The 144179-nt window shown below is 40.0% G+C and overlaps 6 protein-coding genes across 6 annotated transcripts; 2 read left to right on the top strand and 4 right to left on the bottom strand.

The window, feature by feature from the left end:
* The first annotated feature begins 8428 nt into the window (after positions 1-8428).
* LOC149304156 (vomeronasal type-2 receptor 26-like) lies at positions 8429-14432 on the top strand. Its single transcript, XM_089479693.1, has 5 exons — positions 8429-8719; positions 10010-10861; positions 11375-11602; positions 12248-12374; positions 13519-14432. The coding sequence occupies exons 1-5, from the start codon at positions 8429-8431 to the stop codon at positions 14430-14432; spliced, it is 2412 nt and encodes an 803-aa protein (XP_089335819.1).
* Positions 14433-37081: 22649 nt separating this feature from the next.
* Positions 37082-47250, top strand: LOC149304155 (vomeronasal type-2 receptor 26-like). Its single transcript, XM_089479692.1, has 6 exons — positions 37082-37299; positions 40340-40631; positions 41422-42276; positions 42864-43091; positions 44588-44714; positions 46349-47250. The coding sequence occupies exons 1-6, from the start codon at positions 37082-37084 to the stop codon at positions 47248-47250; spliced, it is 2622 nt and encodes an 873-aa protein (XP_089335818.1).
* Positions 47251-49866: 2616 nt separating this feature from the next.
* Positions 49867-57280, bottom strand: LOC149304154 (vomeronasal type-2 receptor 26-like). The gene is made up of 5 exons (XM_089480850.1): positions 56990-57280; positions 55106-55981; positions 53131-53358; positions 52286-52412; positions 49867-50768 (listed from the first exon to the last, which is right to left on the bottom strand). The coding sequence occupies exons 1-5, from the start codon at positions 57278-57280 to the stop codon at positions 49867-49869; spliced, it is 2424 nt and encodes an 807-aa protein (XP_089336976.1).
* Positions 57281-62829: 5549 nt separating this feature from the next.
* Positions 62830-69075, bottom strand: LOC149304153 (vomeronasal type-2 receptor 26-like). The gene is made up of 5 exons (XM_089480570.1): positions 68785-69075; positions 67638-68513; positions 67182-67409; positions 65392-65518; positions 62830-63731 (listed from the first exon to the last, which is right to left on the bottom strand). The coding sequence occupies exons 1-5, from the start codon at positions 69073-69075 to the stop codon at positions 62830-62832; spliced, it is 2424 nt and encodes an 807-aa protein (XP_089336696.1).
* Positions 69076-74383: 5308 nt separating this feature from the next.
* On the bottom strand, positions 74384-82080 carry LOC149304152 (vomeronasal type-2 receptor 26-like). Its single transcript, XM_089479691.1, has 5 exons — positions 81790-82080; positions 80671-81546; positions 80225-80452; positions 77824-77950; positions 74384-75285 (listed from the first exon to the last, which is right to left on the bottom strand). Exons 1-5 carry the CDS (start codon positions 82078-82080, stop codon positions 74384-74386), a joined length of 2424 nt encoding a protein of 807 aa, XP_089335817.1.
* A 4589-nt stretch (positions 82081-86669) lies between these two features.
* On the bottom strand, positions 86670-93333 carry LOC149304151 (vomeronasal type-2 receptor 26-like). Its single transcript, XM_089481098.1, has 5 exons — positions 93043-93333; positions 91899-92768; positions 91449-91676; positions 87696-87822; positions 86670-87571 (listed from the first exon to the last, which is right to left on the bottom strand). Exons 1-5 carry the CDS (start codon positions 93331-93333, stop codon positions 86670-86672), a joined length of 2418 nt encoding a protein of 805 aa, XP_089337224.1.
* Positions 93334-144179: the final 50846 nt, after the last annotated feature.

Below are 144179 nucleotides of genomic sequence, written 5' to 3'. Positions count from 1 at the left end.
AATTGAGCAGTTATCTGCAAATTTATCTGCGAATTTGGCAAAAGAAATGAGCAATTTTAAAAAAGAGATAAAACAAGAAATTAGGTCAGATTTGAAGGAAATAAAACAAACAGTGGACAAATTATCTATAGATTTGCAAAAAACTAATCAAAGAGTGGAAATTTTAGAATTTAGAAACGAAAAATTGGAATCTGAATTTGGAAAATTGGCAAATAAAAGAGAAACAGAGTTGGATGAGAAAGCAATCTGGGAACAGAAATTAAGAGAAAAGTGTGTGAAGATAAGGGGTCTTCCGGAGGAGACGAGAGAAAATTTAGAAGAAAAATTAATTCCAGAAATTGCTAAATTTTTGGAAAAAGATCCAATTTTTTTTGAAGATGAGATCGATAACCTCTTCAGAATTAATTCGCAAGTGGCAAAGCAGAAGGGCCTACCCAGGGATGTGGCGATTTATTTTGTAAAGAAGAGGACTAGGGATTCCTTCTTGAGGAAACACAATGAAGCCCCGTTTAAATACAAGGAACAGGAACTCAAAGTTTTGAAAGACATCCCGGGGAGAATTTTGAGGAAGAGGAAGGACTACTCAGGATTGACTGGCTTTTTGAAATCAGAAGGAATTCCGTATAGATGGGAGGTGCCGGAGGGTCTAACGTTTTGGTGGCTTAAGAAGAGAGTTAAGATTGGCTCCCCAGAACAAGCAAAGGCTTTTGTAAGGAAAGCTTCGGAACAAAGAAAAGGGGTGAAGAAGGATGCGAAGGGAGTTCCTGAAGAAGAAAAGTCAGAGGAGGAGGAGGAGGTAGAGGAAGGTGAAGTCCGAGCTGGGTTGAATAATTCACAGTTTGACTTGGATTTACAAGACCTAATTGTAGAAGAAGACAGACTGAGGAGAGAGGAGCAGAAGGAGGAAGCAGAAGGAGAAACATAAATTTTATTAACCCGTAATTCCTGACCCTTGACAAAAGTAAAAACAGTGAAGTGATTATTTTAACAATAAAATCTTTCTTTTTCTCTGATTAAGTCAGTCTCTGGGGTTTGTTCAGTAGGTACACTTGGAAATGGCGGAGATAATCAAATTTGTAACGTGGAATGTACAAGGGATGAACACACCTCAGAAGAGAAAAAAAATCTTTTATTATTTACAAAAAACTAACCTGGACATAATTTGTTTACAGGAAACGAGAATTAAAGAAAAAGATAAAAAATATTTAAGATGTACAAAATTGGGCCAAGAATTTATTTCGGCATCCAAATTTAAGAAGAAAGGGGTAGTAATTTATATAAAATCTAAATTTGAAGCAAAAGAATTATATACAGATAAAGATGGGAACTTTATAATTGTGGAAGTGATATGGAAAAATCAAAAAATGTTAGTAGTGGGAGTATATGGCCCCTTGGAAAATAAAAATAAATTTTATAAGAAATTAAAAGATAAATTGATAGATTATGAGCATGACTCGACAATCTTGCTGGGAGACTGGAATGGGGTGGTTGATCCGAAAATTGACAGATTTACAGAGAAGAGGGGGAGGAAAAGTCAAGGAAAATTGCCTAAAGAATTTTTCGATTTAATGGATGTATTGGCAGTGGGAGATTCTTGGAGACTCAAAAACGGGAAGAGTAAAGACTATACATTTTTCTCAAATCCCCACAAATCTTGGTCGAGATTAGATATGATTTTGGTTTCTCTCCATCTTAGTAAGAACTTACAAAAAGTATCGATTTTACCCAAAATATGGTCGGATCACAATCCAGTGCAAGTGGATCTTAAAATAGGAAGGAAGCAATTTAAATGGAAATTAAATTCAACAATTTTGAAGGATGAAGTGTTGAGAGAGGACCTGAAAAAAACCGTAGAAAACTACTTTAAAGAAAATCTAAAAGAGGAACCATCAACACAAATGATATGGGATGCCTTCAAGTCAGTTATAAGAGGGTGGTTAATACAAAAAGAGGGGGAAAAAAGGAAAAAAAGAAATGAAAATTTGACAAAATTGAATGAGGAATTAGAAAAGAAAGAAAAAGAGTTGAAAGAGAATCCTAATAGTGTTAGGATTTTACAGGATTTGAAGTTTTTGCAAAAACAAGTGTCTATTTTTATGGTGGAACAAATGGAAAAAAAATAAAATTTTCCAGGCAAAAATTTTTTGAATCAGCAAATAAAACTGGAAGAATGTTAGCATATCTGTTAAAGAAGAAAAAGGAGAAACATACAATTGTGGGGATTAGGGAAGGTGAAAATGAAATTACTAACCAAAAGAAAATTAAAAATCTCTTCCTGGATTACTATACGGAATTATTTAAGGAAACGAGTATATGTGAAATAAAAATTGATAGGTACCTGGAAAAATCCAATTTAATAAAGTTATCAGAGGAACAAAGGGATTTACTAAATAGGCAAATTACAATGCAAGAACTTACCCAAGCCATAAATGATAGTAAGAGGGGGAAGACACCAGGCCCGGATGGCTTCTCTACCGAATTTTATAAGGTGTGTGAAACTCAAATAAGGGCACCGCTGTTGCAAGTAATGAACGAGGTTCTGGAAGGAAGAATGCCACAAACATGGAAGCAATCTACCACAATTTTATTACCAAAGGAAGGGAAAGATTCTAAAGAGCTTAAAAATTATAGACCTATAGCACTTCTAAATACGGATTACAAATTATTCATGTCAATTCTGGCGAACAGGTTAAAAATAGTTTTGAATGATTGGATACACCCAGATCAAAGGGGTTTTCTCCCGAATAGAACAATAAAAGACAATATTAGGAATTTAATTAATTTGGTGGAAATACATGAAAAGAAAATTGACAAAAAATTGGCTTTACTTTTTATTGACGCTGAAAAAGCATTCGACAATATTAATTGGAAATTTTTATTTGGAGTTTTGAGAAATATAAATGTAGGGGAAAGCTTTTTGAAAGGAATCGAAACACTATATAGTGATCAAGAAACATGTATTGTAGTCAATGAAGAATTAACTAAACCGTGTAAAATCTGCAAAGGAGTAAGACAGGGATGTCCCCTGTCCCCCCTCCTCTTTATTATGGCATTAGAACCTTTACTTTCTAATATTAGGGCAAACCCACAGATTACAGGATTCAAAATGAAAGGGGAGGAGTATAAATTGAGGGGCGTTCGCAGACGACCTGGTGGTGTCAACATCTAATCCCTTAGAGAGTAGTGAATTTATTTTAAAGGAGTTGAAAAGATTCAGTAAAGTGGCAGGATATAAGATTAACAAAGAAAAAACTAAGGTATTAACAATAAATATGAATAAAGAGGAAGTGAAAGTTTTTGAAGAAAAAACCAAATTCATAATTGCAAAACAGGTGACGTATTTAGGTGTTACTATTACAACAAAGAATAGAGACTTATTCAAAAACAATTACGAAAAATGTTGGTCAAAGATAAAGAAGGATCTAGAGAAGTGGGCTAAATTTAAAATCTCATGGATGGGTAGAATAGAAACAATTAAAATGATGATTCTCCCAAAAATGATGTTTTTTTTTTCAGACAATTCCAATTATCGTAAACAATCAACCCTTTGTGAAATGGGAAAAAGACCTTATAAAATTTATATGGGATGGAAAAAAACCGAGAATTAAGATGAAAGTCCTCCAAGATGCTAAAGAGAAAGGGGGGTTGGCTGTTCCAAATTTAAAGTGGTACCATCATGCCTGTGCAATAGATTGGTTAACAGATTGGATTAGGTTAGATAAAGAAAGAAGAATAAATTTGGAGAGAATTGATTTAATATACGGATTCCATGGATATTTACTATACGATAAAATAAAGGTAGACAGTAATTTTAAAAATCATTTAATCAGAAAATCATTGATTAGAGTCTGGGAAATATATAAGAGGAGATGGTGTCCACATCTATCGATGTGGACCTCTGCAAATGAAGTGTTATTCCGGAGAGAAACTTTAAAAGAAAATGGTTGGGTAACCTATGAGGATATCACAAAGCTAAAAAACGGTATAAGATGCATGAAATCTCAGGAGGAATTGCAATTAGAGGGATTTAGTTGTAACTGGTTTGCATATCGCCAATTGAAAGAAAGATTTAAAATAGACAGTAAAAACGTAGGGATTGAACCGGCAATACAACAATTGGAAGGGATAATAAAAAACCCAAAAAAACAAATTGCAAAGATATATAAATTGATTAGAAGTCTTGAACTTGAGGAAGAAACAGTTAAAGAAGTCATGGTAAAATGGGCAAAGGATTTAAATACTCCAATTCAGTTAAATGAGTGGGAAAATCTGTGGCAATCTAAGACTAAAATAACCCCATGTACAGAAATTAAAGAAAATCTATATAAATCATTTTATAGATGGTATCTTACACCCTTTAAATTAGCTAGAATGTACAAGAATAGGAACCAAAAATGTTGGAAATGTAAAAAGGAAGTAGGAACATACATGCACTGTTGGTGGTACTGCCCGGAAGCGAAGAGATTTTGGAATATGATCCATAAAGAGATAAAGAAAATATTCAAATTAGCAGTAAGAGGAAATCCCAAAGTGTACCTTTTGAACTTAACCAGAGACTGGAATTTAAAGAGAGAGAATGAGAAAGCAATATTTTATATGATATCTGCCGCAAGATCAGTCTTTGCGAAACATTGGAAATCGGAGGAGATCCCATCTGCAGAAGACTGGAAATTAAAGGTGCTGGACATATACGAATTAGATAAATTAACATCCCTATTGAAAGAGGATACATTAGATCAATTTCATAAGGAATGGGAACCCTGGGAAGTTTACCTGAAGAATGAAAAAAAAGAGACACTATGTATAGCATTGGGTAAAGAATAATGAGATTATGTATTAGAGTTTTAAATATGTAGTAACTTAAGGTATTATATAAGTATATATACAGGTAGAAAGGTGTAACTTTTGAGTGTTAGTCTAGGTTATAGTAGTTATCTTTGATATGGAGGTTATTGAATCAGGGCATAAGATTTATTATGCTATATTAAGGATTCACAAGAGAAATATATGAATTAAACATATGAGTTAGTTGGAATTAGAGAGATTGGAAATAAGAGGAATTCCAGTAAATGAAAGGAAGCGCGATATTTAAAGTTGGTATAGGAGAGTAAAACCAAAAGATTTGGTATTATAAGACGTTTGGTTTGCTTGTCTTGTCTTCAATGTTTTTTTTTTTTTTTGCCTTTTTACATTTTGTGTTTGTTTTGTTTTTGTTTTTTTATGTATGTGTGAGTATATATATATATATATATATATATACATATATAGCTTTGTTTGATGGTTGGGTCTTTTTAGGTTATGTGTTAGATATTTTGTGTATTAGATAATATATGTTTAATCATTTTGTAAGTTTGTTGTAATTTTTGTAAAACTTTTTAATAATAAAATTGAAAATAAATAAATAAATTATTAAATAGAGAATCCATACTATACATGCCTGCTGAAAAACTTTCTCATGCCTTTCATTAGAATAATTCGCAAAAATTGAGCAAAGTTGTTCATTCTATTGCTCACATTTGGTTTGGAGAATGGGGAAAACTTTTGTAACTGATTCCACACTACATGGTGTGGGGGATGTTCTTGAGTATCAGAAGAATCAAGTAGATAATCTCTTCCTCAGTACAATTCTTTCCTATACAAGTAGGGAAAGTCCTCTTCTGAACACTGACCTGGCTTAAACACTGAGATGATCAAGAGAAATATGACCAGGGAGTCCATTGTGTGCAATACGATGAGACACAAATGCAGTAAGATTCAATGTTAAAGATAAAGAACAGGCCTCAATTTGCATATCGAGGGGGTGCTTGGTGCTTTACATAGAAAGGACCATAAAATACAGCTCCGTGATCACTAGAGTAAAATACAGAAGTGGTGAACAAAAGAGGAAACGGAGATGAACCAAACATTAAAAAAGGCCTAGATGAGAGTTGGAGCAAGACTTTGCTCAAAACCTGGGCAAAGTCTTGCCATAAAATGGGCCCGTGCAAGAAGTCTGCTCTTACCAGCCACTTATGTAAACCCTGGTATTGGTCCCTTATGGAGTCCCAGTGCAACAGGCTCTCCTCTGGCAAATCAGTGGGGGTTAGTCATATGGTGATTTGAGTGCTGGGCCAGGAATCAGTGAGTCCAGGGTTCAAATCGCTACTCAGCCATGGAAACCCCCTGGGAGAGCTTGGGCAAGTCACATCGCTCAGCCTCAGAGGGAGACAAAGGCAAACTGCCTCTGACAAAGTCTTGGCAAGAAAACCCCATATGTCCACCTTAGAGTTGCCATAAACTGGAGATTACTTGAAGACACACAGTCACAACAAATCACAAAGATACAAGCAAATTCATCTGCTTGTTAACTTTAAAGTCCATGAAATTAGGCAGTAGGTTTTGTAATTTATTTACAGACTCTATGCAAATGCCATTGATCTTGAAACTGTGAAAACTGTTATCAAGGATGGCCAAAACCAATCTCACCAGAATGAATTTCAAAAAAATGACAGTGAGAAAAGGATCCAAAAAGCAGTGGTGTATGGGTATGTGTGTGTGTGTGTGGGGGGGGGGCAAACTTCCTTGCCCTCCCCCCAGCCTAGCCAGATTGTCACTCCACTAAGCCTCCCCCTGAAGGCCTCACTGCCCCCCAGATCTTTTAAGTCCCCATATGGCAGCTGCCAAGGTGGGCTCTGAAGACCTCCCTGCCCTCCAAGGCCCTCGAAAGACCTGCATGGCAGCTTTGAAAGCCTCCCTGCACTCCCTAAGGCCCTTGGAGCCTCCACGTGGCTCCCCCAAGGTTCTCAATATGTTCAAGCCCCCTTCTTCTTCCCTACACTGGTGGCAGCCTACCCATGAGTAATTGCCATCCCCAGAGGGAAACAGGGCTATGGGTGCTCACCCCTTCTCCCCAACAGGAGGAGGGCATGACCAAGTGTCACTCCACTTCTGGAGTGTCACCTGGTGCAGTCTGTACCACTGCGGCCCCTTAGTGGCATCAGTACCTGAAAATATTCAGCTTTTTAAACTGCATCATGCAACCTTGGATGGCTAGAATTTGCTAATCTGTGCCATATCATGGAAATATGGGCTTTCTCTGCTTGTTTTTCCCACCAATAAGTAAATAAACTTTTTGTCATGTCTCAAAAAACAACTTTGCAAGCAAAGCTTCCACTCTTGTGAAGAAAAACCTATTTGCCCTGTTATTACTTAAATTATTGTAATTTCTTGCCCCCAAAGAATACTACCAGATTTTGACAAACCTGGAAAACAGTAATATCAGAGGCCTGCAAATACTTATATTAACCTTCCCATCTGTGGTGTTGATATGTGGCATCATAGCAAGGTGCACTGTATTATGTTAATTATATTAGGCAGACCTTTGCATATTAGCAACTGCTACAGAGAAGGAAGGCATCTCTCCTTTGATGAAAGAAATTCACAAAATCTGATGCTATCCAGAGTAGCCTCCTAAAGCTGGACAGATGCCACAGATGGATGCAAAGTTTGCATTTCTATGTAAGGTTTGCCACCAGAAGACCAGCCTGGTATTGTTATTGTTGTTGCTTCTGCTTTTTCTTTGGGTGTGTGAAGTCGATACAATGATGTGCCTCAAAACTGACCTTGCCCCTGTTCCACATGAGTCCTATCAGTCTGGAGATTTAGTCATTGGTGGGATTGTTTCTCAGATGACTACCATCATGCACAACTTTTCTTTCAGTGAACTTCCTTGGCAAGAGTTCTCTGATTTTGGTATGTAAGTAGTATTTTCTTCTCTGTGATTCAGAGGAAATCTCTCTGAGCCATTAATGCTTTTATAAAGTTTGTCAGGGACCTGGAAACAGACTTTAACACATTGAAGCTGTTGTATGATCCAGTGAGATAGTGGTGACATGTGAGTGTCAGTCCTACCAGGGACATCCAGAATTTTAGACCAACAATATCAAGAAGGAAACTGGTCCTGCACCCTTCATCTAATGGTGTGTACAGGAGATGCACTTTTAAAAGCAAGAGAAGGATAATATTTTCTGGAACTGTGTCAAACTTCTGTGGACCATTGTGGGTCCTCAAGTATATAACTACATGGTCAGTTTCTGGTATGAGTTAATTCTTTCCCCATTCCTAAGACTAAATAAATATTCACTTTTTCTCCTGTGTTATAATAGCCTTTGTGTAATATATTTTGAGCCAACAGAAACCTAATTTACCTTAAGATGGAAAGGCTTTTCACCCAAAGGTACTTGAAGCATATTAAAATGATACTTTTACAGCCAGTCACATAAAACAGAAAAAGGTGTTTCATTGGCATAAATCTAATTCCCAGTCCAAACCATGGTAGATGATATTTTCACATTTAGTGATTGTATTCTAGCTGGGATTAGCAATAGTTTAGGACTTAAGCATGTTCTAGACTTTCCCAATGAAAGAGTATTTCATTTCTATTTCCAGCATGGTGACAAAGTTCTACCAGCATATTTTAGCCTTGGTTTTTGCTGTGAAGGAAATAAATGAGAATCCTAATATTTTACGGAACATCACGCTTGGGTTCCACATCTATGACAGCTACAATAATCTCCAGATGACCTATAGTATCATCATAGACCTTCTTTTCAAATCCAAGAATTTTGCCTTCAACTATCAATGTGATAGACACAAAAAACTAATTGCCATCATTGGAGCACTTGCCTCTGATACCTCATACCATGTGGCACAAATGTCAAGCCTCTATAAGATACCACAGGTAGGCTTTATTCATGCAGCGTTCTGGGGTTTCCGCTGATCTCTGGTGCTGAATCTGCACTGCAGAATTAATGCACTTTGACACTGCTTTAGCTACCATGGCTCCATCCTATGGGATCCTGAGATTTGCAGTTAGTTGTAGCACCAGAGCTCTCTGAAAGAGAAGGCTAAATATCTCACAAAACTACAAATCCCAGAATTTCATAACATTAAACTATTGTAGTTCTCTCTCTCTCTCTGGCTTTGCTTCACGAACAAAGATTCAGGAAGGACTCATCCCACGCTTTGTACAAGCGCGTTGGTGACTAAAAAGCCCAATCCGGGATAAACAGGTCCAGTTGCAGAAAGCACAGCGGAAAGTCTCCTTGGGTGATGTTTCCGGGTTGTGGTTCTTTCTGTGTTGTCGTTTCTCTTCTAAGCATTGTCAAACTGCATTATTTCTGCAGTGCAGATTCAGCCTGACTAATAGACATTTCCTCTTCTCTTTCTGGCAGTATTTTTATATTGTAGAATGGGGTGGGCCAAGTATAGCCCCCAGGGCTGTTTTTGTGCGTTCCATCACCCCCAAAAATGGTTTTCTCCAAAATCCCTCAAAATGACTTCTGGGGGTATGAAGGGCATTTCCATCCCTGAGCCAACACAGATGAAAAGATGCAATATTCTTCTCCCCCCAAAAAGCTCCAAAATGCTTTATAGGTGGCATCGGGACAATTCCTCCACATTTTGTTCCACCACTGGACCAGTATAGGCCATAGATCAACCTTTGCTGAAACAGCAGGTGAACAAGAGCTGACTTCTGCTCACTTTCTGTTGTTAAAAAAGTCCCCAAAACATGGTGAAAATGGCCCTATGCTTCCTAGAGGGCATTTTTTGTGGGGCGAAACCTACCCAGAGTGCATGTGAGGTGCCACCCACTAAGATGTCCTGGGGGACCAATGCAGCTCCATAGTCTTTCGCAGTTGTCCATTACTACTGTGGACTAGAAAAAGGCAGACATATCTGAATGACACTGGAAGAGAATTAAATAAATTCATCCTTTACTATATGAATCCCAAGCCAATTAAATTTTCATACTTTGAATAAATGGAATAAGAATCTACTTTACATTTATAAGAATTCCAGGATATTTATCAACCACAGAGAAACAATTACCACTATGTGGTTGAGGATTATTATCCATTTAGGAATTGCTGCTCCAGCTTTTATCTCCCTTTCTGCTGTGATCAGTCTGGAAATTATGTCAAATAGATTAAATACCATCTCTAATCACTTTCAAAAAATATTCTTTTAGCTCACCTATGGTTCCTTTGGTCAAGCCCAGAATGAAAACATGGATTTCCCTTCTCTTTATCATGTGGCGGCAAAAGAAGCCCATCAATGTGAGGGAATTATTCGCTTGCTTAAGCATTTTGGATGGACATGGGTTGGACTCTTTGCGGTGGATGACGAAAGTGGAGAAAATTTCTTGACAACCCTAGAGCAACTGTTTTCCCAGAATGGAATCTGTTCAGACTTCACAGAACAAATTCCAAGGCAGCACCATTTTGAAAAGGGCGTAAATAGTATAGCCCAGCATATGAAACGACTTATACATCATAGAAAGTGCAAAATATTTATCATCTATGGTGATACTTTTACTGCTATGTATATGTGGTATTTTATGAATCTGATTGCACATCAGCATAGGGAAACTAGTTTTGTTGTGAAGGTGTGGATTATAACAACCCAGATTGATTTAGCGTTGTCGAGCCTTCAACGCAACTCAGATGTGCAAATGTTCCATGGTACCATTTCCTTCACAATTCACTCCAATGAACCTATAGGATTCCATGAATTTCTTCAGACCATAAAACCTTCCTGGACACAAGCAGACGATTTTCTCAAAAAATTCTGGGAAGAAGCATTTGACTGTTCAGTTGTAGATCTAAGAGTGCCATACAAAGTGTCTGGAACATGCACTGGGGAGGAACGGCTGGAAAGCCTCATTGGACCTCTTTTTGAAATGCGCATGACTGGCCATAGCTATGGTATTTATAATGCTGTCTATGCTGTGGCACATGCTTTACATGCATTGTACTCATCTAGATCAAATCATGGAGCTAGGTTAGTTGGCAAGAAGCTTCAAGATCTTCAAGCCTGGCAGGTAATGTCTCCCAGTGAAATCTTTCCATTATATAGTGCAATTAGTATAGTATTAGTACCCAACTTGGTGAATTGGCAAAGATCAGTGAATTAATTTTACTCTGTCCTTCATACCTGAGGAAAGTAAGTAGTAAGTTTGCTTCAATATGGTGCTATAAACTAGTTTTATGGCTTTGGCTCTTGTTAGATGTAACTACCTAAACTGTGGTTTGGCCTCAATCATGCTTCACATTTACTCAGTAAAAACAGTGTGTGTGTGTGTGTGGGGGGGGGGGGATTTCTTCCATTATTTCTCTGATGATTTCATTTGATTCCATTTTATACACACTTAACTAGGAAAAAGTTCCACTGTGCTCAATGGGAGTTACATAGGGATAGACATCCATAGGATTGCACATAAAGTGTCATTCCAAACTGAGTTTAGCAACAAAATGTGTTTCTTTGTTCAATTTTAAAGAAACAAAACTTGATATTTCTAACACACTTTTCTTCTTCCTTTTTCCCTTCCAATCAGCTCCACCCATTTCTACAGAGCATTTCATTCAACAACACTGCTGGAGAAAGAATATCTTTTAATAATAACAGGGAAATAGGAGGTGGATTCGATATAATGAACATGGTTACATTTCCTAACAGGTCCTTTCTTAAGGTCAAAGTTGGATGGGCTGACCCCAGTGGTCTTGAAGGAAAAGTATTTAACATCAATGAGGATATGATCACTTGGCATAGGAGCTTTAATCAGGTATGGATGTTATGGAAAGGCAGAATATTGGAAGACAGGATTTCTGCAGGACAGAATTATAAATACTCTTCACTGTATAATGAAGCTGTTTTCTGCTCAGAAAATTCTGTTTTCTGCAGAAATCAGCCATGTACAAATTTTGTGCAGAATAAGTCCTGATCTGCAAAATACTCATGAGTCCATTATTCTTCATATCAGAGTTTCTCAGTACTTGAAAAACATGTTTTTTAATCCGTATTGAAAATATTTTCTAATATTTTCTAGTACTCACTCCATCCCTACCCAAATTTATTAACACACTTTCAAAAATAGGTACAGTATATATACATGTTTGAAACACATATTAAATATTTACTATGACTTTAGGACTTTTTAGGACTGAGGACAAGCTAAGTAAAAGAAACAACCTTCTCATCAGGGCATTTTTTCGCTTCAGCCCCCCCCCCCCCCCCCAAATATTCATCAGTTGATGGACCTGTTGCAAAAGCAATATGTACAACAATTAGGAAAGTTCGTGTGCCATATTTGTCATTCTTCCAGACCAATTAATAAGAAAGAGGTTGTTTTTTTGCATACTAGTTTATGATTTCCCTCCCCAAAAGAGTTCACTTTCTCACAACCTGACTTTTCTTCAACTATGTGTAGATCCCACCTCTTTCTGTCTGTAGTAAGTCATGTCATCCTGGTTATTATAAAAGAAAGAAAGAAGGGGAGAAATTCTGCTGCTATGATTGTATTCTGTGTCCAGGAGGGAAATTTTCCAACGAAAGTGGTAAGTGACATGTTGTGTGAAATAGTCCATCATAGTAAAATGAGATCCTTCATTGTTTTCAAAGTGTCAAAGGCCTGTTACAGACTGCCAAAATAAAGCTGCTTCGGGTCTCTTTGGAGGCATGCTATTTAAATGATGCATGGGTCCTAAGAGTCCGGAGGTCGCGCCAAAGCCACACTCCATTCCTAAGCACTGGAGTGCAGCTTTGGTGCAGCTTCCAGATTCTTAGGATGCATGCATCATTTAAAAAGCATGCCTCCAAAGAGACCCAAAGCAGCTTTATTTTGGCAGTCTGTAACAGGCCAAAGTCCACAGAATACTTGTGATGATGTGGGAAGTGCATACACTAATCTGTATCTTCTTGATCACTTCCAAACCAGGTAATAAATTGTATTTAATAAATATTCAGCATCAAGAAATGAATGGGAAATATGAAGCAAGACACATTTGAACACAATAGTTTTCGGTGGAGCTCAATGTAGTGATTCTTTTGGCATTTCAAGAAATGAAAAGAACTCAACAGATCTGTATGGATTTGAGAACCATCCTTAGATCAGAATAGAAGAGAGATATGGAGCAACCCACATGTTGCTCCAATTATCACACTTGCTTAAAGGATCAGAAGCTTGAATCCAATAGGCAATAACAGATAGAGTAGAAACACCGTGAATAAGTGCTATTTAAACAAATGTTGATTCACAATTCAGCAACTAATTCAAAGGGTATGCTTCATTTTCACTGAATGTATTTCCAGTACCTATCTGTAGGAACTGGAGTCTTTCCAGCACCTTCAATTGCCATCAGTTTCCACTGCTGTTCAGGTCACTGTGTCCACTGATACTCCTCCAAACCATCTTAACTGATAACAGAAGTAACATCTTAGACAAAATGCAGGCCTGTGAATGTAACATTGTCATTTTTCTTCTCCTGTATGCTTTTTAACATTTCTTACCTGATGAAGAAGCCAAGGAAGCTTCAAAAGCTTGCATGATGTATTTTCTGCTTTTATTTGGCTCAATAAAGTCATAGCTGTTTTTTGTATTTTGCATTTTGCGTTCTTTTGTTGTTGAGGCTAGTGATGCAAACTGGTCCCAGTCCATGTACATATGATAGATATCCTTCTTGTCTTCTTTTTTAAATCCAGACATGGACGATTGTTTCCAATGCCAAGAAGATCAGTATCCAAGCAAAGACCGAAATAGATGCATTCCTAAAATGATAAATTTTCTGTCCTATGAAGAACCTTTAGGGATCAGTTTAGCATCAGTTGCTGTTTCTTTTGCTCTGATCACAATTTTTGTACTTGGAATATCCCTTAGTCACAAAGATACTCCGGTAATCAAAGCCAACAACCGTGGCCTCACTTACATTCTCCTCATCTCCCTTCTGCTCAGCTTCCTGTGTTCTTTTCTATTTCTAGGAAAACCTGGGAAAGTGACCTGCCTCATTCAGCAATCGACTTTTGGCATTGTCTTCACAGTAGCTATTTCTTGTGTCTTGGCTAAAACCATCACTGTGGTTCTAGCTTTCATAGCTATTAAGCCAGGGTCCAGGATGAGAAAGTGGCTGAGGAACAGATTGGCCCACTCTGTTGTCCTTACTTGCTCTGTCATTCAAATAGGCATTTGTACTATATGGTTGTCAATGTCTCATCCGACCCCAGATTTAGATATGAAGTCAGTGACTGGAGAGATCATAGCAGAATGTAATCAAGGGTCTGTCATGATGTTTTATCTTGCCTTGGGGTACATGGGTTTCCTGGCCCTCATCAGCTTCTGTGTGGCTTTCCTAGCTAGGAATTTGCCAGACACATTTAATGAAGCCAAATTTATCACCTTTAGCATGTTGATGTTTTGCTGTGTTTGGTTGGCTTATATCCCAATCTACCTGAGTAGTAAAGGAAAATATATGGTGGCTGTTGAGATTTTCTCTATCCTAGCTTCCAGTGCTGGGCTGCTTAGTTGCATCTTTTTCCCCAAATGCTACATTGTTCTGTTGAAGCCAGAACTAAACAGTAGAGAACACTTAATAAAGAAAAATAGAATCACAGATTCTTAATATTGGAATGGGCCACAAGTGCCATTTTGTCCAACATCTTGCCATGCAAAAATACACAGTTACAGCACTTCTGAGACATGCCCATCTGTTTAAAGCCCTTCAAAGATGAAGAGCCCATCATCCTCCAAAGCAATCTCTTCCACTGGCCAACAGCTGTATTCCTCTATTTAAAAGCTCTCTTTGTAGCGGGAGTGATTGGTGAGGATGCAAGCCATGAGAACTAACCACCATGTTCCATGGGTAAAATTCATTCAAGTGAAATGATAAAGGATAAAATTGCAAGATAATGCTGTGTAGGTGGCAGTTATCATCTGTAGTATTTATAACAATAATAAATGTTTAAACATGATGTCGACCTTTAAAAAAGAACCATATCTAATAAATGTCAAATGGAACCAAATCAAAATGGATTGTTCTTTATTGATAGTGCCTTCAGGAGACAGATAAATGCTACTGAATAGCTTTTAATGTCATATACACTTTGTAAACCGCTTAGGGAGTGCTTAAGTGCACTGATAAGCGGTATAGAAATATACTTGCTATTGCTATTGCTATATTCTGGTGTTTACTCAGAATCTTCTTTCTTGTAATTCAAATCCACTAATCCATATCCGCAGAAACAGCAGAACATGGTGAAACAGACTATCTTGGAATGTGGTATGATAGCCTTCATTTTTAATAAGTGCTTGAGGTACCTTCCACCTCTATGATTTTGTAATTCTTTATATGAATGTACGGAGATATATTATGCTGCATGCTATACTTGGGTTTGCATGAATGGGAAAATCCATTATGAGTTTCCCCCCTTAATGTGTAGCTGTTAGATATGAATAGCATGCCAAAATTTGTCTGTGCTACCTGGCTAGCATGGCTGAAGATGCTGTGGGGAAAGGGGTGTTTTGATGGACCAAGGCCAGAATGCATTGCACATGGTGCCTGAAGTCAAGCTAGTACTGTATAAGTGGATGGAGGCAGAGGGTTTATAAATCCTGGCAGCCCCTTCACATATCCTCTTTGAATTTGGCTCAATGCACTCCTCCTATCCACTTTCCCACCTCAGTGCAGTGTGAACACTGCTGGTCACTCTGGTGCTTGGTAGGAATCCCCCCTTATAGGTTTTTTCCATCTACCACACTACGTATATCTGATGAAATCTGGACAATTGGCTATGAATGGTGTCATTAAATAGGCTGTCGATTGGCAAATAGCAGAGGGAGAGTATGAGAGATCTGTGTACACCTTGGTTCTCTTTTGGTGAAGGATTGGACTCTGGAATTGCCTTTGGTGGAAGCCAGGCGTACTTCCTCCATCGTCAGGAATCATCGCTCCCTCCTTAGCATCCCTGAATCGTTCCTGGGGAGCAGATTTCTTATGAACGCAAAGTTTACATTCATAGGAAACCTGCTCCCCTTGCAACAATTCAGGGACATGAGAGAGAGAGCAATGATTCCCTGATGATGGAGGAAGTGCGCCTGGCTTTTCAGGATGTTTTGGGGATGTTTGAGCCATGATGCAGCCAGATATGGAAATCTTCATCTTCTCAGGTGCCTGGGTATACTTTGGTAATCTAGGAGAATGACATCATCTTCCTATCACTGGCTGGAGAGGTCTTCCTGTTTCTAGGAGGGAAGCAGGGCAGGTTGTGTAGAGGGGACAGGCCAGGGAATGAGTCAGGGACAATGGGAAGGATCTGCCTAGTCACTCAGTGTCATTCCCTTGCCACCAAATGCCATGGGGATGTCACATGTTTAATTATCTAAGGGGGGTGCAGACCGCCCAAAAAGGACAAACTGCACGGCTTCCTTGCATGGCAAAAAGAACGCGCAAAAATGAGTTCTTTCTGCGGCGCCATTGTGACACTGCAGACCGCCAATGGCGCACTCACGACATCACAAGAGGGTGCAATGTGTGGACGCTAAGTGTCCATCATGTCAAAGTGGCGGCGCCTGTGTGTACATGGCACCGCCATTTTGATGCCCTCGTCACGTGCTAGGGGTGAGGCATATATGGGCATATATCGTCCAACCCCTAGCACGTGAAAAAGGCGCATTATAGGCCCGTCTATCTAGGGCCTTAGTTGTCCTTGGCAGAGCTTTCTGCTCTTCAAGTGCAATGAACAATTTCAGTTCTGGGTGAGGCTATTTTCATCAGTTAAGTAAATTCAACTGCTATAGCTGCCTCCTGTGGAATTCTGGGGTTCATAGTTTGGCGAGGCCTAAGAGCTCTCTGGCTGAGAATTCTATATAGTATATAGTAGATATCATTAGCAGTTAAGATGGTACAATAGTGCTATAACATTGTAGTGTGATGTTGTAAATATTCAGACAAAACTTTCTTTTAAAAAAACAATTTCCTCTTTTTGTTCGACTGCCTTTGTTTAATTCTTCACTGTGTCTCTTGCACAATAATACATGCCAGAGTCTGTGGCTGCCAAGGAGGATATCTGCAGATAGTACTCATTCTTTCCATTATCTTTGGAAATAGAAATTCTGTTTTGGAGTGAGGGAGCATAGCTGGTGCTGTCATCATAACAGATATACCCCATCCATTCCAGCTGTTTCCCCTTTGGCTGCCGGATCCAGTTCCAACAATAGTTATTTGAAATGGAATAACCAGTGACAGCACAGGTCAGCTTGATGGACTCTCCAGGCCTTGCTGTTCCAGGGCCATTCTCCACGAGGGTGACTTGAGAAAGGACACCTAGAGCAGAGAACTCAGTTAAATTTTACCCACACATTAGGAAAAGGAGAAGCATTGCTTCCAGTCTTCTCTCATAGAGACTCACCAGAGGGGAGAATGAAAATCAGCACAAAATGAAATAGACATTTCATGTGTCCAGCCATGGCATCTGACTGAGCTGCAAAGGAAGAGTTTATTACTGGATTCAGGGAACAGAATGAGTCTAAAAGAGATTATATTTAAGCAGAAAGAACTTTCGGCATGTGATTTGCATCTGGGGTTCATCATCCTGCCCACTCTTCCTCTTTTAGCATGAAAGAGTATATATACTAGAATTATGAAGGGGAAACTTGTGGATGCTTAAACAATATGATATGTATTTCCTGAATTTACTTTGCTGGGAGTTATGAAACAAATATTCTGCATTTGGTATAAATTACTTATCCTCTTAAGGTATGAAACAGCCTCAAAGACTAATTCACTCATACTCATTTTGGGTTCTTGTTCTGGACAACCAGTCTTGAAATAAGTTTGCATGTTACTGATCCATTTCTAAGGAGGCAAATCCTGTGCAGAAATGGGATATTAAAATCCACTAAACACCCACAAATGCCGGTTGCTTTTCAGACACATTGGCAGAAAGAGAAATAACCTGAATAGAAAGCCAACAAAAACCACTCCGTTATACTTTTGGAATTTCCCAAAAGTAAAAAGGAGTGGCTTTTGTCAGCTTTCTGTTTGGGTTATTTTCATGTTATTTCACACAAATGTTGTCTGAAAACAACCCACATTTGTGGATTTTTTCTACTTTCTGTTCGGGTTAACTCTGAACGTCATGTGGGGGAAAAATGGGTTGTTTTCCACTTTAAATCTAGTTTCTGCACGGGATTTGTCTGGTGTAATAAACTCCTAAGAATACATTCTGCAACACCCTTTAGACTGGTGCTTTGGAATCTTGCATTTCTTAGGACCTTCCTATTGTCTTGGTCTGTTGCGATTGGAACATTTTCTGGAGGGCTTTGTTTCCCAAAATTTTGGCAGACAAGCATAACTTGAAAAAGTCCTCCTTAGTCATTTTTCAAATGCCCACCTTGACTTTATTGTAGTGTCATTACCAGGTTGGGGTGGCCTCTTAGGCAATCTGAAGATCCCCTTCTTCCTAGTATATATCAGTGAAGACACTGCTATACTTCAACTCTAAAGAGGAACCTTGTGGATACTTCTAGAATATTCTCTGTGTTTGCAGTAAGTTACTCCCTTGTGAGTCCTAATCCAAATATTCTGCACACAGGATGAGTTCCCAACTGGAGATTCTTTTTGGAGTCCTCTTTCCCAAGATTGTATAGGAAGCAACTCAGCCCCTTCCTTTTGGTCTTTTAAAAACCTACTTTGAAGTCCTTTCAGGCAACAACATCAGCACCAGATTTTTGAGTGCTCCTGGCCAAAACACCTTCTTAGGGGAGCCCTCCAGAACAGGTTCACTTCCTTGTCATTGGCACTCTTCCCCATGTGTCTGCTCTTCTATTTTGACATAGTCTTCCCCACTGACCCAAAACAAAGTCTTACTGCTCCTTCTTTTGCTACTGACAATCTTCACATGCTCAGAGAGGGAAGATGAATAGGAGGAACAAAAATACACAAACAAACAAAAAGAGCAAGACCAGGAAGCTTGGGAAGTCATCCCACCATGATACAAGAAACTATCCCAACAAATGCCTACTTTTGAGACTTGCCATCTCAGGCAAGGGAGAATTTAAGTTGATTCTTCTCTTCCGGTTTTGGGCTCCCTTTTCAAAACCCTTTTGATGTGAATCAAGTCACTGGGTTTAACTCAAATTAAAGAAATTAAGAAATTTTAAAAAATTACAGAACTAGTGGAAGTGTCATTCTCATTTTTCTCCTCCTCACTGAAGCTCCTCCAATTCCCAAAAAAATGCTACACAGATCTTTGGGAGTCCTATTCAACAGGACTTACTGTGTGCTGTGAGGATTCATAGAAACCCTCAATTACTTTCCATGTTCAGAACTTTTCCATACACTGAGAGATGATTCAGGATCCAGCACCTTGTTCTTAATATAGAAATATATAATAATATTATTTTTAATATATAAAATTGTATTTACTATTTGCTGTCTTTATAGCAACACTCCTGTCTGTCTTGGCAACTTCAAAGAAAATTTGCTGCCTTATGGAACATGTTGAAGTTTTCATAGTAGCAGAAAGATGAAAACCAGGAAGCTGAGAAGTTTGGTCTCCATTGTATGTCCTCCATGAGGTCTATTTTCTTATATATACAAAACAAAACAAAGCAAAACCACCTCCTGAAGCAACCCACAGTGGCCTGAACCTTGGCCAAGAATGATAGCTGCTCATCATTAATACTTCATTTTTCACTCAAACACTTTCCCTGCCACAAGCATTGCTGGTTTGTCGTTCTTTGGTGCCACCCTCTGGTGACTCCTCTGAAAAAATGTGCACTGAATACATGTGTATGTGGCTGAGATTGAGAGAGAGAGAGAGAGAGAGAGAGAGAGAGAGATTTAGTAGGGCCCATCTTTCTGTGTTGCTTGCAGAATAACATATGGTTGCATCCTCCACTTTCTTTTTTAAAAAATTATATCTTTATTAAATTATACATAAAATACATAAAATAACATTTATCGATGTTTCAACACAATACATATGCATACTTCCTACAACCTGGAAAGGGCTTTCAATCCAGACAGGTTTTGCCTTTAATTTTGTTGTTGTTGTTGTTGTGGTTAACTGATTTGCTTTTCATTGCCAATAAGGCAATCTGTTTGCTATGATCAGTTTTTCTCTGTTCTGTGTAGACCTTTTAAGTCCCATGGCTTGTTAGCTATTGTGAGTCCCTGAGAGTGAGAGACTGGTGGGACAAACAACAGTCATCCCTCTGTTTCATGGACTTGGAATCTATGTCCCTTAACCATTTGTGGACAGCAAATGGAGGGGAACAAAATGGGGCATGTGCCCATGGGTACCTGCAGGCATGCGCCACCATTCAAGCCAATGAAGCTCAAATATCAGCAATTTTCCATTTTTGCAGGGAGGGGGTGGGTGGGTCCGGAACGGACCCCCCGCAAAAGCAAAGGGGCCACTGAACTCTTCCTACTAATTTTTCTTCAATGTAATGTTATATATACTTTCCAGCACTGCATTATCTGCAAGAAAAACAAGCAGGTTGAATCTCCCTTCTCTAAAATATTTGGGACCAGAAGTATTTTGGATTGTGAAACTTTTCCAATTTTGGAACGTTTGGATATACATGATGAGATATCATTTATATTTCATATACACCTTATACACATAGTCCGAGGGTAATTTGACAGGCAGTATTTTCAATCATTGTGTGGATGAAACCATCAGAAAGCAAACGTGTCGCCACCTCAGCCACCCATGCAGACAATTTTGAATTTTGGGATATTCAGAATTCTGGATAAAGGAGACCTGGATTAATGGTTTTTAAAAATAAAATAAAGTAAAATAAAATAAAATAAAAATCTGAGGATGCAATCACAGTTATCACTCTCTTGACCCTTAATTTTCTTGTTGCCAGTGGCAAAACAGACTGTTTTTGCCTGGTTTTAGATTCACTTCCTTTCACTGTGTGTGTCCCTTGCACAGTAATAGATTGCAGTGTCCGCAGCTGTTAAGCTATGCATTTCCAGGTACAGCATGTTTGATGGGTTGTTCCTGGAGATGGTAATGCGCCCTTTCACTGACTCTGCATAATATTTTGTGCTTCCATCTGGGTTTGTCTGTCCTAGCCATTCGAAAATCTTTCTAGGGCTCTCTCTCACCCAACTCATCCAGTAACTGTCGAAGGGAAATCCAGAAGCTTGACAAGAGAGCCGGAAGGATTCACTAGGTCTTTTTATACCTCCTCCAAATTCCTTCAAGTGGATTTCTGACTGAACACCTGAAAAAGAGAAGTACGTATCACAAATGTGTCTTCACATTTTCACCTAAAATAGTGCTCTTCTCTACTTGTCAAGTACATCATGAAGAAGGATTACCATGAAGGACTGCTAAAAGGAAACTAATCTGAAGCCAAAATATCATTTCTCTGTTCCTTTGAGAAGGATTGACTTGCAAATAGTCCCAGCACCCAAGAGCTGTGCAGCTAAGTATAGTAGAGAAAGAGAATTTGTACCAGTCATTTAAATAGGAAGCTGTTGCATCATTTGCATACCTTTTAGCATGAAAATAAAGCAAAGCCCTTGCTAGAGAAGGATGAAATAAAAATGGGACACCAAGTGTTGCGTTACACTATGACCACAATGTCAATGTTGGAGGCAAAGAGGCACCAATGCTTGTATAAAGTGACTGGTGAGAGAGGGGAATATAGATAATGTATTCTTTTGTTTCTTCTCTTTATATCTTTCTTTGGTCTATGTACCTTTTGCTTCTTTCTTGCCTGTTCAAGAAGTTAGTCTATTTTCTCCCCCTTGTATGGAAAGATAGAATCAGTTTAGGACTTATTGTGTGCAAAAGTGTGCATGTCATACTTTTTTAATACAGAAAACAATATGTTTTGGCACAGGACACAGCATTTTCAGCCCGGAAAATATCATATAGAAAATGCCATTTTCTCTACAATTTTTTATGTGCAAATTTTATGCAAAATAAGTCCCAAACTGTGCAGATTCTTTTCAGTCCAGGAAACTTCTCATCTGCATTTCCTAACAGGAAACATGTTTCTGAAGCATCTCCCTCCCCCCATATATTCCTTCGATTCCTAACTCATTCCATACACAGTCCGTTTATTCCATAGACAATCTTTCATGTAAATTAATTTTGAAATAAAAAAGGAAATGTCACTCTATGAAAGAATAACAAATAAGGTAGTTTTCTGTTCTGTATAAAAGTCTTATTCTATCCCCTACTTTAAGTATGATTATACAGTCGACCTTCTGTAGCCACAGATGCTGCATCCATGGGTCCCATCATCCTTGGCTTGAAATATATATATATTAAAAACACCCCAAAAGCAAACCATGATTCTTCCATTTTATATCAGGGACATCATTTTACTATGTCACTGTATATAAGGGGACTTGAGCATCCGTGCAGTTTGGGACTTGAGCATCCATGGAGTCCTGGAGCTGAACTCCTTCAGATACCAAGGGCCCACTGTATATGGATCAAACCCAGTGTGTTCTGATGTTGTTAACATATCAATCTACCAGCATATTCCATATCCTTAGTTCTAGCTTTTCTCATAGTAAGTTGATTCCAGTTTATTGTCCACCGAACGTGAAACAGGAAGGAATGGGGAAATCTGTCTGTTTTGCTTCTTCCCAAATTCATTAAAAAAAACAAAACCCAACAACATTCCATTATGAATATGATGACATTCGTGAACTTCGGCAGATTCTCAAAAAAAGAAAGGAAGGGAGGAAAAGAAAAGAGCTGAAAATAAATTCCTTCCTTTTTGTGCAGGTATCCCTAGCCACTGTCCTGTAGTGCATTTTTGCAATTCAGTATTAGGGTTCCTATGTGTCTGCTACATAACTAGGGCCAAGTTTACACAAGGGCGGGGGGGGGGGGGGAAGGGACCCTGAATTCCCCAGACCCTGGGCACATCACAAGCAGGAAAAATCTTTATTTTAATGTCATTGCAGGTGGGGAAGGTAAATGGCTGCCAGCACTGATCTGTCCTGGAGCTGAGAGAAAGTCTGACAGTGCAGCAACATCTGCAGTGGAGACAAATGATGCCGACAAAACAGGTGTAGGGCAGCTCTGGGGCAGGTGGATGGCAGAACAGACGAGGAATCCATTTGGACTTTTCTCCTAAGTGTAGACTTACCCTAGGTGTGTATAATGTTACACAGCATAGAGTGTGATTTTAGCCGTTTTTTTAAAAAAGGAGATGAAATTAATATTATACACTCAGCTCTATGTATTCACAGATTTTTTTATCCATGGATTCAAGCATCCACTACTTGAAAAATCTTCAAAGATATCTAAATTCCAAAAGGCAAACCTTCATTTTGCTGTTTTATATAAGGGGCACCATTTTACTATTCCATTGTTTTTAATGGGACCTGAGCATCCACAGATTTTGGTATCTGCAGAGGATCCTGAAACCAAACCCCAGCAGATGCCAATAGCTCACTACACATCTGGATATGGGTTGAAATGCACATCTGATAGAACAATATGACTGTGACAGCTACAGAGAATGAAGTCAAGATCAGATGACTGAGGAATATTTGAAGCATGGCCACATTTGGAATTAGTCCAACAGGTTCAACAGGGCAACTTCCTGTTTTCTGTTCAGGGAGTCTTATGGACTTTATGCTATGAGACTTCCAGCAATTGCTGTTTCTAGCTTTGTCTCATTAAATGCAACTCAGAATCCCTCCTACTAACACAGTGAAAAGTGACCCTGCTTTAGGAAATGCCTAGTCACCGTGAAGCTGGTATTTGTCTAGGTTCTCCATTGCTTTTGCATGCTGTGTCTCTTCTGGCACAGTAATACACGCCACTGTCCTTTGTCTCCATGCCTCTCATCTCTAAATAAACTTCACTCTTGGAAACATCTCTGGAAATGGTGAGACGGGTTTTCAGGGAGTCTGAGTAGCGCTTATCATCATCCCAAAGGACAAGGGTCAGCCATTCCAATCCTTTCCCTGGAGGCTGACGAATCCAGCTCACAGCATACCCAGTTGTAGTGAGAGTGAACCCAGAAATTTTACAGGTGAGCCTGAGGGTCTCTGAAGGCCTCAGTGCCACGGAACTGACCTGTCCCAGCATCACTTGACAATAGATGCCTAGAAAGGAGGAGAAAAGGTCCTTTAAGAATAAAGACTAATCTCTTATGAGATGAATGTGCAAAATGAAAATTAATAGTAAATGATATTGGCTCTATGTGAGAAACTTACAAGGTGTGATGCCCAACAGGACCATGGAAAAGAACAAAGACTGCATCTTTCTTTTTGGAAGTAGGAAGAAAGAAAAGAAGTATTTGGCTACTGAGTTAATCCTTGTTTTAGTTTGAGACAGCTTTTAAACTCACATAGAGAAGAAAAGGTGGAGCGAATAGCATTTGCCTATTTAAACTCGATGTAAATTGGCTGGAGGAACAATTTCCATAAAGAGATGCTCTTGTCATAAAATGCATATATAGAGGAGGGTCCAATCACAAGTTCATGTTCCTCTCCTCTACAGTAAAATTGCCTCTCTGGTTGATGAGACCTGAAATCCTCATTCAAGCATGGATGGCACAAACTATTTATAATCAAGGTTGAAAAAAAATCCCCAGCATTCATGATGAGTCCAAAAAAATCTAAAAAGTTGTCATTCTTCATGGTGATTTATAAAACAGAGGAAATTTCATTTCATTGAGGATCTATATTAACATAGGAAGTTGTTTCATACTGAGTAAGACCATTGACCTATCTGGGTCAGCATTCTCTACCACGACTAGTAGGGTCACGCCTATGTCTCAGACAGAACTTTCTGCAACCCTACCTGGAAATGCTTAAGATCGACCATGGAAGTTTACAGGTGCAAATTATATAATGGATGAAGGAGCCCTTCACCTGGTTGACAATCCCATACTAAAAAACAAACAAAACAAAAACACAAAAACAAAACAAAACAAAAACCCTGCAAGTCAAAATCCAACAAAAAACACCAGAGTTTTACTTCAAAAATAAAGTAAATGATCCAAGTTGAATAAACACTGTTTCTGGTTCATCTATGCCTGATGTTTAAAGGCATTAAAACCAACAATACTGGGTCAGAAACAGACTTGTACCATGAGACATTCTGAGAATGAAATCATAACTGACCATTTGACCTGTTTGCTATGGCTTTTGATCACAGAAGTGGAGGCAGCTCAGGGAAGTTCATAGGAGGAAGAGACTGAAGATGAATCCTCTCTGTACATGCTGGGAAAAAAACCCCCAAAAGACCCACAAACATTATGTTTCTTTTCCGCCCTCCCTCCCTCCCTCCCTCCCTCCCTCCCTCCCTCCCTCCCTTTCTAACTGCATATCTTTAGAATCCTTGAAAGAGGCACAGATTCTGCATAAAATTGTTTCTGATATGAATATAGGTACCTAATATTCCCCATACAATCTCTTGTGGGTTTATATCTGAGCGTATTAAAAGAATGGGAGTGCCATTATCTTTGATTGTCTTGATGGTGATCTTCTCAGGACAGAATAGAGAATAACAGGATAATTCCCAATTGACAAAGGAGTCAGGCAAGGCCACCTACTTGTTCAACTTGACCTTGGGGAAGTCCCAGCCTCTGGGCAATGGCAAACCTCCTCTTGCTAAGAAAACCCTATGACAGATTTACTCCAGGGTCGCCATAAATAAAAATGACTTGGAGGCACATAACAAAAAGAAGCAAAAGAAACAGTGGGTTTCACCAGATTAGTTAACCTCCATTTTGTGTGCTTTTCACTCAGACTGCTAGCCTCTGAATAAACTTGGAGAGATTCCATCAGCAATGTCAGTTTTTGCCAGCTTCAGATTCACTTCCTCTCGCTGTGCCACTTGTACAATAATACACAGCAGTGTCTTCCAGTTTCAGACTGTTCATTTGCAAATACAGCAAGCTGTCTGAGTTGTCCCTGGATAGGGTGAATCGACCTTTCACCTGACTCAAGTAATATATGGTGGATGAGGCTGAGTTTATGTATGCTACCCATGTCAAGCCTTTTCCAGGAGCTTGTCTCATCCAGTGTGCCCCATAACTGCTGAAAGTGTATCCAGAGACTTGACAAGAGAGGTAGAGGGAATCTCCAGGCCTCTTATAGCTCCTCCGGACTCCACCATCTGGACCTCTGACTGAACACCTGCAATAGAATTCAGTGTAAAGAGACCTTTGCATACTAACTCACATAATATAACATTCAGCAGTATTTGAAAGGAGAACAGTTACCTCTAAAAACTGCTAAAAAGAAAACACAGTGAAGCCAAAATATCATTTTTCTTTCCATTGGTTTGAAAAGTATGGCTTAAAAAGTAGTCACAGACTCACTGGATGTATGTCTCTAAGTGTAGTTGGGTCAAGGAGACAGACACTAATTTAAAGAGGAAGCCATCTCTGTATTTACATATACTTTGGAATAAAAGAGCCTTTGTTGCTGTTGGCATCTCTGTTCCTCTCCATGCCTCTGTAACCACTATGTCTTATTAGTTTGGCCCAGTGGATTGAAAAGCCTTCTGAGTTCAAAAGGGGAGCTGAAGGTTGCAAGGGACTGCAATTGTCAAGACTAAGGGGTAGACTCTTTTCACCTTGAATAAGGTAATGATAGATCTCACCAAAGCTACTCCTGGTCTCCTTCTATATATTCACATGTGGACACAAGATACAATGGAAGATTCCAGAACTGAAAGAGCGACAGACACCTCTTTCCTTGTGACATCAAGAAGACCCCATGAAAGGTTTACCTTAGAGTTGCCATAAATCAGAAATGGCTTGAAGGCACACAACAAATACAAGAAGCCAAGTTGCCATCAGTTCATGCATTCTATTCCAATAAATAAATAAATAAATAAAATGAGGGAGAATACTAGTTCCTTTCCCTCAGTCCAGCAGGTCCACCACATCTTTAGATACTTTTAAGAAGAACCTTAAGACCTTCTTCTTTTCTCAAGCCTTCCCTCCATGAGATGTTACTTCATGTTTCACCCCCTCGGTTTGACGACCTTGTGATGTTTATGGATTTCCCCACTCAGCTGAACCTGCTGTTTTTATTGTTATTGTGACTGTTTTTAGATACTGTTTGAATTGTTTTTATTTTGATGTACTTTTTACTTAAACTTGTATTCCACTTTGATCAAAATTGGAAAAGCGGGATATAAATAAACTATTTATTATTATTTATTATTATTATTTAGGTCCCTCTCCCATATGTATTTAACAACAATAACAACAATATTTATAACATAACAATAATGTTGTTGCTGTTGTTATTGAAGTTGTGTGCCTTCAAGGTATTTCCATCTTTTGGTGAACTATCACAGAGGGTTTGCCTGGGGAAATTCAAAGCATTTGAATGGCATTTGCCATTGCCTCCCTCCAAGGCTGAGAGAAGATGACCTGCCCCACACTCACCATTGAGTTTCCATGGCTGAGAAGAAATTCAAACTCTGGTCTACTAACTGAACATGTGAACAACTGCCCCACATTGTATGCTGCTGCTGCTGCTGATGATGATGATGATGATGATGATGGCAATGATGATGATGGTATTTAACAAAAGCCTGGTGCATTAGGAATAGACCAATAGATGAACATATTTCAAGCAGCATTTGCAGATTCACACTGTGAGCAAAAATGTATTAGTTCCTTTGTTTTAATTAACAATTGGTGTGGGGTTCTTAAACATATTTCCCAACAAGCTATATCAAATTGCATGCAGATGATATTGCATTCCTGTAAAACTAATAAACATATGCATGGAAACCAAACAGCCCCAGAATTCTCTGCCTCTCATTCTCTTTGGTAAAACTTGGTTCCAAAAGGCCATAACACAGAAGATAAGCTGTGAAGAAAAAAACTGGAGGTCTGGTCAGCCAATCATACCCTTTCACATGCTGTCAATGGAGAGTTATAAGAAGCAAAGGATGCTACCTATAGGCCTATCTTTAAAAAGGTTAGAAGGGAGCACAATAAGATAGAGTTTGGGCAGTCAGAGACAAGAGTGAAGACCACTGAAATGTGAGAGAAATTGATAGAATCTGAATAGGATTTTGGGAGCTGAGAATGTGGGAAGGTTTCAGGGAATTCATAATGTTCCATTTTATTATTATATAATAAATCTATACTGGTTTTATTTGTGTGTTTTTTTACAACAGTGTCTATTTTTATTTGAGAATTTAAAGAGACAAGTGGTCATCCCTCTTCACCACACTGGACTCACTGATCAACACAGCTACTTGTCCAGACTTGCATTCACCTTGAGGCCCAAATACCACTTTCCAGGAAAGGATTGTGACGGTGGAAAGACAAGGTGAGTGATAGGAACTCAAGGGTTGGACCTGTGGGGTCAGCCTGTATAGGGGATCCATAAGAGAAGGTCATCCTTGCAATGTACTAGGTACTGCAAGAGAAGCACACTGAAGAAATGTTATGTGCAGCACAAATGTCACAATAGACATGTTCCACTGATGCCTCCTGGTGGTCCAAAGGGAACATATACTTGCAGTTCCTGGACCTTTTTGCTGTGGTGTTATGCACAGTGCCTTTCTCCTTGTGCAGTAATACACAGCGGTGTCTTCTAATTTCAGGTTCTTCATTTGCATGTAGAAATTTGACCCATCCTTTGAGGCTGTGAATCGATCCTGGATGGTAGTGGAGTAATAGTTTGTGACAGAAGGTTTCCAGTAGCTGATCAGCCACTCGGGGGTTTTCCCAGGTTTTTGTCTAAGCCAAGACATCCACCATTGGTCAGCAAGGTCCATGGTGCATGTCAATTGGGTTGACTCTCCAGGTCGCTTCACCTCAGCCTTTGACTGGACTATGACATCTTGGAACTGGGCACCTGTAGGAAGAAAGTGAGATATTGTGGGCAGCAGAAACCTCCATTTCTTCTATGCTTTAGAATGAAGATTGAAAAGCATCAGAATGTTGTTTCTTAAAAAAAATGCAAGCCGGTGTTAAGATATATCTGTCTAAGGCAATCATGGAGAAGATACCTTCCAAGATAGCTAAAAGGACAATGAAATGGCACGAGGAGAGCATTTGTGTTGTCAAGGGAAAAGTTCATAGAATTGTCGATGTTAGTCTTCAATCTGCAGGATTGATTGAATTTTCAGTGGCCAGGAACTGAGTTATTTATGATCTACAGAGGAAATAGCCCTCCTTCTTTGCATATCTCTATTTATAAAAGGCAATGTTCTGTTGAGGGAATAGTTTGCCAAACCAGGCCGACAGCCAAAAATAAAGAACCATTCAGAAAGGAGAGATGGTAACTTTCCATGAGCTCTCATTTGCATGAACAGATCAGAATCCCAAGACAGATTTTCAACAGTCATGCACTTAAAACCTCGAGAATGCCCAGAAACAATGGAGAACATGGTTAGGCATACAAGAACAACGATGACAATGATAATCATAACAGCACAGAGAATAAAAAGTGTGATTTGCCCAAAGTTACCCATAGGGTTTCTATGGCTGCTGCCACACTGCAGAATTAATGTCATCTGACACCACTTTAACTGTCATGGCTCCATCCTATGGAATCCCAGGATTTGTAGTTTTTTGTGGTGCTAGAGGTCTCTGACAGAGAAGGCTAATTATCTAACAAAACTATACATCCTAGAATTGCATAGCATGGAGCCATCAGAGTCAAAGTTGCATCAAACTGCATTAATTCTGTAGTGTAGATACAGCCTGTGACTGAGTGGAGGTTCAAACTTTGGTTTCCTGGTGCTTACCTCCAACTCTCAAACACTGATTTGGAGAGCCAGGTTGCCATAGATCTTGAATGTGAAAAGGAATGGAACAGCGATAACTTTAGGGAAGTTGGATAATTCACTTCCTGAAGGAGCTAGCCAAGGTAGCTGGCATTTTGGCTTCTGGTCATGGTCAAGGGTTGTCTCTCCTCTTGGGTTCCATGCTTAACATTTCCAAGCTAACTTTTCCAATAGAAAATGTTGGCTTTTTCGCCAGAATAAAAGGGGAATTGAGCAATGATCTTTATTTCAAGGTTTAACCATTCTTTCAACATCAAAACAAGGCAATGGCTTCACTCCGGGGCCTAATTTCCCATTGATGTTTGGTCACCATGGAAATAATGTTCCACATTTTTAGACCGTAAAGAACGTTTACAGTTCAATCTGCAAAGTACTTGTCAAGAAAACATTCACGCAGTCCAAACTCTCTAAAAGTAATTATCTCTCTCCATAATTAGTCAAATCATTATTATCTGTTCGTCTGGCTAAACCTCTAGAGGCTTTGCAGAAGCTTCTAGAAACCAAGCAAGCAACTAGTCTGAAAATGATTATAAATCATTGTCCTGTGCAACTGAGAGCTGGTAATTTCCAAAAGTCTCCCCTCACCCCAGCTCCCAATTTAATTTTCCCAGCTAGATTTAAAACAACATTCCCATCTCCATTGGGATTCAAGGCATGTATTCATATCCCTCTTGATACAAGAAGTTTATTGATTAGTCTACTGGCCGTATCAAGGAATACACAGTACTGAATGCAAAGTACAAAATACAAAATACCATACTCGGAGTACCAAAATACATATGCTTGGTCATATCTAAAATAAATAAAGCTTGGTCATCTCTAAAAACTCATATAAAATTAAGTCAAAAGTTAAAACAAGTACAAGCTAAAAAAACCAAATAATAAAATATGGAACAATATACACTAGACTAAAATAAGACGAATGACCTAAAACAGAGTAGAGGAAATCAATAAGGATATTAAATCAACTCATCTCCATGGCATGAGACCCTATTTTGTATGATGAATTGATCTCTTACGTGAGCAGTTTTTACAATAAATTTTGCAGTACTTCGCACTAGGTGTAAATTCTCTCCAGAAAGGAGATGGGACAATTTGACAGTAGGATCCCAATTGGTCATGTTATTCAAAACTGGTTGTAAGTAAAGGGATCTCTCCTTGTCATATAAACAGGAATCAAACAGAATATGTGTAATGTCCTCTACAGCTGAAGCACCACAAACACATATTCTTTCATGGTAAAGTATTTTTTGAAATTGCCCTGTTCTTACCATAGAGTCCAGTTGTTCAAATCTAGTTCTAGTGAAAGCTGTTCTCTGGCTCTGTGTTAGGTATGACCTGAGATATTTTTCAAGGGCCAAATACCATTTTATATCCCTCTTGATGCTTCAAGAAAAGCTCATATGCTTCCCTTTTGGAAATGCACTTCCAGAGCTGGTCATCATTCATGGTAACATACTAAACTCTTTGAGTTACTGTGGCTAAACTCAGGAGAGGATTTATGTAGAGAGAGGTTCGGATGCCACAACAGTGATGTGCTTAGTGCAGCTACTTCAGTTGCTCCTGTTATGCAAGAAACTAAAGACTATGGCCTCATTCCCACTTATACTTAAATCTGTTTATGATCCGAATCAATGAATCGATTCTACATCAGATCATGGTTCCCACTACATTTGCCCCGATCGCATTTTCTGTCATCTAATTAAATCAAATTAACCCACTTGTGGTTCCCAGTCTGAAATGAATTAGTTCTATTTAAACCGGTTCCTGAAGCAGATAACCCACTTGTGGTTCAAATGGGAAATGAATTAGTTTACATAGAATTGGTTCCTGTGCAGAACATCCATTTCTGTTTCAGTAAACTGATTCTGATCTGCATCCGGTTCCCATTTTCTCAGAAGTGATTCATTTAAATCTGAATTGTGAAATCGAATCTGAATCGGTTCTGGTTCACACTTGAGCAGATTCAATTTGGATGAAAAGAAGTCGAAAAAACAGTGTCAAAAAGACACGGTTTAAATGGGCCTATTCGGATTAAGTGGGAACCATGCTCACTTAAACCGGTTCATAACGGATCACAATCTGGTTTAAACGGTAGTGGGAATGAGGCCCATGAAGTGTTCTGTGAATGATCCAATCCCAGCTCCACATGAGTGGTACCAGTCAGGTGGACATCCCATCGGTGGGATTCTTTCTCAAATCATTTACATCTCCCATGAGGCTTAATTCAAGGAGAACCCTTCTGAAAACCTTTTTGATGTTTCAATGTAAGGATTTCTCTTCTCCTGCCTAATCCACTGTACCTCGTGATCCTGGCCAGGGTGACTTCCCTTCCCTTGTACCTTTTAAGTACTATTATATAATTGGAAAAGAGCCTTGGCAACAAACAAACAAACAAACAAACAAAAACACACTCTGTAAAATAATAGTCACTAATGTTCCTTCAGGCCTCTTTATAGTTCTAGCAGTTGATGACTGCAAAACACTTTAGTGAAGTTCTCAAGTTAATTTTTCAAGTTAATTTACAAAGCATCCCCCAATAACCAACTAACTGTACCTGTTATATCAATTGCACATTAAGCAGGCATTTACATTTCAGTACCATTGACTAGATCCAAAACTGAAATAAAATCAGTAAAAAGTATGAACAGATATTCATTTGGATCTTTGATACATTTAGAAAGTAAATGGTGGAACATCTCGAATTGGTATATCATACTGTGATGATTTTTGAATCCGGACTGCTTTTTTATTAAGAACAGATTTTTCAATGTACTACACTGCAGGTTTCTAAATAAATACTAATATCACTGATTAATACAGAAGAATAAAGGGTCTATGGTTCTCGGTGTCTATAGTTCTCTGCCATAAGGAAAGGTTAAAGGTTAAATATAGATATTTGAAAATTTCTCCAGAATTGAAGCCCACCAAACAGTGGAATTGTATTTTTCCAAGGGCCATCTCAATTGGCTGCATAATAATATTTACTTTCATATGGCTTTATGTTCTAATTTTCCCAGCAAAACAGTCATTAAAATGGGAAATCTATCAGCCATTCTTGATTATCAATATCTAATCACCCTATAACTATTTCCCAGTGAGTTCAGGTTTATTCTTTTCAATGAGTGATAGACTCATTATTTTTTTCAAATGGCCTTAAATGCCATTTTTGTTTGTGATCAACCTTTCATGATCCTTCTACTTCCAGAAATATCCATTCTACTGCAAGAAATATCCACTTATGTAGTCAGCTAGTATTGTCCAATATGATCACTCATTTCTGAACATCAATAAACAAAAAGGCTTATCCACATTTGCATTGCAGCATTCAATGAGTCTTCTACTATATATTTTAATGGCCTTTCCAGTGAAATGAATTAATTTCCATAGTTACTTATTAACCTCCATTTTCTTGTGATTTTTAAAGCTACACTTGTACGTTTTCATTAGAAGGTTTCTCATAATCTTCATCATTTTTTATACTTTTCCATACTCGATGAATGATGTTAGGGTATTGAGAATGTATATTGCAAAGTTCTGATGGCATTTATTTCAAAACAGCTGACAGATCATGCTGTATTGTAAAGTATGCTGCTGCTAAAGGTTTTGCTTTTCACGTATCAGAATAACAAACAGTTTTGGAAAAGCCTGAGTTTTTCCAAGTTCTCTACTCCATTTATTCCCACCACCACAACCAAAATCAAATGATATCAAATAATCCTAGGCACAGTTATGTCAGATGAATGAGGAATGAGGAAGCACTGTAAATTCAGTAAGGTTTCAACGCAACCACTTGTGTGTAGTAGATTGAAAACTGGTCCACAAAGTCTGCATCTGAATTGCAGAATTAATGCAGTCTGACACTGCTTTAATTGTCATGGCTCAATGCAGTGGAATTCCAGGATTTGTAGTTTTATGAGATATTTAGTTTTCTCTATTAGAGAGCTTGACACAACAAACTACAAATTCCAGGATTTCATAGGATGGAGCCATGATAGTTGAAGCGTCCTGAAACTGTATTAATTCTGCAATGTAGCAATAGCCAATTGGAATGTTCTTATAAATGTCCAATAAAAGGCAAAGCGTTTCATGTGGTTTGGAGAAAGCCTTTGCATTCCAAAATAGGAAGGAGTGTCATTCTTCAATAATTTTGCATTCAAAGGTGGGAAAAACGAGGCAGGACAACAGAGTGGTATTCTTAATTTAACATAACCGAAAATGGGTAAATGTGCCTGATGCCAATCCTATTCTTCAGGTCTAATGTCTCACTACCTGGGCAGAATGTCTCCAGAGAGGCCAGGAAAGAAAATGATTTCCATACTGCCCCTCCAACATGGGTAAGGAAGGTAGTTTCTGCATGGACTTTTGCCTAGGTTTGACAGCTTCAAGTGAATGCTGACACGCTGAATAGTGTCACTCCATATCCTACCCATGAGTCACACAGTGTTGAAGAACAGGTCTCTGGTATGGCCTACTATCCTTAAATAGCACATGTGCTGTCTATGTGGTAAGTATTAACCTTGATCTCTAAAAATGCTCTGCAGAGTCGATCCATTTTTTATTTTTTGCTAACTTGCAAATTGCTACAGTGCCCTCTTCACTCCTTGAGACTTCCTGCTTTGCAATAAATCACTGTGTGTCTCGTGTGCAGAAGTAGACGGCAGAATCTTCAAAAGTCAGAGAACTCAGCTGGAGATAGATCTCGTTCTTTGACTTGTCAGCTGAGAGTACAATTCTCCCTTGGAGAGCAGCATCTGTATACTTAGCTCCGCTGAATGTATAGATCCATCCCATCCATTTAGGTGCTTTCCCTGTTGGTTGTCGAATCTATTGCCAGAATATATTCTCTGTAGCAATAGGGAGACCAGAGATGGTGCAAGTCAGGCTGAATGTCTGTTCTGGTTTCATTTCTTTGTCAGCAGATTGGATCACCTTGATTTCAGCAAGCAGCACTCCTTTGAACAAGGGAAACAAACCAGTTAACACATCAGTTTCTAAACTATCTCTTTCATACTTCCCCCCACTTCACACACTTCATCCAGCCAGATCGACTCACTTGTGAAAGTAGTTAATATGACAAGAAATATGATTAATAAGCTCATTTTAAATAATATATATGTAAATCTATGGTGGAAATTCACATGGACAAAACAACACCAACTGACAAGGAAGAAGCTGGTTGCCCTATCAAGAAGAGATTAATTTATCCATGGAGGAGAAAGATTTGCATGAGTTTTGCAAATGCTGCTTTCTTTTGGAACAAAAGTTGCATGCCTTTGATAATACTATATTAGATCAACTGGCACCTTCTTTTAATCTTTTATCATTTTGAGTCAGATGTTGATATTTCAGGTGGGTGGAGAAGCTTCTGCTTGGGTATGGGCTGGACTATATAGTTTTTATAACAGAATCTTTTTCCAGACACAAGATCAGCATGATAACAAAGAGAGAGGAGGAAGTGAATTGGAATAATCAGTCTCAGAGCTTGGATCAGTTACTTTTCTGAACTATAATTCTACTAATCCTCCATCTAACATGACCAAATGTCATCTCGACTATGTGGGAGTTTCCAAACTCTGGCCTGGATGGAAAAATGGAGACAGATCACTTGCGGGGGGGGGGGGGGGGGGGTTACAATGGAATTATGGCTTTATGGAAGAGTGATGCAGCTACCAGGAGTAGTATGGACAGGTGGAGCTATGTATCATAAAGCCCTTTCATTTCTATAAAATGCTGAAATGCCAGCATCAGAGTAAAGCAAATGCTCTGGTTGTGATGCAGCATCAGAAGAAAGCATACCTAAGGTGAGTCTACTCTTAGGATCCTGAAGGATTGAGTCCATCCATTGTGCTCAGTTTAGAGAGAAGGTGTGATGGTCTCAGTCTTCTCTAATTTTAGGAGATTATTGCATTGACATAAAATCTGACAGCTCCCCAATGAGATACAGTCAGGTTGTGGGTTACTAAAATGTTCTATCAGATGTCATTCGCAGCCGCTGTTGCCGGACAAATGCACCCAGGCTGCATCCCAGGTCCCTGACACTCTTCAGAGACCACTTTTCCAAGCCGAGAACTTGCCATTTTGGAAAAGTGGCCTCTTAAGTGCACCTGGGACCCGGGATGCAGCTGGGTTGTAATTGCCTGTCTGCAGCAGCACCAAAATATGTTCGATAGAACCAGGTAGCAACCCGCAACCCAACTTTATCCCATTGGGGAGCAGTTGGATTTTATGCTAATGCGATAATCTCCTTAATAAGAACATATCTAGCCTTTTCCAATTTCCCCCAGATTTGGGTATGTTCCCCAAAAGTCAACAGAAATGGCTGTTCCCTGCATATTTTGGGACAAATAAGTTTCACTCAGCTTAACTGCTTGATCTAGAATGAATTGATTTTCTTTCTGTGGCTCAGGGGTTAAGACATGACTCTAGTGATTGCAAGGTCAGCAGGCCAGCAGTTTGAGACCCAAGTGCCCCGTGACAGAGTGAGCTTCTGTCACTAGTCCCAGCTTCTGCCAGCCTAGCATGTAAATAAGTACCACTTCAGTGGGGAGGGGACAGCATTCCATGCAGTCATGTTGGCCACATGATTGCAGAATATCTTTGACAATGCTGCTCCCTCGGGTAAGTAACGGGGATCAGCACCACCTCCTACAGTCATACATGACTAGACAATCTCACCATTGTTCCTTCCTCATCCAGCCAACCTTTAGGGTGAGAATAAACAGTTATGTCTGTTCAAATTTTGTAAGTTTTTGTCATATTCCTTTGCTTTGTCCTTCACATCCTTTGTTACATGCATCTAAGTTTTATCCTAGACATCCATAGATTATGTCAGTATCCATCATTTTGGTACCAAAACCTGCCCTGAGCTATTATACATGAGGTCAGCTTATAGTTGAGTATATATGGTTTATCTCATTAGATAGGGCTCCTTTTGTCTTGATGTTTTCTTTCTGTTCTCCATTTTCTGATGTTGTTTTTTTCTTGGCCTAACTCCATTCATTGACAAATTTCTGAAAACTCTGAAACTGAAAATTTTACATGTTGTGTTTTGGTGCAAAAGGTAAATGAGAAAGGGGGGAGCAGCACAGAGTATCCTGACAAATGTAGTTGAGGCCTTTGTAACAAGTAAAACAAGTTTTCACTTGCCACTTGGGTACAAAATTCTGAAGAGATAATTGTTTCACCTTGCAGTTACCTAAAACACTATGATTTTGTTATCTGGATGAAACCCCAGAGGATTCTAGAAGGAATGAGAACAGGCAGTAAATTGTTATAAATAAAATCTGGTGGCATTGAGAATTGAGGAGAGGAGGGCAAGGCAGTCAAGGCTCTGTTTCTCCATTTCATTATTTTTGTTTTTATTCAGTTGATGCAAAAGTAACTCTAATATTTGTTCAGCAGATACTTCCGATGGAGTGAGGCATCCTACTTGAGTAAGGAAACAGCTATGGATGAATAAAAGAGACTCTGTGTTTAGAGAGAGGGAAGCTTTATTGCCAGAATGTTATGGCTTCTGATGTTATTACTGCTATTGTTGCCTCCTACAATTTGCAAAGTAGGTGCTGTGAATTGTAGTGTATATGATCCTCTTCCAATTCCACACCATTGGTACCAAACAGGAGGACTTCTTATTGGTGGGATTGCCTCTCATATCATTCATCTTTGCGACGAAATGTCTTTTCAAGAATATCCTTCTAAGAAGAAGCTTGATGATCCAATGTAAGGAATTTTTATCTATCTTACGTTCCATACAGGATCTATTCTTCTCACGGATTCTCTGGTCATATGCAGACTTCTGTTACAGTGAGAAATCTTGGTATGGGGGTATGAGGTGTATAAATTTACAGCATAGTCATTTTCAAATGTACTTAGAAATAAATCTAGTTACATGGACATTTGTAATAGTGGATGTTGTTTTTGTTGTTTGTAATTTTGTTGCATTTTGTTGTTATTAACAACCTATAGTGACCCTGTGAATGAGACAGCTCCATGATTCCCTGTCCTCCATGTCTCTGCTTGGTTCCTGCCAGGTCATGCCATGACCTCCTTAATAGAGTCCATCCATCTGGCATGCAGCTTTCTTCTCTTTCTTCTTCCCTCTATCTTTCCTAGTATTATTGTTGTTGTTTTTCTCCAATGAATCATGCCTTCTCATGATGTGTCCAAAGTATAACAGCCTCAGTTTTGTCATCTTGGCTCCCAGCGAGATTTCTTGGTTGATCTGCTCTAGCCGCCCCCCCCCCCCCTTGGGTCTTTTTGGCCTCAGTGCTCTTTTGCAGAACCACATTTCAAATTAACTGGTTTTCTTCCTGTCTTCTTTCTTAAATGTCCAGCTCTCACATCCATACATGGTAATAGAGAATACAATGGTTCATATGATTCTAACTTTTGTGCTCCTTTGTGTTTTTGCATTTTAGGGTCTTTTCTAGTTCTTTCATAGTCACTTGACTCATTCTAAATTGCATGTTAGGAGATCTGTTCTTGCTATTTATAGAACCACTGGAAAGCTTATGGGGGATACATCCTGAAAATGGAATAGGTCAAGAAAAAAAAACAACCTTCCAAGATAATGCTAGTAGAACGGTTCACAAAATATGTGGATGTGAGGAGATATTTAGAAAACCAACCCCAATGAATGCAACTTAGGTGGGAAACACATGCTTCTTCCATATGTGAATGTCTTTTTAGTATTCTATTCCCTCTGCACAGTACCCAACCCCCTTTCCCAACGTATTTCAAAACCCCAAAGCTATCTCTTATAGGTTTTCTGTGCTTCAGTATGACCAGACAGGACCGGAAAAATGTCTGACAATTACCAATTAGATGCACAATAGTTACAGAGGTGCTGAGACCTCCAGAGGACCCTGCATCTTAGTGATGCTCACATTGAAGCATGAAATGCACTGTGAAGCATGTCAGGGCTTTAAAGAAAATCAAGAGGGGTGGTATATAGGTCAGTGTGGCATAAGGTCCACATGCAGATTTTATGTCATGTGGGGATGTTGAACTGAGGCCAATGTTTTTCAAGGGAATGGGGAAGAAAACCATGAAGAAATGCAAATTGTTAATTATTTTTAAAACATTATGTCCAAGTGATTATCATTAGTACTAAAGATAAATTGGACCAGTTGGGTGTTGTTTGCAGATTACTCATCTCTATTACTTTAAAAAAAACACATCAATATAGTCTTACTGAACAATAGCAAAATTCTGTCTACTGTAGCAGGCTGTTTTGCATCATGGCTAAGCAGTTGTCTTCTGGAAAGATATAATGCAAACAAGAAGACAGTCACCATCTTTGCTTTTACTATTTTTCCAATTTTTCTCAGACACTTGTGAATCCCTTTTGAAATGTCTTGATGTTGTTCTGCTGTTTGCTTTTGATATCGGCTGTCAAGTCAACTTCAGTTTATGCTGTACACTTGATTTATTTAATGTAATTTTTTGTACCTTCATTTTATGCTGTATGTCCCATCATCTCAATGGGTCCTTGATTTATGTTTTGAAAGTCAGTGCTAATTATAGCAACTTTAATATCAAATCCAATGCTTTGGTTATTTGTTAGAACAGTTTTCTGAATATCACTCAGGACCTTCCTAATGTGGGCAGCGCTGGGCCAGAAATTATTCCATGAATTTTCCCGTAAGAGGAGAAGAAAGTGATAATGTTTTATGCATTATAATATCCTTTCCATTCAAGGCTTGAAAATTTTGTAGGGATGCAACTATTTGCTCATTTTCTTCTCAAAGGAAGCAAAAAGTAATTTTAAGCATTGTCTTCCAACTGTGAGAAAGGCTTCAATAACTGTGCCATTTTCAAAGACTATTCACAATTTGGGGCTTGTTCTGTGCAAATATTGCAGAGGGCTGTTGTGCACAGAAAAGAAAAAAAATACTTTCTGTTCAAGAAACAGTGTTTCATATGCAAAAACAATAACATTTCTGTATTGGGATATTTTCTGCACATGAAATGCTATTTTCTTCACAAAACAGCCACATGCAAATTTTGTATATAATAAAGTCTCAAACTGCTAAGATTATCACCAGTCTCCATTTTTCTCATCAGAATTTCTTGAGATTTGCTTCTTTGTTTTCTGATGATTTAAAAATATTTCTGAACATCCTTACCATTTTGTTTGTTTTACATGGTGAGTGCAAAATCACAAACAAGAGATAAAGAGTGGGTCTGTCCAGGGTTGGATGACAACAGTATTTGGTTCATGGCATTAAAAGGTTTCCTAATAGGCAAATTTCTTCATGTGTTTGATGAAAGGGATTTGAGAAGACTAAAAAATGTGAAAGAAGATGGAACTAATTGTTTCACTTATTGAGGGAGAGAGCTTTGGGAACGTAGCACTTAGAATCTGGCTTTGAAACCTTGTGCATTCAGACACATTTTGGGTGCTGGGGTTTCTTTTTTGTCATTTTAAAAATGATTTTTAAATGAAGGTGGGAGAAAGAAGGTGCATCTACCCTGTAGAAATAATGCAGTTTAACACCGCTTCAAGTGATGTAGCTTCAGCCTATGGAATCCCAAGATCTGTAGTTTTGCAAGGTCAATATCTTTCTATGTCAAAGAGTGCTGGTGCTTCACAAAACTACAAATCCCAGGATTCTGTGGGATGGAACCATGGCATTAAAATGATGTCAAACTGCATTGTTCCTACAGTGTAGACGAACCCAGAAAGACTGATATATATTCATGAGTCTGTAGATCATTTGTTCAACAATTTTCAATAGAAAGTGCAATTTATTTGCAGTGTGGTGACAAAGTATTACCAGCATGTTCTTGCCTTAGCATTTGCCATAAATGAAATTAATGAGGACCCCAAACTCTTCCCCAATATCACACTTGGGTTCCACATCTATGACAGCTACTATGATGCAAGGATGACTTATCAAACAACTCTGGATCTACTATTTAAATCATGCAGATTTGTCCCCAACTACAAATGTGCCTGCCAGAAAAACCTCATAGCTGTTATTGGTGCACTTGCCTCAGATACTTCTTTTCACATGGCTGACATCTTAAGTCTCTACAAGATTCCACAGGTATGGCCCATGCGCATGAATGTGAAGAATTAGTCTTCAGTTGAGAATTTGAAGGCTTTCCTGGCCAGAATTTATGGTTTTTGGTGGGGTTTTCAGGCTATGTGGCCATGTTTCTGAAAGAGTTTATTCCTAATGTTTCATCAGCATCTGTGGCTGATATATTCACAGAATGCTGAACGCTGAAATTCTGGACCACGAAAACAACTATCAGGTCAGAATGCACAGAGAAGCTATTGAAATCCATAAATATCTGGACAACTTCAACAGGAAAGAAGATACACTTAAAATAAACAAATGAAGAATGAGCCTATGCAAATGAAAACCATTCTTTAAATGAAAACCATTAATTAATTAATTAATTAGACACCCTGAGGTCTTGTCATTCAACAAGAGACCAACACAGAGATTAACATGTAAACTATTGCCTTTCAACCAAGGGTCATACATTATATATGTACCCCACGCACTTCCATGCCAGCATTCTCTGAAGATGCCAGCCACAGATGCTGGCGAAACGTCAGGAATAAACTCTTCCAGAACATGGCCACATAGTCCAAAAACCCTACCAAAAATGACTCTTCAGTAGTTTTTCGACTTCACATTACTCTTCAGTTGTTATTCTGTGAATAATTTTGTCAGTCAAAAGGAGGAACAAGACTGATGGAGGAAAAACACTCTGTATCTTTAACATTTGTCAATATTCTTAAACAATTATTTGTTGAATTAATACTCTTTTACGCAGAATGACTTATCTCTAAAGTATTTCTACATTATTATTATTTTTTTAAAGCTTACATATGGCTCCTTTCCTGCAGAGAAGATTGAAGCAAATTATATGTCTTCCTTTTATTGCATGGTTTCAAATGAAACGTCTCAGTATATGGGGATTGTCCGGTTGCTCCAGCATTTTGGATGGACATGGGTTGGACTCTTTGCTATAGATGATGACAGTGGAGAACATTTTTTGCAGTCTCTGGAATCATTGTTTTCCCGGAATGGAATCTGTTCTGCGTTCACACAAAGACTCCCTAAAGAACGTCGTCTGGATTTCATAGAGAATTTTTTCTACATAGTCTCAAATATTAATGCAACTTTTATTGATAATAAAACTACTGCCCATATATTTTATGGACATACTTTGACAATTATGTGGCTGAGAACATTTCTTTTGATGCAAGAGACTGAAAATAAGCAAAACGTCTCATCTAGAAAGGTGTGGATTACAACAACCCAGACTGATTTCATAACCACAAGCTTTGAAAGAGACTGGAATTTGCAAGTGTTTGAAGGTGCCATCTCCTTCATGAGTCACTTGAAAGAAGTTATAGGATTTGAGGAATTTCTTTTGCTCACAAGACCTTACTGGAAGCAAGGGAATAGTTTTCTCAAGCACTTCTGGGAACAGGCATTCAATTGTGAATTTCCAAATTCCAAAATGATGAATGAACCGTGTTCTGGAGATGAAAGACTGGAGAGTCTTCCTGAAACTCTTTTTGAAATGCACATGACTGCTCATAGTTACAGCATCTATAATGCTGTCTATGTTGTGGCACATGCTTTGCAAGCTTTTTCTTCCTCTAGACCCGATTACAGAACAAGGCTAGGTAGAAATATACTTGGATTGCAGAACATACAACCTTGGCAGGTAACATGTCACAGATGCAATGTTTTACTTTGATTGTACAGAATGAAATCTTTATTTTCCTTAAGATATTAGGCTTTCTTCATTAATAATGGGCTTTATAAACTGCAACTGAGTAGCCAGGGTGGTATACTGGTTTGAGCATCAGACTACAACTCGGGAGCAGGGCTGCAATCCCCATTCAGTCATGGAAGCCCACTGGAGGACCTTGGGCAAGTCACACTCTCTCAGCCTCTGAGGATGGCAATGGCAAGCCCCTCTGAAGAAACTTCCCCCCAAAAACGTGTAATTCAGTTTAGGTGCCTAGGTTGGAAAGACCTGAAGGCATACAACAACAACAACAACACACTGCTATAATGAAATGAGAGACTGAATTTAATAATAATTAATAATTTGTTTTATTTATATACTGCTATTTCAAAGATCATAGCGGTGAACAGCAAGTAAGCTAATTAGCAAGTAAGCTAAAGTATGCTCTGTACAAAACAGTTGATTTTCAGAATTTATTAGGTGATATTATACAGGAAAAATAAGGAAGGAAATGTGTTGATGAATTTTATTCTCTTCCTTTCCCTCTCTGTTTCAATTAGCTTCATCCATTTCTTCAGGGCACTTCATTTAACAACACGGTTGGAGAAACTGTGTCCTTTAATGACAACAGGGAAGCAGGAGGTGGATTTGACATCATAAGCATAGTCACATTCCCAAACAACTCTTTCAAGAGGGTGAAAATTGGAAAAGTGGATCACAATAGACGTGAAGGGAAGGAATTCATTATTGATGACCGGATAATTGTGTGGCACAAAGATTTTAACCAGGTGCATTTAGCTAATCATCAAGTGCCCCCCTCATGATGAATGTGGGTGCATGATTTTCATTGCCAAGTTTTGTGGTTTCTCAAACTCTTGCACACAGTTCTCAAAAACTATACAGCTTATGCAGTGCTGGAACAGCCACCATAACAAAAGCTCCCACAATTTGCTGGAACTTTTGAATTTGCTAGAACAGTTTTTCTTCCTGCCTTAGTTTCTGGAGGGCTCAGGAGCTTCCAGTTTGACTCCAGTTGGGAAACTGGTGAATTTCTTTTCTAACCCAATTTAGCAATAAATTCAATGTAAGCTCACATGTCTCATATTGAGATGAGGTGGTGAATTACCCATCCTTGGAGGTTTTCAAACAGAGGCTGGATGGCCATCTGTCGGGGATGCTTTGATTTAAATTTCCTGCATGGCAGAAGGGGGTTGGACTGGATGGCCCTTGCGGTCTCTTCCAACTCTACGATTCTATGAAACTTTCGCTTATTTTATTCCTATGCACAAGAGGGAAACATTGTATAGAGAGCTTTCTTTCCCCTGTGAGAATATGTCATTTACTCGTTTTTTGGATTTTTAAAAACATTTTTGGACTTTTGTCATGAAAGATGGGGGTTGCACAAAACAAAAACAACAACAACATTTTTTCAGGGAGAAAATGAGAAACAGAGAGATGAAGATGACCAGATATGAGACCAATTCATATCTGAAGTGTTCACCCACAAATCCAGCTCTCATGCCATTATAGTACCACAGCTAGTTTGAAGTATGCTTTCTTCAAGCCAAATATGCTTTCTGCAGCCTTTTATTTGGAAAGACAAATCAACCCAGGTAGAGATAAAAATGGCTCACACCTGTCAAGTTATGCCCTTTCACGTCAATTCCATAGAAAGGATAAAACCTGACCTACGAAAAATCTCTCAATGATTACATCTTGTAATTTTTTATTGGCTCAACTTACTTATTATTGGTACTGTTTCAGACATGAATTTTCCAAGAGATGAAAATGGAATGTAGACCCTCATTGGAGACATAGCCATGCTAGTTTGGAAAATATCAGTAAGCAAAGGGATCTTGTAGTACCTTTGAGCCTAACAGTGCAAAAGAAGTTGTAGCATAAGCTTTTGTAGATTTAGTCTAATACCACAGAGGCATGTCTACAAAGTCCACTAAGTGTATGCTCCATCTTCTTTTGCCCAGTTACCTAAAAGGTGCTACAAGATCCCTTTGCATACTAACATTTTGTTTGTGAGTGCTTCTTTCTTTCTTTCTTTCTTTCTTTCTTTCTTTCTTTCTTTCTTTCTTTCTCCAGAACTATTAATACAGAGGCTACGTACTTGCAGTTATAAAGGATTATGCATTACTTACTGTGCTAATGCATTTTCCTTGAGCTATAGCTTAAATAAATATTGGGAAAGATCTGTATAAAGATTAGCATTTTCACCATTTTATTTTGTTTTCATTTTATTCATTACACCCCAAACTTCCCTGGTCACGAGCAGATGGTACCTGCTTCAGCATGTAATGAACCCTGCCAACCTGGGAGTCAGAAGAGGAGAAAGGAAGGACAAAAATTTTGCTGTTATGATTGTCTTCCATGTCCAGATGGGAAGATTACAAAGCAGAAGGGTACTGTACTTTCATCCCATGGTACTGGTTTGATTCAGATTGCAAGGAGGCCATTTGGCATTGAAAAATCATCATGTCATGGATGTGCCCATTCAGCTAAATCATTGTGATATCCTTCCAACTTGCTAAGAGTGGGATGCAAACAGTTTTTTGCTAGTGTGGAGAAGAAAAGGTGTAGGAGTCACTACACAGAAAAAAAGTTAGGGAAGAGATGAATAAATTAACGTAACAGAGAAGAAGAAAGGCCAATAATGATTAATCAGTGCATAGTATGGACAGTCCTCAATCCTTTCACATGTTGAGCTGTAGGAATGCACCACCTACAATGTCTGTATCTACAGATGTCTTCTCCTTCCCACCTTGATTTTGGATCCATGGCTACTTGATGAAGGGCACCCTTTCTTTGTTCTGTTTATTTATTTGTTTTATACACAATCCTAGCATTCCATCCACACCAACTTGAGAGAAAGAGTTATTAAACTTAGGCCCTTTACAGACCGGCCTCATGATGCATGCCCAACCCCACCTTCCCAGAGTGCCCAGATAACGCAGCACCGAAGGAGTACCATATAGCTACACTGTGGCGGCTACAGCATCCTTTCAAGGGCACAAAAAAGAGCTGGTTTTTGCGGCTCCTTTTTTGTACCTTGAAAGGTCGGATCAGGGCCACAGCCTGAGGTTGCTGCAGCTCCGATCCAGCTAGGAAAAGGGTGGCTGGAGGCTGCCCCTTAGGGGCAGTCTGTTGAGCCCCTTAGTGAGCTCACAAAGGTTTATTTCTATACTATTTCTATGTATGTTCTTCCATATACAGTGGTACCCCGGGTTACGAAATTAATTCGTTCCGCCGCCGCTTTCGTAACCCGGAAACTTTCGCTAGCCGAAAAGCCCATAGGCGCTAATAGTGAAAGCCGCGATTTCGTGCGAAATCGCGCCGAAAAGCACCAAAAATTTTCTTCGTAACCCGGAATAACCTTCGTAACCCGGAACTATTTAATTGAATGGATTTTTTTCGTAACCTGGAAATTTCGTAAGGCGGCGCATTCGTATCCCGGGGTACCACTGTATAGCATTAAACCAAAGCCAAAACAAGCACCACAGCAAAATCATAGCTGTTCTTTTAATGATCCCACACAGTAATATCCACTTATCTGTGGGGGATATGTTTCAGTACATTTGATGGATATCCAAAAGCATAAATAGTAGTGAACTCTCTTTTTTGCTTTCTGTGACTGGAAGGAGAGTCTCTCTGCCCATCTGCCACCCTGTAGACGACAAGGCAACCAATCTGCTCCAAAATATCATCATTTTCCTTTACTCTCTTTCCTTTCTGCTCCCTCAGAAGATGCTTGCACAACTTCCAGTCAATGTCAGTCCAAGTATACCGTAGAATTGCATTGGGAGGACCTAGAGAAGTTCCCAAGCTATCCACACATAATGGAAACCTGTGGATAAGTTTTTTTAAAAGTGTATAACCAAAATGTAGTTACTGTATAAGCAAAATGAATTTTTGTCACACCATTAGTGCAAATGAAACCAGCAGATATGTGTGATACAGACATTTGAGAATGAAAATTGCCCACTGTTTATACATGGATCCCAACTACAACTTACCTTCTGTCTTTTCTTTTTTAAAGATATGGACCACTGTTCTGAATGTCCAGATGATCAGCATCCAAGCGTGAACAGAAATGGATGCATCCCCAAAAGGATTAACTTTCTGTCCTATGAAGAATCTTTAGGGATCATTTTCACATCATTTGCTGCTTCTCTTTCTGTGATCACAGTCTGGGTGTTAGGAACTTTCATTAAATATAAAGATACTCCCATGGTCAAAGCCAACAACCGGGGCATCACCTATATTCTCCTCATTTCCCTTCTGCTCTGCTTCCTCTCTTCTTTGCTCTTTCTTGGCCAACCTGGGAAAAAGACCTGCTTTCTTCAACAACCAGTTTTTGGTTTCATCTTCTCAGTGGCTGTTTCTTGTCTCCTGGCAAAAACCAGTGTTGTTTCTCTAGCATTCCTAGCCACAAAGCCTGGAGGTGTGATATCGAAATGGGTGGGTAAAAGATTGGCTTATTATATTGTCCTTTTCTGCTCCCTTATTCAAGCAAGTATTTGCATAGTATGGTGGGCAACATCTCCCCCCTTCCCTGATTTGGACAAGCATTCCCTAACTGAAGAAATCATTATGCGATGCAATGAAGGATCAGTCATCATGCTTTATTTTGTCCTGGGATACATGGGCCTCTTGGCCATGGCTAGCTTCATTGTAGCATTCCTTGCCCGCAAATTGCCTGACAGTTTCAATGAAGCCAAATTTATTACATTCAGTATGCTGGTGTTTTGCAGTGTGTGGGTCACCTTTTTCCCCACCTACCTGAGTGCAACAGGGAAAGCCATGGTGGCTGTGGAGATGTTCAGCATCTTATCTTCCGCTGCTGGTTTACTGGGCTGTATCTTCTTCCCGAAATGCTACATCATTGTGTTGAGGCCCGAGCTTAACAAAAAGGAACAGCTCATAAGAAGAAAAAATTAAGGGATTTCTCTAATATTATTTATTTTGTAACATCATTTTCTTTGTAGTACAATGTAAACCATATCAGTTCTAGAGGCAAAGATATGGTGGCTGTGGAGATCTTTTTCATCTTGTCCTCCTCTGCTGGGTTATTGGGGTACATCTTTTCACATAAATACTACTTCATCATGTTGAAGTCAGAGCTGAACAGCAGAAGAAAACTGAATATATATATATATATATATATATATATATATATATATATATATATTTGTGGGCTTTTGGGGCTCTGTGGCCATGTTCTAGAAGAGTGTTTCACCAGCATCTGTGGCCAGCATCTTCAGAGAATGCTGGCATGGAAGAAGAGAGTTGGGTTATAAATATACTGTGTGACCCTGGGTAGAGAGGATATGCCCATTTTATGGGAATTTTGCATTCTAAATCCAAAACTGACCTCAGTTTTTCCCCACATTAATTGATGTTTCATTGCTGTAATATGGGACTGCATGAACTCATCCTGCAAAGAATTATCCTTCAAAGAGTAAGGCAGGGGAGAAAGTAATCTAATATGCTCTCAAAACACTTTAACTCACTGATATGAAACGTAAGAAATCTCAGCTGATCATCAGTGTCCTCACTTTTAGTCAAAGCTGAGCAACAACTGAATTGACTAAAAAAAATAATCTAATTTGTGAAATAACTGTGTGACATGATATTTTTATTGTGTCTTTTGAATTCAGCATCCTGAAATATATTAAAAATTGGTACAATCCCATTATTTCAATGGCATTTTGTTTAAACGTAATGTGAGCTGCTTTCGGTCCTATATTGAGATAAAAGTAGGATATAAAGTAAACAATTACATAAAATTTACAAATTAGTAGTTAAATGCTCTCTTTTTCAAAAGTTCTTATGCATTGAAAGAAGTGCACTTCAAGAGCATTTCATTTCCAGAACATCCTCATTCCATAAAAAGCTGGAGGAAGCCTAGTTTATCTTTCTCCATCATAACAGAAAATAAAGTTGAATTCTGCTGCCTCACTATGAATGAAGGACTCTGATGTTCCTGTTTCAATACTTCCATACCCACTACCAGAAGATAGGAACTGGGCAATAGGGTCTCTGTCATCAATGTCAAAGTTCTCTAAGGGGAAAAATAGTAATTTAATCTGGAAGATATCCTAAATGCCTTTTAATTTTTCTGTGAATCCACCCATAAATCTGAACTGATTTGAATACATGCAAAACAATCTTGCTTGCCACTAAGGTGCCTTCTCATAAGCATGGTTCCTAGGGAGATTAATTCCATAGTATGAAATATAAGTATCTAAAGAGATCTTGCAGCACCTTTGAGACTTAACAGCACACAAAAAAATTGTAGCATGATCTTTCATAGACTTGGAAGATGATTGCATGGTTCTTCAATAATGGGATAGAAGTGGGAGTGACACTGTAATCCATGGATCTCAGCTCATTGTGGCCACCAAGCAGTAGGTATCCTGTAGTCAATCCAAGCTTCTGCTGATGCTTTTAATTCATGGGAAAATCCAGTGAATAGCTGTCAATCATGGGCAACCTGTTATTCATTCATGATTGCATGGAAGTGCAATAAGAATCATTGCTATTTCAGGGTTTTAAAAATCTACAGCAGCATTGGGCGGGAAGTGTGTGTGATAGTCTTCTTGGTCTACTTCTTTAGATGCATAGAGTGAACTGATACCCAGGAAGGACTTTTATAGACTGAATCACTACCCATGGAAATACAAAATTTGTGGGTATGGTGATGAGATGACAAGTTCAGTTTTAATGATGCTCACTGAGGGGCAAAGGGAGAAAAAAAAAGAAGTTACCTAGGGCCAGGGTGAATTGATGGCCATATGAAACAGAAAGGAGATTTGTTAGACTGGCTAAGAGCATCCAGTGTTATACTATACATAGTGTGCCAGGAAGCCATTTCATTTGTCCAGTTCTGGGCACCACAATTCAAAAAGGATGTTGATAAATTGGAGTTGACAGAGAAGGGCAGTCAAAATGGTGAAGGGTCTGGAAATCATGCCTTATGAGGAGAGACTTAGGGAGCTGGGTATGTTCAGCTTGGAAAAGAGAAGGTTAAGAAGTGACATGATAGCCCTGTTTAGATATTTGAAGGGGTGTCATATTAATCCTGGAGCTAGATTATTTTCTGCTGCTCCAGAGAACAGGACCCAGAGCAATGGATTCAAACTACAGGAAAAGAGATTTCACCTCAGCATTAGGAAGACCTTCCTGACAGTGAGAGCTGTTTGACAGTGGAATATGGCCCCTTGGAGAACAGTGGAATCTCCTTCTTTGGAGGTTTTTAAACAGAAGCTGGATGTCTATCTGTTGAGGGTGCTTTGACTCTGTGTTCCTGCATGGCAAAATGGGTTTGGACTGGATGGCCCTTGTTGTCTCTACCAACTCTATGATCCTGTGATTCTAATCTAAACTGGGAGATTTTTAGTGTAAGGAAGATGTTTGTAAAAAATACCCACAGGGACACAATTTCTAATAAACATTTATAAATGACGCTATAGTAACATCTTTGCTATTTAGCATTACACTACAAAGAAATGATATCACAAAATTAACAACGTTAGGGAAACATCATATCATATCTTAATTCCTTCTTCTTATGAGCTGTTCCCTTTTGTTCAGTTCAGGCCTCAACACAATGATATAGCATTTAGGGAAAAACATACAGCCTAGTAAACCAGCACCAGAGGTTAAGATGCTGAAGATCTCCACAGCCACCATGGATTTCCCAATTGCACTGAGGTACGTGGGGACAAAGGAGACCCACACACTACAAAAGACCAGCATACTGAATGTAATCAACTTGGCTTCATTAAAACTATCCGGCAATTTACGGGATAGGAATGCCACAATGAAACTAGCAAGCGCCAAGAAGCCCATGTAGCTCAGGACACAGTAAAACATGACAACTGAGCCTTCATTGCATTGCAGAATGATTTCCTCAGTTATGGAGTGCATGTCTAAATCAAGGAATGGAGGAAAGGTTAGCAACCATACAGTACAAATGCTTACTTGAATAAGGGGACAAGAAAGGACTATGGAATAAGTCAGTCTTTTCCCCACCCATTTCTTGAACCTAGATCCAGGCTTTATGGCTAGGAATGCTAGAGAAACTATCATGGTTTTTGCCAACACACAAGAAACAGCCACTGAGAAGACGGTGACAAAGGTTGGTTGCCTGAGAAGGCAGGTCACTTTTCCTGGCTGGCCAAGGAACAAGAATGGAGAAAGGAAGCAGAGAAGAAGAGAGATGAGGAGCAGATAGGTCAGGTTCCGGTTGTTGGCTTTCACAAGAGGGGTATCTCTGTGCTTGAGAAAAGTTGTGAGCACTAACACTGTAACCAAGGAGAGAGAAAGAGCAACTGAGGCAAAAATGATCCCCAATGGATTTACATAAGAGAGAAAGCTAATTGTTTTGGAGACACATCTTTCTCTCTCCTTGCTAGAATATTGATGTTCAGGACATTGGACACAGTCATTCATATCTGAAAAATAAGAGAATAACAGCTTGTTACAGAGTGGCTGAGTAAGACCTACTGTATTGAAACACCTTAATTTCATGATACAGGCATACTACTATTCTATTGTGGTTCCATATCATCCTTTCCAGCATGTCATCTATAGTAGATATAAAGGTAAAGGTAAAGGTAGTCCCTTGACATGAATGTCTAGTCATAACTGAATGTAGGGGGCAGTGCTCATCTCCATTGCTAAGCCAAAGAGCCAGCGTTGTCCAAGGCCTGCTTTTGTGGTTATGTGGCCAGCATGACTGCACCAAATGTTGTTACCTTCCCACCGAAGTTGTATCTATCTATCTACTTGCATTTGCATGTTTTTGATTTGCTAGGTGGGCAGAAGCTGGGACTAGTGAAAGGAGCTCATTCCATCATGCAGCCCTCAGGCCTTGAACTGCCAACCTTCTTCCGATCATCAGAATTAGTGTCCCACCCCTAAAGCTGCCGCATCCCTATAGTAGATATAATGGGGATAATTTGTATACTGTAATTGTTCCTGTTATTATTTCATTGAGTTCATTAATATTGATGTGCATTATCATTGTATTGTAGCCTTTGTATACTTGCACATGTCTATGTTTATTTTTATATTATGTATTGCATGTGTCATTCTATGTTACTTTCTTTAGTGTATTATTCATAGCACAGAAATAATCCTTTGTACACATACTTTTGTATAGCAGTATATAACATTTGGGGGGGGGGGGGGTATCCAAGAAGGACAAAATCATTTTAAAGAATGAATCCAAACTGTCTTGCTCATTGGAAAAAAAGACATTTGAAAGTATTTGTCCTTGCCTAAAATGGCAATATAGATTAAGATTTATAACTCTAGTTCATCCTGACTGAGTCTGCTGCCACACTGCAGAAAAAAGCAGCTTGATACCACTTTAACTTCCATGGTGCAAAACTATGGAATTCTGGGATTTTTAGTTTGGTTGGGCACTAGAGCTCTCTGATAGGGAAGGCTAACAATCTCAATATGATGGCTCTAAGGATGTAAAAGGTAGGTTTGAGTAGGAGTTAGGTTAGATGGGGTGGATAAAGGATGGAATAGAAGGGGATAAGAACAAGATATTAGGAAGTAGAAAAGGGTGTAGGAGTATGGAATGGAGTATAGAATGGAAGGAAAGGAAAGGAGGGGAAGGAAGAGGCAAGGAAGAGATGGAAGAAAGAAGGAAGAAGAAAGAGAGTCAGTATATAGTGTAGAAGTTATAAGTAAGAGTGGAGAAGAACAGATGGAATATATAATATTATACAATAAAAGAAGTAATATGACAGGATTGGTAATAGGTTATATATAGGTTATATACATCATTTGATAGGATAAATAGTGTTTGATAAGTTTTGTTTGTTTTAAAATGAAAGCACAACCATATGTGTAGCCAGATTGCTATATGCATGAGAAACTATTAGTCATAACAGTTAATCAGATCCAACAATTTCTATTACGCCTTTATGAAGGAAAAAAGGAATACATAACCTACCCGTCTTGTTGGAAACCTTCCCTTCTGAACATGGAACACAAGCATAGCAGCAGAATTTTTCTCCTTCCTTGCTTTTCTTCTGATGACCAGGATGACAGGGTTCATTACACAGAGAAAGGGGAGGCACCTGTCCATAAATGTGAGACAGATCACCATGGGAATATTTTCAGAGAAATCTTTTTCAAATGCTGGTTTGCAAAGGAAATTCAATGTGCCCACCATACTGGTATAGCATCATATGCTGCCTCAGAAGCATGCATGAGGGTTCATCCCTGACCAGCAGCTGGTTTTGTTATTTCCAAAGATAGGGACTTACTGTCTCCCTTGCATGCCAGAAAGCATTACTGGGTGCAACTGGATACCTGCACAACAGTGACATCTAGCAATTTTTTGGACTTCCATGATTCTTCCTTTTGGTTGCTCTCTCCCTTTTACCACCGGGCCTGATGAAAACTCAACAAACTTTCATACTATTGTGTTAGCTGATCTTTAAAATGAGCATATTAACAGAGCAAATTTTAATTCTGGATTGCTTTTATACTAGAGTCTGATAACAACTGCGATGTTCTGTTTGACTTGTTGTGATGTGCCTTCAAGTCAGCTCTGACTTCTGGCAACCTTATCCTAGGGTTTCTTTCTTTCTTTTTTAAAGAAAGATTTCTTCAGAGGAGTGTGCCATTGCTTTGCTTTAAGACTGTGAGACTGTAACTAGTCTGGAGTCATCCAGTGGCCTTTCATGGCTGAGCATGGATTTGAACCTCTGATCAAATTCTGGTCTTGTAGCATTCTAGTACTAGTATGGCTAGACGAAGGCAGATCACCCAGAACTATCCTGTAATACATACCTGCTTAAACTTGCTATGCCACACGAGAAGATCTGTGTTCATCATTAATTCTTTTCCTTGAGGAGCACTGGGGTCCACCCTCCCAACTTTCACTTTCTGGAAGGACTTGTTTGGGAATGTATCTAAACTAATGATGTCAAATCCACCTTCCCTTTCCCTTTTGTTGTTAAAGGACACTGTTTCTCCGGCTGAGTTATTAAATGAAAGCCCTTGAAGAAATTCATGGAGCTACTTGTAAGAGAGAGAGAGAGAGAGAGAGAGGAGATTGTTGAAATAGAATAATATAATGGAGGATATAATCATATTAGAGATGTAAATTTTCCTCAATGGTATTGTTCATATAAATTGATCTATCCAAAATCAGCATAAGGTTCTTGCTGAAGAAGATGCAACATTTATACTTTTGTATGGGAGACTTACATTTCCATTAGAAAAAGCATAACTTGTATAGGTTGAGTATCCGTTATCCAAAATTCCAAAATTAGAAGTACTCCAAAAACTAAAACTAAGATTAAAAATAATTAAAAAATCCACAGGTGGTTGAGGTAGTGACACCTTTGCTTACTGATGGTTCTGTGTACACAAACTTGGTTTCAAATCCAAACGTATTAGAAATATTGTATAAAAATACTTTCTGGTTATGTTTAAAAGGTGTACATGAAAATTAAATGAATTTTGTGTTTAGAATTGGGTTCCATCTCCAAGATAGATTATGTATATGTACAAATACAGATATCCCCAACTGCAAAAAAACAAAAAACAAAACATAAACAAAAACAAAAAACCTTGTGGTCCCAATCATTTTGGATAAGAGAAACTCAACCTGTACATACAATGCATAATAACTATATTATTCTATTCCAATATTTTATGAGGGCAAAAGCTAGATGTATTCTCTTGTACTGATCACCTTGTTGAAATGGGACTCTCCTTTGAAATTGGAATTTGAGGGCTCAAAATGCTATGACCAGGTCCAGGGACTATATAACGCTCTTTCTGAAACAGATCCATTCCCTACCAGTTAGTTTGTGGCCATGGTTCAAAGCACTGACTAAGACCTATAAAGCCCTATATGATTTAGGTGAAGACTTTATGCAAGATTGTATCTTCTCATATGAACATTGATGAATATTAAGTTCCTTGAAGCAGGGATTCTTCTCAGTCCTACTAGTATCACAGCCCCCGGAAAGGTGTTTTATGCTGGGATGTCCATCTCTCTGTTCTCCTTTTCTGGAAGTTAGACTTTTTATTACTATCATAGACCCGGTACATACCACCCCGAAAGGGCGGGCTGGAGGCTGCCGGTTTTCCTCTGGAGGGACGCTGTAGCAGCCAAGCTACCCAGCATCCCCCCACCCCAAAAAGAACCCGGATGAAACGGGTTCTTCTTCCAATGCCACGCGGATGTCACAAGTGCGCCATTGGCGCACTCATGATGTAAGCAACATGCAGCAACATCTATACTCTGTGGTCACTTATGTGATGATGGTGACCCCTGCATGGATGAGAGGCCACCATTACACTGCCGCTGTGTTGTCCTAGGGTTAGGGACCATGCGGTTGGTGCGCAGTCCTTAACCCTAGAATTGGCGCCTGGACGCCGCTTCTTCGTAGTATGTACTAGGCCTAAATGGCATTTGATAATTAATCAGTTGTGAGGGAAACTTTGTTTGTCTGTCTCTGTGTTATATTTTATCTTTATTGCTATGTTTTAAATGTTGTTTTACTTTTTTGCAATTAATAGTGTTATTTTGTTTAATTGTGTTTTAAGTTTTTATCATCAGCATTTGTTACCCCCCCCCCCCCACACACACACACGCTTTGTCTTATTTCAACTTTGTTGCAAGCTGCCTTTGGTTCCATGTTGAGAGAAAGGCAGGGTATAAAGAAAATGGATGGATGGATGGATGGATGGATGGATGGATGGATGGATGGGTAGACAAACAGATAGCTACATCTTGCTCTTGAGAGATTACCTGCCAAGCCTGAAAACTGTGCAGTCCGGCTTTATTACATCTCATAGCTGGATGAGGTATGCAACCCTTTTCTCTGAGGTTGGAAGAAGACATAGCTTGCAAAGCATGAGCGACAGCATGGACAGCATTATAGATACTGTAGCTATGACTGGTCATGAGAAGTTCAAACTGAGATCCAGGAAGACTTTCCAGTTTCTCATCTCCAGTACATATTTCAGTGACACTTATTGCCACCCCAGGCTTTGGAAATGAACAGTCAAATGCTTGCTCCCAGAAGACTTTGAGAAATCCATCATCTTGGGTTGAATAAGGTTTTATTACCTGGAGAAACTTCCTAAAATCCAGAATATTTTCTGAATGGACGCTAAAGGAAATGGCACCTTGGAACAAGTGAAGATTCCAACCTCTTTGAAGGCCTGTCAAGATGAAATCAATCTGAGACGTCATGATCCACACCTTTCCAAATGATGTGCTTTCTTTATTTTTAGGGTCTTGGAAAAATACAATAGTTCTGAGCCACGCAGTGGTCAGGGATTCTCCATAGATAACAAATACATTTGTTTTATTATCCAATAAGTGCATATAAATATTGAAGGCTATATCAGTGATTTCATCCAAATCATCCAAACGGGCAAGTCGTGGGATTCTTTGTGTGAAGGCTGAACAGATCCCATTCTTGGAAAGCAATGATTCCAGGGTTTGCAAGAAATGGTCTCCATTATTATTATCAACAGCAAAGAGACCAACCCATGTCCATCTGAAATGCTGAAGCAACCAGATAATCCCAGTGTACTGATGGGATTCATTTGGAACCATGGTATAAATACAGTCCCGACTTGTATGACTCTCTTGAATGGCAAATGGGCCATATGTCAGCTAAAATAAAATGAAAAGGTATGTAGCAATATGTTAAATGGACCATGTTTATGTGACTTAATCTCTCTTTGGTTGCATCCTCATTGCAGAAATAATCCAGTTAGACAGCACTCGAACTGCCATGGTTCAATGGTAGGGAATTCTAGGATGTGTAGGTTTTTTGAGATATTTAGCCTTTGCTGTCAGAGAACACTGATATCACAACAAACTACAAATCCCAGGATTCCATAGTATTGTGCCATGTTAGTTAAAGTAGTACCAAACTGAATCATTTCTGCAGTGTAGATGCAGCCTTAATTTTTAAAATATATTCATTTCAAATTTATTTACTTACAGGACCATCAAATGTCTCTAACACGATGAATATCTACTGCTTTAATTCTCATTAGAGTTTCTCTTGCCTTCAAAGCTTGGTACCATTTTGGAATTCCAGTGATTTGACCAGTTTTCTGTTTGAAGTCCTGTTCACTGGTCACCAGTTGCATTAGGACAGCTTTTTCTCCATCCTTCTTGTTTTGAAGCCTTATCTGTGTTGTCAGCATCAATTATCTCACTTGGGAGTCCTATCTGCAAATCTTTCAAAATGTTCAGTACTCTTTTCAATGAGATTGCAATGTAAGATTTATTTCCTCTCTGCACTTAGTTTACAGAGTTCAGATCTTGCATTAACATTGTTAATATAGTTTGTACTTTAGAAATTGAAGCACACAGACATCAGGAAGCTGTCTTTAACTGGAAAGGGTAGGAAAATAGACTTCATAACCTTGGACACTGCTCTTGAAGCCAAGGTTCTGTGTGCCTCTTCAAGAACTGTCCTCTTCAAAGAGGCATCTTGGACTAGAAATTTGAGTGCTACAATTTACTCAATAATACAACATACTTAAGAATATAATGTTGTAATATGGGGGTGTGGGTTAATCACACCGCTCCCTGCTTTTGGAAAAAAAAATGTTACAGAGGGACAAAAGAAGAAAATAATGTTCCTATAATCTCATAAACAGATCCTACCTGTGGAATCTTGTAGAAACCTAAAATATTGGCCATATGGGAAGATGTAGCAGATCCAAGACCACCAATGATAGCTATGATGTTTCTCCATTTGTCACATTTATAATTGGGAATGCCTTTTTGTGATTTGAAGAGCAGGTCCAGAGTGGTCCGATAGGTCATCCTTGCATCATAGTAGCTGTCATAGATGTGGAATCCAAATGTACTATTGGACATGATCAGGGGATTGCTATTGATCTCATTGACAGCAAATGCCAAGGCAAGGGTGTGCTGGTAGAATTTTGTTACCATGCTGAAAAGAGAGAAAAATTACATCATCATACTTCTACAATGTTTCCCTCTATGATGTATGAGAGTGCTGTACCACAAAACTGGTCATTACTGTGAGCAAGATCACATATAAAGTCAAAATGGCAGAAATTCAAGGAAGGTGCTCTAATATGATTGCAAAATATTGGAAAAGCAGGACAGAGCTGGACAGCTGAAGTGGTAGCAGGTAATGCATTTGTCTAGTGCTTCCTCACACATCTCACAGCCAATTGGTGGCCATCTTAATCAATGAGTTATTACCAAGCATGTTCTGTGAATACATGCATTAACTCATACATGTTCTGAGTACTTTTGCCTGTAAGAGATTTTCTGATCTTGACAAAGTACACAGAGGTGTACCATGCAAATTGCTGTGAATTTTTGCACATTTCTTGAATGGTTAATTGTCTTCCCTTTCCTGTACCAATTCACATCTAGTCATTTTCCCTTTTGCAAAAAATACACAGCCATGCAAATCCACATGAAGTAGATGGATGGGCATATGTTCAGTAATGTGCATCCTCACGGATACCCATGCATACTTTGGCAAAACAGTGATTTCTTTTTCTGCAGAGTTTAAGGAGTCCCACCCCAACACAAACCCTGACTTCCTCTGAATTGTGTGTGGAGGGATCACATTCTTTTCAAATAGAATGAGGAGTATTTAAATCACGTAGACAAACCCTTAGCAAATTTGAATCAATAACCCACATCTACATAAAACTATCTGAAAGGAGAATTTAATTGAACACAGAAGAATCAATGTATACATGCCAAATACTATGACTACATATATTACATGCAAAATGCAAATAAGTACCCAAAATAAAAGATAGTTGTTTTAGGATGAGAAAATATCAATTCAAATGAGTTAGTTTGCAAGGATTTGGGTTATTTAATTTGATGTTTAGAGGTTGCCAAGATGAAGAGGAGTTTAAAGAAATAGGTTCAAAAAATAAGAGCTAATGAGACTTTCCCTAATCCACATTTACTGGGGAATTGGGGGCAAATCTGGGCAGCCTGAATGTGCAGAGAAAGTACTCCATAAAATACAGATTTTTTGGGATGACAAATGCTAACTCTTCTTCTAACAGTGCAAAGAAAAGAAGGACAGGTTAACCAAGGTCCTTTATGACAGAGCCAAGACTTTGAGATATGGAATGCACTAATGAGACTCTGTCATGATCAAATCCTATATTTGAGGATGTCTGAAATAGTGCTTGAAAAGAACAATGCTGAGTATTAGGTAAGTGATTTCTCAAGCAGCATCCAGAAGGAGGAGGTAGACACAGTCTTCTCAGAGCTCTTGGTGGTTGCTTCAAGTAGTTTTCATACCCAGTACAAACTACGTTTCACATCTTTTATCTCTATGCCTGCAAGTATATTTTTCAAGGCAACATTTTTCCAAAAACCACATTACCATTCTAAAACACAAGAAACTCTTCTTATGGGAAAACAAACTTCATTATGTATTGCATAACTAGACTTAACAGCACCCACAAGACTGAGAAAGTAAATATGATATACTGAACCTATATGTTTTTATCATATAAAAGAGAAGTTATGGGAGAGAAACAATAGATTCCTTACTCTGGCACCTCAAACAAATTCTGGGAAGGATGTTCTCTGAAGGATACTTCATAAAAAACATAAATGATCTGAGATGCAATTCCACCAATGAGAAGTTCACCTGGCTGGTACCATTCATGTGGAATAGGGATGGGATCATCTGTAGGACATTTCACTGTATCTTTTCTGGTCACCATGGGAGGCAGGAGCAGCAGAGACATCAGCAACCACAACATCACAGCAGCAGCACTCCTTTCTCTAAATGTAAACTCTCCTGTCTCCATCCATGGCAGTTGCCCGAGTTAAACAGGATTCATTAAACTATCTGTGTCAATATACTCCTTATATGAATTAGTTTTACTTCTAGCACGGATAGCATTGCATGTGCATACCTCAGATACTGGTAGAAACTGCCAAAACCTTAGTCCCAGGCCTGCTGATAAGATTTGAAAGGGAAGGACAGAAAGAAAATAGATAGAGCCCAATCACTCACCTTTCCATAGAGCAAGAGTTGATTCACAATGATTTTAAGGCCCAGCAGGTTGTTTTCCATTGTTTCCTGGAAGCCTTTGGACTTTTGGCCAATGGAGCCAATTATTGTGATTTGGATAATTGCATAGGAAGATAATCCCAGCTGCAGAGGCTGGGTCTTGGTTGACATTTTTGGTGGCAAACAGACTGGCTCATGGTTGCAAAACCTTCTGTAAGGTTCACCTGCTGCTTGTAGCATAATATGTAGCAGAGGTTTAAAGGAAGCTCAAAATGAGCAAAGACCGAGAAACCAATTCTAGACAGATTGACTGGGAAGATGCATGGGAATGAAATTCATTCTGCATGCATTTCACTTTTTTTAAAAAAGAAGAATCCTTTCTAGCCTTACATACTTCTTCGCTACAAAATTAATGTAGCTCGATGCTGCTTTAACTCTTGTGGCTCAATGCTGTGGAATTCTGGAAATTGTATTTTTGTGAGATAGGGACGAAATAGACTAGCAGAAGGGGCAGCTTGACAGATTGGGGCCGTGGTTAATACACACCATAACCCCAATCTGCCTTTTCCCCAGCTGAAAAAGGAGCGGCAAAGAGCCACTCCTTTTTGGCTGGCAAAAAAAAATGTCTTTTCCTGCCCAGCCATGGCTGGAAGCTGGCTTTAAGATGCTCTGGTCTGGCAGCGTGCAGCATATAAACACTGCATCGCTGGAGCACCTTGAAGCCACCCATGTGAAAATGGCTAGGGTGGCTTCAGGGTAGCTTCAGCATGTGCGGCATATAAATGCCTCCTGGACAGCGGCACAAAAGGGCCATCTGTTTTGGACCATACCTAATGTTCTCTGTCACAGGGCTCTGGTGGCATAGCAAACTATAAATCCCCATGATAGCTCATGAAGTAAAGGTCAATAGATCATGAAGTAAAATAAATACACAGGGCTCCTTTTCTTTAAATATTTACCAGATCCTCATTCAGGAAGATTATGGCCCGAGACAGATGGGTCAAAAGTGTTATTTTGCCACCGAAACTAAGGTTTCAGAGCATGCAGCAAACGCACATTCCAGTACATGTGGGTGGCGGCTTAATGGCAGTCTCCTGTCCACACAGGGGCCACCATCTTTATGTAAGCGATGCATAGCGTTCGCGTGTTGCTTCATGACGTAACCCGGGCACAGCCAAAAGACCCTGGAAGAACCGGGTTCTTTTTACTCTGGAAGGATGTTGCACAGTTTGGCGGCTGCGGCATCCCTCCAGAGTTAAAACAGATGCCTGCAGACCACCATTTTAGGGCAGTCTGTCTCAGCCCTAGGGAATTATGGAAAATCTCCTCCCTCAAAGGTCACCCAGCAGGTTTCCAGGGCTGAAGGGGAATTCAAACACTGGAGTCCTAGTTCAATGCTCAAACCACTACACCACACTTGCTCTCTTCTCTCACTCTCCCTCCAAACAAAAACCTTTCAGATGATGCACTTCTGTGATCCCTGCTATTTATTGACTAGGGGAAACCAGGCAGTGGTTTTTCTGGGGGGGGGGGTCTCAGAATCTCTGGGTTGCCATGAAAGGAGCCTGGTGTTGTGCTACCAGCTGCAGAAATGTACAGAGATGACACTTCTCCACTGTTAATACCCCTTCCATTTCAAGAATAAAAGCAGTGATTTGCATGTTAACATATATTATGAATTGCTTTAAGGAGGAGGCATCTACAGTGTAGAAATAATGCAGTTTGAAACCACCTTATGTGCTTTAACTCCATCCTGTGGAATTCTGGGATTTGTAATTTTACAAGTCCGTTAGCCTTCTCTGTCAATGAGTGTTGGTGGCTAATAAAACCAAATTCCAGGATTCTGTAGGATGGAGTCATGGCAGTAAATTGTTATTATTATTATTTTGTTTATTTATACCCCATTCTTCATCCCTGCATACGGATTCAAGGCAGCTAACAAAATTTAAAAACAGTACAAGTTAAATTGCTGCCAGACTGCATTATTCCTACAATACAGATGGACCTAGAGTTATTATTGTGGAAATGAATAATTCACATGTTTCAGTGCAATACAGACTGGATTACCAAATCTTGAGGACAAAGACCACACAAGGTTCATTTTCATGCATTTTCAGTACTTTTTAAATCACAAGAGCAGCATTTTTTATTGCTTGATCACAAAGCCATAGCAAACAACAAAGTATTACAATGCAATAAACATAGCAAGCTTAAACACATTATATCTATATACAGTACATTATTAAAACTGTATCATAACACAGCAGAAAGATATCAATACCTAATAAAAGCATCAATAAGAATGAATAATCCTGTATCCAAGAGAAGGAGGTTCCGACTGAAATACAGGATCTAACTACCAATTTTCTTGGACTGCAGAGTTAATGGATTCTCTATGGATTCTCTATGGATTCATGGGATCTGAAGTTTGTTGTGGCACCAAAGCTCTCTGACAAATAATGTTAAATATCTCACAAAGCTACAAACTTCAGAATGCCATAGAAGTGAGCCACGGCATTTAAAGCGGCATCAAATGTCATTAATTCTGCAGTGGAGATGCAGCCTTTATTAAGTCGGTTTTGTAATCAAGGTTTCTAATATCAGTAAAACAGGATGGAAAGGTCAGAGGGAGGAAGGAATGGTCAGTTAGATGACCTCTTGGTATGTAATAATCCTGCATCTGTTGGAATAGTAATATCTCACAATATTTGTTTAATTATGTTTCCATGACTGAACGGGAATTCAAAAACTGGAGTCCTAGTTCAGTGCTCAAACCATTGCACCACACTTGCTCTGCCCTACTGAATGGTATTATATATTTTACAGTACGGTCACAACTTGAATGTTACCTTTAGCTACATATGACAGTTAACCATGGATAATTCATTTCTGTACCAACAGCTGAAATGGACATTACAGCAAATGCTACATTGAAATGGACTTCTAGTGTGGACTACAGCATTTGCATCAAACTAAGCAGTTTATTGAACAGAAGGAGAAATCATTGTCTCCCTGAATATGAAATAAATACCCATTGGTGGTTTAAGTTTATTCTTTCAGAAGTGAAATATTTGGAGAAATTGTCTAGAAGATACACAGTAAATAAGATAAGCCTTTAATTCTCTAGGTTTCATTCACATTTTAAAAAATATTAACTTCACCCGTCTTATTCTGGTTCTTATTTGTTTGATGCTCTGTCTTTTCAAGGGATATAAAAGCAGTGTCCAATTGATGCTCAAAGCTGAAATTACAAAAAGATAAAAAAGAGGGGGGGGGACCTCAAATGCTTTTCATTCCTTTTCCTGGTGTGTTTCTGCTACAGTGATGGAAGCTCTAAAGTGATGATTTCAATTTTATTGGTTGAATTAATGCCAAAGCAGTTTTTCTGCTCTTCAAGTTTATGACATTTTACCAGTGTACAGCCTGGTAACAATACAGAATGGATGTACTAGGGAAAATGCCACATGCATCTTTAATTCCTTCTCTTCATGAGCTGCTCTCTGTTGTTCAGCTCAGGTCTGAGCAGAAGGATGAAGCATTTAGGGGAAAAAATACCAACCAGTAGCCCAGCACTGGAAGCCAAGATAGAAAAGATCTCCACAGCCACCATATTTTTGCCTCTTGAGCTGAGATAGGTTGGAACAAAGGTGACCCACACGCTGCAAAATGCCAACATGCTGAATGTAATAAACTTGGCTTCATTAAAACTGTCGGGCAATTTCCTGGCAAGAAACGCAATAATGAAGCTGGTGAGGGCCAGGAGCCCCATGTAGCTCAGAACAGAGTAAAACATTATGACTGATCCTTCATTACATTGCAGAATGATGTTTTCTAGAAGTGAGTGCTTGTCTAAATCAGGATATGGAGGAGAGACTGCCAACCATACAATACAAATGCCTGCTTGGAAAAGTGAACTACACAGGACTATGGAATAATCTAATCTTTTCCCTATCCACTTCTTCGCCCTAGAGCCTGGCTTTGTAGCTAGGAATGCTAGAGTAACAATGGTGGTTTTTGCCAGAACACAAGAAACCGCTACTGAGAAAGTCAAACCAAAAACTGATTGCCGTAGAAGACAAGTGACAGTCTGTGGTTGACCAAGGAATAGGAAAGAAGAGAGGAAGCAGAGCAGCAGGGAGATGAGAAGAGTATAGGTGAGATTTCGGTTGTTGGCTTTGACGATTGGGGTATCTTTATTCTTGATAAATATTCTTAGAACTAATGCTGTGATGAAGGCAAAAAACACAGCAAGTACAGATAAAATGATCCCCAGGGGATCTTCATAAGATAAGAAACTTATGGTTTTCAGGAGGCATGTGTCTTTGTTGCTGTTTGGGTATTGATCTTCTGGGCATCTGAAACAATCATCCGTATCTGAAAAATAGGAAGAGATTGCATTGCAGTATCAATTAATATCTTAGTACCTTAATGCACACATTTCCCCCCTGTTATGGGCATGGGAAGGGGACACTTGGGGCCAAGCAAGGCTGAGAAAAAAATGCATTTTACCACACACCAAAGTGTCCTCAAAATGGCTCCATTCCATCACCTGGCACCAAGCTGTTCCCATTCAGTGCTAAGGTGCGACGAAGTCTTCCATCTGAGCAAAATGGCACATCTCAGCACTGAATGGAAATGGCTTAGTGCTGGGCAATGGAATGGAGCCATTTTGAGGACACTTTGGTATGTGGTAAAATGCATTTTTTTCTCGGCCTTGCATGGCCCCGAGTATCCCCTTCCCATGCCCATAACGGGGGGAAATGTGTGCGATAAGGTACTTAGATACGGACCATTCTCATAATAACATTTAGTACAAAGATTCATATATACTTTATTCATTTAAAGCATTCCTACCTCCCGGGAACTTCAGTCAAAAGAATTAATGGAACTTCCATATCAGCTAAACACCCCAGAAAGAACCCATGATCAACAGTACTGAAAGCCACTGCAAGAAGGATGCAGTCTCACTGTCCGGTTGCTGGTATAGGCTGTTTGCTAAGGCAGTGCTTCCTAAACTTTGGTCTTCCAGATGTTTTGGACTTCAATTCCCAGAATTCTTGCCTGTTGTCCAGGCTGGCTAAGGCTTCTGAGAGCTGAAGTCCAAAACACCTGGAGTACAAAAGTTTAGAAATCACTGCTAAAGTGACCAAGATGGATTGCCATAATCAGGCCTGAACTCAGATTGGAAGGGATCCAGGTGATCCATTTCTTCTTCGAAAACACTGGGGTTCATTGCTACCAGCTGCTCTTAGATCTAATTTGAAAAGGGAGGTTAGGAATGTGATAATAATTATTTAGACTGTTGGCTTTCACTGACGTTTCTTTGGCATACCATTTGTTGATCCTACTGAAATTACTTATTCATTAAAGTATTCTAGTTCATATGAAAATATACTGTCCCATAGCCTCAATCATTCCAAAACGCGACAAACGTTATAATCCTAATCACCATTTTGTTCACCATGTAGTTTTTCCTTATGTCATTTTTTAAAAAAATATTCATCATCATTTAGGATTTGGAAACTTCTTTAGATCAAGCACAACTCTGACATTCAGTAACTTTTTCTAGCACAAATGTTTTCAAATGAAATGACATGAATTTTCTGTGAATTTTGTGCAAATTACATTTTTCTGGTCCAAAGCCTGTGGATTTTTTTCCCACAAAGGAATTGTTCCCAACAAAGTCCGAAAGTATGAATACGGCTGAGAAAATGCACAGAAACTCTTGTAGTCTTGGGGAATGGGGACAACATTGCCAAAATGATTTGTTCTTGCATACATGAATGAGTCAAAAGATGTTTTGCAGCTTTTGAAAACACTCATCCACTACATTGTGATAATCAGTTTGCCAATTTCCATTCCTTGATCCCTGTAAGAATGTCTGAATGAACATTTGTTCATATTGCCATTCAGTTTTAAAAGATACCCATGCCTTGTAATAATTCAGTATATCAATGTTTACATGGCTACCATGGAGGAAAAAAATTCTGAATTCACCCTTTTTGGTGACGAAATGGTGCCCTGCATACCCTACCTGTTAAATTAGAAATTTCTCCTTCAGGACATGTAGTACAAGCATAGCAGCAGAATGACTCCCCTTCTTTACTTCTCTTTTGATATCCCGGCCTACAACGTTCATTGCACAGAGAAAGGGGAGGGACCTGTCCATAAATATGAGTGAAAGTGCAGTGGGTACATTTTCAAGACCAATCTTTGTAGCATTTCTCTGCAAATAAAGAACTTCATTATCAGGAGCCTAGAAACCATCATGAATGACTGGGTCTGGTGAATTTTTTTATCTGTATTATACACATTGATTTGATATTTCACCTTAGCCTCAGAGGGAGAGAAGGGGCAGGCACAGCTCTTCCATGCCTAGCCTAGAAAGAGAGGGCCCATACAGACAGGTCAAAATAATGCTGCTTCAGGTCACTTTGGAGGAATGTTGTTTAAATGATGCATGCCTCCTAAGAGGCCAGAAGCTGTGCCAAAGCCACACTCCAGGAATGGAGCGTGGCTTAGGTGCGGCTTCTGGCTTCTTAGGACACATGTATCATTCAAACAGCATACCTCCAAAGTGACTCAAAGCAGCTTTATTTTGGCCTGTCTGTATGGGTCCAGAAGAAGGGCTCTCCCTCCATTCCAACTGTCATCACCTTGGCCTTGGAAAAAGAGAAGAACCACTGGACTTGGTCCGTTTCCCCTGCCATTCCTTTCTCCTTTTGTGTCAAGGGAACAGTCTAATTAACTGCTGGTGAAACATCAGGAATAAACTCTTATAGAACATGACATCATAGCCTGAAAAACCCACAAAAAACTATGGATACAGCCATGAAAGCCTTTGCCTTCACAGTCCAATTAACTATTTGTAAGCCACTCTGAGAGCATTTCTAAAGACTGGGGTATAAACACAATAAATAAATAAATAAATAAATAAATAAATAAATACAAATAAAATAGTTGAGAAAAACATTTTACAAAATGATGAGCTGAATGTCCCATTTAATTAAAGTAAGTTAAAATCAAAATAAAATTAAAACCATATTTAAGAAAGACATTAAAAGCATGACAATAGTTTCAAAAGTTTCCACTTGGATCTCCTGTGCCAAAGATGGAACAAAGAGTACACTTAATCTATACACCTGTTCTTTCTGGGGAAGGGTAAACCCATCTAGGGCAAATGAACTACCCAGTTCCCTGATCCAAGAAGCACCAAGCCACACAATGCTCTCCATCTTATCAAGAATCAGACTCAGGTTACTGACCTACATCCAGCCCATTCCAGAATCTGGGCACTAATCTAGCAACTGCAGAGCCCCAGCCATCTCTGATAACAAGGAGAATTAGAATCGGGTGTAATCAGCACACTGACAAGGCCCAATCTGATATCTCCCAATGACCTGCCCCATAAGCTTCATATAGCTATTGAAGAGCATGGTGGAGATGATAGAACCCTGTGGTTCCCCAAAGCTTAGTAGCCATGAGGCTGAACAGGAATCCTCCAGTGCTACTCTCTGAAACTGGCCTACAAGACAAGAATGGGACCACTGTACACTAGTATTTCCTGCTCTCATTCAACACTGCTGGTTGAGTAATACAGTATACCAATGTTCAATGGTATTCAAAGGCACTGAGCGATCCAGAAAAATCACCTGGGAACTGATCCCCCTGTCTTTACAGCAAATTAGGTTTTCAGTCAGAGTAGCTAAGGCTTTTTTGGTGCCATACCCTGACCTGAAAACAGAATGAAAAGGACCCAGATAACCTGTTTCCTCCAAGAATGTTTGAAGTTGCCCAGCCATCTCACTCTCTTGAGATCCATACCTGGTTAAATCCTGTATGCCATACAATCATATCTTCATCAATGGTGAATTGTTCATCATGAGCAGCATTGGGGTCAACTTTCCCAACTCTCCTTCTCTGGAAGGAGTTGTTTGGCAATGTTTCCAAATTAATAATATCAAATGAACTTCTCATTTCCCTTCTCTGATCAAAGGATAGTTTTTCTCCTACAGAGTTGTTGAACGAAATGTCATGAAGAAATGGATGGAGCTAATTGAAAGGGTAGAAAAGAGAGGAAAACAAAAGAAGAAGAAGACGTATGGAGAATGTCATACTTCATTTCGGAAGACTCAGTTTAGGATGCCAGTGAAATGGTCTAATGTAAATGCAAAGAAATAAAACCAACAATTCTATGTCATTATCTTTTCACTGAGGACAAAATTCAGTGCATATACTCCCTATCAATTTAGGATGTGTGTGTGTGTGTGTGTGTATTACCTGCCAAGGCTGCAGATGTTGCAGTTTCACCCTAGTACATTTCTTGTATGCATGAGATGTGCATTCGCCTCTTTTGTAGCTGGATCTAGAAGAGGACATGCCATGCAAAGCATGTGCCACACTGTGGACAGCATTATAGATACTGTAGCTGTGACCAGTCATTCTCATTTCAAACTGAGGCTTAGGGATATTCTCTAGTATCTCATCCCCAGTACATTGTCCCAGGTCTTTTGCTATCTCCCCAGGCTTTGGAAAGATACAGTCAAATGCTTGTTCCCAGAAGTACTTAATAAATGTATCTCCTCTGTTCCGGTGAGGATTAGCTGTCTTTAGGAATTCTCTGAAACCTGGAATGTCTTCTGAGTGGATTGCAAAAGCAATAGCACCATGGAACACCTCGAGGTCCCAACCTCTTAGAAGTCCTGTTAAAATAAAATCAATCTGACCTGTCATGATCCACACCTTCTTAAACAAGGCATTTTCAAGACCTCCCAAAGCAAAGATGAATCTTAGAGCTGAAAGTGTCAAAGATTCACCATAGATAATAGAGGCATTAGCTATGCTGTCTGTTACACGCTCATAAATAGCCCGAGTCAAATCTGCATGTGCATCAAAGTCATCAAAACGTGCTATAAATGGCATTCTTTTTGTAAAGGCTGAACAGATTCCATTCTTAGAAAACAATGCTTCCAGGCTCTGCAAGAAATGCTCTCCGCTATTGTTATCAACTGCAAATATCCCAACCCATGTCCATCCGAAATAATGAAGCAAATGGATTATCCCTGTGTTCTGATGGGATTCGTCGGGAACCATTGAATAAAATTGAGCCTTCTGTATGTTATTAATCTCTCTGAGGTCAAATGAGCCATATGTAAGCTAAAATAAAATGCACATATATGATAGGGTTATCTTAACAGGAGTGTCTTTATGTTCATCCACTTGCTTATTCAACAAATATTTTGAGAGGAAAAGTTGTCAGTGTGGCCAATAAAAATGGCAAACTATATTCTGGGTGATATTTCCCAAGTTTGGAGAAGATTAAGCAACCCCTGGATTTTTTTTTAAATGAACCATTCCCATCCACCTCTGTGTACAAAGTTTTACCTACAAAATGAGACTGGGAAGGTATCTCACACCCAGAACCTACCTGTGGAATCTTGTAGAATCCTAAAAGATTAGCCATGTGGGAAGAGGTGGCAGCCCCAAGCCCTCCAATGACAGCTATCAGGTTCCTCCATTTGTCACAGGTGTAATTGGGAGAAAATCTATGGGATTTGAAAAGCAGATCTATAGTGGTCCTATAGGTCATCCTTGCATCATAATAACTGTCAGCAATATGGAATCCCAGAGTAACATTAGGCAATATCTTAGGATCTTGGTTGATCTCATGCACAGCATAAGCCAAGGCCAGGGCATGCTGGTAAAATGTTGTTGACATGCTACAAAATAATTCAGAAGAAAATTGTTATAAAATGCTGCTATCAGAAGACTATTAATGAATGACTTGAGTTATGAGGAAGATATTGCTGCTGATGCTCCTGAGCCATTAAACCTTCTGTCATATCCAATTTATCGTGTAGTAGAATGCTCACGTTTGTATTTTGCATAGTATTCTGACGCATCAATCATGGGCTCTTGGAAATTCATACTTTCTTTGGCATCATGGAAGAAAAACTAAAGGTAAAAGTGGGAAATTAAAGTGTAAGAGGTTCAGGTTTCCTTCCCTTCCCTCCACCTGCTTCAGGCATGATCTTGCATGCTTACCACAGTAAGGCATCACTGATTGGAATTTTGGTATTGTTTTCAACTGCTTGGTTATGTCTCCCTCCCATATTTGGTTCTGAACATTTTCTGTTTAGAATGATCTAATGCCCAATGCCTTTATTTAAATTGATGGATTTGTATCCAGCTCGACTCATACTGATAACAAACCTATTGCAATCAGCCAGACAAAATGATCAAGGGATAGGCACTACACCTTTATTAGAAAATGTTATTATATTTGGAGATATTCTGCTTATTAAATATATGAGTAAGGGGATGTTCCATAGTAGTCTATAAACATATACATGGCAGTGAGGGAGCTGCTTGCAGGATGAAATCCTAGCCTCATAATCCTTTATCTTAGACAGCCCAATGCCACTAAATTGTAAGAAATTCAGGAAAAGACACGTGTCCATATATCATACAGTTCAGCTATAGAACTGACTAGCACAAGATGCAGTATTATCTTCCATCCTAGACAAATTTAGAGGGGGATAGACTAACTAATGGCAGTTTTAATGCTCATGATATATCACCACCTATATAAAGGAGAATAACAGATATGGGTAGACACTGTTATTATATCAGCATCCTCCTTGTGAAGTTAGAAAGGTTTTGTGGTTCATGACTGTAGAACAGAAAACTGGACTGCTTATGTTCTTATTCTGATTAAGAACTTCTTTGCTTACATTTTAATTACATATGATGTCCTTGAGTCTATTCCAGATACTTCTTCATACTAGGTACAATGTACACTCATTCCCTGGTTAATATCAGAAAAAATGCCCTTTTATATTTGTCTGTCTTTAAAAGTTACATTGATTCTGGACATCTTTCCTCAAATCCTGTTTTTCATGACTCAACACATCTTAACTGCGCCCATCTCAAGATAAATGTATCGGGTTATCAGTTTGTCATTGGTCCAAAACACACTGCAGAAATAATCCAGTTTGAGACCACTTTAACTGCCCTGGCTCAATGCTATGGAATGCTGGGAACTGTAGTTTGGTGAGACACTTAGCTTTCTTTATCACAGAGCTCTGGTGCCACAATAAACTACAGTAACCAGGATTCCCTAGCACTGAGCCAAGGCAGTTAAAGTGGTCTCAGACTGAATTATTTCTGCAGTGTATTTTGGACCCATGTAAAACATGCTATTCTCTGAATAGTAGCTATGTCTAAGACAAGTAAGATGGTGTTGTTGTACCAAGAGCAGGCATCTGACTGATGACTGTAGAATGCAAAAGTGGACTATGTATATTGTTAATCTGATCCAGAATCGTTTTACTTACCTTGATCTTATTCCTTAGATCTATTCCAGATTCAGATTCAGACTGGAAATAATCTAGTGCTATCCCTTTATTATTATCAGGAAACAATAACATTCTGATAAACACAATCTGCTTAAACTATCTATCTATCTATCTATCTATCTATCTATCTATCTATCTATCTATCTATCTATCTATCCATCCCGCTCCTCAGCCAAAAGGCTATTGGAGTGGCTTACAAATTGATTAATTAGACATTTTAGGCACACTTTCCCAAATCCTATCAGTCATGGCTCAACACATCCCAGCTGTGTGCATTTCAAGACATATGGCTATCTCAGCACATAAGGTTCTGTGTTTGTGCTTTAGAAAATCTTGTAAAATACATTAAAATCAGATTGTGTATTCATGATTCTTCCATCTCTCTCACTCTCTACCTTTTCATTGTCTTAGTTTTAGGACTTTTCTCCTGTTTTTGTGTTTGTAGCCTGTGTGTGTGTATACATTTTCCCTCCCACAAATCCCCCAACAATTGTATGGCAGAGATTTGTCTGTATTGGGCTTCAGGTAACTGTGACATTTTTCTTTAAATACAGTTTCTTCATGGCCTAATTTCATACTCTAAAAGTCAAAATAACCTTTACTATAGGACAAAGTTTGCATTTATTGTGGAATTAGTAGCATTAGTGGCATGCATAAGACCCAGTCTGTGAAAGAGCAGGTAATCTTTTTATGAGAGCATCCCAACACACATAGAGACATCCATTGTGAAGGGGATCCGTTGAATAAAGAGAGGGAGAGAGAGAGGAAAAATAATCATCTCTTACTCTGGGACGTCAAACAGCTCCTTAGAAGGATTTTTTCTGAAACCAGCTTCAAAGTAAACATAAAGAACTTGAGAAGATACCCCACCAATGAGGAGTTCACCTAGCTGGTACCACTCTTGTGGAAGAGGAAAGATATCACTTGCAGGGCATTTCAGAGCACTCCCTTTGTAAACTATGGGAAGTAGCAGAAATGAGAAAATCAGAAACCACAGCATCATGGTTGGAAAGCTCCTCTCTCTAAGTGTGGACTCTTCTGTCCGAATCCATGGCAACTGTCTGAGCCCAAATGAATATCTTGCACTGCGGCTGTCTCTGCTCACACCTCTCTTAAGGGAAATGTATCAGTCTTACATGGCATAAATGGAGAGACAGTTGCCTGCGTTGAAGGCTATCTGAATTTGCCACATTCCAATTTCACATTGGCCAGTAAGACTTAAAGTTGGAAGATGTCAGAAAGGCAACTGTCTGTTTCTTGCCCCTACTCCTCATTCTTTGTGGATGAGGGGATTATTTATAACCACTGGTAGGATTGCTTATTGACTGCTTTCTATTGCCTACTAGAAATGCATTGCAGTCTGAGGCAGGTGCAGTAATGATGGTGATTTGAATTATTCCATAGGGAAATAATTAGTTCTTTGGAACTTATGTCCTGGGTGATTTTACTGGGAGCAAAACATATTGGATCTCTTTTTCCCCCTCCAGATGTGGCCATGATTCTCCCTGTAGAATAATGGGCAGATGGTTAGTATATCCTTAGTCTGAAAGAATGTGAAGAAGAAAGTTTGGGTCATCTGAACAGGAAGCACAATGCAGCACTAAATTGAGAAAGAAAACTCATTGTTCAACTCTACTTTTATCCATGAAATGGAACATGGTCCCAGAAAATGGGAAGGTTGAGTCACCCCAAGTAGGCTTGGAAGAGCGGAGCATCCCTATGAAATGATAAGGAGAAATGAGACTACCTAAATGTCCTCTGTGGTTGAGCTGCTTCAGGAATGAACCGCGCAGCTCTGTCACGGAACAAAAAGAACCCGCAAAAAGTGGGTTCTTCTTGTGGTGCCTTTGTGACGCTGCAAGGTGCCAATGGCACACTTGCGGTGTCACAAAGGAGCCGGGGCGTGTGGACGCTATGCGTCCATCACGTCAAAATGGTGGTGCCCGTGTGTACAGGGCGCCGCCATTTTTACACCCCCGTCACATGCTAAGGGTGAGGCCAGTATGGACGCTACATCCTCGGCCAACCCCTAGCACATGACAAGGGCGGCGCAAAGGATCATTTAAATTGGGCCATAATATAATAATATAAAGTCAGAATAATTTTGTTGCATAGTAATTGGGTGGAGACTGATGGTAATTCATGGGGTGGACTGGCAAAAAACACTTATTCAGTCTGTGTTAGCATGACTCCTACAGTAATCAAATCAAATACTTGAGAAAATCCAGATGCATCTGACTTATACTGAAAAATTAGAATTTAAATTTTCCCGAGAATCTGTGCTCCCCAATATTCTGAACAACCTTTGATTGTTGGATCGTACAACAGGGCATAAAGGTCTGCCCAATGTATTTCACATAGGTCTCAAGAAATGCTTTCAACAACATTTTTTGGTGGAATAAGGCCTTTCTGTTATCATAGAATCATAGAGTTGGAAAGGGCTCCATGAGTCATTGAGTTCAATTACATGCTCCATGCAGGGTGTCTAGCTAAAGCATCTCCACCAAGTAGCCCTCCAGACTCTTTTTGAAGGAGGCCCTACCACAACTCTAGGCAATTGGATCCATTGCTGAACTGCTCTTACTAGCAGGAGGTTTCTTCTAATGTTCAATCAAAATTGACCTTTCCATGATTTAAACCATTAGACCTAGTTCTACTCTCTGGGACACAGAGAATAAACCTTCCCTTCCTCTTTGTGACAGCACTTGGCATATTTAAATAGTGCAACCATGTCACCCCTCAGTCTTTTCTTCACCATGCTAAATAAGCCTAGCTCCTTCAACCATTCTTCATATGCTCTTTCCCTCATATATACTATATACATATGCTCTTTCTCTCCTATATTCAAATTTTCCTCATATGTTTTTCCCTCCTTATCATCCTGGTTGCCTTTCTCTAAACCTGCTCCAGCTTGTCTGTATCCTTCTTAAAATGAGGCAGCCAGATGTGAACATAGGACTCCATATGAGTGCTTCCTACAATATTGCAAACTTTTTCAACCTGGTGTCCTCATGGAGTTAATCAATAGCAGCTCCTATCATTTCCAATCAGGGTGGCCATGGTAGGTGGATATGATGGATAGCTCTTACTATCTCTATGCTGAAATATATTGGTCAGTTTCCAGAATGCCCCAAGGATCCTTCCATTTTACAGAGAAGCAAACTAATACAACTATTTTTGTGAATATTACTACCAGACATTGCATCTCCTAATCTTTTATTTATCAACAGAGCATTAGACATTCCATGCCAGTCCCAGTTACCTGAAGGAAAGAATGTGACTTGGGTAAAGATTAGAGAAATAACAGCAATGCTAACAGTCTCAAGTCACATTGGGTAATAATCCCATCATCCTCAGATAGGGGCTTCATGCTGCTGGGAATTATGGGAGTTTCACTCCAAAACTGATACAGAACACTTCAGCTCTAAATCTCTTATTTAGGAAAAAGATGGATGTCAAGCATGGGACAGTAATACAAAGGGAGTGAACAGATAAATGATTATTTATAGCAATGAATGAAGCTCTACAGTAATTATTTCAAGGAAATGTCTTTAATTAATGGTACAGTAACTTATTCGTTCTTTAGCTTTATGCAGCTGAGCATTATTTATCTGGGTAGTTCAGGTATACCAGGAAAATAATATGATAGGAAAAACCCCATATCATTTCTTAAGCCTTTCTCTTCATGAGTTGTGCCCTATTGTTCAGTTCTGGCCTTAACAGAAGGATGTAGCATTTAGGTGCAAATATACCAGCCAGTAATCCAGCACAGGAAGACAAGATGGAAAAGATCTCCACAGCCACCATGTCTTTGCCTCTTGAGCTGAGGTAGGTTGGAACAAAAGTGACCCAAATGCTACAAAATGCCAACATGCTGAACGTGATGAATTTGGCTTCATTAAAACTGTCAGGTAATTTCCGGACGAGGAATGCCAGAATGAAGCTGGCAATTGCCAAGAGGCCCATGTAGCTCAACACAGAATAAAACATGTAGATTGAGCCATCATTACATTGCAGAATGATGTTTTCTGTCAGTGAGTGCATGTCTAAATCAGGATATGGAGGAGAGGTTGCCAACCATACAGAACAAATACTTGCTTGAGTAAGGGAACAACAAAGGATTATGGCATGATCCAATCTTTTCCCTACCCACTTCTTCACCTGGGAGCCAGGTTTTGTAGCTAGGAATGCAAGTGAAACAATGGTGGTTTTTGCTAGAACACAAGAAACAGCCACTGAGAAAGTCAAACCAAAAACTGGTTGTTGTAGAAGGCAAGTGACTGTCCCTGGTTGACCCAGAAATAGGAAAGAGGAGAGGAAGCAAAGAAGAAGAGAGAGAAGAAGAATGTAGCTGAGATTTCGGTTGTTGGCTTTGATGATCGGAGTATTTTTATAGTTGATAAATATTCCTAGAACCAAGACTGTGATGAGGGCAAAAGATACAGCAAGTGCAGCTAAACTGATCCCTAAGGGATCTTCATAAGATAAGAAAAGTATGGTTTTGGGGATGCAGTTGTCTCTGTTGTTGCTTGGGTATTGATCTTCTGGGCACCTAAAACACTCATCCATATCTGAAAAACAGGAAGAGATTACATTTCAGCCCCAATTAATATTTTAGCTATGGATAACAATACCATTTAGTACTAAAATTTAGAGCAATCGACCCTTAGTATCTATGGATCTCACATCTACAAATTCAAACATCAATAGCTGGAAAACATTTCTTTAAAAAATCCCAAAAGCAAACCTTGATTTTTCCATTTCGTATAAGGGATACCATTTCACTACTACCATGTCAGGACCATGTTGTAAACAGGTCTGATAAAATGACATGGATGTGGCCACTAGGTGAAGCTGTAGTGGAACTTATTACAGTTCCAGTGGCAGGGACATGAGTCTGTATTTTGAAACCGTGCATCATGGGAATATTGAATATTCAAGATTGATGTCTTATACTCTGTGTAATCTTTGTAAATAGTTTTGCAACAAAGATTAAAGAACCCTCATTTGAAAGAAACCTCGCTGTACTGAGACGCTTTCCTGTGTGTGAGAGGAAGTTTGCTATGCAACTAAGATTCTTCACAGACCTTCTTCTGGGCGGCTTGTTGGCATGCATAAACTCTGCTTGTGTTCACTTCAACAAGGGTTATGAACTCAGCACACACCTTGACAAATGGGACTTATGCTTCCACACATTTTGGTATCCACATGGGGTCCTAGAATTAAACTAAACTGTATAGCAAGGTCCTATTGTATTTGTTTCATTCTTTTAACACATTCTGACCTGGAAACTTTCCATCAAAAAATACTCAATCCATTGAGAAACAATTCCTGGAAATTCCACATCAGCTAAAGTGCCCAGAATGATCCTATGATCAATAGTACCTTTCGTTGTTCCCTTTTCCAAGCATGATCAATAGTACAGAATGGCATTTGGTACTATTGATCATGCTTGAAAAAGGGAACAACAAAAGGGTACTATTGATCATGGGATAATTCTGGGCTCTTTAGCTGATGTGGAATTTCCAGGAACAGAACCCAGATCTGACCAGGATCCAGATCTTAATCTCACACCATCTGCCTTATCTGGAGAGAGTTGGAGTTGGAGAGAGCTGTGCTGACTTTCTCTGCCTCCGGACTTTTTCAAACGGGGACCTATGTGCTTCCATCCTGAAAATGGTTAAAGTTTTGGCATCCTGGAAAAGCAAGAAAATTCGCTAATGCTTATCACACACAGAGCACAACAAGGGGTTGGAAGCACATTACGTAGGCAAGAAAATGGGTCAAAAGTGAATTTGGGTTCCAGACAGATGAGGACAAATCCTGTTGCTAGCTTGGAAATAACTTTTTTGTGCAGCCTCCAAACTGTCATTTCCACAAGTGCATACACACACACACATGCTCCAGAGAGGGAAGGGAAATGGAGAGGAAAATCCTCTTTGCCCCAGAAGTTATTTCAGAGGAAGGCAGGCTGAGGTTTCCCTTTGCAAACTTCTTTAAAACCACACACACACACACACACACACACACACACACACACACACACACGAGAGAGAGAGAAAGAGGAGGTGGCTGGTCCATAAATTTGCCTGATTCCAGCGAGGGCTGAAACTCCCAGATGCTCTCCTTTTCCAGGACATATCTCCCATTTCTCCCTTCTGTCCAGGAGGAATTCCAAAACGTCCTCTCTCTTGCTCTCTCACCAGCTGTTCCCTGCTGCAGGAGGAAGGAGACCAGCCATGCGAGGGAAAGAGGTGTGTGTGTGTGTGTTTGTGTGTGTGTGTGTATTCCTTTATGAACAAGGTTGCCTCCTCTCCTTGGCACAGTAAGGAACCCTGGGAAATCTGAGAATAGGGAGAATCGGGGACATGGTTTTCAGACTGCTGCAATTACGTCAAGCGAGTGAATTGGTGAATGAACTGGAAATGAAAACATGGTATTTTTGCAAAAATGCTTATTCCCTGATTCACCTCACTTTCTGTCTGGATTCTGACCAGTTTGTACACAGCGTTGTCTGAAAAGCAATTGCGAAATTGTCCCTAATGCCCTGGATGACCTTGCATTGTGACCAGTTTAACTTTCCAATTTCCCCCATGTGAAAAAGAGCACAAAACAGGAGACAACCTGCCATAGTCTCCACCAGGAAGTCCACAGAAGTCCGCATGTTTGAATAGTGCTCAGAAATAGCACAGAAACCCTTATATCCTAGTGAAATGTGGACAACACTAATGAAATTGTTACTTCTTGTATATGGGAATGAAACCCAAGATATTGTACATCTTTACTACTGACTGCAGCAATGAAAGCATTCAGCTACGACACTGTGATCATTACTTGGCCATTTCTGAGACAAAACATAAAACTATCTATAGTATGGGAAGGGAAGGAACAAATCAACAGACATTTTTCTTACCATCCCTTCAAATGTCTACCTTTTGATTCCTATAATAATGCCTGAATGAATAAAGGATATTTGTTCATATTGCCATTCAGATTTTTAAAAAATGTATGCTGTGAAATAATTCAATGTGACAATGCTTACATGGTTGTTATGTCAAAAATCTCAATTCACCCTTTTCAGTGAAGAAACGGTACCCTCCATACCATACCTGTTGAATTAGAAATTTCGCCTTCTGGACAAGAAATGCAATCATAGCAGCAGAATGACTTCCCTTCCTTACTTTTCTTCTGACAGCCTGGACTACAATGCTCATTACACAGAGAAACAGGAGGCACCTACCCATAAACAACAGAGAAATTGCACTGAGTGAATTTTAAAGAGCAATCTTTACAGCATTTCATGTCCAGTCCTTGTAGTCCCCCCACCTTTTTTTTCTGGAAGCAAGTATTTTATAAAGCCTTTATTTGCCCATTTCAACCAAGTTAGTTCAACCTAACTTTACATTACAAAGTTATATTACAACAGATAGACCTCATGGCAATATACTGGTGCTGAAAAAATTCCTTTTCCCCATACCTACCTTGAGGATTGCAACTATATTCAAAGGAATGGCACTGTTGCTCCTGTTAAAGATGCAGTTGTAGTGGTTGCTGATTTGCAGCTACTGTAAGTGGTATTGTTGGAAAGGACTCATGGTATCATTTTGCATGGAGATCAAAGCTACAGACTTTCTTGTAATATATGGCTCTCCAGCTACTGTTGGATTGAAAATCCCATAACCCCCTAGCTGGTGCAGCCAATGCTGAGAAATACTAGCCACAGTCCAACAGCATCCAGATAATGGAAGCTGTGCTGCTTAAAGATACACACATATGTACACACAAACACATGCTTTGCAGTCTCTACAGCCTCTGGAGCCAGGTGGCCCCTAGCTGGCCCAAGGTCCAAATGTGGTATTAAGATTGTTTTTGCATACATTGGTTTCTCTAGCATGCCACCATAAGAGAAAGGTTGAGTGTGGTGGTGGTGGGGTCAGGAAATGGAGAGCCTGGGAGTTTCTGGTGGGAGAGGTCCTTCTCTTTGAGGGTCTCCTGTTCCCATGCTAGTCTTTCTCTAACCACCTCTTTTAAGGCCGCTAAGAGGGGTCAGGTGGCTTTCAGGGACCAAGATAAAGTGTCCCTAAAGCCTTTAAAAGGAAGGGATGCTGAAGAGGGGACAGAGACCTGCTGAGAGGGGACAAAGAAAGGGGACCACCCGACTCACTCGGGCTGGTCCCATTGCTGAGGGGGTGGGGTGGTCTCTGTGGTTGCCCTCCGGGGCGGCAGGCTGGCACGGGGCCCCACCATGGCGGCGGCGCCTTTGTCTTGCCCTTGTGGGGCAAGGACTACCGCTCCCAGACTCCTCTGGGAGCAGAAATGAGGCGCGCACATCCGGGCGGCTTCTGCAGCTGGGAACTATGGTTCCCAGCCTCCCTTGCGGCTGGAAGCGACCCGGATTGGCTGGGGGCCCCGGGTGCCTGGGATCTGATTGGCCAGGAGGCGGGACCAACCCGTTTCCTGGCCAATCATTGGCTGGGGTGCCTATAAAGGCCCCGGTCACCCGGGGCTCGGCGCCATTTTAAACAGGCTCCCCACCCACCTCTCCCTATGTTACTGCTCTCTGTCACAACTTCCAGTTGGGGGCGGTAGCATAGGTCATGGATCTGAATGGGCGTGGTTTCCGATGCTGCGGAGCACGGAATCGGGAGTCCCCCGGGGACCCGGGGGTGCTGAGGGTTAGCGATGTCGCCAGTGCAGGGGCGGCATCGATTCTGCGCTCCCAGTGACATGGGGCGAAGATGCGCCCAGGCGCATAGCCGACAGCGAACAAGTGGTGAGCTAAGTCGGGCCGGTTCCCCCTCTGTCATCCCGAATGCCTGGGAGAGGCCAGGCAGAAGGGTCATCGACCAACACGGGTTGGTGGATGTCAGATCTAGACCTCATGCTTTCGGGCCAACCCTCATGTGAGTTTCTTGTATGCAAAATAAAGTTGTGGCCTTTTTATTGCCAAAAACTTGTGTCTGTCCTTTGTCCACCATACAACACCCTTCCTCTGCAAAGGTTGGATATTGAGGACAAGGTAGGCTTAACTGTTTGCCTGAAACTTGCTCAATCAACATGCCTGAAGATTGAGGAAAGCTAGGGGAGAAGTGTATGTGAGAAAGAATGGCTGATACCTCTGCTAGGAGCAGTGTGCACTGTGGTTCAGGGGTAAGTTTTTGGCCCCTTGCACTTTCTGGGGGCCATATGGATTGCCCCAAATACTCCAAACAAGTCCATTCTGTATTTTTGGGAAGAATATTAAATAGTAAAGGAGGAGATGTGCACTATTTATAAGGTAAATTGCTGCTCCTGCAGCCTTCCAAGAGTTCAACATCTCATTGGAAGAACCACTTCCTATGTTGCTTGCAAAAATTGTTCCCCTGCTGTTTAACTGCACTGAAACAACAAAGCAATAAAACATTCAAAACACTGAATTTCATGAGGCATTTACCACCCTCTGGACCCACTTCTGCTAGATTTTTATCAGCCAATATGGGCAATGCTCAAGATCACTCTTGAGTTCCATACCTGGTTAAATCCTGTATGCCATACAAGCATATTTTCATTTATGGTGAATTGTTCATCTTGAGGAGCACTTGGGTCCACCTTCCCAACTTTTCTTCTCTGGAAGGAATTGTTTGGTAATGTTTCCAAATTAATAATATCAAATGAACTTCCTATTTCCCTTCTCTGATCAAATGATACTGTTTCTCCTGCAGAGTTGTTAAACGAAATGCCTTGAAGAAATGGATGGAGCTAATTAAAAGGGGAGAAAAGAGAGGGAAACAGAGTAAGAAGTTGTATGGAGAATGTCATCGTTCATTTCAGAAAACTCATCTCTTTTTATGGATACCAAGGGAAATGTAAGCAAATAAAATCTGCAATTCTATTTCATTACCTTTTCAGTGAGGACAGAACTCAATGCAAACACTCTCTATCATCTCAGCGGGGAATAAATATTCAGCAGAGTTTACCTGCCAAGCCTGCAGAGGTTGCAATTCAACTCTTCCATATTTCTTATTTGCATGAGTCGTGGATTCCCTTCTTTTGTAGTTGGATCTAGACTTAGACATAGCATGCAAAGCATGAGCCACACTGAGGACAGCATTATAGATACTATAGCTGTGACCAGTCATGCTCATTTCAAACTGAGGCTTAGGGATATTCTCTAGTATCTCATTTCCAGTACATTGTCCCATGGTTTCTGCTTGTTCCCAAGGCTTTGGAAAGTAACAGTCAAATGCTTGTTCCCAGAAGACCTTAATAAATGTATCTCCTTTGTTCTGGAGAGGATTGGTTGTCTTTAGGAATTCTCTGAAACCTGGAATGTCTTCTGAGTGGATTGCAAAAGCAATTGCACCATGGAACACCTTGAGATCCCAACCTCTTAGAAGTCCTGTTAAAATGAAATCAATCTGAGTTGTCATGATCCACACCTTCATAAACGATAAATTTTCATGACCTCCCCAAGTGAAAATGAATCTTAGAGCTGCAATTGTCAAAGACTCTCCATAGATAATAGAGATATTAGCTATGTCATTTGTTAAACGCTTATAAATATCGTAGGATATATATGAAAGCTCTCTGAAATCTTCCAAACGGGCTATATATTTCATTCTTTTTATAAAGGCTGAACAGATGCCATTTTCGGAAAGCAAAGGTTCTAAACTCTGCAAGAAATGCTCTCCGCTATTGTTATCAACCGCAAATATCCCAACCCACGTCCATCCAAAATATTGCAGCAAATGGACAATCCCAATGTTCTGATGGGATTGATTTGGGACCATGGAATAAAATGGAGACTTCTCTGTGTTAGTCATCTCTTTGAGGTTGAATGAGCCATATATAAGCTAAAATAAAATGCAGATATTTAGTACAAGTATGTGAGCATGAGTGTCTTTATGTTCATCCAGTTATTTATTCAATAACTATTTTGAGAGCAAAAGTTCTCAATGTGGTCAATAATAAAGTCAAGGAATAGGATTGTTTGGACCACTCTTTTCCTGCAGTTTTCTTCAGGCATTGGTTGTATTCCTCAACCCTTGGACCCCCTGCACCCACTAGTGATGATACTGGTCATACACACAGCCTACCTGTGGAATCTTGTAGAAGCCTAAAAAGTTAGCCAAGTAGGAAGAGGTGGCAGCCCCAAGCCCTCCAATGACAGCTATCAGGTTCCTCTGTTTATCGCAGTTGTAATTGGGAGAAAATCTTTGGGATTTGAAGAGCAGATCCAGAGTGGTCCGACAGGTCATCCTCATATCGTAATAGCTGTCACAGATATGAAACCCCAGTGTAACATTAGGCAAGATCTCGGGGTCTTGGTTGATTTCATGTACAGCAAAAGCCAAGGCCAGGGCATGCTGATAGAATTTTGTTGCCATGCTGCAAAAGAATTAAAAAAATAAATTGTACAAGTTATAAAAAAAATCCTCCCATCAGAAAAATATTGCTGTATGACTGACTTGAGTTATGAGGAACCCATTGTTGCCAATTTCTTTGTGCTAAGAAACAGCTTCCATTCAAAGATAAGTGCTGTTGCAACAGAAAACCAGTCTTTTTTTGTTGCATAGTATTCTGACACATCAATTCATGGCCTCTTAAAAAGTCATACTTTCTTTGGTTTCATCTGCACTACAGAAGTCATGCAGTTTGACACTGCTTCAATTGCCATGATTCAATGCTTTGGAAATCTGGGATTTGTAGTTCTGTGAGATATTTTCCCTTCTCTGTCAGAGAGGTCAGGTACCACAAAAATTGTCATTCAAACGATTCCATAGTATTGGGTCATGACAGTTGAAACAATGACAAATTGCATTGTTTCTGATTTGCAGATACAGCCTCAGTCTTCAAGGCAATGCTAAGTGTTGGGAGAAAAAACATTTTTCTTTTTGAAGGGAGAAATTAAAAGTGTTCAGTTCTCTGTCTCACCCATCTCATTCAATGTCTTTTGTGCCAAAAATAACACAGCACTAAAAGGTGAGGAATTCAGAAGACCTTTCTCTACACACCACATAGTTAAGCTATGACACTGAGTAGCATAAGAGGCAGTAATACTTTCCATCTTGGATAAATTTAATGTGGATTAGATTTAAAAAATAGTATATGAAGCTTTCAATTTTAATTTTCATGACATAACACCATCCATACGAAGTAGAATATTCTCTGAATAGTAGCTATGGGTAACACAAGTAGGACAGTGTTATAACATCCACCTTGTGAAGTTAGAAAGGTTTTGTGGTTCACGACAGAACAGAAAACTGGACTGCTTATGTTCTTATTCTGTTTTAGAATTGTCTTGCTTACGTTTAGGTTACATATGATTTCCTTGAGTCTGTTCCAGATATGACTTCAGTTTAGGTCCCATGTACTGCTACTCCCTGGTTCATGTCAGGATATATAGCCCCTTATATTTTTCTATTAATTTTGCAAATAACACCATATTATATTAGTTTTGCAAAACTTTTCACAAACTCCTTTATTCATGACTCAACATATCTCAGGTGTGCCTACCTCAAGATATATAGCCTAACTCAATACATAACATTCAGTGTTTGTGCTTTAAAAAAAATCTTGTAAAATACATTGAAATCTGGTGATGCATTCATAACTTTTCTAGATCTGTTACTTTTTTTTAGCATAATGATTTCAGAGGTTTTCTCCCATTTCTGTGATGGTGGCCTTTGAATGTGATATGATTGATGGAAAAAATATTTTACATTTTGTTAATTCACCCTCCCAGACATACTCAGACAAGGATTTCTCCATATTGGGCTTCATCAAAGTGTGATATATTTTTAATACATGTTCTCTTTTCCCATTCCCATCTCATATTCTCAAAGTAGAAGCAAGTCCTGTTAGAGAACAAAGTTGATATGGCTTTTAAAAAAAAGAGTTAATAACACTTAGTGGCATTAAGGCCATGGCTGAATCAGAGCATCATGCACATGTGAGGTTCATTGCAAAGTTGTTAAGTTGAAAAGAGAAAGAAGGAAAAAATATTCATCTCTTACTCTGGTATTCCAAATACTTCCTGAGAAGGATTTTCTTTGAAAGAGGCTTCAAAGAAAACATATAGAAGCTGAGAAGTGACTCCACCAATGAGTAGTTCACCTGGCTGGTACCACTTGTGTGGAACAGTAAAGATGTCACCTGCAGGGCATTTCAGAACATTTGCTTTGTAAATCATGCAAAGTGGCAAAAAGAAAAACACCAGTAACCAAAGCATCCTGGCAGGAAAGCTTCTCTCTCTAAGTGCAGACTCATCTGTCTGTATCCCTGGCAACTGCCTGGGTCAAAAAGAATGACTTGCACTGTGCATACACTTGCAAACTCCCCTCTAAAGGGAAATGCAACAGTCTTACATGGCTTCCACAAGAAGACAGTTGCCCATTTCGAAGGCTAGCTGAATTTGCCACATTCCAATTTAACAAGGAAAAGGTCAGAAATGCAACTTTTGTCTGCATTTTGCCCCTACTCCCCATTCTCTGTGGAACAGGGGTTTAGTTATAGCCACTTGCAGTTGCTTATAGATTGCTTTGTACTGCCTTGTGGAAACCCCATCCACTTTGAGGCAGATGAGATAATCATAATGATTTGAATTATTCCATAGGGAAATAAGTAGTTCTTTACAACTGATGAGGTTATTGGAGGAAAAACATGCTGGATATCTTTTTGTCCAGATGTGGCCATAATTCTGCTCAGGTGAATAAGGAGCTGATGGTTAATAGATTTCCAGGGTGAGGAAACGTGAGCAAGCAAGTCAGGATCATTTTGTTAGGAAAACAAAAAAAAAAGAGAATGAAAAGCCATTGCTCAACTCCACTTTTATCAGTGGGATGAAACATGGAAAGGGAAAATTTGAACAACCCAATTAGGCTTGGAGGAGTTGAAATGACCAGGCAAAATTTGCCAGAATTCATTTGTAGTGGAGTGTCTTCAAGAATAATCCATCAGAAAGGTGTTGAATAATTAAGTACCAAAAAAAGAGGAGAGATTATGGCAGCTGTTGTTGAGTTCCAGTGGCAATTAAGGCTGTCTGCAATCCATGCCATACACACTTAGGAGGGATACAGACAGGCAGCTAAATGCCACCTGTTTTTGCTCCTCACTGGTGCTGTACCAGCCATATGGTGTGGCACTAACATGCTCTCTAAAAAGGACCCACTCTAGGCGCATTCTTTTTGTGCCATGATGAGCACCGTTTGGGTGCTCGGAGGCCCATGCATCATCGTCGTGTGCCCCGTGTGGATGTGGGCGTGGCAAGATGGCACACAGACACTGAAAGTAGGGCTGGGCACATATGGACGCCTAGCCCTATGGAGCCCTAAAATCGGCCCAGGCTGGTGCAAAGCGCCAGTCTGTACCAGGCGTTACTTGGGAGTCAACACATGGAAGGGATTTCTAAATAGACATTGTGTTTGTAAGAGTTCATAGGCCCCAGGGCCAAATAAGGTACCTTCTGACCACTTTGGGGATGTGACATTTAGATGATACACACCAACAAAGCAGCTGGAAGCCGCATGCTGTGCCAAGCCAGGAAAAGCTGATCTAAAAAGGAATAGCTTTAGATTGATTCCTGGCTGGTGGAGCCTGGCGCGGCAATGGCAGCCCACTTTGGGAGTGGGCCATATGGTTGCCTCTAGCCGATCCTTTTGGGCCATGCGTTTTAGCCCTTAATCGTGACTGTCGGGCATATAATGGAAAGGAGAATTTGGAAATTTGCTCTCCCACTCATTGTAGCCTCTGTAACAACCTGACTGGAGAGTCCATATTATGGCAAGAGCTAGACTGTTTTGACATTTATGGTCCTGGTAAACATTGTTACTGTTTTACAATTATTTTATTGAGCTTTGGATGGGGTTATTTTGTGAAGTAGGAGAGAAAGGGAAAATATGCAGCAGACATTTTTACTGTTTATCAGGGTGAAGAATGCCCTACCTGTGGAATGCATCTAGCCCTTCTATCTCTTCTCCATTTTCCAAAATATTCATTAAAGAAAAGATTTAAAAATCATTTGAAAACGCAGAAAGTTCCAGTCACTCTAGAATTACATTCTTTAGCCAATTTGGAGGTGAATCAGCAGGAGTGATGGGGGTCAAAACTGATCCTCTCTATAGTTGCCCAACCCCACTTGAGTTTATAAAAAGAAAAGACCTGCTCCAAGATGGTGGCTCAGAATGATCCTTCCATACCATCCATGATACAATCCTCTGCAAAAATGCTATCCACAGTTTCACTTACCCACATCGGGGGGGGGGGGATGTTATTTATAGGCATTTCCTAGGTTGTCCAGTGCAAGTCTATGGTACACTTCTGGCAGAAGCTAACCACAGAAATGCATAAAGAAGGATCCTTTGTAGTCAACTTCTAACAGAACTCATTCATTTTTATTGGATTCATTATTGTCAACAGTTTCTCACTGCAATGGTAAATCTGGGAAAATTTGCCTCACAAATATGGGGGTCATATTGTATCTTATTCTTTAGCAATACTGTACTCTTCATATACTCTGGAGCTAGTTTCTCCAGAATATATGATTTATAGTTTGTGGGAATATCCGTGTTGTAAATGATGGAGGTAAAAGAAACATGTATTAGTATATGGATAGGTTACATGTCAGTCCCTGGTTTCTCAGAAATTTAAAATGTATTTTATTATTCATCATCAATAAGGCTGGTCATGCTGAGGGAATGGGATTTGGGATCCAATAATGACACAGAACATTGCAGCTCTACATAACTTTTTTCCACAAGGAGGACTCCATGAAATCCAAGTCTGAGTAGAGTTATTTTTAGGTGAGTGAGTTGCTGAATGTAAATATGGAGCAACAATGGAAGCTCTGAGAAGAGAGTTTGAAACATAGATCTTTAATTAATGCTATAGCCGTTTCATTTTGAACAATTTTAACATTGTACAACATGATAGCTTAATAAAAACCAGCAAAATAATATGACAAGAGAAACATCCTCTTTTAATTCTTTCTTTTTATGAGTTGTTTTCTGTTGTTCAGCTCAGGTCTGAGCAGAAGGATGAAGCATTTAGGGGAAAAAATACCAACCAGTAGCCCAGCACTGGAAGCCAAGATAGAAAAGATCTCCACAGCCACCATGTCTTTGCCTCTTGAGCTGAGATAGGTTGGAACAAAGGTGACCCACACGCTGCAAAATGCCAACATGCTGAATGTAATAAACTTGGCTTCATTAAAAGTGTCAGGCAATTTCCGGACAAGGAATGCCAGAATGAAGCTGGCAATAGCCAAGAGGCCCATGTAGCTCAGAACACAGTAAAACAAGTAGGCTGGCCCTTCATTGCATTGCAAAATGATGTTTTCTCTCAGTGAGTGCATGTCTAAATCAGGATACGGAGGAAAGGTTGCCAACCATACAATACAAATACCTGCTTGAAAAAGTGAACAAGAAAGAACTGTGGAACAATCCAATCTTTTCCCTACCCACTTCTTCATCTTAGATCCTGGCTTTGTAGTTAGGAATGCTAGACAAACAATGGTAGTTTTTGCCAGAACACAAGAAACAGCCACTGAGAAAGTCAAACCAAAGATTGATTGTCGTAGAAGACAAGTGACAGTCTGTGGTTGACCAAGGAATAGGAAAGAAGAGAGGAAGCAGAGCAGCAGGGAGATGAGAAGAGTATAGGTGAGATTTCGGTTGTTTGCTTTGACGATTGGGGTATCTTTATTCTTGATAAATATTCTTAGAACCAATAATGTGATGAAGGCAAAAGATACAGCAAGTGCAGATAAACTGATCCCCAAGGGCTCTTCATAAGACAAGAAAACTATGCTTTTGGGGATGCATGTGCTTCTGTTTTTGCTTGGATATTGATCTTCTGGGCATCTGAAACAGTTCTCCGTATCTGAAAAACAGGAAGAGATTGCATTTCTGTACCATCTTTAATATGTCTATGCTTACATGACTGCCATAGCAAAAAATCTCACTTCATGCTCTTTGATGAAGGAATTGTGCCCTTCATACTCTACCTGTTGCATTAGAAATTTCCCCATCTGGACATGGAATGCAATCATAGCAGCAGAATGGGTTCTCTTTCTTACTTTTCTTTTGCCAACCTGGGTTGCAATGCTCATTGCACTGAGAAAGAGGGGGCACCTGCCAATAAATCCAAAAGACATTTCAATGCTTGGATTTCAAAGAGTGTTTCTTCCCAGCATTTCTCAGTGGTTCATTAAAAGTAAAGAACTTCACAATTAGGAACAAAGAAACAGCCTGTCTGCTGGCTGGTGAATTTTTGTAAAATCAGAATTCTACACAATGATCTAGTATTTTTTTAAAAAAGAATATAGAAGCAAGGAATGTTTTGCTTCATTATTATTGATTTGCATGAAACAGTATGCAATCTAACGTTGATTTTATTTTCAGCTCTGATTAAGTATCATGATGGTGCTTAAGAAAGGAATTTTCTGGTACATGAATGAACCATTGAGAAATGTCTGGATCCTCCAAAACTGCTTTAATCAAAAATCCCAGGGAAATGTATAATGAAATCAACCTAACAAAATATTATTATTATTATTATTATTATTATTATTATTATTTGTATACCGCCCTGTGGCGAACCAATCCGGGCGGTTGACAACAGTAATTATAACAGAGTAAAATATAAAATTAAAAACATTATAATCCCTCCCATCCTTATGAAAGTATTAAAAAAATATAACAGATTAAAAACACAATATCAAGACATAAAATATAATTAAAACAAACTAAAAACCCTGGTGTCCCTCTGGAGATCCTCAACCATCACTGAATATGAAAATATTCTAAAAATTAAAATAATTTTACAAGACTTAAACATATTAGAATTACCAAAGACAGATTAAAACCACTACAGGAATTTAAAATAGTTCAAAATGAATTGAAACCATGTATATGGGAGGGTTTTGTAAAATTAATTAGGCCCTCAAAGCTTTCAGAAACAATCATATTTTACTTGGTGCTAAACATCAGCAACGTTGGTAGAAACTGGGCCTCCAATGTTTGGATGGATAGAATATTCAAAAAAATTTTTAAATAGTTGAAAAACATGTTTGTTTGTTTTTAATTTCAAGAACCCATAATGAGGACAATCATGGTCTGACAAGAATCTGCAATTGGGGATTTATTCTGCACATAGTTTACTTGTGGTTGTTTTGCTCAGGAAACACCATTTTCTAGATGGAAGACCACTCTAATATGACCCCAAACAGTTTGTTCTACAAAGTCCTGCTGGGTCTTGAGTGACAAAGATGGATGTAAGAATACATTGAAGCTACATATCTGCTCTCTCAAGAGGAGTGCAAACCCACCCAAGACTGGTAAACTACCTGTTCCTGAACCTGAGAACCATCAGTCCACAGAGCCTCCATCTTTTGGGGATTCAGTTTCAGTTTATTGTCCCGTATCAAAACCATTACAGCATCCAGACATTGTTCTCACACCTGTATAGCACCAGCTGCCTCTGCTGATGATGAGAAATAGAGCATACTAATGGCACTCTGCTCCAATGTTCTTATGACCTCTATCAGCGGTTTTATCAACTTATTTAACAGCATGGGAACCTGTGGCCTGTAAAACTTTAGTGGTAATGGGATGAATGGAAATCCCCTAATGCTTGAGCCTGGACCTCGTCCTTCTGAAAATAGAGGAACTAATATGCCCCCAGTTGCCACCCCACAGAGCTGGTCTAGTAAGAAGGCATGATGAATGGTATCAAAAGCCACTCGGAGATCCAGAAAAATCAACAGGGTAGCACTCCCATGTCTTTCTGCCAGAGCAGGGCATCAGTCAGAACAACTAAGGCCATTTGATGGTAATGCCTTGATCTGAAAACAGAATGAAGTAGGCCAAGATAATCCAAGAATGCCTGAGGTTGACCAGATACCACATGCTCAAACACTTTGACCTAGAAGAGGCAATTTGCAACATGGTGGTATTTGTCATATACCTCTGGGTTCAGGGATGTCCACTTAACAACTGGGCATACCACTGCCTACTTGAAGTCAACATGCACCTTAATAATAAATAATAATAAAACTTTTATTTGTATCCTGCTTTTCTGTGATGAGACAATCAAAGCGGCTCACAACACATTAAAATCCACATTTACAAAATTATGTCCCAAATCCCCCCTTTAAAACAGGATTAAATATGTCACAATTAAAATATCTATTAAAACACAATAAAAAATACAGTGAGGACAGAGTGGTGGGCTAATACATGATGCGGGGGGCAGTCAGTCTGTGGCCTGGCACTTTATTCAGGAAAGGCCTGCCGGAAGAGATCTGTCTTGACAGCTTTTTAAAAAGCTGTCTAAACTGGCAATTTGACGGATCTCGTCGGTCCGGCCTTTCCATAGTTTGGGAGCAATTGCAGAGAAGGCCCTCTGGGAGGTAGCAGTTAGTCTGGTTTTTAAAGGCTGCAATAGATTCCTCCCAGAGGACCTGAGGGTGCGGAGCGGATTATGTGGGAACAGGCAATCCCTCAAATAGGTTGGGCCCAAGCCATGTAGGGCTTTAAAAGTTATAACCAACACCTTGTACTTTACCCGGAAACTAATAGGCAGCCAGTGAAGAGATTTTAGGACGGGTGTTATTCGGTCACTCCTAGTTTTTCCGGCGACCAGCCTGGCTGCCATATTTTGCACTAGTTGAAGTTTCCGGACTAAGCACAAGGGTAGCCCCATGTAGAGCGCATTACAGAAATCAAGTCGTGAAGTTACCAGTGAATGTACAACAGTTTCTAGGTCCTTTACTTCCAGGAAAGGATGAAGCTGGTGTATCAGCCGCAGCTGATAACAGGCGCTGCTGATCGTCGCATTCACCTGATTTCTCATGTGAAGCAACGGATCTAGGAGCACCCCCAGACTGCGAACACAGGCCTTTGTGGAGAGCGTGACCCCATCTAGAACTAGAGGTTGCAACTGTATACCTGGTTTGGGGGCCCCTACTGTAAGTACCTCTGTTTTGTCTGGATTCAGATTGAGTTTGTTTTTTGTCATCCAGCCCATTACCACTTCAAGACACTAACTGATGGGAGAAATGCCATCTGTTGTCATAGCTGCTGATTGGGACATGGAGAAATATATTTGGGTGTCATCAGCATACTGATAACACCCTGCTCCATATCTGTGGATGATTTCTCCCAGCGGCTTCATATAAATGTTGATTGGCATTGGAGACAGTATGGTGCCTTGAGGGACACCACAGTTAAGCTCCATTTTTGAGGAGCGACTCTCCCCGAGCATCACTCTCTGGAATCTACTCGAGAGGAAGGACCAGAACCACTGGAATGCAGTGCCACCGATTCCTAACTCTCCCAGGCGTTCCAAGAGGATGTTGTGATCTATTGTGTCGAAGGCCACTGAGAGGTCTAGAGGCACCAACAGGGTCACGCTTCCTCTGTCAATGCCTAGACGAAGATCATCAGCCAGAGCAACCATGGCAGTCTCCACCCCATATCCTGTCCTGAAGCTGGTTTGAAATGGGTCTAGATAATTGGTTTCATCCAAGATGACTTGGAGTTGAAGGGCGACAGCCCTCTCGATCACCTTGCTCAAAAATGGAAGATGGAATACAGGCCTGTAGTTCTTCATATCCAGGGGGTCCAGGGAAGGATTTTTGACCTTCCCCATTATGCTGAGGCATATGCACCTGCTTGGATGCAGCCCATCAATCCACTCTTGCTAAATTTTATCAGTCAAAATGGGCAAGGCCAGAGATCTCTCTTGAAACATATACCTGGTTAATTCCTCTGTGCCATACAATCATATTTTCCTGAATGATGAATTGTTCATTTTGAGGAGCACCGGGATCCACCTTCCCAACTTTCCTTCTCTGGAAGGAATTGTTTGGTAATGTTTCCAAATTAATAATATCAAATGAACTTCTTATTTCCTTTCTCTGATCAAAGGATATGCTTTCTCCTACAGAGTTGTTAAATGAAATGACTTGAAGAAATGGATGGAGCTATAATTGAAAAGGGAGAAAAGAGGGAGAAACAAAAGAAGAAGGAGAATGTCATTTCATCATACTCTTCCAATTTTAGGACTCCAGCTGAATGGTCAAAGGGAAATGCAAACAGAAAATCTACAATTTTATTTCATTAGCTATACAATGAGGACAAAATTCAGTGCAAGCATTTCATATCATCTCAGTGTGTTTGTGTGTGGGATCTGCTGGAGACATCACCTGCCAAGGCTGCAGATGGTGCAGTTTCACTCTAGTACATCTCTTGTTTGCATGAGAAGTGGATTCCCCTCTTTTGTCAATGGATCTAGACTTGGATATGACATGCAAAGCATGAGCCACACTGAGGACAGCATTATAGATACTATAGCTGTGGCCAGTCATGCTCATTTCAAACTGAGGTTTAGGGATATTCTCTAGAATCTCATTTCCAGTACATTGTCCCATGGCTTCTGATTGTTCCCAAGGCTTTGGAAAGGAACAGTCAAATGCTTGTTCCCAGAAGACTTTAATAAATGTATCTCCTTTGTTCCGGAAAGGATTGGTTGTCTTTAGGAATTCTCTGAAACCTGGAATGTCTTCTGAGTGGACTGCAAAAGCAATAGCACCGTGGAACACCTCAAGATCCCAACCTCTTAGAAATCCTGTTAAAATGAAATCAATCTGAGTTGTCATGATCCACACCTTAAATGATGCATCAAGACCTCCCAAAGCTAAGATAAATCGTAGAGTTGCGATTGTCAAAGATTCCCCATAGAAAATAATTGTATCAGCTGTACTATTTGTTAAATGTACATAAATAGCAGAGGCCAAATATGTAACTCCATCCATGTCATCTAAACGTGCCATATATGGTATTCTTTTGGTAAATTCTGCACAGATCCCATTCTTGAAAAGCAATGGTTCCACACTCTGCAAGAAATGCTCTCCGCTCTCATTATCAACTGCAAATATCCCAACCCATGTCCATCCAAAATAATGAAGCAAATGGATTAACCCAGTGTTCTGATGGGATTCATTTGGGACCATGGAATAAAATGGAAAATCCTGTGTGTTAATAATCTCCTGAAGGTCAATTGAGCCATATATAATCTAAAATAAAATGTACAAACATGGTAAAAGTATGTTAACATGAGTTATTTTATGATCATACACTTATTTATTCAATGTTCATTTGGAAAGAAAAATGCTCAATGTGGCCATTTAAAAAAGTCAAAGTATATTCTGGGGGATTGAAGATGATGATGTTAGTCGTGTAGGGCTTTTTTTAAAAAAAGGGGAAAAAAACAGGCATTCTTATCCATCTCTTTGTATAAAAGTTTACCTAGAGAAAGAGAATGAGAAAATATTCATGCATAGAGCCTACCTGTGGAATCTTATAGAAACCTAAAAAATTAGCCATGTGGGAAGAGGTGGCAGCCCCAAGCCCTCCAATGACAGCTATCAGGTTCCTCCATTTGTCACAGTTGTAATTGGGAGAAAATCTATGGGATTTGAAAAGCAGATCTATAGTGGTCCTATAGGTCATCCTTGCATCATAGTAACTGTCAGCAATATGGAATCCCAGAGTAACATTAGGCAAGATCTTAGGATCTTGGTTGATCTCATGCACCGCATAAGCCAAGGCCAGGGCATGCTGGTAGAATTTAGTCATCATTCTGTAAAAGAATTTAGAAGCAAAGTGTACAGGTGAATTTTGTATTAAAAATATTGTTATATTTTCAGTCTGGTAAGGTAGCTACAGAAAGCAGGAAAAAAAATTACATGTCATTTTTTGGTCTTCTCTCCAATACTTGGTTTCTGAGCATTTTCATTTTTCTTTCTTTCAATGGATTATTTCAAACCAACAGAGTTGTATTCAGGTTTACATGTATTTAGGGGGGAAACCTATTCCATTTAAAATGATTAAGGGTCAAAAGCAACTAACTCATTAGGAAAAGGCATCATTTGTGGATATTCTGTTCATACAAATAAAATTCATAGAAATGTACAAGGTAATACATGGAGAGAAGGCAGTCCTACTCTCATAATCCTAGATCCTAGGAAGCCCAGTATCTCTAAATGGCTAGAGATTCTGGAGACCCTTCCCCACACACCACAAATGTAGACAGATCTTGTAACTGAAAGAAAGAGGTTGGCAGCATGAGATTTGATAGACCTAAGTCTACTTCATCAGATGTATTTCCTCCAAATGCATATGAAGAAGTAGACTTAAGTCTACAAAAGCTCATGCTGCCAGCTTCTTTCTTTCCGTTAGTCTCAAGACCTCTCTACATACTGATTCTACAGACTGTACAGACTAACATGGCTATATATCTATGAATTCACACATCTCAAAGTCAAACTATGGAATTGGATGGTAGAAAATGCAGTAATATCTTCCATCTTGGACAAGTTTAATGGGGATTAGACGAGATATATGTATATTAGGCTATAAATTTATAATAGTCATGGTATATTACCAGCCATAAAAGTGACAATATTCTAGAAAGAAGAGTTATCATTAACACAGGTAGGAAAGTGTTGTTATACAAACATCCTGCTTGTGAATGTAGAATAGGTATACAGTCGATGGCTGCAGAACAGAAAACTGCTTATGTTCCTATTCTGATTCAGAATTGTTTTGGTTATATTTAGATTACACATAATTTAGAATCGTAAAGTTGGAAGGGGCCACAAGGGCTATTCAGTCCAATCTCCTGCCATGTATTTGCTTGCATCTATTCAGATATGATTTCAGATTAGGTCTAACTTACTGCTATTATCTCCTTAATATCAGGAAAAAACAATACCACACCATCCTCTTAGACATCTTTTCGCAAATCCCATAATTTTCACAAATATTTTCACAAATCTCATAATGTATAACTCAACATATCTTAACTGTACCCAACTCAGGCTATATAGCCTATCTTTGTGCATAATGTCTTGTGTTTGTGCTTTTAAAAGAACTTGTTAAATATAGTGAATTCTTGACTCTTCCATCTCTCTCTCTCTCTCCCTCTCTCTTTAATTATTATGGTTTTTAAGGAATCTCTCTGTTCTGTGCTTGTGACCTTTAAATGTGATATGATTGGCAAGAATTCTTTAACATTATGTTAATTTCACCTCCCAAATATCCCTCTTATTATTAGAGAACAAAGTTCACATCTTTTGTACAGCTAATAACATTTAGTGACAAGTGCAACACCCAGAATGTGAAGAGCAAGCTATGCTTTTATCAGAACATCCTGGCATGCAGATGAGAAGTTCATTATGAAGTTGTTAAATTGAAAATAGAAAGAGGGAAGAAATAATCATATCTTACTCTGGAATCCCAAACGTATCCTGGGAAGGGTTTTCTTTGAATGAGGCTTCATAGAAAATATAAACAAGCTGAGAAGAGATGCCACCAATGAGAAGTTCGCCTGGCTGGTACCACTCTTGGGGAATGGGAAAGATGTCGCTTGCAGGGCATTTCAGAACACTTGCTTTATTAATCCTGGGAAGTAGCAGAAGAAAAAATATGAATAACCAAAGCATTCTGGTCAGAACGTTTCTCCCTCTAAATGCAAACTCTCTCATCTCCATCCATGGCAAGTGATCAGTTCGATAGATAATTTTGGATTTTGCCCGTTTCTGCCTCTGTCCCTCTTAAAGGAAATGCATCACTTTTAGACGGCATCCATAGGAAGAAAGTTGCTCACTTGAAGGCTAGTTCAATTTGCAACATTCCAATTTCACATCTTTCTGTAAGCTGCAAGGTGAGAAAATGCCAGAAATGCAACTGACAGACTCCTGTCTGCCTTTTGCACCTACTTCCCATTCTCTATGGAACAGAGTTTTTATTTATACCTGCTTACAGGTCGCTTGTTTACTGCTTTGTACTGCCTTGTAGAAATCCTTTGGAGTTTGAGGCAGATGGCCTAATCATAGCGATTTGAATGATTCCATGGGGAAATAAGTAGCTCTTCACAACTGGTGAGGATATTGGAGAAAAAAAAACATATTGGATCTCCCCCCCCCCCCCCCAATAGGCTGTAGCCATGATTCTGAATTAGGGCCAGATGGTGAATTGATCCCCAGGTGAGAAGACACGAACAAGAAGGTTAGAGTCTGTTGGAAATGCAACAACACTGTGCACTGAAAGAGTTAAAGCCTCAGAGTGGGTAGTACAGCCTTCAGTAGCCTTTCTTCTGAACATCAACAAAGGCCTGTCACAAACGGGCACCCTAGGACGGTGTTTTCAGGTTGTTCATTTGCAAAGATAGCAAGCTATTGGAATCATCCCTGGAAATGATGAAGCGTCCTTTCACCGCATCTGAATAGCGAAGGGGACTTGAAGATCTACCTATATCTGCAACCCATTCCAAGCCCTTTCCAGGAGTTTGTCTCACCCAGTCCATGTAGTAGCTGCTGAAAGTAAAGCCAGAGGCTTTACAAGAGATTAGAAGGGAGTCTCCGGGTCTTTTTTCATACCCTCCAAACTCTTCCGGCTTTATCTCCGATTGAACATCTAGAAGGAAGGGGAAGACATCCTATAATTATATTTGAACCAGAACAAAGATTAAATGCAATAGTCATTTTTTTTACTTAAAATAAGAAAAAAAAATGCCTCTGAAAAGTGGGAAAAAGAAAACCAAGTTTAGCCAAAATATCATTTCTCCGTTTCTTCTTCTTTGAGAGGAGTTGAACCAGAATTGATCAAGGCACAGTGTTGCGTCTATGAGCTTAGCTGAGTAATGTGAGTATATGGCCATTCTAAACAGGAAGCTGTATATTTGCATACCCTGCAAAATAAAGCCAAGGTGCAAGATCTTAGCAACCCACTCAATAAGATTTGGGCAACGAGGAAGAATTACAGTAAGGAATAGGGCACGAACATGGTCCAAGGTACTTTATGAGAATGGAGATTTACTGAAAATAGAACAAAATTCAACTACTCGGCAATAGAATTGTTTATTTATTTATTTATTTATTTATTTTACCTGCCGCCTTTCTCCCAGGTTGGGACCCAAGGCAGCATCCATAACATCAAATTTAAAAAAATACAAACAGTTTCAAAACCAGTGTAAATTTAGATATGCCCCATTAAAACACTATAAAATTGATTGAAAACCATAGAACTATACATCTGTATTAAGAACAGAAGAAAATACTTATGCCATTTCCATTTGTGGTAGCCTGAAACAAAGCACAGACAGACATCCATCATGAACAGTGACACTGTGACATATGGGTTAAAGTAACGTTAGAGTGTTTGTCCCTTCCCTGGCTTTTTACAAGGTTTTTCACTTACCTTGAGACCAATTTGGAGTCACACAGCACAAGATGAACTGTTCCCAAACTAGGAGAGGCTGCAGCAGTTTGCTTTTGCCTGAATCTACTGGGAAGGGCAACAGTCTGATCCCTCCTCTATTCTTTCTTCTGCTGAGTTAACTGAAGACAAACTACCTGTGCACTTTCAACTCAGTTTTCAGCAACTGAAGCAAACCATGGATGAAGGAAAAAGTGGGAAGAGGAGAAACTGGGATTTTTAAAAAAGCATCCATTCTTTTTGACCCACAATCCATTCTAGGTTACCTCAGCATAGCGTTACACATGTGAATCCCTGGGGAATATGCTGTTATGGAATGCCTGATGCTTTAAAGTTCTCCAGATGCACTACCATGATAAGACTTTCCTGGCCATTTCCTTCCTTCCCAGCAATAGTAATGTACAGGTCAAAAAGAGAGAAGGCAATCTATAAGTAAGCTGGATTTACAGCAATTCTACACACCCTATATATTAAAAAGTGTCTTTGCCTGCTTATCCATGTATTAAAGCGTAAGCAAGAGTGAGTGTTAAGACTCCCATCTTTAAACAGTCCCAGACTTTTAAGGAACAAGTTGATTGTGAATTGTGAACAGAATAACTAAGGCGCGTTACAGACCGCCGAGAAGCGGCAGTCTGCTGCCGCCGCCAGTTGCACCGTCCGGGAACCGCAGCAGCCAAATGGCGCAGTTCCCGGACACTGCCAAGAAGGAGCGTGAAAATCGTGCTCCTTCTTGCAGCCCGTAAAAGATGCCGCAAGGCAGTAGTCATGCACTCGCAGCGTCACTTCTGCGCTGCGACGTGTGGACGCAGAGCGTCCACTACATCAAAATGGCGGCGGCCGTGTAGAACGGTCGCCGCCATTTCTTATGGACTCATTCAGTGATAGGGTTAGGGGTGTCTGGAAGAGATGCCCCTTTCTAACCCTAGCATGGACTGAATCCGTCACAGGGTGCCCGTCTGTAATGGGCCTATGGTAACAATCAACCTAGCAGCTCAGTGCATGCTTGGCTGCCGATTTTTATTTCCTTCATGAACATTTTTCTGTACCTCAGTGGTGCCCTCTTGTGAGAAGCAGAAGGAGGAAAAGGTTCCTGACAAAACAGCAGGTTGCCCACTTGACAAGCTAGAAATGGTTATCATCCTGTTCCTGCCTTTGGATTTCTTTATGCCAAGTTCTATCCATGGGGATTTTCTTGCCAATTTAATACATGAGAAGTATGTTGGTTAGACTGCTCTGATGTGAGATGTGCCAGAACTCTCAAACATGCATCAACTAAAGAATCCTGTATATCATTCTTATCCCCAAAACATGTGGTGGAAGATTTGAGCCAGCCCAACTAGTCTTGGAGGAGCTGGGCATCCCCATGAAATGCTCAGGCAAAATTTGACTGCCAGATCTCCTCTGTAGTTGAGCTGCTTCATGGATAATTTATCAGACATCTATCAGACCATGTACAAGAAAGATGGGAATCCAGACAGCTATTCTGCAGTACAGTCTGTTTAGGAATAACTAAAGGTACATCCACACTGTAGAAATAATACAGTTTGACACCACTTTAACTGGCATGGCTCCATCCTACAGAATCCTGAGCTTTGTAGTTTTCTGAGGCACCACCACTCTTTGCTACAGAAGGTTAAAGACCTTGTAAAACTACAGATCCCTGGATTCCCTAAAATGGAGCTACAGCACTTAAAGCGGTGTCAAACTGCATTATTTGTACAGTGAAGATGCACGGTAGGTCTGTCTGCAATCTGTCCTATGCACACTTACTTGGGAGTCAACACAGTCATGACTCTCTGAAATATAATGAAATCTTTTAAGTCGCCCCCTCAATGTGCCTGACTGGAGTTAGGGTCCTTGTTGTGGCAGGGGTTTGACTGTTCATCCTTCCACAGTCCTGGCAAGCATTGATTCTCCTATACATTTATTTCATTGAGATTCAGACTGATGCATTTGAGTATCTTGGAGGGTTGCCAGTGCAGAGATAAAGTTTTTGCTTGGTTTCAGATTCCCTTTTGCTCACTGTGTCTCTTGCACAGTAATAGACAGCAGTGTCCTCCAACTTCAGGCTGTTCATTTGCAAATACAGCAGATTGTTGGGGTTGTCCCTGGTGACGATGAACCTTCCCTTCACTTTATCCAAGTAGTAAATGTTAGATGAGCCATAGCTAATGTATGCTACCCATTCCAAGCCTTTTCCAGGTGCTTGTCTCACCCAGTTCATGTCATAGCTGCTGAAGGTGAACCCAGAGGCATGACAGGAGAGGCGAAGGGAACCACCAGGACTTCTTACATCTCCTCCAGACTCCACCAGCTGCACCTCTGACTGGACACCTAAAATAAAGTCACATTAAACATACTTTTTAAAAAATGAATTAAAGATGCGCACTCTACCCAGTTTTCTAGAGAGTTCTTCCCTGGCTTTCCATATTTCAATTAAAACTTTGGGGAAGATGTAATAAATTAAGTCTCCCCTTTCAATTTTGAATAAACCAAATAAACCAGTATTTGAAAGGTGAAAACTTGCCTCTAAAAAGTGCTACAAAGAAAATACAGTGAAGCCAGAATATCATTTTTCTTTTCTGTTGCTTTGGAAAGGGGTGATTGCAAAGTAGTTGCAGGCACACCAGACAGGCTGTAGTTGGGTCAGGAGGAGCACAACTCTAATTTAAAGAGGAAGCCGCCTCCGTATTTACATACACTTCAGGATAAAAGAATATGCTTGCCTTAGGCACCTCTGTTATTTTTGGTGTCTGCATACAGCATGTTTTGGGAGATAGTGAACAAAAGCAGACCATAGCTATGTCTATGGGATTATTGACCTATAAGTGGAGAAGGCACCAATATGTTTAATAATTAGACTGAAGAGGAATTCCAGAAGGTGTGGCTTGTTATACAACCAGGTAACAAGCAACACCTGTTGAATATCCCCTTTCTACACAACCATTAAAGCCACAGGAGCCTTCTCCAAATGTTAGGCCCTGTCTGCACTGCAAAAATAAAGGTTTTTTATTAATAAATTTTATTTTCAAAACAAATATGTACAAACATATACAAACAAACAATAATAAATTTTAAAAATATAACAAAATGAAACTTACAGTATAACACACACCTCTCCAACCATCCCCAATAAAGTTTTTGATACCACTTTAACTGCCATGGTACACTGCTAAGGAGTTATAGGATGTGTAGTTTTGTACCTGCCCCTTTTCCCACTGGATTGGGCCCAGGGCAGCCTCACCAGCAGCCCTGCGGCCCCAACCCAGCATTTTTCCAAGCCAAAGAGAAATAGCAAATGCCTCTTCTCTGTCGCCTGGAAAAGGGGTGATCATGGAGCTTCATGCCCCTGAACACCCCGGGAACCATGAGGAGAAAGAGGTGGCTCCTTTCTCCTTAGGATCATTCCGGTGGTTGTGTGATTGCCACGGGAACGATCTGCTCCCCAAAAGAGCTCTGTCTTGGATCTCCTTTCTGCGCTGCAGACAGGCTGCCATAAGTGGCCTGGGGCGGCACAGAGATGTCACGACCGTGCCACGCTATTTGGACGCGGTGCGTGCATGACATCATTATGGTGGCACCCGGGGCACTGCCATGATGCTACCGCTGGCACGTTTTAGGGTTAGGGACAGTGCAGCTGGTGTGAGGTTCCTAACCCCAAAATCACTGCAGCCATGCCTCTTTTTGCCTGTCTGTCTCGGGCCTGAGTTAGCCTTCTGGTGCCACAACAAGCTATAAACCCCAGGATTCCATAGTATTGAGCCACAGCAGTTAAAGTGGTGTCAAACTGCATTATTTCTGTGATGCAGATGAAACCTTAGTCTGGCAATCCTAGTCTGAATTGTGCATTAAGTGTATATGTAAAAATAAAATATAGCTGCTCATCAATGTGAACATTGGAACATTGTGCCAGAAGACACAGAAGAACTACCCATATCAGCAATCTTTTCTGTGCTTCTAGTTTAGAGAGTATTTTCCATTTTCAGGGACTCAGATATGTCAGCATGAAGTGAGAAGCTTTTTTTCTTCATGGTAAACATTAATGAGAAGCAATTTCCTCTATCAGGCTTTTATCTTGTGTCACAACTAGGGAAATTTGAAAAGAACTATGACATGACATGGCCACTTTGACAGACGTGGTAAGTGAATAGTCACACCTAGGGTGCATCTATATTGTAGAAATAATACAGTGTGACCCCACATTAAGTGCTGTAGCTCCATCCTATGGAATCCTGGAATTTGCCAATTTCCAAGGTCTTTAATCTTCTCTGCCAAAGAATGCTGCTGCTTCACAAAACTACAAATCCCAGGATTCCTTAGGAGGGATGTATGGCAGTTAAAGTGCCATCGAACTGCAGGGCTGTGGGAGTGCAAGCCCACCCAAGGCTGGTAACATATACAGTTCCCAGATCCAAGAACCATCAATCCACAGAGCCTCCATATTTAACTTTATTTATCTCGCCCATTACAGCATCCAAGCACTAGTCCAGGACTTCCAAAGCCCCAGCCACCTCCAATGACAAGGAGAAAGAGAGCTGCTGAGTGTTGTGTCAAGTTATTCATGAAACCCAATGCTAAAGCCCAAAAGACTTTATATAGATACTAAAGATCATGGAGGATAAGATTTATTTTAATGTGTAGGCTTTTGTTTTCCTTCTTTTCTACAATAGTGTTGAGTCAGCACTCCTTTTTGCTTTGCAATTAAGATTAGATTAAGATTAATTAAGATTAAGATTAAAAAGTAAGATTAAAATTAAGATTAAGATGTGTGGAGTGGCGTGCAGCATCACGGTGCCCTTGGGGGCAGAGTTGGGGCATTCGTCATTTGGTTGTGATGCCCCGACTCCGCCACAGGCCAGCCTTTCAGACCAATCTATACAGGGCCTCACTGGTTTTTATTTTTTGCCTGAGCAAATGTAAATCTTAAAGTTACTGCGACATTCCTCCTCCCCTTCCATTGTTCCTTTATATGCTGTAGAGGTGAAATTCCAAGGTGCATCTATATTGTAGGAATGATGCAGTTTGATAACACTTTCACTACCATGGCTCTATCCTACAGAATCTTATGATTTGTAGTATTGTGAGGCAGCAGCACTCTTTTGCAGAGAAGGCTAAAGATAACTACAAATTGCAGGATTCCATAGGATGGAGCAAAATAATTTAAAGTGGTGTCAAATTGCATTATTTCTACTGTGTAGATACCCCCAATGTCAACTTCTTTTTTTCTTCTGCAAGGGACTTAACACTAAGGCTGAGTTGGAGTTACTGGAGCACAGAAATGCCCTGTCATGCTTCTCAGTCCCCTACCATCACAGTTCAGACGGATCCAAGTGGAGAGCTTTCCTAATCAAAGAAGACTTTTTGCTTGGCTTCACAGTTACTTTCCTTCGCTGTGTCTCTTGCACAGTAATAAACTGCAGTGTCCTCTGTTTTCAGGTTGTTCATTTGCAAAGATAGCAGGCTATTGGAATCATCCCTGGAAATGATGAAGCGTCCTTTCACCGCATCTGAATAGCGAAGGGGACTTGAGGATGTACCTATATCTGCAACCCATTCCAAGCCCTTTCCAGGAGTTTGTCTCACCCAGTCCATGTAGTAGCTGCTGAAAGTGAAGCCAGAGGCTTTACAAGAGATTAGAAGGGAGTCTCCAGGTCTTTTTACATCCCCTCCAAACTCTTCCAGCTTTATCTCCGATTGAACATCTAGAAGGAGAGGGAAAAATCCTATAATTATATTTCAATCAGAACAAGGATTAAATGCAATAGTCATTTTTTTTTACTTAAAATAAGAAAAAATACCTCTGAAAAGTGGGAAAAAGAAAACAAAGTGAAGCCAAAATATCATTTCTCCACTTCTGCTTTGAGAGGAGTTGAACCAGAATTGATCAAAACACAGTGTTGCGTCTATGAGCTTAGCTGAGTAATGTGAATATATGGCCATTCTAAACAGGAAGCTGTCTGTATATTTGCATACCCTGCAAAATAAAGCCAAGGTGCAAGATCTTAGCAACCCACTCAATAAGATTTGGGCAATGAGGAAGAATTACAGTAAGGAATAGGGCATGAACATGGTCCAAGGTATTTTAACTAACTTGGACGCTGGTATTGTAGCACATTCGATATATGAGGTGTCCAGAAAACCCATTATTGAGATTAAGCTGGATTGAGTCTGTGATTACCGATGACGTGGACAAGATTCTTGGTAAAGTGAAGAAGATGAGATGTCCTCTTGATCTTTGCCCAAGAGATACAAACAGCACAAGTTACAATGTGTCATCATCCTAGGATATCCTAATGTTTCTTCATCTCTTTTTTTAGAAGAAGACAATCCATGGATGAAGAAAAGACATGATAGCTATCCAATTTCTTTAATGGTTCTACTCCATCTTTTTAAACTGCAGATACAGTCGCCCTTCTGTGACCACAGCTTCTGCATCCACAGGTTTAACTAACCACAGTTCAAAAATATTGGGTGGATGGGGATTCCAAAAAGTAAACCTTGCCATTCACCATTTTATTTAAGGGATGCCATTTTACTATGTCATTGTATAATGGAACCTGTGCATCCATGGATTTTGGTATCCACAGGGGGTCTTGGAACCAAACTAGAGCAGATACAAAGGGCCTATTCTAGCAACATCATTAGTGATGGGACAGTGGTTCAGGATCTTGGTTGAGCCCTACTCCAGACCTAACACGCCATCAACTTTAGGTATTTTGGTCTCTCCTGTGAAAGAGTTGCACTGGAAATGAGGTTATGAGAGAAGAAATGTAATACAGGAGCCCTGGTGGTTAAATGCCACTGCAGCCACTCACTCACAAACCATAAGGTTGCGAGTTCAATACCAGCAAAAGGGCTCAAGCTCAACTCAGACTTGCATCCTTCCAAGGAGGTTGCTAAAATGAGTACCCAGATTGTTGGGAGCAATTAGGTTACACTTTGTAAACTGCTTAGGGAGTGCTTAAGTGGTATAGAAATGTACTTGCTATTGCTATTGCTATACTTGCATACCCTTGATAATAAACTGCCACAGAGTCCTTGATGTTGGTATATTTTCATGCTCCACTGGTGCAAGAGACCCAGTCAATACCTCAAGGTCAAGACTCATCAACTGGGCCAAATGGGACATAAAAATGCCCTGACATTTTTTTGTATATACATTATTGGCAAACAATTGCTTTCTTTGGAAACAGAAGAGATTAATCTGAGTAGAATGAGTCCGTGCTGAAAAGAGAGTTTTTACTTGGCTTCATATTCACTTTCCCTCACTGTGTCTCTTGCACAGTAATAAACAGCAGTGTCTTCAGTTTTCAGGCTGTTCATTTGCAAAAACAGCAGACTGTTTGAATTGTCTCGGGAGATGATGAAGCGCCCTTTCACTGAATTTGAGTAGTAAATGTGAGCTGCATCTGTTGGATGCATACGTGCAACCCATTCCAGGCCCTTTCCAGGAGCCTGTCTCACCCAGCTCATCCAGTAACTGCTGAAGGTGAACCCAGTGACTTGACAGGAAAGGTGGGCAGATCCTCCAGGTTTTTTCAAACCCCCTCCAGACTCCTCCAACTGGATTTCTGACTGCACATCTGGAAGGGAAAAACAAAACTCATTTTTTCTGGCAGACTGAGAATTGAAATACCTCACCATTCTCTTTATCTGAAAGAACAAAAGCTACCATGGTAAACTGTGAAAAAGACAAGGAGATGGATCCAATATAACATTTCTTATTTTCCTCGGAATGAGATGAAGCCAAAAATAGTTGCTGACAATCACAAAGAGTTGTGTGTATGGTTGTAATTGGGGCACGGACAGTATATCACAGATCTGAACAGGAAGCTATCTGTGTATTTGCATCTATTTGACCATAAATGAGCAACAAAGGCCTTTGACAATCCACTGTTTGTCTATATTTGCACGTCTTGTAGAAGAGCAAATCAGAGGCAGTATTTATAAGGATGCCTAAGACAGGAATGATATAAGTTTTAGCCATTCACACTCTGTATTTGAATTCAACCAGAAGCTGGCAAATTCAGCCTAATTTGGGTGGGGGGGACTCCAGAAAGTATCAGATTTTGTTCCTGTTCTTTCCAATTTTATTTTGGAGATCCATATATGTTTGGTTTATCCAGAATATTTTCTGTCACCTCCCAGTATGATCAGAGACCTTTTACACCAGCTTTCCAGGTCAGTTTATTTTAACCCAGTATAAAATTCATTCCAGAACCACAATTAAGATTCATGGGCATTGTAAGTAGAACTGGTTCAACCCATAAGTTTGGAGGTGGGATGCAGACTTGCATTTCACATAGGTTGACCTGTGTATGATTGTAATGATATCTCCAACTGAAAATCCCCAACATTTTCAACACCAGAACTGAGAAATATTATCTTCTGTGTAGGAAATGCTCTTTTCTGTGTAAAACAATCCCATGCAAATTTTACACCTCATATGTCCTATAACTGTAAAGATGTCTGTTAGTCCAGGGGGTTATTGAGACAGTGAAAATAATCCCAGTAGAATCTGGGTTTAACCTTTGTTGTTCACATACATTTCGTATGCATCTAATTAAATGGAGGTGGGGCTGCCAAAAAACAACTTCACTTGAATTTTTTTCAGGTTTTCCTAAAAGATTTGAATCATCAGCTGTGTGAATTGCAAATGCAAATAGACCAGGGATAAACTAGGATAAAATTCTGCATGCCTTGAATGTATTTTGAATATATCCGCAGCACTGACTCTATTTGCAATGCTGACATGTGTGAGCAACAGAACTTGCAGAGATCCACATAGGTGCATTTCCAATTTTAAAAAAATTAGTGTGAACAACAAAAGCGGAAGGTGTGAGTGAGATTATTTACATAGTTGTGGTAAGAAAAAGTCTGAATAAACCCCCAGGATTCTTTTTTTCAGGGTTTCACTATACTAAAAAAAATTTCTATCAAGCATTTTCTGAATATTTTCAGTTATTCTTTTCATCCCAACTATTGAGCTAGGTAGTGCAAAGACTATAGAGGCATGTCTGCAGTCTTAATGTATAATTGCACCAAAGTCTTTTTCTTGGTGTTGCTTGCCCTGATGCAAACATCTCCATGTGTATCCATTAATAAAAGAGGAATAGGTGAATTGCTCCCTCCCCGTCTTCTTATTGAAAAGTCAATTTCTTCATCAATGAATTTTAGAAAGCCCACACCCTGCATTGCATTGCCAATTGTTTTGCTATTTTCTCTACTAACTGTTCTACTAATTGTTCTTTCACAGCATATCTCTCTCTATTGACCACTGGAATTGTTCATAATAAAATCAGTTTCCTCTTTTTGTATGCAGTCCTGATAGAAATTGTCTCACTGTGTTTTCTCGGGCACAGAAGTAGACGGCTGAGTCCTCTGGTGTCACGGATCTCAGCTGGAGGGAGAACTCATTCTTGGAGGTGTCTGAAGAGATGGTGGTGCGACTCTTTAGAGAAGAGGCATAATATGTGCTCCCGCTATAGGGGTATATTCCTGCAACCCATTCTAGACCCTTGCCAGGAGGCTGTCGGATCCAGTGCCATGCATAATACTGAGTAGAGATGGAGAAGCCAGTCACATGACAGAGGAGATTGAGAGTCTCCCCAGGTCTCACCATTCCTGGTCCAGAAGATGTGAGCTGAACATCTGAGAAAACCCCTAGGAAAGAAACAACATTCCAATGAATATCTAATATCCTTTACAATACAAACAAGGAAAGTGGTTAGATGTGGAATAGGAGATGAGCTTACCTTTTGGTAAAGCCACCAAAAAATACAAGAATAGCAAGGATTTCATAATGGTAAATGAAGAAATGCCTTCACTGGGAGGAAAGAGAGACCTTTATGTCAAGGATAATTTCAGCTTATATTTGAAGGGTTCTTTTTTCAAGGGGCTTTCTCACCATCCTCACCATTTCCTGGAGAGATTTGCATGAGCCATTCCCTTGCAACCCCTGAAATATAAATTGGTTATTGAAAAGTGAGATATAAAAAGCTCCATCTCGTTTTCATGACATTTCTTCAAATTCCACCTACTTTCTGGTCCTGTCCTTTGTTCGCTTCAGATTACAAAATTTTGCTTTTCTATACCGAATTTACTGTGTAGACAGAAACCTGTTGGAGTCATACACAACACTCACATGCAACTTTTTCAAAAGGGATTCAAAACAAGTAAGAATCTAAAAATATATAATGAAAGCATCGGGGAATAATAAATATTATGATAGAACTTTAAAAATGATAGACAACAAAGAAATAAAAGAAATAAATTGTTAGTAAATTACAATTGCTCCAGAATGCAGAAACACAAACTTAAAGATGCAGATCAGAAATTCAGGGATGTTCTGAGATCCAGGTTGTGAATGAAGATCTGGGTAAGCCATGGAGTGCGGATTTTAGCTTCCAGGAGGGGCAGGATTTGTGATTTAGCAATCTGGGATTCATCAATTGCTAGCAGGAAAATAGTAGAGGCTCAAAGGAGGCGTTACAAAGATCAAGCAAGAGAAAAGGTTCCAGGGATGTTTGTTGTAGGGGAGACACAATTCAGAATCCTATTTGGGGTCTTACACCTTCATAACTGCTCTCTAAAAGCAATTGGTTTATTTTCTCTCTAAAGCGGAATGGCCATTCATTTAAAGCTTACAGATGTAGAGTTGCACACATGTCATTTTGCATAGATGCATATTGTACATTGTTTAGTAAGTTTTAGGTTTCTAAAATTCATATATATATATATATACACACACACACACACACACACAATTTTAAATTGATTGTTTTGTCTTATTGTATACCATCCTGAGACCTTGGTATACAAATGGGATATAAACATTTTAATGAATCAGTAAATAAAGTGTGACTTGTGCTTTTCCATATACAAGTCATCTATGAGTAATAACATTCACTCACAATATGTTTGACTTTCACTTCTAATGTGGTGTACGCCTGTTAAAGCCAAAAAGGCTTAGTGACAGAGGTCCAAAACACACCGCTGAAATAATCCAGTTTGAGATCGCTTTAACTGTCCTGGCTCAATGCTAGGGAATCCTGGGAACTGTAGTTTTGTGAGATATTTAGCCTTCTTTGTCAGAGACCTCTGGAGCCATGATAAACTACAGTTCCCAGGATTCTCTAGCAAAGAGTCAGGGCAGTTAGGGCAATCTCAAACTGGATTATTTCTGCAGTCTGTTTTGAACCAGGCTAGCTGAAATGGATACTCACAATGTCTTTTTATTAGGCACAGACAATTATGAATTCAAAAGGTGCTAAAAGGAATATCACTGCTGACCAAGTAATTGTGTTCCTTTAGAAGAGGAAGAAGGATAACCATAACTTCACACCAGAAAGAAGTCTCCTGGATCAGCTATATTCCCAAGGGACAAATACCAATTTTGGCCAGTCACAGGAACCCATCAGTCATAGAGCTGAAACCACAGAACAGCCCGAGTGGATCACTATTTTATTTTCTTCAAGACTAAAGGCTTCTTTAAAAAATATTTGCTATGTCTTTGCTGCCCTCTTTTGGGAAACTGGAGAAGCCCTGTTTTTTGGACTGAAGAATAGATAAGTTGCTGCTGGATATTCACCCAGATTAGTCCAGCAATAGTGGGAGAGAGGAATGTTAGTTATGTACCGTGGGAAGTAAAAATGCTCAAACAATGTGCCTATGTGTTATTTGAGGCAACAAAAGTAGAGTGGTACGTATTTAGGGTACCTCTGAGTATTTGTTCTTTGTACTGTCTTCCTGATAGACTGATAATTATGTCACACTAGAATTATGGAGATGGCAGTTCATATTCCTGCTCAACACTGAAACCATGATTTTGGGATTATCCCTGGCTGGCATCCCGTTGGTGATCTATGTAGAAGTAAGTACCTCAATAGAAGTGATGGGAGATTTTTTTTCTCAAGTGTGGAATACACATATTCATTTCAAGACTCTGGAAGCTGAGTTATATGTGTAATGCCATTAGAGGGACATGCCTTGTGCATCAATTTGCATCATTATGCAAGAGCTTGGAGGGGCTCCAAAGGATGAATGCAGCACTCTGATGTTGGGTCATTGACTGGTTTTCTGATTAAGTGTACTGTGATTTAACAGCACACAAAATGCCAGAAATAAATAATTGTTTAATTCTTTTCAGCATGGAGGAGAAAAAACTGGGGGAAAAGTCTCTACTTCTTAATGCCTTTGAGTCCTGCAATTTTCAGAGAAATAAGACATGAAGATGAAAACAGGTGGCAACCCTGAAAATAAGAGTTGCAATATTTTGCTAGGGACTGGAAAGCATAGCTTCCCCACCCTCCAAATGTTATCTCAACATCTCAAAATTGTGTGATGAGGAGGAGTTTTTTCTGAAGACCTCATGATCCATTGGTGCAGTCATCACCTCAAGCTCAAGACTGGTCTTAATGGAGAAAAGAAACATGTTGTCATTTTGTGCATACACCCCATTGGCACACAATTGCTTTACTTGGGCAGAGCAGAGATGAATCTGTCCAGAATGATTCCACAGGGTAAAGAGGGTTTTTACTATTATGTTTGCTTAGTGAAGGAGGAAACTGCCTGCATTGTTTCCACCTGTGTCCGTTTGAAATGTAGGACAGTCCTGAGTATAGATAGTTTATCTTTCTTCATTCTTAGTTGTGCAGTGGATTCATAGTCACACATGTCATTGTTGTAACTTGTACAGGATGACTTCTTCACTTTGAAAATATGTCATCCTGGAGTCAAATCTGAGCCTGAATGCCTGATTTCAGCAGCAGGCATGAGTGCATTTGGAGTGTTGGTGGTCATATGTGCCCATTCCTTGACATGCTAGAATTGGGTATGGGGACACATGCTGAATATATCCCATTTATATCACTCTAACATAATCTGTCGTTTAAGTGTTGAATTTCAACTCTGGTGACTAGGATTCGATTCTCCACTTGGCCATGAAACCCACTGCTTGATCTTGAGCAAGTCAAATGCTCTCAGCCTTGACAAAGGCAATGACAAACCTCCTCTAAGCAAATCTTGCCAAGAAAGCCCCAGAATGAGTTCGCCTTAGGGTTGCCATAAGTCAGAAACATCTGGAAGGCACACATCAAGAACAAATAATATTCTATGTCAGGCTGCCTTTGGGAAATGTCTGGAAGCTTTAGAGGATCCAGAAAGCTGGTGGGCAGACAGCTGGCCAGAACTGCTTAAAGGGAACATACAATGTCCTTGTGGCAGCAGCACCTCTGGTTACTGGTCCATTTCCAGGAATTATTCAGTGATCTAGCTATGACCTATAACGTTCAATATGGCTTCGGTTCAGACTAATCTGAAAGTATGGTTTAAATATGTTTTAAAACTGTTTTAACCTGGTGTTTAAAGTTTTTAAAAAAATAATATTCTTTGGTTTTTAGTTGTAATTTTAATTTATTATATTATTAGTAGTTGCTCTCTATATGTTCTTTAGTTAATTTTTTTGTTATTTTAAAATATTATAATTGGTAACTTGTATGATTTTCTGTAGGTTTATTAAGTATAATGTATATTACCAGCCATCTTGGGTTCTCTTAACAATTTGAGTATTTTATTTTGGGTAAGCAATTGAAATCTTAGAATGGCTTTAGGTTAGGTTTAGGTCTCAAAACACAACAAACATGTTTTTCAACCATTTTCTGAATATTTTAAACTGGGTTTTTTCCATCTTAACTATTCAGTACACAGACCAATCTGCAATCTTGATGTCACTGCAGCTATAACTGTACCAAAGATGTTTTCTATAGTGTTGGCCTGATGCAAACACCTCTATGAGTCTCAGCTAACAAAACAGGAAAGGGTGAATTGTTCCTCCCCCCCCCATTCTTTTTTACCCAGAAGTCAGTTTTTTCACCAAGTTCAATGAATGTTGGAGAAGCAATACAATACTCTCTTTAGTGTGGATTATTTTGCTAATTGTTTTGCTAATTTCTCTGCTAATTGTTCTTTCAGCTGACTACTAAGTGTGACTAGGAAATGTTTACAGTAAAATCAGTTTCCTCTTATTGTATGCAGTCCCAATAGAAACTGTCTCACTGTGTCTCTTCGGGCACAGAAGTAGACAGCTGAGTCCTCTGGTGTCACGGATCTCAGCTGGAGGGAGAACTCATTCTTGGAGGTGTCTGAAGAGATGGTGGTGCGACTCTTTAGAGAAGAGGGATAGTATGTGCCCCCTGCATAGGGGTATATTTCTGCAACCCATTCTAAACCCTTGCCAGGAGGCTGTCGGATCCAGTTCCATGTATAATATTGAGTAGTGATGGAGAAGCCAGTCACATGACAGAGTAGATTGAGAGTCTCCCCAGGTCTCACCATTCCAGGTCCAGAAGATATGAGTTGAACATCTGAGAAAACCCCTAGGAAAGAGAGAGCATTCCAATGAATATCTAATATCCTTTACAATACGATACAGGAAAGTGTTTAGATGTGGAATAGGAGATAAGCTTACCTTTTGCTAAGGCCACCAAAAAATACAAGAATAGCAAGGACTTCATAATGTTAACTGGAGAAATATCCTCACTGGGCAGGAAAGAGGGACCTTTATATCAGGGGATATTCAATCTTCTATTTGAAGGGTTTCTCTTTTGAAGAGGGTTTCTCAGCATGCCTACCGTTTCCTGGAGGGATTTGCATAAACCATCCCCTTACAATACCTGAAATATAAATGGATTATTAGGAAGAGGGATGCGATCTCATCTCATTTTCATTACAGTCCTTCAAATTCCACCTTTATTCTGAACCCATCTTTTGTATCCCTCAGATTTTTTTTTCTGTATCAAAATTACTTTGTGCCCAGAAAGTGCAAAACTGGCAGTTTTTGTGACTAATGCTCTGGCATTCAATTTCTTGAGAAGTATTCAGAGCACTCAAGATTAATTTCATCCATTTATTGAAGCTTAGTCTCACAGTCCTCCAGGTTTAATGATCAGACCCTTAACATTAGAAATTTCAGTAATATTTCCTGCTTCATATATGACTGGTTCCCCTGTTGTAATCTGACTGTTCTGTTATTTGTATTCGATCACTGATCTCCTCCCAGAATTACTTGGATGAGTTGATGCTGTATTTCCCATACAGGCATTTACCCAAATGAATTTTGTCAGGTGACAGTGATCCCATCCAATAGATCCAGCACAATTTCATATAAAAAACAATTCCATTTTAAAGGATATAGCTGTCTCTTGGGAAAGGTTCATTTCAAACTTTGTGTTTGCTACAAGGAAATATTCTGACCATAATACTATTAGTGTCATAGATATATTTAAGGGGCAGCGGCACAGCAGTAGCAGCGAGAGCAGGGAGGAGGAGACCAGCTGGGGCCTCAAAAGCCCCCACCATCCCTTGCTCCTCGGCAGCGGCGCAGCAGTAGCAGCGAGAGCAGGGAGGAGGAGACCAGCTGGGGCCTCAAAAGCCCCCACCATCCCTTGCTCCTCGGCAGCGGCGCAGCAGTAGCAGCGAGAGCAGGGAGGAGGAGACCAGCTGGGGCCTCAAAAGCCCCCACCATCCCTTGCTCCTCGGCAGCGGCGCAGCAGTAGCAGCGAGAGCAGGGAGGAGGAGACCAGCTGGGGCCTCAAAAGCCCCCACCATCCCTTGCTCCTCGGCAGCGGCGCAGCAGTAGCAGCGAGAGCAGGGAGGAGGAGACCAGCTGGGGCCTCAAAAGCCCCCACCATCCCTTGCTCCTCGGCAGCGGCGCAGCAGTAGCAGCGAGAGCAGGGAGGAGGAGATCAGCTGGGGCCTCAAAAGCCCCCACCATCCCTTGCTCCTCGGCAGCGGCGCAGCAGTAGCAGCGAGAGCAGGGAGGAGGAGACCAGCTGGGGCCTCAAAAGCCCCCACCATCCCTTGCTCCTCGGCAGCGGCGCAGCAGTAGCAGCGAGAGCAGGGAGGAGGAGACCAGCTGGGGCCTCAAAAGCCCCCACCATCCCTTGCTCCTCGGCAGCGGCGCAGCAGTAGCAGCGAGAGCAGGGAGGAGGAGACCAGCTGGGGCCTCAAAAGCCCCCACCATCCCTTGCTCCTCGGCAGCGGCGCAGCAGTAGCAGCGAGAGCAGGGAGGAGGAGACCAGCTGGGGCCCAAAAGCCCCCACCATCCCTTGCTCCTCGGCAGCGGCGCAGCAGTAGCAGCGAGAGCAGGGAGGAGGAGACCAGCTGGGGCCCAAAAGCCCCCACCATCCCTTGCTCCTTGGCGACGGCGAACTGAGGAGAATTAAGACCCCGAGACCCGAAGGCCTAATTGAGACTTAGTCTCTTTGCATACTAGCTGAGAGGAAGGTATTAAGGTTTTCAATCAATTCTGAGTTAACCATCTGACTAGCCACGTGTCTACTATACTTGAAATGGTGACAAAGAACATCTATAAAAGGAAAAGAAAATCTCCCAAAGGTAATGCCCCTGCTAATAATAAGAGATGTAAAAGTGCAAGGAAACATTCCTGTAAAACCACTGATAATTCAGAGCTACTTAGGGCTGCTTCAACTCTAAAACAACTAAAAATAGAAGACCTACTACAATCTAATGAGGTGGTAAAGAGCTCAAATAATCTTGTACCCAATTTATGCATAGGCTCCTCTGATCTTTCCTCCGATGAAGAGGAAAATATCATCCCAATGGACAATAATGACCTTAAATCGAATTTTACATTCAAAACCTTGAATAACGAAAAGACTGATTTAGATTTGGTTGCTAAGAACTGCCTTTTAACAGCAAAAACGGTAATAGCAATTTTTGAGCAGTTGGAGAGTATCAATCAAAAAATAGATAGGATAAGGACCCTTATGGAAATGCCCAAATCTATAGCAAAAAAAGAAAAAACTCTAGCTACAAGTGACCATCCTAAACAAGAACCTCCATGCCCTAAAGATGCTATGATTAATTCAACACAAAAGCCTCCTGTAAAAGACAAATTAATTCCCTCTAAAAACAGGATTGTGCTCCAAATAGCAATAAATCACCAAAACATTGGGAAATGGCACAAAAAAAGAATGATCTCCCAGTCACTTTCCCTTCTCTTAAAAAGGAAATTGCTAACCAGTGATATCACTGATGTTTTTTGGCTCCCTACAAGAAATAGAATAATGAGAATTGCTTTGAGCTTTAAAGATTCAAGTATCCCAGATCTTATCTTTAATAACAGATGGAGGCTAAAAAGATTTGAAATTACCCCAACGCGAGTACTGTGCAATACTAAAATTCAACCGCTAATGATCATTAGAAATAAAAAGTATATTAATATCAAGAGCCTCAAACCTGCAGACGAGTTAACCCAACAGTTCAATAATCTACCTGAAGATGAAGATGAACTTGTCCAGTTATTTAATACACTCGCTCCAGATGAACAAAAACAAATACTATGCAAACTGGAAAATGTTAAAGGGAAACTCCAATTTGTTACTAGATCCACTAAAACTATTCAAGAACTGCTACCATCTACCTGTTCACTAATTGACATCTCATCCCCCTCTAAGGAACTATCAAGCTGTCAAACAGCCAAAACAGAGCCTATTAAGACCTCTCTTAGGTCCATGACCTCTAACAATTTTTACAAGGAACTCAATAATACTGTACCACCTCTAATCCAACTATCTCCAAGTTGCAAGGAAGGGGGGCTACATCAACCCCTAGTACCATTACCAACATCTCCCACCCCATCTCGACACCTGAACAAAAAAAGGAGACGCTCTAGTCCTATGACACTACCCTTGTCCCCGAACAAACAAAGCAATAGCTTACTAGGCAGGGGGATTGCCTATACAGGAGAATCAAGTATAGATGCCAAGAATATCAAACGGAATGAGGCCAGAAATACCAATGATTATAAGGAGGAAAATCCTCCCACATCCTTATTGGATTTCAATGATTGACAATCACCAACAAGGTCTCCACCTTCTCTATCTATCATCTCCTGGAACATAGCCGGATGGAAAGTTAGATGCAAGGATCCATCTTTTATGTCTTTCATCACTCAATATGATGTAGTTCTATTCCAAGAAACCTGGGTAGCCGAAGATTTGTATATAGATGGGTTTAAGGCAATAGTGTTAGACGCAACTCCTGGTAAAGGCAAAGGAAGGCTTTGTGGGGGATTAGTTACTTTACTATCTACATCCTTACAAACAAAAATTATTAAACTATTTGCTTTAGAACAAATTGCTCTAGCAATTTTGCTCCAGTTTAGAAATAGTCTATTATGTTTAATTAATGTCTATATTCCACCTTTACAGGGTCAGACTAAGATAAAATTAGTGTGGGAAAAATTGAATAAGTTCATTAAGGACATTATGGCTATTGATTTGACAATGCATATCATTGTAGCAGGAGATCTAAATGCAAGAACAGGGGCCAATGACACTGTTATTTGCTCTAAATTTAATTGCTATCTACCTACAGGTACTCCGCTATCGCCATTACTGATGCGTCAATCCAAGGACATATGCTGTGACTATAGGGGCTTATGTATGTTAAGAACTTTTGTAGGATTAAATTTGGTGATCCTGAACGGTTCCACAAATGATGATTATCCAGCTGAATACACTCACTGGTCAGGCACTAGACCTTCAATATTAGACTACATAGGAATCACTGTTGGTCTAATCCCTTACGTTCAAAAATTCACTATAGTCAATCGTCTGGAAAGTGATCACTTTCCACTAATGTTAAGCCTTGGCTCTTTTGACCAGTTGTTTTTGCCAGTAAACCAAAGTCAGAATTTGGCTTTTGAAATTGGACCCACACGGGTCAAATGGACCCCATTAATTGCTGAGACTCTCACCAAGTCTCTTAACAATGAAGCTAACACTAACCTTCATAACAACATTGTCAATAGTAAAAAAGATGACGATATACTAACTAGTTTTAATAATCTAATTAATAACATTCAACCTTTGCTAATTGCTCCTAAAAATAAAAATAATATCAATATGCTAGGACAAAAGGAACAACATTATTGGTTTGACTCAGAATGTAGGGCAATTTGGTCCCTCTTAAAGCAAAAGTTTAAACAATACAAAGCCAATTCCCTGGACCATAATGTAGCTGAGCTTATGAACTTAAAGAAAGCATACAAACAACTGATTAGATCTAAAAAAAGAACTGCCATACAAGCTTCATGGGAAAAAGTAATTAACGCGGCTAGTGCAAACAACCCTGCCATATTTTGGAAGGTGATAAATCCATCCTTCCCAAGACATATAAGTAACTCTCTATTCCAAATTCCAGCCGAAACTTGGGAAAACCATTTCACTCAATTATATGGGAATCATGCAAAGCCTTTTAGCGATCCCCGATTGAACGTGTCCACCCTACCGCCATGGCCACCTGTTTCACACTCGGAGGTTAAAACTCTAATTAACCAACTTAAACCTTCAAGGGCCCCTGGTGTGGACCTTATCACCAGTGAAATACTAAAAAATGATTTAGACTGGTGGCTGCCAGTGCTCTCCACGCTTTTTACGGCCATAGACAGGACGGCCATGATTCCTCCTCTGTGGGGACTTGCTATAATAATCCCTGTATACAAAAAAGGTAAAAGGAGTGATCCATCAAATTTTAGACCAATCAGCTTGCTGAGCCAAATTAGCAAAATGTATGCTAAACACCTACAAACTAAATTAATGGATTGGCTTGAGTCAGAGAACATCTTGAACGAAGAACAAGCAGGATTTAGAGCAGGACGATCAACGATTGATCATGTATTATTGTTACAACATCTGATAGAAAAATATTCCAAAATGGGCATCTCGCTTCATGCAGCTTTCGTAGACTTTAAAGCTGCCTTTGATACTGTTCCCAGATCTAGATTGTGGGAAAAACTTATGAATAGTTCAATCGACAAACGGCTTCTTCTCCTGCTTATTAAATTGCATGAGGATAATCGGCTGAAAGTGAGATGTAGTTCAGCAGGCCATATGTCCAAAGAAATCCAAGTTAAGATCGGAGTTAGACAAGGATGTGTTCAATTATTATATAAATTCCTTAGTTCCCCACTTGAATAAGATCTCCTTCCACCCTCCCAAAATAACAAATAGACATGTAAATCTACTTCTTTATGCCGATGATGTTGTCATATTATCTCTGACTCCCATCGGATTAAGAAGAGCTCTGAGGTCGCTAACCACTTATTGTAGTGAAGAAAGATTAACAATAAATTGTTCTAAAACTAAAATCATTACCTTCTCCAAGCAACCCAGAAAAAGAAATTGGAAACTGGGAAAAGAAACTATTGAACAAGTTAAGACATTCAGATATTTGGGAATTGTGCTTCAGGCCACGGGTAATAGAACTGCACACTTGGAATATGTTTCAAAAAATGCACAAAAAACAGCTAATGCAATCCAACAATACTTTTTTTCTAAGGGAGCCCAATTTATTCCAGCAGCAATTAAACTCTTCCAGGCTAAGGCCAGACCACAACTCTTATATGGCGCTCAATTGGGCCCTTATAACGATCTTATGCCCCTTGAACGGGTGCAAACAAATTTTTTAAGGAAAATCTTTCAAGTTGGTAGCTGTGTTCCCAACGTGGTATTGAGAAGAGAGGCTGGAGTTAGTAAAATTGAAACAAGTATGTGGATTTATGTTTTATTCTATTGGCTCAAACTAAATAAAACCTCAGATGGACTAACAAAATATATCTTGACCGATACCTATAAATCTTACTGGGAATCGGCCATAAATAAGAAACTATTATCTATAGGCCTATCAAAAGAGTTTATTCTAGAATTAAATCTCGATCAGGCCAAACTGCCCATAAAGCAGAGATTACTCGATATAGAAGGACAGATAGAGACTGCTGCCTTTCCGGGGCGCATTCTAATCAACAGATCAATTTCTATGCTGACACCTGCTTCATACTTGTTCCAAATTACATTACCTAAATTTAGAAGAGCTTTCTCTTTAGCCCGCTTTAACGCCCTCCCTTCAGCGGTTCTAGAAGGAAGATACAAGAAAACTCCTTTCAAAGCACGGCTTTGCCCTTGCAATAACTGTGATATTGAAACCCTTGAACATACTTTCCTGTATTGCATATTCTTTAAAGATATCCGGTCTCAACTGATCATCCCACTTTTAGAAAAATTCCCAGGAAGCTCAGACACTGTACTTGTTTGTAATCTCTTGAACAGTCAGTCGCCTAGTGTTGTATATACAGTGGCTAAATTTTGCCACATCGTATATAAAATACGCCCCCTCATGACGAGATAAAACCTCGAAGGCTAATAGAAAGTGTTACTCACACAGGCCAAAATCTGGAAATTATCAGAGCTAGAAACATATTGTGTTACTTAACCTTCGCTGCTTTAGCTGCATGTATACTCATTCATTTTTTATTTTTTATTCTTAATTCTGTTTTTAACGTTTTATTATACAAGTAGCAATGTACAAATAATACAATTACATTCTGTTTTTGTATTGCTGCAATTGCACTCTGTACTATATTGCTGGTCAATGACCGAATAAAATTTTAAGTAAGTAAGATATATTTAAGTTACCTTACACATGTATTTGTATTGTTGCAATGGACATACAGTATTAGTCCACATAAGTGGAGTTCCACAAGTGTTGCACATTGAGTTTAAATTAATTGTTAGTCCTATCTAGAAGAAGCCATAGAATCAATTGATTTAACCTATGCATGGACTTACCATTCAAGACGTTATTCAATCAGACTACCCTAGCTGAGAGTAACCAACAGGGTTCCAGCCATGCAGTGGCACATTTTGTCTATGGTTCATAACTATTTGTCACTGTCTTCAGTGTATCACTGCATATCTCCCATTGCACAATGAGTAAGTATATTGGCAGACACAGGATAAGTTGCCCACTACCAGTATTCAGCAGAACTGTGGGGTAGTGCAATCACAATGTAACTACATTAGTACCAACTTGCACTACTCAAGAGGAATGTTGGATGTCATCTCATCCTAATTATACTCCTTAATAACTCATTATGCTTCTTCCAGAGGATCTTCAGAAACTGATTTCTGTGGAGCACTAATATGCACAACTGAGTTGTACAATTGATTCAGAACAGGTCATTCAACAGTAGGACATAAAAGATTTACGTTGTGTGAATGGCAGTAAATGGTAGGCTTTTCATCTCTACTATCTACATCTGGGGTCATTGCCTTCAATATTTATATTCCTTCTCATGATGTCTGGGATTGCCAGATCTCACTTTCTGACTAGAGGCAAGTAAATTATTAAATATTTCTTATCCCATTTTCCTAGGTAGATAAGAATCATTTCTTCTTTTCACCTTGCTCTGGGAGTAGCTCTTTTAGTTATGATTTCTATCTTAATTTCCAAACAGGAAAATATTTACAGTGCTTGTGTTTGTGTATGTGTTTGAATGGCAAGCTGTGAGCAGCTCTGATCAATACTTAATGCATAAAGTTGTGAGTCATTGTGATTAGCATTAATGGATAACACTTCATGACACCACCAGGGTCAACCCTAAATCTGAAATTTTGGTCCAGAAATCTCAGCACTTGGGATAATCCGAACTGACAACCCTAATGACAGTGGCATCACTAGGGTTGGTATCACTCAGTGAAGTAATGCATGGTATTCGATCCATAGAGAGAAGTGGGAAATAAATAAATAAATAAATAAATAAATAAATAAATAAATATTATTGTGTCACTGATCCCTCTTGACCTCTGCCCATACCACACCATACAGATTCCTTAGTAATGTGTTTTGTACTAATGTTACTTGTAAATCATAACTCTCTATACCACTGAATGCAGTGGTCATAGATGTTACATAAACAACACAAAAAAATTAAAACTATGCCTTTAAACTACAATATCATATACACAGCCTAAATGCATTTACATGCACATAGATTCATGTGGTTCAGATGAAAACATGGTAAGATGTGATATTTTTAGAGAAAATTTAAAAAGAAAAAGAAGTATGAAGGGAACTTAGGTATCATCTCATGGTCAAGACTCACAACCTGGGCTCAGTGGAGCATAGGAATGTCCTGTTATTTTGTATATACACACCTATTGGCACACAATTGCTTCTTTTGGACACAGCAGAGATGAATCTGGGTAGAATGAGTCAACTGAAAAAAGGTTTTTTTTGCTTGACTTCACATTCACTTCCCCTCATTGTGTCTCTTACACAGTAATAGACTGCAGTGTCCTCAGGTTTCAGGGTGTTTATTTGCAAATATAGCAGACTGTTTGAATTGTCCCGGGAGATGATGAAACGGCCTTTCAATGCATCTGGATAGTATTTATCAGGGGGATTGGATGGGCGAATACGGGCAACCCACTCCAGACCTTTCCCAGGAGCATGTCTGACCCAGCTCATGTAGGAGCCGCTGAAATCAAACCCAGAGGTGCGGCAGGAAAGGTGGAGGGACTCCCCAGGTTTTCTCAAACCCCCTCCAGACTCCTCCAACTGGATCACTGACTCCACATCTGGAAGGGGAAAATAAAAATCATTTTTAGGCAGACTGAGAATTGAAACACATCACTATTCTCTTTATCTGAAAGAATAAACACTACCATAGCAAAGTGTAAAAATAACAACAAGATGGATCCAATGTAACATTTCTTCTTTTCTTCCAATTGAGATGAAGCCAAAAATGGTCAGAGTCAGTCACAAACAGTTGTGTGGATGGTTGTAGTTGGGGCAGGGACAGTATATCCCAGATTAGAACAGGGAGTTACCTATGTATTTGCATCTACTTGACTGGAAAAGATCAACAGAGGCCTTTCACAAGCCAATATTTGTCTACATTTGCATGATTTGTAGAAGGTGAGTAACATTTGTACATATGAATAGGATGATGTTTTCGGACAAGAAGGAAGACTGAAGCCAATATTAAACAAAATATTGCTGCTTAGTGATGGAAGAAACTGTCTCTGTCTGTTTTGGTTTTAAACATGGGCAGAACCTGAGCATGGATATGTTATCCTTCTTCATTCTTGGGCGGGATACAAACCGCCGCTTTGCGGCGCTTCCCCGCCGCCGCCGTTTGCTCCGCGCGGGAGCCGCAGCAGCCAAACCACGCGGCTCCCGCGCGGAGCAAAAAAGAAGCTCCATTTCGGAGCTTCTTCTTGCGGCGCACTGATGACGTCGCGAAGCGCCGCCAGCGCATTCGCGACATCATAGGTGCCGCGACACGTCTGGACGCTATGCGTCCAGTACGTAAAGATGGCGGCGCCCATGTAGAAGGGGCGCCGCCATCTTGTACGTATAGGATACGTACTAGGGTTAGGGGGGTGCGGAAGCACCGCCCCTTCCTAACCCTAGTACGTATCCTATACGTACTATATGGCAGTTTGTATCCCGCCTTGGTGTTGCAACAGAACAAGAGGCACATATTACACTGTTGTGAATTGAACAGAACAAAATCTTCACCATGGGCATATGCAGATGGTTCTGAGCCCCTATTTAATGTATTACAGTGGAACCTTGCCTTACGCGGGGGATCAGTTCTGGACTCCCTCACGTAAGGCGAATTCCACCTATGTTTGAGCCCCATTCATCTGAATGGAACGTGCTGCCCCACGTGCCCTGCACGCTCCCTGTGGCTTTAGCGCGTACGCTCAAAGCCACATATAGCGCACCCATGTATAATGCAGGCACACTGTACTTGAGAGAAAGTATCCTTCCTTGTTTCCAAAGATCATAGTACAATCAAAACAGCTACTTCCCAGTAGACTTTTTTAAGATCATATATACAGTATTGTAGGATTTCAGCAATTGTCTTACTTTACAATAGCATGGGATACAGCTTCCCTGTGTAGTTGATACTCAGTTTCAGTGGCATATATGAGTGTTTGAACAGATAAAATGTATAGGTCATATGCATTCATTCCTTGACCTGTTGGAATTGGCTATGTTAACACCTGCTGAATGCATCTCATTTGGACTACTCTAACATATTCTATGTCAAGCTACCTTTAGAAACTGTTTAGCAACATCAGAGAGTCCAGTAAACTGTGGGCAGGCCATGGACTGGGACTGCTTACAAGGGAACACATGACCTTGCTGCACCTGCTTCTACTGGTTACTGATCCATTTCCAGGATTAATTCAAAGTGCTGGCTACCAACTATAAAGTCCAATATGGCTTGGATTCAGATTAATGTGAAACTGTATGAGCTTGAATGAGCCTGCTTGAGTTTTAAGATCTTTGGGAGACAGTTTTCTCTTGTTCCTATGACAGATGTGTTTAGTGAAGGCTGCTCCGAAAATGTGGAATTCTCTCCTTTGGGAAGCTTGTTGTAGTTGTTAGCTGTCCTAAAGCTGACTAAGGACCAAAACAGACTGCAGAAATAATCCAGTTTGAGACCACTTTAACTGCCCTGGCTCAATGCTAGGGAACTGTGTGAACTGTGGTTTTGTCAGAGAGCTCTGGTGCCACAACAAACCACAGTTCTCAGTTTGATAGGACTGTTTGCTTTTATTATTAGGTTTTAGTTGGTTTTTTAAAAATTGTTATTTCAAGTCACCTTGGTTTCTGTTCAGAGAATAAATAAACACACTTCCCTTAAGAGATTGTAGATTTGGTTTGGAGTAAACAATTGAGTCTTAGAATTGTTTTACATTATTTTACGTTGAGTTTACTTATTGTTCCCTACTCTGAGATTTCTTGATACAGTGTAGGTCAGAAATACTTTAATAAAGAAAAAATAATAAATGGATAGCCTCTCTCCTCTACCCCAAAATGTTTGGTTTTCTCCCCAGTATGCCAAATTCTTCCCAGAATTGTTTTGAACAGTCTTCCTTTATTTTGTTTCATCATTTCAGCCCAAATGCTCCCTGCATTTTCGAAAGAACCTCTGAGGCAAAATGAAACAAGATCCGCCCAACTTAAAAAAAAGTTTGATCTGGACATAAGAATAAAGTTATGAATAACTGTTACTGTATCTCGCCTTTCCCTGATGTACCTCTTCTGCTTTATTCATCTAATGCCCCTCCTGGCGGCTTTTTCTAAAATTAATGCACCAAAGGGATTTTGTCTGAGATCTGCTGAGATCCTTCTCACTGTGTCTCTTGCGCAGTAATACACTGCTGTGTCTTCTGCTTTAAGGTTGTTCATTTGCAAATAGAAATTGGAGCGGTCCTTAGAAGCTGTAAAGCGTCCTTGGATAATAGGGGAATAATGGCTGTTCCCAGAAACAGTATCATAATAGTAAACAAGCCATTCAAGTCCTTTGCCTGGTTTCTGCCGGATCCAGCCCATCCAGTAGTCACTAAGCACAAACCCACTGGTGGCACAGGTCAACTTATGGGTTTCTCCAGGTTTTTTCAATACTGGATCTGACTGGGTCAGCACCACCTGTGAGATGACACCTGGCAGAAGGAGAGGATGGGAAGGAGATATATGTAAACCAGGAAAACAAAAGCAACAACAACAGCAACAACAACCACATCCACCCAATTTATGTTATATAGATTCCAAAGTGGAAATCCCAACATACATGAGGAAGAGGCTGCTAGTACAATGAGTATTGGCAAAATGAGTTACATTGCGGAAGGACGGACTGGATCTCCAACTCTGTGCAGTGCTAGGAGGTCTGTGTTGGGTCAGATGGGTTGAGGGCTTAAGAAGGAGGTGGAGGCCCTCTTGCCTTTGCATAAATTCATTGACAAACAGAGGGAAGAGAACTGAAACAGAATAAAAAGCCCGAGTAACCAAGATCTTAGAGCTATCATGTCACTACTTCTTTGATATTATTTTTGGTGGGGTCGATCTGCTTGCTCACTGTGGTCATACTAGTTTGCAGAAAGTTGTTTCAATAACTGTGTGAGTTTTCTGTGTAAAGTTATTGTCCCTGTCAGCCACAAATGTGGATTTTCTAAAATGAAATGGAGGACTTCTTCAAATTCTCAAAGTGTATTCTAAGTACTGCTCAGAGTTTCATTTAATTTCATTCCCTTGCCCCCCAGATTGCTTCATTTTCAAGATGGGAAGAATGAGAAAAAATTTTAAAGGAAAACTTATGTGGGATAAAAGAAAAGTGACCCATGTTTCCATTCAAGGTCAGGTTGTGTTTGAAACCCTGTGTATTTAAATATGTTAATGCTAGTTGGGTTGCTAGCTCTTCTCTCTCTTTTAAAACACTTCTACTACTACTACTACTACTACTACTACTACTATTACTAAGTTTCTTTTTTCCTCATTATTCCTCAAAGCTATATGGCTGGCAAATACTATATAACCATTTCTATTTTTACGCTGTCTTCCATTTGGAATTTGTTGATGCAAATGGAACAGAATTTCATTTCACAATGTTGTTTTGAAGATTTTGCCACAACTTGCCAACTTCATAATAGAGATGGAAAGACTCTCAAATTTTTAGAGTGAGAGTAAGTGAAATGGACAAATTGTCCCATCTGGAGCCACACCTGGACACAAGTGCAGACGACATCCAGTAGTGAGCATGCATGCATAGTATGAACCTTTACAAACAGGAGTGTATGTACTCTTAAAATACCTTTGGTGACCAAATGAGATGAATAATGCTTAATAGTAGTCTGAATGGATGCTAAATCTAATACTGAAAAGAATAGAGTATCTATGATGAATTCAGGTTGATGAAATCATTATAGATAGTACTGTCTAAGCTATTAATTCACTTTACAGGTAGAAGGGAGTTAGCCATATCTTGACATCTAAAAACTGCAGAGGGAATTCTCTTGAGGGATTCAAACCCTTCTGGATGTGTAATGTATTCAGGCAAACAGTTACAGGAAATAGTCACCCACACAAATGAAAACCACATAAAGACATACATGAACAATTCTTTTTTTTTCCATCATGACTACAAAACTTTTAAGAGATATTTCTCATGTCTCTACTGCCTTCTATAGAAAAACTGGAGAAGGGCATCTCATGAGGACTGGCCTCAAGTCAAATTGCCACTAGTTGTTCAGAGAGGCACACAAGGAAATTCAGATATGATGGAGACATTTTTACAAAGACACACGCTCAACTAACCATCCACAGTTTCTTCCTGAATGCAGCTAATTCTGCCTTACAACTCCAGTGGAGTCACGTAAGAACATCTTTTCTGATACCCCTCAAAAAAGAAGATTAAAGAAAAGGACTTATGAAACTAAGACACAATATTATCATCACTAAAGGCATCCAAAATTGGCATGGTACACAAACAGATCGACCCATTCATCCCTTGGAATACAAAGAGCCAAACAGAAAAATAAATTCATTCCTAAGAATTTGATTCACTCTACCTGTGGGAATATGTGCAGTATGTGAGGGAGAAGCCTGGAGAGCCTACATTAGAGGAATTAAGGCTGTCTCAACACTTAATAGAAAGTTGGGAGGTTTCTTGGGGACTCACTCTCAAAAAATTAGTGTAGCTTTAGTGGTTGAAGCCATGTTCAGCTGTTGTTCTTGTTCCCTCATGACTAATGGGTTTTCTACCTACCCACATACTCCTAGTGCATTAGTGCCACATGCAATGAAACTGGCTCTCTGCCTCAAGTACTAGCTGCAAAAGTGTAAGTGTCAATTGAGTTGTGGCTTTGCCCACCCTGTCTCTTTCTCCCTTTGCGGAAGATGTGAGACTGCCAAAGCTCGCTCTTCAGACCCAGATAACATCAAGGCACACCCACTCTCTCTCTTAACATCAACTGGCACATAGACCGCTCAGTGCAGTGGTGCCACCTCCCCATCCATCTCGGGGAATGGCTCTGGACTGAAATGGAGAGAGGTAGTTCAGAGTTATAAGACTACTGTCTGCAAATATGCCACTCATGACCTGAAAATGGAAATGGCCAATACTGGAAGTTCAGAAAAGTAACATCTTGGAACAACCCATAGTAGGCTAGATCTATGCCAGATCATATTCAGTGCTAAATATGAATAACTGTTGTATCATCTTCTGTTCTTCCTAGTGAGTCTATGGTTTGTGGTTTTCTGGAGCTCTCTGTGTTGACATTACTGTTAGTTTAATGGGGAGAAAGGCTTTTTGTTTGTGGTCTAGGAGGATCTCTCTCACTGTGTATCTTGCACAGTAATAAACAGCTGTATCATCTTCTATTACATTATTCATCTGCAGGTAGAAGTTGGTGCTGTCCTTAGAGGCTATGAATCGTCCTTGGATTGCAGAAGAATAATAGCTGTGCCCAGAAGCAGTGCCATAATAGTGCACAAGCCACTCTAGTCTTTTGCCTGGTTTCTGTCTGATCCAGTTCATCCAGGTGCTACTAAGTGTCAACCCACTTGTGCCACAGATCAGTTTATGGGATTCCCCGGGTTTTTTCAGTACTGAGTCTGACTGAGTCAGCACTACTTGAGAGAAGACACCTGATGGAAGAAAGAAAAGGGTCAGGAGAAACACCACCAACAAAATCCAGCTAATAGTTGACTCTACAGGGACAGATATCAACCCCAAATTCAGTGTCCCTGAGAATCAGTGTTGAAAGACAACATACATGAGCAGGAGGCCATCAGTGCAATGAATATGGGCAGTAAGGGCCCCATTGCAGATGGGCTAGCAGACGATATTTAAAGGACTTTGTGATGCTAAGAATTCTGTGTGAGGAGGGAAGCTTTAAGGGTTTAAGAAGGAACCGGACATGTTCTTGAATTTGCATAAATCCACCAATAAAAATGAGAGCTCAGTATTAATACCAAATGATAAATCTTGAGTGAAAGTTTGGTCAAATAGGTTGGGAGCAGAGTTACAATCATGACAGTAGTGTCGCATTTGTGACTAGGGCCTACATTTGTCACATTGCTTCAAGCTAACCTGAGTATTCTGGTGCTGAATTCCACCCAAATCCCCCCTTACATGCTGCAGGTTTTTGGAGGGTTTTCAGCAAACCACAGCCAGCTAGCTTTCTGTGGGGTCTCTCTGAGCTGCCACTGCAGTACAAGTTGCTTTAATGTCAGAACAAGGTGCCTGGCCACGTTATCAGTGCTAGTCACCTTGTTCTGATTTCAAAGTGACTCTGGTGTTGCCATGTTTCGCTCTGAATTTTCTTGGAAACTCAGAACAAAAGGTAATTCTTTTTAATATGAGAAGGGGTAGAAACTCTAAATTGGGTCTGGGCATTGTGTAAACAGCTCAGACTCCATTTGGTGTTTTGAGGCTGTGTAGCATAAACAGGACACATCCAGCTCAGGGGTGGAATCTGGGTTTATAGGTAATGTAGACAAGCCCTAAGCAGTGATCATGGATATAGAATAATTACCTGGATTTATTCATCCATAACTGTTTCATATTGGTGAGCACCACTTAGTGAGTAACACTGTTACCATAATAGCTAGAATTTGTTATAATTTCCACAATCACAACTAGAGTTGCATCCAGTTCTTCACACAGTTCTTCACACAGCAAAGGGTAGCAGGGAAAGAGTGGTGATGACAAGTCCTGGCCAAAGACAAATCACATATGGAGGAGATGATCTTGCTGGGAAATGGATGAGAATTGATAGTATTTTTAACATTTTCATTTGGCAAATGATGGTACCTGCATTTCACAATTTTCTAAAGATGGTCTGTGGAATACCTTCTAATAATAAGTATTATGATTTTTATACATAACTATTGTGTACATAAGTATTAAGTATTTTTAATACGCAAGTTTCAGTCCATTGCAGTTTTTCAAGCTCTGTTAGACCATTTAGGTATAGTGCTACTGTACTTTCATTTCATATCTTCCTTTCCTTTCATGGCTTCCTGAGAAATGGTGTTTCCTACTTAACGGTTTCTGCTCTGGAGGGAAATTAGAGCTTTTTTTGTACAAGCTGCAAAACAGAAGCTGTCACTGTGCTTCTTGCACAGTAATAGAGGCCAGAGTCTTCTGGCTTCAGGCTTGTCATCTGCAGATAGGCTGAAGTTTGAGCATTGTCCCTGGAGATGGTGAATCTGCCCTGGACCTTGGGGTTATACCACTGGGTACTTCCACTGGGCTTGCTTACTCCAGCCACCCACTCAAGTCCTTTCCCTGGTGGCTGCCGAATCCAGTGCATGCTATAATCAGTAAAGGTGAATCCTGAAGCTTTGCAAGTAAGGCGGAGGGTGCCTCCAGGTTCAACAGCTCTGCCCCCGGTCTCCACCAGCAGAACCTCTGCATGGCAACCTGAAAATGAAAATCAAATTGGGAATCAGGGGATCCTTGCGTAGAAAAATGTACAAATTCCTGCTTTTCCTGATGAGAAAAAAATTACCTGGGAGGACTAGAAAGAAAAGGAAGAGATTCAGCCAAAGGATCATGTCTCTGACTGTTTAGAGGGTTTCTGGAATTAATTCCTGAACTGGACCAATATAGTTTGTTTGTGAGAGGTTGAGATTGAGACTGCAGCTTTAAGGAAGTGAGCCAGAGTGATTTGCATGGGCTCCATATTATAAAGGCTGCATTTCTCCCTCCTTCTGGGCCTTGATTCCTGCTCATCTGGAATAGCTGCATTGAGGGTGCCACAAAACCTTTGGGCACGGCTAAAAAGGGCTTGGCTGCTTTCAGGGCTGACAGTGACCTGTTTGGGGATGAAGGAACTTGGTTCAGATTCATCTCTGCAATAATCATGATAGAATAGAAGCAGATGTTTGCTGTGATGGCAAATATAGACCCTTTGTGTTTTTATATAATTTATCTCCTATTTTCATAGAATCATAGACTCATAGAGTTGGAAGAGACCACAAGGGCCATCCAGTCCAATCCCTTGCCATGCAGAAAATCACAATCAAAGCATCCCCGACAGATGGCCATCCAGCCTTCGTTTGAAGACCTCCAAGGAGGGAGACTCCACTACACTCCGAGGGAGTTTGTTCCACTGTCGAACAGCCCTTACTGTCAGGAAGTTCCTCCTAATGTTGAGCTGGAATCTCTTTTCCTGCAGCTTGCATCCATTGCTCCGGGTCCTAGTCTCTGGAGCAGCAGAAAACAAGCTTGCTCCCTCCTCAATATGACATCCTTTCAAATATTTAAACAGGGCTATCATATCACCTCTTAACCTTCTCTTCTCCAGGCTAAACATCCCCAGCTCCCTGAGTCATTCATCATAGAGCAAGGTTTCCAGACCTTTCAGCATTTTAGTCGCCCTCCTTTGGACATGCTCCAGTTTCTCAATGTCCTTTTTGAATTGTGGTGCCCAGAACTGGACACAATATTCCAGGTGGGGCGTGACCAAAGCAGAATATAGGGGGGTTATAGACCGCCCATTTGGGGCGGTCTGGACCCGCCCCTTTCCCCGGAGTATTGGGGCCTCAGCGGCCAGAACGGCAGCCGCTGAGGCCCCGATCCACCGGTTTTCAGGCTGCGGAGAAGCAGCAAAATGCCGCTTCCCCGCAGCCTGAAAAGGGGTGTCCCTGGGGCTTCAAGCCCCAAGGACACTCCGCGGCGGCGGGGAGAAGGAGAAAGGGGCCGCTTGGCCCCTTTCTCTTTTAGTCTGCTGGGCGCAGCCGTCTGAAGGCTGCGCCCAGTGGACTAAACCAGGAAGGAGCTCCGAAACCGAGCTCCTTCCTGCTCCATCTTCAGGGCGCGGAGCAAGGACGTCATGTCCGCGCCGCCCCGTCTAGAGGCGGCGCGGCCGTGACGTCCTCACGGCGACGGCCATATGGAAGGGCCGCCGCCGTTTAGTGCGTGACGAGCACACACTAGGGTTAGGGCGGTGCGGAAGCACCGCCCTTTTGTAACCCTAGTGCGTGCTCGTCACGCACTAAAGTGCCGGTCTGTAACCGGCCATAGTGGCACTATTACTTCCCTTGATCTAGACACTATACTTCTATTGATGCAGCCTAAAATTGCATTGGCTTTGTTAGCTGCCGCATCACACTGTTGATTCATGTTCAACTTATGGTCTACTTGGACTCCTAGATCCCTTTCACACGTAGTTTCATTCAGCCAGGTGTCCCCCATCCTATATCTCTGCATTTCATTTTTCCACCCTAAGTGCAGTACCTTACATTTCTCCGTGTTGAATTTCATTTTGTTAGCTTTGGCCCAGTTTTCTAGTCTGTTCAGGTCATTTTGAATCTTGATCCTGTCCTCTGGGTTATTAGCTATTCCTCCTAATTTGGTGTCATCTGCAAATTTGATAAGTATGCTCCCAATTCTGTCATCCAGGTCATTGATAAAGATGTTGAATAGCACTGTGCCCAGGACAGAGCCCTGTGGGACCCCACTGGTCACTTCTCTCCAGGATGAAAAGGAGCCATTGTTGAGCACCCTTTGGGTTCGGCTGGTCAACCAGTTACAAATCCATGTAACAGTTACCTTTCCTAGTCCACATTTTACAAGCTTGTTTGCAAGAATATCATGGGGAACTTTGTCAAAGGCCTTACTGAAATCAAGATATACTATATCCACAGCATTTTCTTCATCTAACAAGCTGGTAATTTTATCAAAGAAAGAGATATGATTTGTCTGGCATGCCTTCTTTCTCTGAAACACATGTTGACTTTTTGTGATTATGGCATTGCTTTCTAGATGTTCACAGACTCTCTGTTTAATGATTTGCTCCAGAATCTTTCCTGGTATTGATGACAGACTAACTGGATGATAATTGTTGGGATCCTCTTTCTTCCCCTTTTTGAAGATGGGAACAAGGTTTGCCCTCCTCCAGTCTGCTGGCACTTCTCCTGTTCTCCAGGAGTTCTCAAAGATTATTGCCAATGGCTCCGATATTACTTTTGCCAGTTCTTTTAATACTCTTGGATGTAGTTCATCTGGTCCTGGAGATTTATATTCATTTAGATTTACCAGATATTCCTATACTATCTCTTTACTTATTCTGTGCTGAAATCCCCCTATTCTGTCCTCTGCTCCACCTTTGCCAACCCATACTCTACACATAGGGAAATATCAAATTGTACTTTGAAGAAGAAAAAGATCAGGATAGATGGGTTGGAGGTAGGGATGAAGGTGTCCCTTTATTATAAAGGATATCACTTATTTGAGGGCCAGAAATCTTGTCCACATGGAGCTGGCAGGTGTCATTTATGGTAAGGAATGCCCCCATTTGAGGGTTGTAAAACTTTTTTTCCCTTTATAAATTGAATGAGATACCACCACATCCCATAACATTCTGAATTTGGAGATGTGGGTCCTTCATCAGGATAGAAAAGTTTGCATCAGTTAATTTATGAATGCCGAGAATGATCAGCATTTTATATCAGCTACTTAGTTAAGTATACCTAATAACTCCTCCTGATCCAAACACCCTAAAACCCACCTCACTCAAACCTTATGGAAGTGTTATTGTTATTGTTATTGTGTTAATGTGAAGTTCCTTCATTTCTGAAAAACAGAAACATTTGGGTTAGATCAAAACATTTGGTTAGGATGTGAAATACACTTCAAACAGTTTCCTTTGATTACCCTTTGTCTAGAGACCCTGTTAAACCCTTAAAAAGGTCTCCCAAATTTGGAGAGCTGCTGCTACTAGCCACTCTCGGCTGCTACCAGTCAATCTCAGCTGCGGCCAGCCACTCGCTGCGGCCAGCCATTCACTGGGGCCAGTTAGCCACTCGCTGGGGCCAGCCATTCACTGCTGGTACCTCTAGCTGCTGGTAGCCTCTCTCTGCTGCTGGCAGCACAGCTATGTCAGTTTTAAAGTCAGTCTTTCTCTCTGACTTGTCTGCTTAACCAGACCTGCAAACCCACACACACAAATTGGAAGATAGAACTTCTACATAAGGTGAGTATTTCCGTTAGCAAGCCTAATATCTATTCTACATTTACTACGTTATTTCCTGAGTCTTGTATGAATGTGTGAGCGTATGTGCCTGTATGTTTGAATCCTTGTTTCCAATAAAAGAGACATTGATTGTACTTAGAGCCTCTGCCTCATTTCTGGATTTCTAGTTCCTGGTATAAAGATCGAAGGGGCGATCCCTGAGGTGTAGTAACAGGCCTCCTCTCGTGACCTTGAGCTAATTAAATTCCCCATTGATAATTTGGTCACTGTTCACTGTTACAAGAGGGACCTTGAAACGGTAGTACATGCTCTGGTAACCTCTCGCTTGGACTTCTGCAACGCGCTCTACATGGGGCAACCCTTGTACCATACCCAGAAACTTCAATTAGTGCAGAATATGGCAGCCCGACTGGTTACTGGCATACCCAGAGCCAGTCACATAACACCAGTGCTTAAGGATTTGCACTGGCTGCCTATTCGCTTCTGGGAGCAATACAAGGTGTTGGTTATTACCTATAAAGCCCTAAATGACTTGGGCCCAGGATACCTCAAGGACCGCCTCTCCCCATACAATCCGCCCCGCACTCTCAGAACATCTGGGCAGCAGCTATTGAGGGTTCCAGGGGCCAGACTAGCCTCTACCTCAAAGAGGACTTTCTCCATCTCAGCCCCTACCCTCTGGAATTCCCTGCCCATTGAGCTCCGCTCGGCCACCTCCCTGGCCCAGTTCAAAAAGGGGCTGAAGACCTTCTTATTTAAACAAGCATTCCCAGATGCAAGCCCCGACTAACTCCTCCCTCCCCTCTACGTCAGCAGTGGCAGGCTGGCTGGAATGTTTTTATTGTATTTGTTTATGTATTTAATAATTGTATGTGTTTTATGAATGCTGTACACCGCCCTGGTTTTAGAAGGGCGGTATATAAATAAAATTTTTATTTATTTATTATTATTTACTTACAATACACAATATAGGTGTATCACATTGTATTGTACTATTGTATTAAACTGTTTCTATTGAAGCAGGACACTTTTTCTATTTTTCTTTCTTACTGAAAATATATCTGTGCTATCTGCCTTCCTTTATCAGCATGTGCATGACATGTAACTTGTAGAAATCCAAAATTACTCAAGCTTATGTTTGCCTAAAATATTTTTGGCTCAATTCTGATCTTACCATACTAAACTTAAAAGTGATTGGTCGTTGGTTAACTGAAACAGAAGAGGCCTTATAGCTTTTTTATATATATATATATATACTGGGTTATTGACCACTATTATTTTTTATCAATTATGTTGTTAGGTACACTTAGTAACTTCTCCTGATTCAAATATCACTATCACCCCAAACCTTATGGAAATGTCATTTACCTATGCTTCAATGAAAGAATAAACTTTCATCTTCTTACGCAGCTGATGCCTGGAATAAATTAATTTATAAATTAATTGTGGACAGTTACATGCATCTATATGCCACTTATGTGGTTGTATTCATTCCATAGCACTGAATGGCTCATGACTGTTTGTTGTTGTTGTTAGCTGCCACCGAGTTGATCTTGACCCATGGCGGCCCTGTGGGTGTGATATCTCCAACACTGCTCTGCTTAAAGTCCTGCAAATCCATACCTGTGACCTCCCTAATATGATTAGGGATTATCATGATTCTTTTATGATTCTAACTGTTGTGCTCAATTGTATATCTTTGCATTTTAGGATCTTTTCTAGTTCTTTCATTGCCACCCTTTCCATTCTTAATCTTCTTTGAATTTCCTGGCTGCAATCCCCATTGCTATCAATCTTTGATCCCAGGTATGAAAATACTGTTTCTATTTCCTCATTGTCTAGGCTGATTTTCTGTAAATTCTCTGTTGTCATTATTTTTGTTTTCTGTATGTTCAGCTGAAAGATGTATAGGAAATCTCTTGGGAGATTGAAATCACTCAAGGACAGATGTTGTTTTGGGAAAACAGCCAGATGAACCAGTCACCCATAGAGATGTACCCGCAAGACAGCCCAGGTGGATCATCAGTGTTACAGTTCCTTCATGACTAAAGCCATTTTAGAAATATTGTTCATGTCTCTGCTGCCCCCTTTTGGGAAGCTGGAGAAAGGTAGGCTCTTGATCCTTCCTCTTACTCTGAGTTTAATACATATCACCTTATTCCCACTTTCCACTCAGGAATAAATACTAGACTTTTCTATAAAGCTTAGGGCTACCACCTTCCATGTTTCCCTTCAGTAACATGCAGCAACACCAACTTTCATTCAGGTGTAATCTCCTTCCCTTTGCAAGGTACACGGTATTATATTCATGGTTCTTTATATTATGGATATAAAGTGATAGTAGCAACAAACAGGAGTTGAAATCTAAATAATATTTAACTATATCACAAAACTAAGAGCCTCATCACATTAGATGAATCTCACTTAAAAACTGGATTTTAAAAGTGGGGGGGAAAACCACAAATGTGGGAAGTTTTTTAGATGCATTTGCAGAAAACAGTAATAATGTGAAAATAAAGTGAATGGAAAGTGCACAGAAACAACACCTTTTTACTTTATTTTCATGATATTGCTGTTTGGAAGAAACATCACTTGAAAAACCTCCCACATTTGCAGTTGTTTTCTACTTTTAAATCCCATTTCTGAGTGGCATTCATCTAGTATGATAAGGTGCTAAGAGTATGGACAGAATCCTGTTACTGTATAACCTAGGGTTTGCACTAGCAGAGACAGGCCTTGTATATTGTGCTAGACTTTAATTAATTAGTAAGTTTTTAACCAGTGTTAATTTTTTTGTTAGTTTCCTTGTCTTTCTTACTTTTGCATGTTGTGAATTTTTAACTACTGTATGTATGCTTTAACTGCTATAAACTGCTTTGATTCCCACATTGGGTAAATAAGGTGGGATATTTGATTCCCCACTCATGCATAAAAACCCACTGGTTGACCTTGGGCAAGATACACTCTCTCAGCCTCAGAGGATAGTAATGGCAAACCCCCTCTGAAGAAACTTGCCAAGAAAACCCTATGACAGGTTTGCCCTAGGGTCACTATACGTCAAAAATGACTTAGAGACATGAAACAATAACAACAACAACAACAACAACAACAACAATAAATTAAATGAGGAAGAGGAGGACGACGAAGAAGAGGGGGAGGAGGGGGGAATGATGATAATTTCCCCCCATCTTCCTGGAAAGAATAATAATACAAAAGGTTGGTGGGGGGTATCAAACTGAGGCCAGTGAAAAAAGCAAAAAAAGTCTCACAAGCTTGATTTCTATGAATCAGAAGACACAAGATAAGATATATTGGGGGAATATCAAATTTGTGAAAGAAGCAGATGGGCTTATAGGAACAGAAAACCCAGTCTCTTCAGTCCCATCAAGTTCAGAACAGGAAGGACCCAAAGCAACTACAGCAGGCTGCATCCATGAAAATAATAACCAATATTAATTATGAATAAAGTTTGCATCATGTCTTTCTGTTCTGCTTCATGAGTTTCTAATGTGTGGCTTTCTGGAAATGTCTCTCTATTTCTATGAATCTAAAGAGCTGGAGGGTTTTTGTGTGAGGTCTCGGAGGATTTTTGTCACTGTGTCCCTTGCACAGTAATATACAGCTGTGTCCTCTTCTTTTAGATTATTCATTTGCAGGTAGAAGTTGGTGCTGTCCTTAGAGGCTGTGAATCGCCCTTGGATTGCAGAAGAATAATAGCTGTGCCCAGAAGCAGTGCCATAATACCATACAATCCATTCTAGTCCTTTGCCTGGTTTCTGCCTGACCCAGCCCATCCAGTAGCTGCTAAGGGTGAACCCACTTGTGGCACAGGTCAGTTTATGGGATTCTCTGGGTTTTTTCAGTACTGAGTCTGGCTGCGTCAGAACCACTTGCGAGAAGACACCTGAGGGAAGAGAAATGGACTTGAGTCAGGAGAAACATCCACAACAAAACCAGGCTATTGCACTGAACCCCAATTGAGCATCCCAGAGAATCAGTGTTAAAACCCAACATACATGAGCAGGAAGCAGCCAGTACAATGAGTATTGATGATAAAGGGAACATGGTGCAGGAACAGGTTGAGCTGTCCAATGGACTCTATCTTCTGAGCTAAGGAGTCTGTGGGAGGTGAGAAACTTTAAGGGTGTAGGAAGGAAGTGAACGTGTTCTTGGCTTTGCATAAATCCATACATAAAAAGGAACATCAGAGTTAGTACCAAATGACAGACTTTGAGAATCCTGGATACTGATCTTTCTGCAAAAGGGAAGAGCTTTGCTTTGCCTATGAGCTGGGACAACTCAGTAACTTCAGTTTCCTTGTGTCATTTGTTTTGCAGATTCATTTTCTCATTTTGGCATTTTATGCTCTGGAAAATATGGCTTCCTCAAATGTTATCTGCACTTTTTTGTCCTTTAGATGCATAAATCTTTGCTTGTTTCAATTCCATAAACATTAGAAGAATTTCAAGAGATTTCTTCCAGCTGGTCAAGACTTTTGTATTTTTCTCTTGTTTTCTGTTGATTGTGTGTATTTCGGGGATGTGGTGTGAAAAAAACGCACAGTTTAGGGTTTTAAAGCAAAAACTGTTTGCCATATAGAAAATAGCATGTTTTATAAAAATGCCAATGTTTATTTCCATCTGTTTTTTAAAAATGTAATCTCCTTCCCTTTGCAAGGTACACAGCATTACATTCATGGGTTCTTTACATTATCCATAAAAAGTGACAGTAGTAGTGAACAAACAGGAGTTGAAATTGGAATAGTTTTAAGCAAATCACAAAACTAAGAACCTGGAGGGAATCCTATTGGTGCATTACCTAGGTTTGTACTAGGAGAAATAGGCCCTGTATAACCAGCTAGACTTTGATTTCTTTTAAAATTATTTATGTTTTTAACTGGCTGTTCAGGGGTTTTTTGTTGGTGGTTTCATTGGTTTTTACTTTGTATGCTGTGAATTTTTAACTATGTCTGTTTTATGCTGTAAACTGCTTTGGGAGCCGGGGGAAGGTGGAATACAGTGGACCCTTGTTATACGCTGGGGTTTGGTTCCAAGATCCCCCGTGTATAACAAAATCCATGTATGCTCAAGTCCCATTAAATATAATGACAGCAAAATGGTGTCCCTTATAAAAAATGGAAAATCAAGGCAAATTTATACTTTTTTGGAATATTTTCAAACCGTGTATGCTTGAATCTGTGTATAAAAAATCCGTGTATAAGAAGGGCCGACTGTATTAGATTCCCTGTTAAACAAGCCACTGGGTGGCCTTAGGCAAGACACACTCTCTCGGCCTCAGAAGATGGCAATAACAAACCCCCTCTGAAGAAACATGCCAAGAAAACCCCATGATAGGTTTGCCTGAGGGTCATGATAAGTCAAACATGACTTAGAGACATGCAACAACAACAACAACAACAACAACAACAACAACAACAAATTAAAGGAGGAGGAGGAAATGATGATGATTCCCCCCACCTTTCTGGAAAGAATAATAATACAAAAGGTTCACCTGATTTTTGGGGGAGGGGTGTGTGTCAGACTGAGGCCAGTGAAAAAAGCAAAAAAAGTCTCACAAGCTTGATTTCTATGAATCAGAAGACACAAGATAAGATATATTGGGGGAATATCAAATTTGTGAAAGAAGCAGATGGGCTTATAGGAACAGAAAACCCAGTCTCTTCAGTCCCATCAAGTTCAGAACAGGAAGGACCCAAAGCAACTACAGCAGGCTGCATCCATGAAAATAATAACCAATATTAATTATGAATAAAGTTTGCATCATGTCTTTCTGTTCTGCTTCATGAGTTTCTAATGTGTGGCTTTCTGGAAATGTCTCTCTATTTCTATGAATCTAAAGAGCTGGAGGGTTTTTGTGTGAGGTCTCGGAGGATTTTTGTCACTGTGTCCCTTGCACAGTAATATACGGCTGTGTCCTCTTCTTTTAGATTATTCATTTGCAGATAGAGATTGGTGCTGTCCTTAGAGGCTGTGAATCGCCCTTGGATTGCAGAAGAATAATAGCTGTGCCCAGAAGCAGTGCCATAATACTGTACAAGCCATTCTAGTCCTTTGCCTGGTTTCTGCCTGACCCACTGCATCCAAGTGCTGCTAAGTGTGAACCCACTTGTGGCACAGGTCAGTTTATGGGATTCTCCGGGTTTTTTCAGTACTGAGTCTGGCTGCGTCAGCACCACTTGCGAGAAGACACCTGAGGGAAGAGAAATGGACTTGAGTCAGGAGAAACATCCACAACAAAACCAGGCTATTGTACTGAACCCCAATTGAGCATCCCAGAGAATCAATGTGAAAACCCAACATACATGAGCAGGAAGCAGCCAGTACAATGAGTATTGACGATAAAGGGAACATGGTGCAGGAAAACACTAGAACGTCCAAGGGACTCTGTCTCCTCTCTTAGGATATCTGTGTGAGGTGAGAAACTTTAAGGGTATAAGAAGGAAGTGGTCATCTTCTTGACTTTGCATAAATCCATACATAAAAGGGAGCATCAGAATTGGTACCAAATGACAAACTTTGAGAATCCTGGATACTGCTCTTTCTGCAAAAGGGAGGAGCTTTACTTTCCTTGTGAACTGGGACAACTCAGTAACTTCGGTCATATTGTGTCCTTTGTTTTGCCGATTCATTTACATATTTTGGCATTTTATGCTGTCAAAAAGATGGCTTTTTCATCTGTGATCTGTATTTTTGTGTTTTTTAGATACATAAATCTTTGCTTATTTCATTTCCAGAATGCTAAGTGAGATCCTCCTGCTGGTCAAGAAGGTTGTAATATTTACTCAAGGTTTTCTGTTCATTGATTGCATTTCATGGATGTGGTGTGAGAAAATTGTACAAAGTCAAGGTTTTGGAGCAAAACATGTTTTCCATACGAAAATAATAGCATGTTTAGTAAAAATGCCAAAACAAATTCTCAAGTATTTTTTCAACAATTTTTCCTGAAAAGCATGCATGTGGGCACAGACACATGAACACATATCCTAAATTCTCTTGAAGGGGTATATCAATATTTAAAAAGCAATAAATGAAAAGTCAGTCTAAATATGGTATTTTATTAGGCCATCCAAAAGGTGCAAAATCAAGTGTGCTAGCTTCGGAAGTTCACAAGTGTTTTCACTGGGTGAAGATAGATAAAAACATGCTGACCAAGAAAAGTGATGAATGAAGGTGAAGCTGTGTCTTGAAATGGAAAGAGTATTAAAAATATTTTAATCATTGAAAAAATGTGTATTTTGAGCATTGAGAAAATGTGGCAATAATAATACTGGACTGACAAGAATCTTCACAGTTCAGGACTTATTCTACACAAAATTTGTATGTGGTTTTTTTTAAAAGAGAAAACAGCATTTTCTGTGCAGAAAAAAAGGATGCATGAAATAACTAAATAATTAATTATTCAGTATGAATTCCTACATAACAAATGCTCTTTTTGTGAACAAAATACTGTTAACAGGGATTTATTTTCTGCAAAATTTACACGTGGTAGATTTGCACAGAAAAAATCATTTTCTGTGAAGGAATATACCAATAAAACAATTGAAGCAACACTGCCATAGAGCTCTTTTACAGACAACTACTAACCTAAAAACTCTCTGTGATCAAAGCATTTTAAGGAGAGGGAAAAGTTCAAGTCCTTGCTGCCCTCTTCTGGCAAGATGGGGAGTAACAGCCTACTTTGCAGTGCTCTGGGAATGAAGTGAGGTAACAGTGACTTCACAAGGATTCACAAAGCTATTGGCAGTTAAGTTGTGCTTATGAGGGTTGCCTAAGGAGGTAGGAAACAGTTCCTTGCAAAAATAAATAAATAAAGAAAATATTTTGTATATATATATTAGGGATTAGATAATAGCTGAGGACATTTTTGCAATAGTATGTGATTAATCTGTTGGTTTGTAAAGTAACATGTTATATTAATAAATTCATAGATAGATAGATAGATAGATAGATAGATAGATAGATAGATAGATAGATAGATTTTTTAAAAAAAGAAAATTAGGTACCAGTGGCAGAAATAACATGGAAAGAACAGGGACAGGCTCCTGCATGACAAGAAAGAAGAGTATTTCAGTATGTTCCAGCAAACTTGGGCGGCATCTGCACTGCAGAATTAATGCAATTTGATACCATTTAACTGCCATGGTGCATGGTGATATTGGATTCTAGGATTTATAGATTTGTAGGATATATGGCCTTCTATGGCAGAGAGCTCTAGTACCACAGTAAACTACAGTTCCCAGAATTCCATATCCATGGTAGTTAAAGTGTTGTCCAACTGCATTAATTCTGAAGTGTGGCAACAGCCTTAAAGGCCTCTTCCCAAATGCATCCAGGGATAATTGTTTCTTACACTTATCTCCACTTTTCATACAATTTTCTTTTCGGTAGCCAAAATTTACAGATGTATGCTTTCTTTAACACATTGGAGGTAGCTGATGAGGCACAGTTATCTACTTGGTCCTTTTCTTCTTCGCTGTTCATGGATATGCATTGAGGGATCCTGGAGACATCTTCAAGTTACGTTACTAGCTGAAGGCAGGCACATAGGAGCACAGTAGAATTGGCTACACCAGAAGCTCAGTCTTTCCCAACTCAAAATGCATTGCATTGTTAACTGCCTACAGGCTGCTGCAACCCAGAATCCAAGATCTCTGTTTCTATCACCCTTTTTTTTTTTGCCACCCCTCAATGCTACTTTTTTTAAAAATCAAATGAGCAAAACTTGCAACTATACAGAGGATAATGAGGAAAGAGGAAAGACTAGCGCACACAAAGAAGACATTGAAAAATGGATTCACCCGCAGGAGATTTGTGGGCAGAGATGACACAATTGGACAGTGGAGTGGTACCTCAGCAATTCAAACCTTTTCTAAAATATTCCCTTGGCAAATTGCCAAGGGAAGAGCTGATCAGGATGGTTGAAGATGGGTCTCTCATTCATATGGTTGCTATAGGTCAAAGTCAAATTGAAGGCAGTTAACAACAGACAAAAGAATGACATGTTCCTGCTATCTTTGTAGACTCTGTGGAACACTTTCTGATGTATAATTAAATGTAGGATACTTCCTTGTGTATAACTAAATGTTTTGAAAAACCACATATTCTCTTAGAAAATTGATTGAGGGCAAGCAATAGCTTTCAGTCCATTTCAATTTTATACCTTTTCTAAGCTCTGGGAGGCCACTTACATATTCACTTGTTCAATTCCTATTCTTCCTCCCTTTCAGAGTTTCACATTTGCTTTCTAAGCTCCTGACAGCTTGGCTTCATGGGGACTTCCATCCAAAAGAAAAAGAAAAGAGTGAGTGTGTGTGTGTTTCCTTCTTCCAGTTCCTATTCTGGTTGAACATCAGAGGTTTATATATAAGCAGAGAAAGAGAAGCTGTCACTGTGTATCTTGCACAGTAATACATGGCAGAGTCTTCAGACTTTAGGCTTGTCATCTGCAGATAGGCTGAAGCTTGAGAATTGTCCCTGGAGATGGTGAACCTGCCCTGGGCCTTGGGATGATACCAAGTGTTACTTACACTGCCACTGTTTACTCCAGCCACCCACTCGGGTCCTTTCCCTGCTGGCTGACGAATCCAATGCATTTGATAAGTATTAAATGTAAATCCTGAAGCCTTGCAGGAAAGACGGAGAGAGCCTCCAGGTGCAACAACTCTGCCCCCAGTCTCCACCAGCAGAACCTGAGAATGGCAACCTGAAAACAAAAATCAAATTAGGAATCAGGGAATCCTTGTGCATAAATATGTACAAATTCCTCCTGTTCCTGATGGGAATAAAATCACCTGAGAGGACTAGAAACAAAAGGAGGAGATTCGGCCAAAGGATCATGTCTCTGATTGTTTGGATGTTTCTGGAATGAACTCTAAAACTTGACCAAAGCAATTTGACATTGAGTGGCAGTGTCTGCGGGCTTAAAGGATGGGACCCAGACTGATTTGCATGGGCTTCTTATTATAAAGGCTGCATTTATCCCTCCTTCTGGGCCTTGATTCCTGTCAGTCCAGAATAGGTGCATTGAGGGTGACATAAAAACTTTGGGCACAACTAAAAGGGGCTTGGCTTCTTTGGGGCCTGGCAGTGAACTGTTTGGGGATGAAGGAACCTGGTTCAGATTCAACTTTGGAGTAATAATGGCAGAACATAAAGAGATGTTTGCTGTGAAGGCAATAGTAGGCCCTTCATGTTTTTATTTGATTTATATCCTATTTTCACATGCTGGGGACAAAGAAGAATGAATGGCAAACATTTTCTTACCTTGAATTTCCAGAATGAGCTGGCAAAGCTGAAAACAGAGTTTTTATCACCAGTAAAAATGGAAAAAATATTTTTCAAAATATTTCCAAAATGGTAAAAAAAATTAATGTATTTAGAGAGTTGAGAAATCAAGACAAGAAGAATCCTGGACTGAAAAGAATCTTTGTCATTCAGGACTTATTCTGCCCAAAATTTGTATGTGGTTGTTTTGGACATCATTATTCCTGCATAGCAAATATGAACTACAGGAGATTAGATTAATGATATAGGGTCTTAATTTGAAAGAACAGAAACAATTCTTTGTGTGTGGAAATGAGGGATTTTGTGTTTTCTGCATCCTGTTTCACATGAGTAGGAAAAAAATTGAATACCATATATGCCAATGAACTTAATTCTTCATAGTTTGACACCCAGAGCACACACAGTTATTTTTGAAAAGTAACAGAGGCCTTTTTTGCACTGGCCAGGATACTCTGGGAGGCAGCCTGGAGCATTCTAGCCCCACAACTGCCCTGACCTACCCTATGATCTGGTCCTTGGTTCCTTGCTATCTGCATGGGCTTCCCACCAAGTTACCCAGCACATCCACCACTCATAGACTTATAAAATCATACAGTTGGGAGAGACCACAGGGGCCATCCAGTCCATCACCTGCCATGCAGGAACTCACAAAGCATTCCCAACAGATGGCCATCCAGCTTCTGTTTAAAGACCTCCAAATAAAGAGCCTCCACCACTCTCTGTGGAAGTGTGTTCCACTGTCAAACAGCTCTTACTACCAAGAAGTTCTTCCTGATGTTGAGGTGAAATCTTTTTTCCTCTAGTTTGAATCATTTGTTTCTGGTCCTATTCTCTGGAGCAGCAGAAAACAAGCTTGCTCCATCCTCAATATGACACCCCTTCAATTATTTAAATAGGGCAATCATATCACCTCTTAACCTTCTCTTCCATAGGTTAAACATGTTAGGACCATGTGAGACACTTGGCCTGGAAATGACGTGGATGTGACCACTAGGTGGAATTGGAGCAGAGGTAACTACAGTTCAAGTGGCAGGTGTGTATGAGTCAGCATTTGGAATCTGTGCATCATGGGACATCTGATGCAACATGCACAGTAGGTGAAGTCAGTCAAGGGGTGCATCATGGGATACAGTATGATGCAACATGCACTGGGGATGAAACCAGCTAGGTTTCATTGGTGGCATGGCTGTCACATGACTTCACAGAAGACCACTTATAAAAGGGAGAAGGTGACTAGCTCTGTCGCTGGTTTGTTGGGCTGTTGTGGTCGGTGGTTGGTGAAGCACTTTGTATATAACTGTCAGTATCCAAGACAAGCCGTCTTGTAAATAGCTTGCAGCAAGTGATTAAAGCCCTCGTGTTCAAGAGAGCCTTACTGTCTAGCTGTGTTATTTCTTCAAGCCAGCAGCTCAAGGCTGAAATCTGTGTAGGAGGAATTTTTCCTTGCAACCCAAAGCTTTTGCAGACTTCTCTCCAAGAGCCTTTTCGTGGTGTCTTGCTTACGTGGATCAACTCTGCATGTGGTTGTAGGGGACCCAGCACATCTCCCTACATGCCAACAAAACATGCCCAGCTTCCTCACCATTTTACAGATCCCTCACCTTTTTACATGCCCTCCTTTGGACATGCTCCAGCTTGTCAACATCCTTTTTGAATTGTGGTGCCCAGAACTGGACTCATTATTCCAGGTGGGGCCTGACCAAAGCAGAATAGAGTGGCATTATGACTTCCCTTGATCTAGACACTATACTTCTATTGATGCAGCCTAAAAGCACATTGGCCTTTTTAGCTCCCACATCACACTGTTGACTCATGTTCAACTTGTGGTCTATTAGGACTCCTAGATCCCTTTCATTCTGCCACATGTTGCTTGCTATTCAGGTCAGAATGAGGCACCCGGTGATGATGATGTGACTGGACACCTAGTTCTGACTTCAGAACAAGAGACCCACAATAGTGTCAGACTCAATGGGTAGATTGGTGGAATGACCATGCAAACAGCCACCACAGTGAAGGAGGGAGGGCTCTAGGTTTTCCCAGAAAATCTGGTGTAGAAAGGATTTTAAAAAAAATCATATTAAATGTGTTCACCCCCAGTGCAGAAAATGCCAGCTGTCATCTGGACTGTCCCCACCAGAACCATGGTTTGGAGTTTCCTTTTATAGCTTTTATAGCTTTATAGCATGAATGATTGTGTGTTTCCTACTTAATTGTCTTCCCCCTGGGGAGACATGTGAAGTTTTTGTACAAGTTGAAAAAC

Source organism: Sceloporus occidentalis, unplaced genomic scaffold (assembly GCF_023333645.1).
Source record: "Sceloporus occidentalis isolate IW3139 unplaced genomic scaffold, rSceOcc1.0.p SCAF_14, whole genome shotgun sequence".
Classification (NCBI taxonomy): Eukaryota; Metazoa; Chordata; class Lepidosauria; order Squamata; family Phrynosomatidae; genus Sceloporus; species Sceloporus occidentalis.
This window is presented reverse-complemented; position numbering and strand designations above follow the sequence as displayed.

Coding starts and splice junctions, on each gene's coding strand:
- LOC149304156 (XM_089479693.1), top strand. CDS start 8,429: ATGGTGACAAAGTTCTACCAGCATATTTTAGCCTTGGTTTTTGCTGTG. Junction 11,603..12,247: donor GGCATAGGAGCTTTAATCAG/GTATGGATGTTA, acceptor AACTATGTGTAG/ATCCCACCTCTTTCTGTCTG. Junction 12,375..13,518: donor GAAATTTTCCAACGAAAGTG/GTAAGTGACATG, acceptor TTTTAAATCCAG/ACATGGACGATTGTTTCCAA.
- LOC149304155 (XM_089479692.1), top strand. CDS start 37,082: ATGTTATGGCTTCTGATGTTATTACTGCTATTGTTGCCTCCTACAATT. Junction 40,632..41,421: donor GTCTCTACAAGATTCCACAG/GTATGGCCCATG, acceptor ATTTTTTTAAAG/CTTACATATGGCTCCTTTCC. Junction 43,092..44,587: donor GGCACAAAGATTTTAACCAG/GTGCATTTAGCT, acceptor GGTCACGAGCAG/ATGGTACCTGCTTCAGCATG.
- LOC149304154 (XM_089480850.1), bottom strand. CDS start 57,280: ATGGTAACAAAATTCTACCAGCACACCCTTGCCTTGGCATTTGCTGTC. Junction 55,982..56,989: donor GTTTCTACAAGATTCCACAG/GTAGGATCTGTT, acceptor ATTTTATTTTAG/CTGACATATGGCCCATTTGC. Junction 50,769..52,285: donor GAAGGTTTCCAACAAGACGG/GTAGGTTATGTA, acceptor CTTATTTTTCAG/ATATGAATGACTGTGTCCAA.
- LOC149304153 (XM_089480570.1), bottom strand. CDS start 69,075: ATGTCAACAACATTTTACCAGCATGCCCTGGCCTTGGCTTATGCTGTG. Junction 65,519..67,181: donor GGCATACAGGATTTAACCAG/GTATGGATCTCA, acceptor ATTTATGGACAG/GTCCCTCCCCTTTCTCTGTG. Junction 63,732..65,391: donor AGAAATTTCTAATTTAACAG/GTAGGGTATGCA, acceptor CCTATTTTTCAG/ATACGGATGATTGTTTCAGA.
- LOC149304152 (XM_089479691.1), bottom strand. CDS start 82,080: ATGGCAACAAAATTCTATCAGCATGCCCTGGCCTTGGCTTTTGCTGTA. Junction 81,547..81,789: donor GCTTCTACAAGATTCCACAG/GTAGGCTGTGTG, acceptor ATTTTATTTTAG/CTTATATATGGCTCATTCAA. Junction 77,951..80,224: donor GGCATACAGGATTTAACCAG/GTATGGAACTCA, acceptor GTTTATGGGTAG/GTGCCTCCTGTTTCTCTGTG.
- LOC149304151 (XM_089481098.1), bottom strand. CDS start 93,333: ATGATGACTAAATTCTACCAGCATGCCCTGGCCTTGGCTTATGCGGTG. Junction 91,677..91,898: donor ACCATCTGCAGCCTTGGCAG/GTGATGTCTCCA, acceptor TTTCAATTATAG/CTCCATCCATTTCTTCAAGT. Junction 87,823..91,448: donor GGCACAGAGGAATTAACCAG/GTATATGTTTCA, acceptor ATTTATTGGCAG/GTGCCCCCTCTTTCTCAGTG.